At 43.0% G+C, this 122,323-nt stretch overlaps 3 protein-coding genes and 1 non-coding gene across 9 annotated transcripts; 2 read left to right on the top strand and 2 right to left on the bottom strand.

Annotated features, from left to right (window-relative positions):
* Positions 1-27,276: 27,276 nt before the first annotated feature.
* On the bottom strand, positions 27,277-66,848 carry TCEANC2 (transcription elongation factor A N-terminal and central domain containing 2). Of its 2 annotated transcripts, none has more exons than XM_090269513.1 (5): positions 66,564-66,848; positions 65,587-65,730; positions 50,944-51,085; positions 35,246-35,439; positions 27,277-28,317 (listed from the first exon to the last, which is right to left on the bottom strand). In XM_090269513.1, exons 2-5 carry the CDS (start codon positions 65,686-65,688, stop codon positions 28,129-28,131), a joined length of 627 nt encoding a protein of 208 aa, XP_090125639.1. In that variant the 5' UTR covers positions 65,689-65,730; positions 66,564-66,848; the 3' UTR covers positions 27,277-28,128. The 2 variants fall into 2 exon arrangements, with proteins under 2 accessions (XP_090125639.1, XP_090125638.1); XM_090269512.1 differs by lacking the exon at positions 66,564-66,848 and adding an exon at positions 66,321-66,518.
* Positions 66,664-89,312, top strand: TMEM59 (transmembrane protein 59). 4 transcript variants are annotated; one of them, XM_090269507.1, is made up of 9 exons: positions 66,664-67,072; positions 72,223-72,255; positions 73,238-73,343; positions 74,943-75,037; positions 76,539-76,691; positions 78,196-78,277; positions 79,315-79,399; positions 82,634-82,742; positions 88,696-89,312. In XM_090269507.1, the coding sequence occupies exons 1-9, from the start codon at positions 66,884-66,886 to the stop codon at positions 88,849-88,851; spliced, it is 1,008 nt and encodes a 335-aa protein (XP_090125633.1). In that variant the 5' UTR covers positions 66,664-66,883; the 3' UTR covers positions 88,852-89,312. The 4 variants fall into 4 exon arrangements, with proteins under 4 accessions (XP_090125633.1, XP_090125634.1, XP_090125637.1 ...); XM_090269508.1 differs by having other exon boundaries at positions 66,665-67,072; positions 79,318-79,399; XM_090269511.1 differs by lacking the exon at positions 72,223-72,255 and having other exon boundaries at positions 66,666-67,072; positions 79,318-79,399.
* Positions 89,313-97,352: 8,040 nt separating this feature from the next.
* On the top strand, positions 97,353-108,497 carry LDLRAD1 (low density lipoprotein receptor class A domain containing 1). 2 transcript variants are annotated; one of them, XM_090271633.1, is made up of 6 exons: positions 97,353-97,901; positions 98,308-98,362; positions 102,015-102,143; positions 104,134-104,271; positions 105,949-106,077; positions 107,270-108,497. In XM_090271633.1, the coding sequence occupies exons 1-6, from the start codon at positions 97,881-97,883 to the stop codon at positions 107,416-107,418; spliced, it is 621 nt and encodes a 206-aa protein (XP_090127759.1). In that variant the 5' UTR covers positions 97,353-97,880; the 3' UTR covers positions 107,419-108,497. The 2 variants fall into 2 exon arrangements, with proteins under 2 accessions (XP_090127759.1, XP_090127760.1); XM_090271634.1 differs by lacking the exon at positions 104,134-104,271.
* Positions 108,498-115,167: 6,670 nt separating this feature from the next.
* Positions 115,168-115,329, bottom strand: LOC150014935 (U1 spliceosomal RNA). The gene has a single exon (XR_016510340.1). It is a non-coding gene; the product is annotated as a U1 spliceosomal RNA (small nuclear RNA).
* Between the last annotated feature and the right edge of the window lie 6,994 nt (positions 115,330-122,323).

The raw sequence follows: 122,323 nt of genomic DNA, 5'->3' as shown, positions 1-122,323 counted from the left end.
CTGCTCCCCTCACTATGGTGCCAGACCCATGAAGGCAGTTTTCTGCTTGTCCACCTCACCAGAGCCTGGCACACGAGCCTTGCGTGAGTGTGCATGAATGAGTGAGCAAGCCTGTGAATGAACAGATGAACCTGATGCAATTCCATTCATTTAACCTCACGTGTGTGGCAGTGTTGGTACTTTGGTGCAATTGGAGTCAAGGACATTTTGCAGTGTCTTCTCTGAGCCACCCTCTTCATGGACATGCAGACAGGCTTAGACATGACCCCTCCCTCCAGGAGCTCACTGTCTGTGGGTGAAGAGCCAGCTCTGAGGTGTGCAGAGCTTCACCCCTGGTCACTGGGGTTGGCAGGAACCAGTAGAGAGCCCACTGAGATCAGGAATCTGAAATGGGTTTAATAAAGGGGCTATTTATTTATTTTTAATAATTTTTAAAATTATAGTTGACATACACTATTATATTGTTTAAGGTGTACAACACAGTTATTACACATTTACATAACTTAGGAAGTGATTACCCCAACAAGTCTAGCACCCATTTGACATCATACATAGTCATTGCAATCTTATTGACTATATTTCCTGTTCTGTACTTTACATCCCTGTGACCGTTTTCATAACTGGCAGTCTGTACTTCTTAATCCCTTCACCTTTTTTCCTCCAGCGCCCCTCTCCCATCTGGCCACTCTCAAAATGTTCTCTGTATCTGTGAGTCTGGGGTTTTTTGCTTCTTTTTTAATTTTGTTTTTATAGATTCCACATGTAAGTGAAATCATATTGTCTGGATCTTTCTCTGTCTCTGAATTATTTCCCTCAGCATAATTTCTTCTAGATCCATCTATATTATCGTGAATGGCAAGACTTCATTCTTTTCATGGCTGAGTAATATTCCATTGTGCATACATAATAAAGGGGTTATTTACAAAGGTGCAGGCTGGGTGTAGAGAAACCACAGGGGAAAGGGCAGAAGCTGGGAGTAGTGACAGTGGAGTCCTTACCAACCTTAGGCCTGAAGGGTGAAAAGAGGGACATAGCCAGCCAGGGGACCCCTCACTCTCCTCCCACCTTCCAGTCTCCCTGGGGTTCGGGGTCCTCCTTGGCTGAACCCAGAGGGTAGAGAGTGAAAGTGGATCTAGAGGCTCAAATGGAGATAGCACAGAAATAAACAAAGCACTTTCCTCTCTAAGGCTTTTGGGAACAAGACAGGATTAAATTCCTGACTTAACTTGTGTAGTGCTAGAGGAGCCCAAAGGAACAACTCAGGCTGGCCAGGAGGCTCTTCAGGGGAAGGAGGGGGAATGGCATCCAGGCACAAGGAACAGCATGTGCTAAGGCACAGAGGCATGAAAGAGCATGTCATGACTGGGAGGCAGGAAAATAGCTGTTGAAGGGTGGCTGGGAGGTACTCTGGGGCAAAGCTAGAAAGGCAGGCTGGGAAATGATTATCTGGATGGCACCAGCTGCTTCTCTTACAATGAGGGAAGCCCTTGTGTCCTTCGCTTCAGAATGAAGACACCCACTGGCTCGTGAAGGCCAAGAGACTACTCTTTTCCATCAGTGATGTCTCTGGGACCACCCCCATTGGGAAGGGCCCTTGATTGGCCAGCACCATGCACGTTGTTTGGAAGTAAACCAGCTTGACACAGTGAGCTGAACCCTGGGTTCTCTCTGTCCCCTCCTGGGGAAGTGACTTTGGTCTGTCAATCCACCAGTTCTCTGGAGCTCCTTCAAGAGGCACTTCCCTAGTGCCCACCATACTCCAGGACCCAGGCCACGGTGCTGGGGTCCAGAGAGGAGTGGGGCACAGCTGGTGTCAGGAGCTGGGCTGGGGAGAGGGGTTCCCGTCTTGACTCTGTCACTAGCTTCCCATAACCTCTCGAAGTCTCAGTTTCCTCATCTGTGAACTGGACCTAAAAGTTGGAACATTTATTAAAATTCACTCAATGCCAGGCATTTTTCTAGATATTTTTGGCATTTATTTTCTCTGAACAGTAGCTGTTATTATTCCTTCTAAGAAACAGCAGAGGTGGGATTCCGTAGTTTTGTCTGAAGACCCCAGACCTTACAGTAAAGCAGGTGAGAGCAGTTAATGAGACAAACAGACAGCAGCTGTGAGTCATCTGTAGCTGTAACGGAATACGCACGCACACGTTAGGTATGGGTACCGGGCTCCTGTGCCCGGTGGTGTTCTCAGAATCGAAGCACTTCCCATAAATTAATTCTTGTAGTAATGTTATGAGGAGGGTATGGTTATGAGTCTTATTTCACAGACGAGGAAACTGAGGCACTGAGCAGTTGAGTAACTTGCTGAGGTCACATCTAATGGCTCTCAGGAACTGCTGTAGACCCTTCATATGTATGAGCTTGTTTAGGCCTCACAGGAGAGCTGCTGAGGCGCAGAGGCTGAGTATCTTACCCACGGTCACACTGCTACTGATGGTCATAGGATTTCAGAGGCCCTGCTCCTACTCAGCAGCACCCACACTTCTCAGCACGGTGCCTTGTGCAGACCATGAACTCGGTAAGTATTGACCAGCCCCAGTGTGAGGTTGTAACATGGGTTCTAGGCTCCTGAGGTCAGGCCCCAGAGAGGCCCCACAAGTTGCTGCCGCATTGCAGGTGCCTTGCCAGGGTGTAAGGCTGCTCCCAGGGGAGACTTCTGGGAACCCGTCGTCTCCACAGCCTGTCTGTTCTGCCCATGCAGGCACTGGAACACACAGTGTGTGAGTCAGGTCCGGCTGCCCCGGGCCCTGAGCTCAGGGCCTCCCAGGGGCACTCACTCCATGCTGCCCTCCAAAGTCAGAAACATCCCCCTGGCGGACCTCCCTCCTGGAACTTCGTTAGGGCCTCGCTGCCCTCTGCTGGCTTCCTTCAAGCCCAGCTAGAGTCCAGGAGCAGCGGGAACCTTCGGGAAGGCTGCTGCGCTGGCTGTCTCAGCGCCCTGGCCCCACCTGGGCCTGGACCCCAGTGCTGTCCAGACTGCACTTTGGGGGGCTGCTTTGCAAAGAGCCCTCATGCCCTCCCCCTCGGAACCACTGGCAGGAACGGGGATACGGTAGCAGCAGCTCCTGCTCTCAAGCCCCCAGGCATGCAGGCGCTTCACCCACTCTCATCCTCACAACCATCCCACTTTGCAGATGGGAAAGCTGAGGCTCAGCCAGGCTGGGGGGCTTACCAAAGACCACCCAACTGCTAAGTGGTTGAGCTGTGACTTGAGCCCAGCTCCTTCTGGGAGCTCTCTTTTATAAAACCCAAACCACACAGATTCTCCCTGAGGGTCCCCTGCTCTTTGTACCAAGAGGACACTTTAGGGTATTTAGTCATGGCTTTGGGTGCCTGGCCCCGGCCAATGGGTGATGGGGAGACAGTGGCAATGTAGGCGGTGTGTGCAGTCCTGCCCATGAGCCAACAATGACACAAAGCAGGTAAGTACTATGGCCAGAAGAGGAGCCCAACACTGCCTGAAAGTAGGGAGGGTCCCCGGGGGGTGGTGATGCTGGGCAGGTCCTGGGGGATGAGGAGGCATTGAACAGGTCATTAAAGGGGAGCGAGGAAAGGGAGGAAGGGCATTTCAGGCAGGGCACAGCTGGAGATTAGAGATTTGGGAGTCTTGAAGGAACAGCAAGTTCACCACATGGGTTAGCACAGAGTAGGACAAGAGAGTGGATGTGATAAGGCCAGAAAGGCAGGTGGGGACAGGGCCTGGATATCCAGAGACTTCCCATATAGTGGCCATATTAGCTCTTGGTCCCTATTTGGTGCCCCTAGGGATCCTCTGGGGTAAAGGGGCTCCCCAAATTATAAGTCCTGTGCACTGGCTTTACAACTGACCATGATGGGGGGCAAGTCAGGGCCCTTCCTAGGGATTTCCCTGGCAACAAGGTCCCGCCCACATCATCTGGGCCAGGCAGTTTCCCTGTCTTTGAAATAAGACACAAACAAACCCCAGACAGAAACTGCCCCACGCCTGAGCTCCAGGTAAATGCAGCCCGGGCCTGAGGGGTGTACACACCTTTTGGCTCCTACCCAGGATAGGCCAGGAAGCTGTTTGAATAAAAAACTCCCCTGGACAGGCGTCCAGCCTTTTACAGTTTGCAAAGTGCTTTCCCCAAACATTCTTCCCTTTGATCCTCATACCCATCGTGAGAAGAGGGGGAAACTGAGGCCTTCTCAGTTGTACTCAAGGTTACACAGCAGTTGATGATGAATCTAAGATTAAAAACAAGCAGCCCCAGGAGGCTGCACCTGTTGACCACGCGTAAGTGGTGGGTAAAGGCAAGAGCCATTTTGTCTGAATGGGACAGAGGAGGTGCCATTGAGGCTGAGTCTTTCAAAGATGCAAAACAGTCATCAGGCACAATGAAGGGGGCCTGAGGAGAAGGGCTTTCAGGGTAGAGAGAACAGCGTGAGCAAAGGCCTGGAGGTAGGAAAGCAGGCAGACAGTTTGGGACTAGGGAGCGCTCCAGGGGGCAGGTGTACAGGGAGTGTGTGCACACGCGGAGGTGGCACCCTCCTTTCCCAGGGGCCCTCTTCCCCCTGGCTCGGTCTCCCAGCTGCCTCTCCTAACATCTCTGCTGTCACTTTGGCACTCAGTCTCTCCCATCATTCTGGAAGCTCCTGGAGGTCAATGACCCTGTTGAGGTCATTTCTGTGTCCCCAGCCTCCAGCACAGGGCTGGCCTGGCCCAGAGATGGAGTCAGTGAATGAATACAAATGAATGAATGAATGAATGAATGAGCACACAGTGCCAGCTGTATTAAATGTAAAATAGCTAACAGATTCTGCCATGGGGTGCTTGACTAACTGCTTTTCACATATGTCATCTCTTTATCCTGTGACACCTGTGCTATTATTTAGTTTTTATTATCATCCTAGTCTCCATTTTATAAATGAGGAAACTGAGGCACAGAGAGGTGAAGAACTTGGATAACATCACAAAACCTGTGTCTTTGGGATTTAAACTCAAACCACAGGCTCATGTGGGAGATTTTGCACACACTCTCAGCTACATGGAGATATACCTTCCTGAACATGTGTGGGCACACACACACAGGTACACACAGATGCACCCACATGTATGTCTGGGCTACAGTCCTGTGCTCCTGGATGCCCGCTCCTGCCTCGATTTGCTTACACCCAATGCAGCCAAGGGGCTCAAAGGGCTGGTGCCAGGCCAAGGGCAGGGCAGGGTAGGTGGGAGGAGTCAGGTGGGCTCTGAGACTGGCCTGCCCCTTTCTTCCCTGGGGACACAGCTCCCTGTCATTAGGCATCTCCCGCTCTGCCAGGGTGTAGAAACCCTTTCTTTCACACAGTCTGCCTGCTCTGTGCAATCTCCACCACAAAATTATAACTCCCCGACATGAAGGAAACAAAGATTCCTTATATCCCTGTGCTGGCCCCTTACAACCATGTCACCCCTGGAGAGGCTAGGCAGGGTGCCTAAGTCACCCAGAGCAGAGGTGAAACACGAGTTCCAATTTTCCAATTTAGCTATGTTGGAACCTCCAGCCCAGTGTGCCCCTCACTGCTCAAGTGTCTTACCAGAACCCCTGCCTCCCAAGACCCCTTTAGGTCTGATAGAGGATGGTCCAGACTTAGGGAGCAGGGGAGGGATCAGAGAGGGGAAGGCCTTGTCTGAGGTCCCACAGTCAGTGGAGAGGGAGCTGGAACCAGGGCTGGGGGTGGGTCACAAGAGCACATGTCCAGCCAAAGCTGACTCGAGGCTGGCTGGGGGCCAGTCTGGAGGTTTGGGGAAACCCTGCCTGGGCACTGGCCCTCTTTGCCTGCTCTTTCATAGCAGAAGGAGACCCTGCAAGGGAGGGGCCAACTGGGTGTTGGGTGTCCAGACCAGGCCTGCAGTTTTGAGCAGCAGGTGTGGTTTTGTGCTGCATGTCCCTGTGCTGGTGTTCACACACATGGCTGGTGCACAGGTGCGAGGGGCTTGTTCTGCTGCACGTGCAGGTGTGTTTGCATGTGTACATATGTGTGCAGCATTACCCCCACTGTACCTTCGTGTGTGCCCAACCTGCTTCAGTCTATGGAATCCCGACTTTCCCAGGGTCTCATTTGATCCCCACCACAGGGCTGTGAGGAGGCATGGCAGGGGCCATGGGGAAAGGGAGGCTGAGAGGGAGCTAGGACCTCTGTGCAGGGGGAGGGGAAGGGTCTGACTGCAGCAGGCAGTTATGGGCATGCGTTCTGTAAAGAGGAGTTCACGTGTGTGTGCGTGCACATTCTAGAGGGGAATGGAACTGATAATCCCTTAGGTCCCTCCTGGCTCCATAGAGCTTGTTTCTGCAGGGCTGTCAGGTTGGGGTATTTTGGGAACTGTGTGGGCAGGAAAGTGTGTCTGTCAGCGTCTATATACGCCTGGTGAGAGAGAAAGCTCGTGTGCCGTGAGTGGGTTGGAGTGTCTTCTTCCACCAGATGGTTTCTGAACCCCCAGGTCTTGAGAGAGGGTTGGCTGACAGCTCTCCAGGTCCCTCTGCCCACCTGGCAGAGGCCTGGGCTGGGGCTGGGCATAGCGCCACCTTATGGGGCCAGGAAGAGGGATCTGAGGCATGGAAGCCATGGGCCTCCCTGGAGAGAAGCGAGCTGGTGATGGGAAGAGTGGTCTGGTGGACCTAGAAGGCCATAGCGCGGGCGGAGCCTGACTAAGACACTGCATCTGGGCTGCGCCAGTTCCCTGCAAGAGAAGGAGCCAGAACGCTTCCCCGAGGACTTTCTCCAACATCCCAAACCAGTCCCTAAATCCTCCTGGCATCCTCTCCTTCCCCTGACTCTTAAATCCTATTGCAGTGGGCTAGGGAAGACAGACACCAACGAAACCCTTAGAACAGGGATGAGCAAAAGGTGACCAGTTGTCCTGGTTTGCCCAGGACTGAGGGGGTTCCCAGGACATAGGACTTTACATTTTAAAACCAGAGCCTTATAGGCAAACAGGACTAGTCACCCTAGTTGAGCGAGTATGGCAGAGGAGAAGCAACCCATGCAGTGGCGACATCTTTCTGGAAACCTAATTTAATCCAAAGGGTCAGAGGATGCTTCTGTGCCCTTCCCCCCAGCAGAGGGGCTTGCTGGCTACAGATCCCGACAATCTCTTTTGTCCCAGGGGTTTTGTTACCATGTTGTGGTATTGGGTGACTCTCAGCCTGGGTCTCCCCGAAGACCTCTCTCCTGGGTTCAGGCCCCTCATCCGCTGGTCTGGATGACAGTGCCCGCCTGTCCCACAGCCACAGGCACCTCACAGCCCCAAATGGAATCATGATGCTCCCTGAGCCTCTTTCTCCTCCCGTGCTCCTGTCTCAGGGAGCAGCTTTACCACCACTGGTCACCCAGACGGGCATCTGGGCTCCTCCGTGATCGTTCCCGCTCCCTCACCTCCCACACCCAGGCTTGTCAGCTCTGTGTACCACCATCTCTTCAGTCTGCCTCTCTCTCTTATCCCCACTGCCATTTCAGTGACACCATTAGTCTCTCCTGGCCTCTCTGCCTCCAGCCATTGCCCTGAGTTCATCTAGACCATGGCCAGACCGTGGAGTCTGGGTCCTGAGAATTCCTGTCATGCTAGTCTGGCGACACTCCCTCTTACCCGCCCTGCACTGGAAGGATGGAGATGGTTCCATTTGTGGCCTCGAGGGCTTCTGTCTGGGCAGGCTGACCCTGGCCAACTAAGGCCCAGCTACTCCATCCCCACACTGCAGCTGGGGGATCTTCATGCTCAAGCCCCTCCATGGCTCCCCACTGCTCTCAGGATGAAGCTGGAGCTCCTCAACCTTGCTCACTAGGCCCTACGTGACCAGCCCTATCACTCTTGAAGTGACACTTCTAACTATTGCTGTACCTGTATCTGCTGTGTTTCTAGTTTTCTGTGCTCTATAGAGAATGATGATGATCTGTGTGTGATGATGTGGGTGGGTGTGTGGGTATGTGGTGATTGAGATGGTGTGTGTGTGGTGGGTGAAATTGTGTGTGTGTGTGTGTGTGTGTGTGTGGTGGTTGGGATGGTGTATATATGTATGTGGTGGTTGGGAGGGTATGTGTGGTGGTTGGGATGGTATGTGAATGTGTTGATATGGACAGACCTCTCACATCTACTTCAACCACTTGTATGTTTAAGGAAGTCCTTAAACGACTTCCTTTGAAAGAAGACTTCTGCAACTCTAAAAGGTTTATGAAGAATCTCCGTTTTAAGATGACTAGTTGTTCCCTGCTCCTCCTCCATGTCAGTGGGTTCCCACCTCCGTGCTTTTACCCACGGTCTCCTGGTGACCTCCATCTCCGTCTGGAGAAATGTTGCCCTCTCCAATATCCCCACCTCCAGGAAGTCCCGGGGCTCACTGCAGGGACAGGATGGCTCCCTCATCTATACACCACTGCCCTTCATCTCTCCCACCTTTGTGTTCTGTTCTTACTCACCCACCCAGACTGAGAGCTCCCTGCCTTGAGAATCTCCACACGGATATTCTTCCTTTCTCTTCCACTGACTCTGCACAGACATGAACAAAACCTCGACAGGGTTCTTATGCAGCACGTGGCCTGGTGGGGCAGACAGAGAAGGATATCATGAGTTTGGTTTGGACCTTGCAAGTTTGAACTGCCTGTGGACCATCCAGATGGAAATGTCCTGCAGGCAGTTAGCGGTGTGGGTCTGGAGTTTGGGAGAAAGTTCTGAGCAGAAGGCTGGGCTCAACAGTCATCAGCATGTAGCTGAGATTATCAGGACAGTGTATGCTCTGGAAGGCAGGTCCTGACCATCTTGCTCACCACTGAGTCACCAGGCCCAGCACAATGACTGACATAAAAATAGCCATTTAAATCCTAGGTGGGTGAGTGAAGGAGTCCACAAATCCTGAGACCTAGGAGGAGAAACTAGAAGAGCAGGGATGCTAGGAAAACTCAGAGGAACGGGTTTCAAGGACAGAGTGGTCAGCAGTGCCGCTGTAGCAGCTGTCGGTCTGAGTAAGAGCCAACAATCCTGATTTGTATTTGGGAATGAGGAGGGAACTGGTGAATCAGGCAAGTGATGTGGTACAGGTGGGAGCCAAGGTCAGTGCCCAGTGAGCGTGGAGTCAGATTTGCAGAGTGGCGCAAAGTCAGGGAAATCCGGAGAGCTCTTGCAGGAGAGGTACATGGAGAAGAGAGTGAGTGGCAAGGCCTCGTCTGGTCAGCCTCGGCCCTGGTCAGGAAGCTGGGATCCAACTGAGTGACCTTGGCTAAGTCCCCTCCACTCTCAGGCATTTGAAAGGCAGCTCTTGGAGGACCTGCAGTGACTTTACTGCATCCTCACTGGCTATAGCTCCTGACCTGGTGCTGTGACCCAGCCCCTTGGTTCTGCTGGGGGAAGGGCTCCCCATTGTGAGAACATTGGTAGGTGCCCCTGTTTTTAAGTGGTCCTGGGAAGTAGGTAGGTAAGAAGGGATACTAGAAGCGTATAGTTTTCTTCCTTTTCTCTAAAGCTGAGATTTCTCATAAGCCCTGGCACATCAGATCTGAAGGAGGAAGGCATATGGGGGAAGCTGAGAGACCCCAGGAGCACCAAAAGTCAGAGGGAGGGTTGGCTTTGCATATGGATGGCTCAAAAGACCCCCACACCCACCTCACTGCTAGCTGGCCCTAGTCTAGTCTCCCAGAGCTGCCATAGTGGCACCTAGCGCAGAGGTGACCCCACTCACATTAGTGGTAGGAGCTCTGAGGGAAGAGTTGGTTCAGGCCAACTCTCTTCCTCACAGAGTGCCTGAGGGTCAGGGGATCCTCCTCTCCAGTCCTGTCTGTCCTGTGGATTCACTTCACTGCCTAGCGCCCTGACATTCTAGGGCTCCAAACTGTCCTCCTCAGACCAGTTGTAGACACAGCACAGCACAAGAGGTCCCTGGAGACAGAGACATCAGAAATGTGGCTCCCCTACTATTTATTGAGGGCCTACTAAGCACAAGGCACTCTGCAGACAGCAGACATACAGCCTGGGATTCAGGAGCTTAGTTAGATTCTATTCCAGCTCTGTCTTTAACTCACTGTATGACCTTGGTCTCTAACTCGTCCTTGCACAGGATCAGAATCACCAGATGACACTGATTGCTGGCCCCCCTCCTCCGAGTTTCTGATTTAGATTTGGGGTGAGGCCCAGGATTTGCATTTCTTTCAAGTCAGTGCTGACATTGCAGGTGGAGGGACCGCAGTTTGAGAGCCACTGACCTAGCTGCTTCCTTTCTCTGAGTCTGAATTTCCACAGCTCTCGACAGGGAGACTCATACTGGCCCTGCATACCTACTCCCAAGAAGTCCTATGAGGCTCAAATTTTAAAGCCAGGTGAATTATGGGACTTCTGAGAGGTGGTTGGGACTCAAGATTAATCTACTTCGAACTCCCCACTTGACAGGAGAGGAAACTGAGGACCAGAGACTGCTCAGACCAAGGTCACAGTCAATTTGAAGGTGACAGAGCTGGAACCAAAAGACAAGTAGCCTCCACCCTTTTCCTAGGCTCCCTCTGCCTGAAAGCGATGCTTTTAGCCTCTTGTCTTTTAGGTGAAGTGACATTACATGGCTTTTTGTAGCGGAGGTTCTGAGCGTCCTGCCTGTGTCCCTTGGTATTCACCATTCTCATGCATGCTGACCTGACAGCTTCCAAGTGCCAGCCCCTGCCACTCTGCCTGAGGACTTTCTCTGGCCTCAGAGCACAGTCAGCCTGGGGCATACAAGCAGGAAAGTTGCCAGAGACTTAACGTGATCTGCCCCACAGCAGATCCTAGCCAACGTCTGGTGCGTACATACCCAGCTCCCCTACTCTGGATTGGCACAACTTTGAGGCACATTTTATACTATCACCCAGAATTCCTTGGTGGAGTTGAGCCCCAGCTGGTTAAAGCAAAAACGTCCTTGATAATATACCCTTCCCTTCTTTCCCTTTCTTGTCTCACCTTCCAAGACCTTTATAGTGCTTCTTCTGGTCACCTTTCTAATAAGCCACTTGTCTCAAATCCTCATTTCAGGGTCTGCTCCTGGGGAACCCAGTCTCAGACAGTATAATAATGATAATAATGGCCATTTATTGAACGCCTATTGTGTGCCAGGTCCCTGGCTGGTTTGGCTCAGTGGATTGAGCGTCGGCCTGCGAGCTAAGTATCGCTGGTTCAATCTTCCAGTCAGGGCACATCAGAGAAGGAAAACTCTGACTCCAAAAAACCTCCGCTGCCTTGCAGCATACCTCTTCAGGGGAAAGGCTAAGGGAGTAAACCCCGACAGAAAATCCGGAGCCGGAGTCCCTAAGGTGGTTTGACGTTGTAGTCAACACCGGCAACTCCTGCGGCGCACCTGAAGCCAAGCTGTATTGACTTCGTCTTTCCCTTGGACCCTTCAGCTGTGAAGAGAGGGGGTGGTCTGCTGCATGGGCAACAGCAGACCCTCTATATCACCGTGCCCAGGCTCTGTAGCTTCAGCTTCACTGGAGAGGACACTCCAGCGTCATCACAAGATGTCGATTCAACACGGGAGGAGACAGATACCGTGTCACTCCCGAGTCGGACTGCACAGCCATTCTCGGCGGTGCAGATAGACTCTTAAGAAGCTACACCATCGTCTCTCGAGACGGACGGCTGCCACCGCCGCCGCCGCCGATTTTGTGCCAGGTATCATGTACCTATGTCCTCCTATGATCTTCATGACAACCCCTGCAAGTGGGCACCATCACCTCTGTGTCACAGTTGAGGTTGCTCAGATCCAGAGGGGAGGTGACCTGACCAAGAACTGATAAGCTTTCAATTCACAAGAGGGACCCAATCCCTGCACCTCGTGGGACTATGTGTCAAGGGACCTGGATTCCCTCCCTGGGGGCCCACTGGTTGCCACAGATAGAGAAGAGAGACTGTGGGGCACTTTTAAGCCTTAATACTGTCCCCACAGAGGCACCATTAATGGTGGCAGCAGTGGGATTCCTTCCAAGGGCCTCATGAGTTGAGAATACTGATGAAGATATTTATGAGGATATTGACGATCTGGAGAGGAAGAACAATGATCGTATGGTGCCTACTATTGACAGGCTGGTTTGTGGCTACTTTGGGAAGAATAACTGGGGGAGTCTTTGAGAAGGATCAGTTCCTGTTTATGTAGAAGGGAACTCAGGATCACTGTATTTTAGACAAAAATGGGACTCCACTGTGTAGTCACAGGCTGATGGAGCCGGGCAATATTTCATCTCATACATTCCTAATTGTTTGTATGAACAGAATATGGTCCTTGTATATGAAAGTGTAAAATTTTGTTTTAGGTTTAGGTTTCAAACATGTTTCCATAGCAAATAGTTTTACTATATAAAAGGAAAGCTATCTGGGTAACAATGAATCATACACTGATGTACAGTAAAATAAGCTCCCTTGATGGTACTCAGAGGCCCACGTTAGACTTCACCTACGCTGGGCGCATTTTCCCTGGAGGGAACTTTGAATGTATCTCCCCATCTCTGGCCTCAGTTTCATGGGTGACAAGGAAGCAGCTGAAGGGGTCCCATGCCTTCTGAGGTCCCAGGTTTGAGAGGGCCCGTGGCTCTCTCAGGGCTGCTTGGCAAATCTAGGCAGGTTCCTGCTCCCCGTCTAGCTTGGAAGCAGATCTGTAATTGAGCCTGCAGGGTCACTATGACAGGTACAGCCTGTAAATTTCAGCTGGGGAAGCAGCCCAGGGAGATAAATTGTGCTGCAGCTCAGGGAGCAGCCTGTCTCTGGGGTTAACATGGAGAGAAGGGGCAGCTGACAAACCCATTCCCCATCGAGGAGACACTCAGCGGGGTGGGAGGCAGGAGGAGCCAGGCCACCTCTGGGAGGCAGAAAGGAATGGTCGCAGAATGGGGTTTGCTCCTTGGAGCCCATCAACTTGGGTGCAGGATGATTTAAGCAAAACAGTGACTTGGTCAGACTGAATGCATTGTCATGGAGTGTTGAAATGCCCCTGGGTGCTGAGGCCAAACACCGAGTCAGAGTCAGCTCGGTGTGCCTGGCACAGGGACTGGGAGAGAGGGTAGGCATCCTTGAACACAAATGAGTGCTTATTGTTTTACATGTATTATTTACTCCTCACAACAGTCCCAGGAGGCAGGTACCTCATGATATAGTTGAGAACACATGTCCATGGCACAGAGAGGTTAAGTAACTTGCTTAGGATCACTCAGCTAGTAAGCGGCTGAGCCAGGATTTAAACCCAGGTCATTTGACTCCAGAGCCCAGGCCCTGATTCACTCTGCAAATTGATCAATACAGTAATGAGAACAAAAACAACTTATGTGTCAGAAACCTGCCATGGGGAATACAGGAGGAATTGATGAAGGATGGACAGAAGTCCCCCAGGTAACTTGGCAGAGGGAACATCAGGTGCAAAGACAAGAGGCTGAGAAAGGTCATTGCACATTCAAGGGATGATGATTCCCTCGAGAGGCTGAAGCACAAAGGAGCTGCGCACTGAGAAATGGGTTGGGAAGGGAGGCAAGGCCAGATTCTGATGAGCCTCACTTGCCAAGCTAAGGAGCACAGGCTCTGTCCTGTGCACAAGGGCAGGGCAGTGACAGGACCAGGTCTGAGGACCACAGCACCTCTCACTAGCTGTATGCTTGGACGAGTCACTTCCCCTCTTAGAACCTCAGTTTTCTCATCTGTAAAGTAGGGGTGACAGTTCCTGCCCAATCCTGCCTCTCAGGGCTTGGGCAAGGACTAGTAAAAGCATTAGACAAAAAGGATTTGGTGAACCATGAAAGATTTGACAAAGGCAGGTTGGTGGGTTGGACGGAAAGAAGTAAACAGTCAGTAGGTGTGAATTTAGTCAGCTGTTTTTCCATAGATGCTCTCAGATTCACTCCAGCTTTTCTTGTTATTGGAAATCAGGCCATTTGCATGGGGCTTTGCTACTTGCCATTTAGCCTCCATTACCTCACTTGAGGATCCTCAGACCTTTAAAGTTAGATGTAATGATTCCTATCTTACAAGTGAAGACACGGAGGCACAGAGAGGTGACAGGACCCACCCCAGCCATGCAGGCCAGAGGCGCAGAGTTGACATAACCTGGGTTTTACAGCTGCCCAGTTGTGTTCTTGCTATTCCGTCTCACATTACCCTATTGACACTGAGCAGCTCGTCAGAGCCAATGCCTCCGAAGGGCACACCAAGGGCATGAAGGTGCAAGAAGGCAGGAAACAGCAAGAACTGATGACTGCAGGGATTCTGGATTGGAATATTCAGGTCTTGACGGTTTGTCAATAGCCTCAAAGGTCTGTGACAGGTCATAATTTGTCATTCTACTGAGGCCCAAGTTTGAATTTTTTGCTGCAAGTCTGGTATGTGAAGCAAAACCCTGTCAGTGAGCAGCTTTAGCCCCGGGTCCACTTCTCAGCTCAGCTTCCCAGTTCTCCCCTCCTTGTGCGATGCAGGGTGGCCTGGGTGAGAACACACATGAGTTTTAGGGGTAGCCCAGCTGTGGCAAAATCCCAGCTGTGCCATTGAAAGCTGTGTGACCTTGAGTAAGAGGTTTCTCTCTCTGAACCTGTTTCATAATATGGAATACAAAGATAATAATACCTAACTCAAAGGGCTGTTGAGAAGATTAATGAGATAGTAGTAATTCATGGATTCTACAGGACATCCAAGGAACTGGTCACAGTGTGGTTTAGGGTGTGGGGGATGAGAGACAGTAGTGTAGAGGAGGGAGACTTACTTTCTACCATACATCTTTTTGTAATTAAATAAAAAATCATGTACAGGGTGTTCTGTATTCAAATAAACTAATAGAATATCAAAAACTAAAAAATGCATGTAAAATACTCAGCATAGTCTGGACATTTAATACTCTAAATGTTAGCTTTCATTATTATACATATTATTCTAAAGCAGCTTTTAAGAACTCGTGTCTTTGTGGAAAATGATTCCTCCAAAAGCTAAATGCTCATTGATGGAGCTGAAGAGGAAGAGGCTAAAGCAAGGGATGCTTCTTAGCCAGAAATTAGGCGTTTCACCAGGCGAACACCTGTCATTGACTTGGCTCCTTGCTGAGTTAGGCGAGGCCGATGCCCAGGCAGCTGGAGGAGCGTGGCAGCTTCGCTGCAGAGGGAGGCTGGCGCGGTTGGGAATAGCCTTGAATTTACGGCAGTCCACAGCCTGTCTTGAAGCCCGTCTCTGCAGCCTGCTGGCTGAGTAACCTTGGGTGAGTCATTGAACCTCTGAGCCATCAGATTTTCATTTGACAAATGAGGATAATGATATTTGTCTGCCTTGCAGGGCTGTTGTGCAAGTTGTAAGAGAGTTATGTGGTAGCTACCACCGTCACACCTTTATTTTCATTGTTATAAGGCATTTGGACTTTATCCTGGGACAATGGGGGCCGGTAAAAACGCTTTCTGCCTGGTGTGGTAAAATTGGATTTTATGGGTTAAAAAGGTCATTCTGGAAGTCATTCTGAGAGGAGACTGGAGGGAAAAAAACAGGGGAGAGCGGAAGAAGCAGGGGGACTGAGGATTCTGTGTGTGACCCTGCCCGCTCCCGTCCCACCTGACCTCTCTGAGCAGCACTCTTAGCCATGAATCAGACCCAGCAAAAGGTGATTCTGGATTGTGACAGGAAAACATAATCTTAATGTAACTAACAGAGCTTTACCTTATCCACTTGTCTGGGATTGTATTTATGCTAATCCTATATCAAGCAAAAGCAACTCAGACTGATAAAAGCCACGCCTCAGCTCCGGACTCCATACCATCTGTCAGTCCACAGACTTGGGATTAGCGTTCCTAGTAGCAAAGACCATGCCGCTTGGCTGTGTGGGTTCTTGTGGGCCAGTCTGAAGGTGTGGAGGGGGATCCATTCATTCATTCACATGCACACTCGTTCAGCACATATGTATGGGGCCCTCCCAGACTCTGGAGAACTTAGGGAGAAGACACAAAGTTGCAGCTCCCATGAAGGATGTGCTCTGTTGGCAGAAGCAGAGAAATAAACTAAATAAATGAATACGGTAAGTTCAAATGGTGCTAAGTCCCGTGAAGAAGAAAAGCACTGATGTGTCAGAGAGAGACTTGGGGAATGAGGGCCTAATTAGAGAGGACAGCCAGGGAAGACCTCTCTGAGGTGAAACCTGGATGGCGAGGAGTCAGTCAGCACACAGCCACAGTGCTCCAGGCAGAGGGAACGGTGGATGCAAATGTCCCAAGGAAGAGCCACAGTTGCAAGTTTGAGGGACACAAGGCCAGAGCGGGTCAAGCCAGGGGTAGGAGTCAGGACAGAGATAGTAGCAGAGGTCAAGACATGTGGCACTTTGTAGGCCGCTGTGAGGACTTCGTGTGATGCAGACCACTGGAGAGCTGTGAGCAGGGGGAGAGGGACATCACTTGCAGTATATTTTAGATGTTCACTCTGACTGCTAGGGCGAGAATCGATTACAGGAGGAACAAGAGCATCGCCAAGGAGATGAGGTCAGAGACTCTGGCATGCGGGATGGGAGAGAAGTAGGGCCGGGGTTACATTTTGGAGGTAACGATGAGAGTAAGATAAAAAGGGTAGAGTACCTAACAGTCCCCAGCGTGTAAGCGGGAGCTCACTACAGGGTGGTTGGATTTTGACTATACTGTATTGATTCTCTTCTGCCTAACAGCCTCTCCAAAATAATACCTTTTAAAAATCTTGATATTTGCCCAGTTCAAGTACTGGCCTGGGGGCCCCTGTGACAATGCAAGATGCATTTGGCCTTGTGGGCTGGCCTCAAATCAGGTCCCCCACGGCCACATGGGCTGCTTACCTCTCAAGGGAACCTCCCGCAGGCCATGCATTTTCTGGCTCTGAAGCAATCCATCCCTTAGTGCTTCCTCAGGGAGCCTTGCTGTCTGCATCAGGCAGGACAGGATGTGGCTCTTGCATGTACAGAGATCTCCTGACTCAGCCCCAACTTGAGAACCACAAGAAACCCAGGGCTTAGGAAGGGCTTTCCTGCATGGATACCCTAAACAGGACTCCAGCATGAGTCTCACTTGGTCTTCTAATTCACTCTTGGAGCCTGTGTAATGAGTTCCTGCTCTGCTTCTGTGCTGGGGACACAGGAGTGAATCAGACTCAGTACCCTCCCCCCCTGCCCCCGCAATTCACATGAAGGTGGAGGGGGAAACAAATAAACAGCGCCTGATGTATTATAAGTGCTCAGTATCTGCTGATGAACAGTTACCTATTGCTAAGCCCCTGATACTGTACCTATGATTTTACTTAGGCATTTCCTTATCACTACCTGGTAAACTCCTATACACCTGTCAAAGCCCAGCTCAAAAATAGCATCTTTGCAAAGATGTCAGATTGCTATGGATCGCTGATGTTATCTGGTTCATCTCAGTGGCCTGGGGTCTATTGCAGGGCCTTACATGGAGGAGGGAGATATCCCGGGAGCATTTTCATTCCTGGCAGTGATAAGGACATCAGTGTGGCTGTAGTATAGGTAGATGAGAGGGACAAGAACGAAGCCAAAGAGGTCAGCAGGTGCCTGGTAGGGCAGAGCCTTGAATGCCAGGGCTGAGCATGGATTTCAGCCACTAGAGAAAAATCTGAGGAAGAATAGGAAAAGGTTGCCAAGATCCCAGGAAACAAGTAAATATGGAGAACTGTCACAGAGCAGAGGAGACTGGAGAGGCATGGTGACTTAAGTGCAAGGTGGTATCCTGGACTGAATCCTGGAACAGAAAAAGGATAGGAAAACCAAATCCCACTTAGAGAGGCCAAAGAGCAGAGCAGAGAACTATTTGGGGTTGTGATAGGGGTTATCAATATTGATTATGTTTATGCGATGTTCTCAAAGGCTATTAGCTCTGGGTTCATTTTCCAACATAAATAAGGGAGGATAACCCTTGCCAACAAGAACTTAGGTCTATTAATAGGTAAAAGAAAGAACAACTGTACTCCTATAAACATACAAAGACCATCTGCTTCTTCACCTGTGAAACCATTTCATGAAACACTCTCTTATTCAGATGAGGAAATTGAGGCCTGAAGAGTTAAAATAGCTTGTCTCATGTTGCTAGTTGAATGGTAACAAGTCAATGCTTATCCTACTCAAAGGTAGTCATGAAGAGCTGTGGAGGAACAAACAGCTGTTTCTATGTTTTCTGCATTATAAATATTCAATACTGATGAAAGAAAGAAAGAAAGAAAGAAAGAAAGAAAGAAAGAAAGAAAGAAAGAAAGAAAGAAAGAAAGAAGGAAAGAAAGAAAGAAAGAAAGAAAGAAAGAAAGAAAGAAAGAAAGAAAGAAAGAAAGAAAGAAAGAAAGAAAGAAAGAAAGAAAGAAAGGAAGAAGACTCGGCAAATTTTCCCTAGGGAAGAATTCCAAATAATAAAAATACTCTACCCTCCCCCAGGAATTTAATTCCCCCACCTTTGAGTAGGGTCTGAACATAGTGACTTGCCTCCAGAGAATAGAGTAAGAAAAGGAAAAAATCATAACTTTATAGTGGAGAAACCTGGCAAAAACTACCTTACCCACACAATCAAGGTTAACATCACCAGTGATAAATTCTGTGGATATCATGTACCCCCGATGAGATGTGACGAGAAGGGCGCTTCACCTCTGTGGTCTTCTTTCCCAAAACCCATAACCCTAGTTTGGCATGATGAAATCATCAGTCAAAACTCAAATTGAGGAACATTCTACAAAATACCTGGCCAGCACTGCTCAAGGCTGTCAAGGTCAAGGGAAACAAGGAAAGACTGAGAAACCGTCACAGAGCAGAGGAGACTAGAGAGGCATGATGGCTAACTGCTATGTGGTGTCCTGGACTGAATCGTGGAACAGAAAGAGGACATTAGCGGAAAAACTGGTGAAGTCTGGTTGGAGTTAACAGTAATGTACTCATGGTGAGTTTTTAATTTCAATGTATGTACTGCATTAATATAAGATGTTAACAATAGGGAAAACTGGGTGAGGGCAACTTTTTTGTAAATCTAAAATTATTCTAAAAGAAGTTTATTTCAAATAATCAGGTAAGAAGAGAGTTCCTCCTGGCCACCACCACTCCATCAAAAGCTTCTCTTTAGACTGGGTATGTATCTGTACACATCTTTTTCTTTTCTCTCTTTTTTTCAATATGTTCTGATATTAATAGATTTTTCCCTTATATAAATGGTTCACGCTATATATATTGTTTTGCAACTTCTCTTTTTCACTTAACAATTTGTTTCAGTGATATTTCTATTAGTACTTACAGATCTCTGCTCTTTAATATGGTAGCCACTAGCCACATGTGGCTATTAAACACCTGAAAATGTAGTTTGCCCAAATTGAGATGTACACACTGGATTTCAAAGACAGTACACATGAAAGAATGTACAATATCTCAATGATTTTTACATTGATCACTGGTTGAAGTGGTAATATTTGGGGTGTATAGAACTCAAAATATATTCATTTCATCTGTTTCTTTTTACATTTTTTAGTGTGACTACAGGGAAATATAAAATGAAGTATGTGGCTCACATTGTATTTCTATCAGACAGTGCTATTATATAGATCTAAACTCATTCTTTCTACCTGTCGCATAGTGTTCCAAAAACCTGTTAAGCACCACAATTTATTTAACCATTCTTTTCTAATATACTTTCAGATTGTTTCTAAAATTTTGTTATTACAAACCACATTGTAATTAAAATCTTTGAACATGCCCCATTTTGTGAACATGTAAAAACTTTCTCTAGAGCAGGGGTTGGCAAAGTAAGATCCACAGACCAAATGCAGCCCAGTGCCAGCTTTTATAAATAAAGTGTTACCAGAACGCAGCCACGCTCGTTCATTTACACGTTGTCTAAGGCTGCTTTTGCACTACAACAGGGCTGAGTGGTTGTGACAGAGACCAGATGGACTGCAAAGCCTGAAATGTTTACTGTCTGTCCCTTAAAAAAAAAGTGAGCTGACCCCTGCTTTGAGTTGTTACCAACAACTAGGAGGGCTATGCTGCAGACCCAGTTCCCTGGAAAGTAGACTCTAAGATGGAGATTAGCATACAGGAAGTTTATTAGGCATTGCTCTTGGGTGGAGGGAGGGAAAGAAGCAAGATTAGGCAGAGACATACATTGGTCAATGCAGTATTAAGACCTCAGCCAGTCCCATGGGAGGTCCTTCGGCTGTTGTCCTGAGTTGGGGTACTGGGGCCCCACCTTTATAAGCCTGAATCAACCTGACCTGAGAAAGGAATATGACCTTGGGCGAGTGACCTATTTCACCTGAAGGAAGTTCCCAGTGAGGGCTGCTAGCTGAGAGGGAATAGGACCATCAGTCCTGGGGAGTGGGGAAGGGGCTAGGCAGTGCGGGACAGCATCAACTAGAGGCCATACCTTGTGCCACAGAGCTCCACTTCTTTGTTTAAGCTCTGGGAGCAGCTTCCAGGATTCTGGTGGGCCTCTTTTCCTGGGGGGAACTTACAGAGAGAAGTTAGTGGGACAAACTACAACCCCCGTCACCAATGACTGGTCTTGAGACCACAACTGATACTCATCATCTCCCTCTACTACCCATTCTCAATCCCCCTTATCCTCAGCTAGCACCTCTTCTGGCCTCAGTGACTTACATGGTGGCATAATCTGGACCCATCCTTAGGGGTCTGAGCCTGTCGTCACCATATCCTTCTCAGTCTATGGCCCCTGCACTTGTCGATTTACCATAAATATTGGGCAAGGGAGTACCAAGATGTCTCCAAATGGATCAACTGGGTCCCAAAGATATACCTCACTGCCCTCCACTGCTTAAAAGCAGCCTTACCTCCTCCTAATGATCACATTATCCCTGAAAGAAGGGTGACTCTGTTTCTTGCCTGCTGGTCCCTTGACACAAGGAGCTCAAAGTAGCTTGGTGGCAGTCATAGCTAAAAGTTCAACAGTAATCTTGTTTGGGACCTGGGATCTCTAACCTTGCAGAACCAGGCACTGTGGGAACAGGAAGCACAAATGCTTCCTGGAGTGATGGTCAGAGTGAGGCCATTCCTGATTCATCCCTGGTCCTGCACCCATTTATTCTACCTAGTGGAGACAAAGTTCGGCTTAATGGTCTTTGATTTAGAATATACGCTGCATCCTGAAGGACAGCACCCTATTCTCGCAGTTTCTGAGCAGGTGCCTTCAACAGATAGTTCCAAACTGGCAGCCCAAGGGTAGTGTAGGTGTGAAAGGACGAGCGGATTCCACAGCCTGCGTCCACTGCTCCACCTCCCTGGCTGTACCCATCAAACACCCTGTAAACCCTCTGAGTTGTGCTAGACAAAGCCTTACTAACAAAGCCATATCTGGAATATGTCCACTCCAGTGAAAATCATTGCAGCTCTTTCCAGGGTGGACAGGGTTTTCAATATAATCAACTTGTCAAGTGGCAGTTGTTCTCAAGGGATGGAGATGTATCTGAGACTCAGAGCTGGTCTCTATAACTGGCAGGCTGAACACTCAGCATCAACAATAGCTAGATCAATCTTGGTGAGTGTGAGCCCATACATACTCTCTAAGCCACCATGGTTACTATGTACCCAAAGTGACATTTCTGGGATGGCTTTAGAGGCTGGCTTATGCCAACTGCATATACATGGCTGTTTAGTGCTTATTCCATGGCATACAACCTGGTGGGTGTTAACATGGAATATAATGACCTTTGAACTTGGTGTCCATTCTTATAGGTGCAACCACAGATTTCCTGGTCCTCGATTTTCCAATCTTATTTCTTCCATACTCCTAGCTAAACAAATTATTCTTCGCTGTCCATGAGATGCATGTATATTCACAAAAAGTAGATGATTAGGTGCACTGCCCACAGCTCTGCCCATTGGAAAGATTTTCCCCTCTGCCGTCTTTCAAGGACACCCATGTGGGACTGCAGTGCAGCCACATTCTATTTTTGGCTTGCTCACTCATACTGAGCTGACTTACCTGGGAACAAGCTTGGCTCTTTTTACCTCCAGCTGGATAGAAGCTTCTCAGCAGCCATGGGTGAGCTGAGGGGAGGCACTGGTGCAGAGGTGGTGGGTGACAAGCTGTCGGAGCCAGCTACTTTCTGCCCTTTGGCCCTACTGTACCCAATGCCAGTTGTACTATGGCCACCTTATAATGAACTGCTGCTGGGCTTTCTGACCTTATGATTTGGTGGATCTGATAGAACCCAGTTTATGATGAGCACCTTTGGCTGCATGGTCAACTTGATGATTCAAGTTCAGATGATGTGTCTTTCCCAGAACCCTGTAGCAAATCAGGAGCTGTGTTTGGAGAAGTGTGTCATTCCTGGCTTCAGGTGTCCCTGCTCCAGAACCCTGAAGGTCTACATAGTGGTTCTCCTCTTAGGCCTTGGCATAAACTCCATAGGCATCTCTTCCCAACAGATATCTCAAATACCATGGATTCTGTCAGGTCATATGGTCCATACAGCATGGCTATTTGTACTATAGTCTGAACCTGCTGTTGAGCCCTTTCCTGACCTGGGCTCCTATCAGAACTGGCAGCCTTATATAAGGGATGGAGAAGTATTCCCACATTTGAAATATGCTACCTCCAAAACCCAAAGAAGCCTAGCTAGCATTGTGCTTCCTTCTTAATGCGGAAGCGGGAGATGCAATAATTTGTCTTTTACTTTGGAGACTGTCCCCAGCATATCCCAGACCATTGGCCCCTAAAGATTTCACTGGTATGTCAGGCCCCTGAATCTTTATAGTGTATGCTTGCACTCTCCGCAATGCTATGTGTCTCACTGAGGCTTCCAATATGCTCGTCATTTCTTGCTCATCTGGCCCAATTAGCTGATGTTTTCAATGTAGTGTATCACTGTGATGTTCTGCAAGATGCCTAGGCAGTACAGGTCTTTTCAGCCTAGGTTGTGAGATGGTGGGAGAGTTAAAAGCCCTGGGGAAAGACTGTTTAGTTTATTTTTGTCTGTTCCAAGCAAATACGAGCTCTGATTTTTCTTTCTGATAGAGAAGGAAAAGAAACATTCACCAGAACAATGGCTATATACCATGTACCTGAGAACATGTTAATGTGCTCTAGGGAAGATGCCACATCTGGCACAACACCTGCAATTAGAACTTCTGCTTGGTGGATTTTGCTGTAGTTTTCTGTCATCTTCCAGGATCCACTTGATTTTGGTAGGGACCAGTGAATTAAATAAATAGAGACATAATGGCGATCATTATCCCTGTATCCTTTAGGTCTTTAAGGATGGCATTTATCTTTGTCATCCATTACCTGGTTACTAATGAGTTTGAGCATCTTCTAACATGTTTATTGACTTATTTCCTTTTCTTTAAAGTCCCATAATTCATAACCATTTGCCTTTTTTTATGGTTTACCTAGTCCTTGGTACTCACCTTCACTAGACTGTGAACTTCTTGGGGCCACAGATGATGTCTTATTTATCCCTGTGACCCTTGGATCACTGAATGAGTGATTTTAACAAGATGAAAGAGCAGCATTTGATTGGACAGTCTGGTCTTCTTGAATCTTGAAACTAATTTCCTTAGCTATGGGTAAGCTATCATTTTGGTTGATTTAAAAGAAAATACAAGGTTGCCCTGAGTGGCGTAGCTCAGCTGGTTAAGCATTGTCCCGCAAAGTGAAATGTTGCTGGTTCGATTCCCAGTCAGGGCACATGCCTGAGTTGCAGGCCTGGTCCCAGGTTGGGTCACGAGTGAGAGACAATCAATTGATTGATGTTTCTCTCCCTCTCTTCCTCCCCACCTTCTCTAAAAATAAATAAAAAATAAAATCTTTTTTTTAAAAAAGAAAATACAATGTCATCCAATTAAACCATTGCTCTTTGGAAATCAAGGCAGTGTCACTAAATTAATTGAAGCTCCCAAAGCCTTGTTTTCTGGATGGTCTCCCTTCAATAGCAATAATGGGCAGTAACAAACTGAGCCTTCGTCCCATATGGCTGTGATAAACGCATCCAAAACACATTACAAATCTCAGAATGAGGCTCTGAGGCCTGAGGCTGCAGCAAAAGAAAACCAAGGTTGACAGGCACAAGTGTAAGAACCTGATATTCTTTAAATGAAAAAAGGCCCGCTGCCTGTTCCTTCACCACTGAACACAGTAAATGCATTATCTGAGCTTCCTGCCATTTTTCAAACCTGGGACTTTCTAATGACATATGTTTGGTCAACGCTAAACTTCATTTGTCAAAAAAAAAAAGAAAAGTCTCTAATTTACTGAATCTCGAGTGCTCCTTTCCTTTACCATAAAATGTTGGAGCTTTAAAAAAAATTTAAAATTTCTAAACTATCTGTTCACATAGGAACATTTTTATCTTTCTAAAACGTACATCTCATTAGGTCCCTCACCTCCTCCAAAACAACTCCGGCCTCCGGTTATCTGCAGGCCGAAGTCCAAACTTCTCCTCATGGCCCCTAAGGCCTTTATCTCCATTTATTTCCATCATTCCTAATAACCTTATGCCTCCACCACTCCCTATCATTTGCCTTTACTGACACAAGGCATACATGTTATACCTCTGGGCTTTTGTACACATACTGATCCCTCTGCCAAGCACTCCTATCTATCCTTCAAGACAGGATCAAACATTAACTCTCTGTGAAGACTTTTCCTTCCCTTAGGATGATATTCAATCCTTTCTCCACTGTCTCAACATTTTAAATAAATATCTACAATAAACACCTAGTATGCTATATTGTAATTTTTTACTTATGTGTCTGTCTGCCCACCAGACTAAGAGCCCTTCAAGGATAGAAATTATATTTTGTCTATAGACATTTCCCTGGTACCAGTCTAGTTCTTGGCACAGAGCAGATAGGCAACATTTGTTAGTTAAATGATAGAATGAAAATTAAGACTCAGTCCCTATCCAAAGGACTAGGACCTCCAATTTGACCACCAAAAGAAAAGAATCAATAAGTTGCTGAAACAGACTCTAACAGTATTTAATTTCCCAAACTTCCTCTAGCAACCAAACACATTTAGAAGGCATATTCATGCCTAGACCCACAGGTAACTCAGAGGTCCTAGGAACTTTTCTCACCCCATTTCGGGAGCTAACGCCTTCATTATTAACAGGTGCTTCTTAGTGGGTGGGTAAGCTGGGATGGATGTCTGCAAGCCTCCTTTCCTTCGACAAACACTCAGAATAACTTCATTAGTGTTCATGGAAATTCTGCGCATGCATCAAGGAGAAAACAGCCACAAATAACACAGCCTGCTTTCCAAATCTCCAAAGCACATCTCTGCAATCATTTTACTTTCCAACTATCACAACTGAAGCCTTTCAGCCACAGATCAATTTGTTCTCAACTTACTCTGGATTCTTAAGTTAGCATACTTTTTGGTTTCTTACAAATGAAGCTTCTGACTTCCAGTCTATCCCGATTCAGCTTCTCTTCCACAGCCTGTTAACACAAAACTAACCAGTTCCTGCTTAGAATCAGTCCATACAACTTCATCTATTGTTTGAGACTCTTCATATTTGGTCCTGGTCCTTGTCTTCCTCTCCTGCCTCATTTCCAGCTATTGCGCAATCTACTCTCCTCTACCCTAGCCATACCAATCACCTTCCAGATATCTCACAGTTCTTAGTCTTTCTGTACTCTGCTTTCTTTGTCAGGCATTCACCTCAATCACACAATTAACTACTTCTGCCCTTTAAGACTAGTTGCACACAGGTATCACCTCCTCCAGGAAGTATTACCTGATTGGATTAGATGCCTTTCCTGTGCACCCACAACTAGTCATTCAACTATTCAACAGTTATGGAGAGCTAGTTAGTACCAGGTTTTGTTCTAGGCACTGGAGATACAGCAGGGAACAAAACAAAGACTCTGCTTTTATGAAGCTTAAATTATTTTTGTAAATTTAATGAAATTGATTGGGGTAACACTGGCTACTAACATTATATAAGTTGCAGGTGTACAGTTCTATACTACATTATCTGTATATTGCTCTGTGTTTACCACCGAATGTCTAGTCTCCTTCTATCACCATGTGTTTGACCCCCTTTATCCCTTCTCTTCCCCTTGTCCTCCCTTTCCCTCTGGTAACCACCATAATGTTGTGTCTATGAGTTCTTATTGCAATCTAGTGGGGAGATAGAATCAAACGCACAAACCACAGAACATGTGGATGTGTACAGAACAATACACAGGGTATTATGATAAGGGCAAGAGAGGGAATTAGGTAGAGCAGCACTTCAGAGACAGAAAATAGCATGTGAAAATGCTTAAAGGGGGAGTGACATGGTAGGATTTACAGTTTCGGCATATTACTTTGTTTCTAGTATGGAGAGGTTGCATTTGAAGAGGTTAAGCCTGGATGTCCTGTAGCCAATCTGGGCAACAGAGGATAAAGTCCTACGGTGGTATTAGAGATGGAGAAGGGGCAAGAGATTCTAAATATATGTGAGAAGTAAAACCATTAGGACTTGGCTGGGTAAGGGTAGGAGAGGAAGCATCTAGGCTGACCCACAGCCAGAGTGCCTGGGTTGCTAATATTGCTAAGTGAGAGAAGACATGTTATATCTGAGATGCCATCTGGAACTCAGGGACCATGTATGGTCTGAAGATGCAAATTGGAGTGTCATCTGCATGTAGCCATGAGAAAGTAAATGAAATCAGCCAGGGAGACTGAATCCAGTCAAATAGACCTGGGTTTTTTAATCTTAGCTCTGCCATTCACTATCTGTGTGACCTTGAGTAAGTTACTAAACCATTCTGAGCCTCCCTTTTCTCATCTTTAATTGGATATTATTATTTAAATGTCTATCACAGTGCTGAGCACATGGGAGGTGCTTAATTATTATTCTAGCTCCAGTACTTCCTCGCAGTGGAAAACTGAACAAGATACTTCTGCTTGGTGAGCCTCAGGGTCCCGTCTGCAGTTCCTGCTAGGTATCCACAGTACCTCGTGGAATGGGTGTTCAATAAATGGTTGCTGAATAAATGAAGAAACCTAAAGAAACTGAAATAACCCACTAACACAACAGGAGAGGATTAAACAGGATTTAAAAAGCTATATAAAGATCAATGCAAATGATAATAAATTAGCTAGCACTTAGACTGTAGACCATGTTAGTCCCTTCCAGTCTGTCTTTGCTTTTAACCCATCCCCCCACCTTTTTTTGGTATTTTAAACATCTCCTTTTTTTATTAGCGCTGTTTTTTCAGATTACAAACATGTTCCAGTCTCCCCTAACCTAAAAATCCTTCCTTGGGTCTTGTTATCTCAAATTCTTGTCCAATGATTGTTCATTTTCACCAACTAGAATTTTCCTCGATCCAAAATCCTTTTCAATGAACAAGCCATATCTTTTGTTTTAGGGAGGAAAAAAAGTCCCCGTTTATTATCACTTTTAAAGAAGCAAATATCATTTACATAGTTGTTCAAGCAGAACTATATAGAAATATTTCTTTTTAAAATTATATGTATGTAATTTTTCTACTACAGTAATTCATTTCAAGAGGAATTTCATTATGCATCTTCTACAGAGCCCTAAACGAAGAGTCAACATATTCAAATAAATCCCAAGGTGTGGAGATGCTTCAAGCCAGTTCTTCATTAGGAGCCTCAGCATGGGGGCTCCAGAGACCAACACAGAAGTTCTTCCAGGGAGAGCTGAGACGTTCCGATAAGTGAGTTCTGGAAAGAAGGGGTAGCTGGCTGGCTCTGGCAGGCTCACCCCTGGGGTAGAGCAAAGAGAACAGACAGGGGAGTTCTGAGAGGCACCAGAGCTATCTAAACTCAGGGGGATGAAACCAAGTGAGCGGCAGCAGTAATTGAGTTTCAGTTACCTGCAGGGTGGCGAAATAAAGTAGTAACTTCATCTGCCTGACATGGGGGGAGTTTAGACGTGTCCTTGGCATACTCACAGTGAAATCCGTCACCTTTTGCTGTGTTGGGTGATGGCAACCACATAGCACTGGCTTCCCAGTGATAGCCAGTGCACGTCCTGTTAGGCAGCACCAGCGCACTACAGCTAATGAAGCATTTCCTGCAGGCCTGTCTCCCAGGGCCCTCGCATCCTCTGTCTGAAGGAATGGCACCATGGGAAAACTTAGCACGGCTAGCATCAGCCATCACCCAAACTCAAAAGAGTCTTTGAATGGCAGAGAGGGGCACGTTTTCTTTTCTGCCCAGCCCAGGGTTAGAACCATCCTCGGGTCATTTTTTGTGGGTCTGTACAAACGTGCCGACTGGCAGCGAGCCGTTCTTCACCTGAGCCCGGATTTCAGCTCGGTGCTTTAATGTGAAGACCAGAGCTCTCACGGTCCGCCGGTACGGCCCATTAATGAGGCGGGAGCAGAGATGAAACGTTTCCCGCTCAATATTTTCAACCAGTAGGTGATCCATCTAAAAAACAGCAAAATTATCAAATTAGGGCCTTGCATTGCATACGGATTAAAAACAAGAGAGGCTGGAACACTCTGCTCAGAGGCTTCCATTAATCAACTGAAACTCAAGGACATCTACTTCCTGTCACAAGAGAAACAGGAAGAGCAAATTAATTCCACCCTGGCAATTAAGGAACAAGGCCATGTGCTTTGTGACAGGGACCTCATTCACAACCCCTGCCGGGTGGTAATATTTGCCATTATAACAGGAAACTGGCCTGAACTAAGCAACGGGTACTGGGCCCTGTACTTTACCAACCAGGAAACGAAGACCAAGGATAATAAATCAGTATAACAGTTTATACTTTTTTTTTCTTTTTTCTTTTGGTTTGTTTTAAAAGTGCCTTTTAACCCCTTATTGCATTTCAGAAACACTGGATCTGGATGCTAATATGTGTGTAGAGCAGTTTATAAATCACTTTTCACATTTAATGCTCACAACTCCTATTATCTCATTTTACAGATGAGGAAATAGGTTCAAAGGTAAAGAAAGGTTCAAGGTCTTACAACTTCGAAGAGGCAGCGTTGGGGCTCTGACCTGGAGCCCCGACCCCAAAGCTCGTGTTTCTTCCCTTTCACCATCCTAACTGCTTCCTCAACATTCTGAGGCCAGTCGAGTTTGGAGAGACGCTTGCAGGGTCAGCTCAGCAAAGCAGGCCTAGGGGATGGGACCTGTAGCAATTCTGGGGTGGTCTGGCTCAGGCCCAAGTCTGCCTAAGGTCACAGACATAATTAAAGTAGGACAGGTCTGGAACTTTGTCCACAGGGTCTGGATCCAGGTCAGGGATCCCCTTGGTCCTATCTTTCTTCCCAGGCCCATTCCCCACTGTTACCCTCTTCAGGCCTGAGCACGGCACAGCATGAGCCCGTTCTGTCGCTTTCACGTGCATCTCTGCCTCTGCACAGGTGTGTGTTCTGGCAGAAAGGTACACTTTCCCTAGGATACACATTCCTATTTGTATGTCAAAACTTAGCTAAAAAGCAAAATGCAACCCCTCTTGCTCCACCACCCCTCCCACCCCTCCAAAAAAATAAAGAAAAAGAAAAGAAAAATAAATCCCAGCTCCGAGGACTGCCAAGTTCTGCTTTGGGCTGCCACAATGTCTTGAGCTCCCCTTAGTCATTATCATAATATATTACAATGATCCATTTTTTTGTTTGTCTCCCCTGAGAGTGAGTTCCTTGAATACAGGACACAAATGTCTCTCTCACTTCCTTTTTTCCCTTCATTCAAATATTTATTCAGCACTTAGTATGTGCCAGGCTCTGTGGTTGGGAGAGAAAAAAGCAATGAATAAGGCTGGCACAGTCTTTGACTCCATGGAGGGCACAGTTTAGTAAGAAACAGGTAGTGAACTGGGATTCTGAGAGTACTGAGTGCTAGGAAAGAGGACAGAAATGCATGCTGGGACAGAGCTACAGCAGAGGGACCCAACCCAAGAGGGCAGTGCCCAAAGCAGGAGGGCAGGATCTGGCTAGGTAAAGTGAGCATTTGCTTTTTGATAAATTCACTGACCAGTATATCTATCTTTTGCGTACTTCTGCTACGTACATACTACTGTTTAAAAAGAAAAGTTTAAGAAAAAGTGCACCAAAAATAAAAATGGATCACCTGACATTTAATAAAATATCCTAATATAAGGAATAGACAGACCAAAACAAATAGAAAAAAGAAATTGGGAGAAATAAGGACCAAGCAGGGAGTAGAATGGAACTGAGAGAGAGAGAGAGAGAGAGAGAGAGAGAGAGAGAGACAGGATGAACATCCAGGCCCAGACATCTGCCTAAGTATGGCAGACAAAAGACATTCCGGGAAGTTTGTGGTCCTGATGACTGATCATCTAGGCCGTGCTGGAGCAAGGGGACTTGGCGCCATGCCTCTCCAGAACCCAGACTCCTCAAGCTTTTCATGGCCTCCTGGGTGGGCCTGAACTAGCCCCTGGCCTGAGGCAACCCTGGTAGCAGATTACGTGAGGAGGCTGGAAGGGTGGCTGGCTGTCTGCCCAGCATCTGTCCAGCAACATATGCCAGAGAGGTTCCCTCGATCCAGTGTGAGGATGGTTAGTCACCAACTGTTCAGAGATTCACTTAGTTCAACAATCAAAAAAAAGTCTGTTTGTTTTTTAATTTTAATTTATTTATTTTTTTGAGAGGAGTGGTTGCTTGGGGGAATAGAGTATACATACATGCATTTGTAGAACAGGTCATGGTCATTCCATCAAATTGTAGTATATATACAAAATAAAAAAGAACTTGGAGAGTGCCTTGGAATTCACTGAACTGGATACTCACATGTATTTCATTTAGCAAATAGTTGCTACTCTAAGTCTGGCCTGATCTGGGGAGTGGAAGACAGAGTAGAAAAGACCTGACCCTGCCCTCCAGGAACTCACTGCCTAGAAAGGAGATGGCATGTACAGATAACAGTGGGGCAGTGGAATAGGTGTTCCACCAGCAATGTGACAGGAACAGGGAGCAAGCATCTAAAATTCTCATGCCTTCTTATTGATGAAGGCTAATCAGAATGAAGAAATGAAGAAAAACATCAGTGATATTAAAATGCAAATTATCAAGGGAAAATGATTCATCATGTACCATTTTGTACAAGTTCATTGCACAAACTGCAGAATGCCTATCTTATAACTGCCTTTGGATAATCCAAACCTACCCAAGTTATTGAGTCCTTTCCAGGGGGTCCTAACCTGGTGATTTAGATAAGCCCTTTGGGGACTTATCTAAAGGACCACAGTCTCACTGAGACCTTGAGAAAAAGGGGTTTTGCTGTGAGAGGCATCTCTAGGAATGAAAACAGGAATGCCGCAGGAAACGAAGAGATTTATTTAGGGACCATATCCCTTCCCTGTGCCTCTCATGATCTGCCTGCACTCCCCCTCACAGGTTTTTCTCCTCCCCATTTGCCTTACTACCAGTTCTAACTGCCTTATTCTCCCCCCATATTCTACACATCTCTACTCACGGCTTCTGCTTCCTTATCACTCTTCCAGCATCCTTTCTGTTTCAACACTCTCACTGTTGTTTTCTTAGTATTTCCTAGTTCACATTTCTCAGAGACAGAATTTGATTTGCCTTCCCTATTTATTTACCTGTGAGTTATTCAGTTGTCCAATCTTGGATGGATTGGCTATAGCTGGGAGAAGATATAAAACATGACCACCCAGAGCTGTCTTTCATCAAGGATTCTGGCCTCAGTGGGAATTGGTGCCATAATCAATTAGTGATGTCTGCCACATCTGTAAGCCTTTTAAAAGCAAGGGAACAAGGCCTTCTTCATGTGTGTACCTTAAGTGCAGAACTTCCCACACTGTACTGTAACTATCTGCCTGTTTCCCTCAGAAGACTGTGAGAGCCCCTCTAGGGATGCTACTGTGTGGGATCCATTTCTAACCCCCCCCATGCCTTGCATAGGTACTGGTGCATGCTAAGAGCTCAGTAAATACTTTTTAACCCTTTGAGTGCCATGCGTGATTCGAAAGTTGGATCAACATGAGAAAAAGTTATATCAACATATAACCTGAGGTACAAAAAAAGAGAACAAAACATAAAATATGAATTATTCCATTGTTATTTACATTTATAGCCATCGAAAAAAAGAGTTGTTGGGAGCGACGGTGGCACTTTTGGGAAAATTTGTCAGTGTTGCTCACAGCGATGTTGGCACTCAAAGGGTTAAATGCCCCCCCCCGCCCCATGTAACTCCCTCCTTTACTGCTTTCAAATACATCCTATACCCAGTAGATAAGATACGAAATATGTTTCTATTTTATATGTATTTTCTAGTTAGTAAAATCCTACCCCTATTGCAAAGGCCAGTTCAATTACCATGTCTTCCATAACACCTTCCCAGATTCCCCCTCAGATTTCACATTCTGTCCTTTGTGTGTCTACACCACTTGCTAGTACCACTATTTCAGATATATTTCATCTTTCCTTATATTAGTCATCTACAGGCTCTCAGCCAGGAGACAGTAAGCTTTCCTAAGATGGGGAATGCAACTCACTTACGTTTGCATTCTCCCCTGGCACTAGTAGTAGTAGTACTAATCATTTGTTGAATTGAATATCTGCTGGAAGCAAACTTTGTGTGAGTTTTAGCACACATCGGATGATTGAATCTGTACATACCTACCCACACTCCTTTTTGACCACTTAAATACATTTATGAAAGAGCTGGTCAAAGTCAGAGGTGCAGCCTGAAGCCATTAAACAAAGAAAAAACTAACAGTTCCATATGGGGACGTACCCCTGACCTGGATCTCATTAGCACCATCTGACGACCAACTGGGCCAACCAGCCAGTGTTTCATAACTCTTAATGATACAAGCTCACTTTGAGAATCAGGTTCATTTTTTTTCTAATGACATAATAGGAAAATGATCACAGGCCACGAGGTAGGAAGGAGAGAGGATAATGAGGAAGGGGAAGTAAGAAAATGACACCACAGGGGACGTTCATATGAGGAAAGATCTAAAAGATAGAGAAGAACAAAGAAGATCCAGAAGGGAGAAAGTAAAGGGGAATGGAGCCAGGGTCTCAACAATGGAGTTTTTATTCATCTATTCCATTATTCCAAGAACAAGGAAACAATCCATGAATCTGGAAAGCAAGATCTAAACAGTAATAAAGCGATATTTTGGCTGTGTGTGTATATTCCTCATCTGTGGTTTTCACTACGAAAGAATATGACCAAAACAAATATCATGAAAACATTTTTTCTACAAAAATGTAATGAGTAGTTCTACAAAAACACATGCTAGGATCAAATTGTAAAGGCTTCTTAGTCACTGGGCCAATAACTTACCCAGTGGCTTACTACTGCTTGATGAAGTACATTTGTGGAGATTGTATGTCTGATTTAAATGCACTCAACATTGGTTACTGTCAAAGACTACATACTGGATTAGATGGCTCATTGATTTACCCTAATATGGAAATGTTTCAGATAATAGGTGCTAAGAGTTAACTTTTATGCAAAAGTGTTTATATTTATAATTCTCTGACATATCAAACTGATAAAATTACTGTCTAATACTGTTTTATGCAAGGAAAACGGATTTTTTTTTTTTTTCCAAGGAAGAGAAAAAGAGGCATACTTTTAATTTTTAAAATTTACTCTTTGGGAACAAAACCACTCAACTGTGCTTAATCTGATATTTTTTCCAATTACGTTGGAAAGCACTAACGAATGTATCACTTTTTTAACTTTGCTTTGTAACACTTGAGTGCTTACCACTTGATGTGCCATTTAAAGGATAATTAATGGATAAACTAAAAGGATAATTATTATGGAGTTTAATATAGCAAGCAAACTACTCATTAATCCTTACAAGCATTGCTTCATTATTATCATTTACTTAAAAATATACCACAGGGAACTGGTATTTACCACCACATTAACTACATATTATATACCCACACTATGTTTCTGTAATAATTTTAGTTTATTTTAAAAAATAAACTCTATTTAAAATCTCAAATAACAACTCTTCTTGGCTAATCAATATTCTGGAAAATTCAACTTATAACCGTCACATTATTTTCTTCCTTCCAAGGACTTAATATTCATATTAAAGCTTCCTTTAGGAAAAGGTAAGCAAACTTAACAGCAGAGCAATTCATTGAACTATCAAATAACATTAAAAATTATTAAAAAAAAAACATATATAGAAAAGGATATACAAAGTGACACTAACTGATATTGATCAAGATTAAAAAGACCACACAAATGTAAATAATTGTCAATTTTCTGCAATGTTATTTAAATAATCAATAAAACTATCTCATGGTACATTTGGCATATAATTTGCCCTTAATACTGAGATAATCATAACTTTATAGCATTCATTTAAAAAGCTATAGTAACTTACCAAACAGAAAATGCACCAAAACATTAACAAGATTATGCCTGGGTGGTAGTAAGTTCAATGGTGATCTTAGTTTTCTTTTCTATATTTTTCTCTTTTTTCTATCAGAAGTTTGTATTAAAAACCCAAAACTTTATTTTAAAAAAAGCAAATAATATACTACAAGTTCATTCACCTTTCTTTTGTGGGTGCGTAATTAAGATAGAAAGTTTAAAATAGTTCTTCAGAGAATATAGTAACAGATCTAGCATTTAAATCAGACTTCTGAATTGCTCCTTTTGTTAATAATATTAAATTATTCTTAAGGAAACATTAATAGGGATATCCTAAAAAAGAACAACAGATGGTATGTCTGATTTTTCCAGAGTATAAATTGACCTATAAGATTTGTTTGATGATGGTGATTAATATTATTGTTAATAAACAAAAATCCTTCTAGCATGTATACCTCAAACCACTAATGTCATCTGAAATGTTGGCTATGAGGCTGATAGAAATTATGTCTAGCCAATTGATTTTATGCTTTAGAACCAAAGGTATGAATGTGGAAAAGAATTATTTTGGCATTGATATTCCATACAGAGCTCATCCTAGAATTTTTGCTTCAGTGGGAAGGGAAAGAATTTTAAATGGAAGGAGCCAATGTTCATTAAGTGACTTCTAATCACCAGACACTATTCTTTTGTATAAATGATTCATTTACTCTTTCCAATAACCTTAGGTGGTAGGAATAATAATCATTTTACAGATAAAAAAAACCAAGTCTCAGAAACATTAAGGGGTTTGCCTAAGGTGCCACAGCTAGGACATACTAGAGCCAGGGTTTTAATCCAGGTTTTCCTAGTTCCTTTCTATAACACTGTCTCCCAGAGTGATTACAAACCCAGAACACTAAAAGAAAAAAACAAAATATACCACAGCACTAAGACTATGAAAGTTCATTATGAAAATATGAGGCTCATTTAACCAAGATCTCCTAGTAGTCACAGTCCAAACAGACATTACCTCTAATTCCAATGCTTCTGAGAGTAATTTCTGGGCATTTTTCCTCAATGTCTCGGTTTTGGAATCACTTCGGACTTCAATAGAAGGTCTATCCGCATGTTTCTCAATGAAAGTTCTCCACTCAGTGTAGACTTCTCTGGCAAGACAAGCCACTTCTGGATCAGAGTGTTGACGCATCTTGTTCACAGTGTGACCTGGGACAAGAGAAGAGAAACCAAGGGAAAGGTTGTTCTGTCTTCTGACAAGTACAGGACTAGATGGACTGATGTGTGTATGGCATTTAGAAAATTTTAAGCCTCTTGGGCAAATGAAGACCATTTCTCAAAGACTGAGATTACAAGATAATCACTGGACTAGCCAATGTAATAAGTCATAAAATAGAAGTACGATCAATAGATACTTAAAACAATTAAGGTACCAACTCCTTAATCCAAAAATTGCAATAAAAGAAAATGGATTAATCATCTTTCTTATCTTGTTGGTACATGTTGTATTTCAGAATAACCAAATAGCTCTAGTTATTGATGGAATGTTCTTTATTCAGCTAATAAATGTGTAAAGATAGAATTAAAAAGCATTGAAGCCCATGATGAAATAATTCACTCAGGTGATAATCCTCAGTAGATGGAACTCCTTTGATGAAAGGTTGATGGGGAACTTTATAATGGAGTTGTCATGCCTGAGCCACTGATGAATCAGCATCCACAAGAGCGGGACTATCAGACAGAGGTAGCAATTCACAGTCCTACCTATGAAGTATTCTTGTACCCTCCTCCCGCCCAAAATGGGCCAGAATCCAATGAGTCATCCAAAGCTAACTTAGTTTACAGAAAATACGAGAGGCAGAGGAATAAGTTATAGTATGAGGAATCAGACAAATCCAGAATGCGGCACATTCCACAGGACAACAGATCTGGTTTCTACAATAGTAAATGGCACTTAGAAAAAGAGGATACAATCACAGACTTCTACAGATTATGAGTCTTTTGAGTCCAAACTACCAAATGTGATGTTTGGAACCCCTGAAGGCCATCGTCTACAGTAGCCAGAGTAGCCTTTATTTAACTTTATTATTTTCTCTTTTAGGGATATTTTCTCTAAACCATAAACCTGACCATTTCACAGTTCACTTAAATCTTTCAAGTCTACATCCAAATTCACAGCTTGTCACACAAGTCCCTTCAGTCATGTGCCACCCTCCCACTTACTTTCTAGCTTCAATTCCAGCTATCACACTGTCATCTTATACTCCAGCTACTTGCAGCTCTAAAACATTTCAATATTTTGAAAGTCTCTACTTCTGAACATATACTCTAACAAACATTCTGTCTGCCTGGAATACTCTTTCTTCCCACTTCATCTGGCTAACTTCCACTCTGTCTTTAAAACATAGTACAGGAGTCCCCTCCTTCTAGGACATCTTCCTTAGTGTCCCTAGTCTTGGTTGTTACACCTCCTCTGCGCTTCCTTAGCACCTTGGACTTCTGTTCATCACAATAATTATTGTAATTAGTTGCAATTAGATCAGTTATCCCTCTTGTCCACCGAAGTAAGCTCCTCAAGGGTAAGAGCTGTGACAGGTTCATCTCTGTATCTCCAGCAGACAGCACAGTGGCAGGGTGTGGGGATCAGGAGAGTGGGAGTTCAGTAAATGTTGTGAAATGAGAGGCCCGTGTGAAGAATAACGTATTTTTACTAAAATATATAATGCAAGGGGAAAGAACACCATATTATATGATGGAAAATTAGTAAAATAATGTCCATGTATTGAAATTAATTTAATGTAATCTCAATCAAAAATCTTAATAGGCTGTTTTTATTAGAATACAACCTATATTTCTAGCCTTATTATAGAAATATAAATGGGCAAAAGGATAAAATACTATTTTGAAAAAGAGAAATTATCAGGTATAAATAGCCTTATAAGATAGCAGAGAAGGAAAACTCTGACTCCAAAAAACCTCCGCTGCCTTGCGGCATACCTCTTCAGGGGAAAGGCTAAGGGAGTAAACCCCGACAGAAAATCCGGAGCCGGAGTCCCTAAGGCGGTTCGACGTTGTAATCAACACCGGCAACTCCTGCGGCGCACCTGAAGCCAAGCTGTATTGACTCCGTCTTTCCCTTGGACCCTTCAGCTGCAAAGAGAGGGGGGGTCTGCTGCATGGGCAACAGCAGACCCTCCATATCACCCTGCCCAGGCTCTGTAGCTTCAGCTTCACTGGAGAGGACACTCCAGCGTCATCGCAAGATGTCGATTCAACACGGGAGGAGACAGATACCGTGTCACTCCCGAGTCGGACTGCACAGCCATTCTCGGTGGTGCAGATAGACTCTTAAGAAGCTACACCATCGTCTCTCGAGACGGACAGCTGCCGACATCGACATAAGATAGCAGAACATATTATAAGCAACAATAATTAAAATTGTATGGACTAGCACACACAAAAAAAGACCTACTGAATAAAAAATAAAGCTCAGGAACAGACCTTATTATACACAAGAATTTAATATTTAATAAAAAGAGTCATCATTGAACAAAGGGAAGCAGAAAAAGGATTTAAATTTGGGGAGATGGTCAGAAACATTTAGAAAGTTCATTAGTTTCTGCCAACTGTATAGCCCAACCCTTAATGATTCATTTACTCTCCACACATTTGTTGAGCACCCACTCTTTGAGGAGGAGGTACTACGCTAGGCACTCGAGGAGCATCCTGCAGATGAAAAAGAAATGTAACTTTTAAGGGAAAACAAGAATCTTTAACTTCTCACTCTTACCAATTATCTACCTACAAATTTCATCTAGCCTTTCTACTGCCCAGAGAAAGAAATTATAACAACACTTATCATAAGAAGAGGGAAAAGGAATGTCTTAAGGTGCTTCCTATCTGGCAATGCTTAATGAGGTGCTTCTGAAATACACACATCACTTAAAAGCTGGACACTACTCAATATTCTCCTTTTCTGAGTAGAGTTCTCCATACCCTTGAGATCATTCATTAAGCAAGCAAATTTTTGTTGGTCACTGTTATAGATGCTAAAAATAAAAAGATAAATGAGTCACAGGAGGACATCAAGACCTAAATTCAGGCCATTTTAATACTTTAGTACCAAACACCTACTTTATGCCTTGCCCTGGGGGTACAGAGATGAGAAAGACACAGTTCCTAGAATTCAATGTACACTCTCTCTGCCAAGGTATGCAAAGAAAATATACGTTAAAAAAAATATTCACTCCAGTACTGCTTGTGGTGGTGAAAAGCTAAAAACAACCTACAAGTTCATCATTAAGGGTCCAATTTGTTAAGTAAATTGTAGTCCATTCAAACAATAAATACTGTGCAGCCTTAAAGACTAGAATAGCTCAACATGGAAAGATGATTATTCAGTTAAGTGAAAGAAAAAAAAAAAGATTCTCAGAAAAGCACACACAGTAGGAGACAATATTTATTACATAATTTATTACATAAATTACATTTATGTAACAAACACATGTGTGTGTTTATATGCAGAGGAAAAGGTCTAAATGAAAAATGAAATTATCAATGGGTCTCCTCTGAGAAGGGGACTGTGTGTGTGTGTGTCTCTGTAGTCCAGCTCACAACCTTGTGGGTTGGCTCAAACTGTAAGCAATCCTAACAGTGCAGGCTGTGCTGTAATAGAGGTGCATTCATTCAGGCTTCTTTGGAATAAAGACCCTTCTCTCTGTGCTCCCCACCTTATCCTTTTCTCTCTCCATAGAAGGTACTGTTGATCCAGCTTTATATATGAGAACTGAAGACACAGAAGTTTTCAAACAGAGAGTCCTCTACTTGTCAAACCAATGGACCTTCTCCATCCTGATGGTACTTGATTCTTCAATAGCATCTGACACTGTGGTCTTCTTCCTTCTGAAATGTTCTCTTCTACTGCTTTTTGAGACACTACCTGTTACTGTTTCTCCTCTTCCTTTTCTATCTCTTCTGTTGGATGCATATGCCTTGCTCAGCCTTTATCTGTGAACCCCAGCTGGGGTGTTGTCCTGGGCCTCTTCTCTTCTTTCTCTGCCTGCCTTCGCTGAGTAATCTTACCCATTCCTGTGGTCCGACTATCACCTGCAAGCTGATGACTACCAAACTTGTAACTCCAGCCCAAAGGCTCTCACGGAGCACAAGACCCAAATACCCAGTCCCCTACCAGTCATCTCTACATGCTTATTTTGCAAGCACCTCTAACTCGACATTTCTAAAACGGAAAATGATTTCATTATTATCCCCCTCAGTCCCTCCTCCTGTATTTCTCATCACATAATGGCACCACCATTCACCCATCAAGTTAGGCTCCGTAACATTCCTTGTATCTTTCCCTTTTCCTCCTCAGCCCCCTCTTCGTCCTCACTGCTGCCCTGACTCAGGTCCTCATCACCTCTCTACAGGTCTACTGCAGTGATTTACTAACCAATACCAGTCTGGCCTTCTCCAATTTGTCCTCTATCCTGAAGTCCAAATAACCTTTTTAAAACACAATTTGATCACATTACTCCCTTACCAAAATCCCTTCAGTGGCTCTCTCCGCTGCCCTCAAGTTAATTTCTAAGTATAGTATTCAAGCTCTGGATGGCCTGAACCTCCCTGGCCTTACCCCTCACCAGGTCGCCCTCTTTTCTCCCTCTGCTCACACCCAGCCCTCCCACCCCTTTATCTCTATGCACTAAGTTCTAGCCACAGAGAGCAGCTCACACAGCCTCGTTTTGGTTCATGCTGTCTGGCCTTCTTACATTTCTGTGCCTTAGCTGATTGTTCCCTTTGCCCAGAATGTTTAAATGCTCACTTTCCCTTTTAAATTATAAACATCTGGAGGGCAGAACCCATACCTTACTCAAATTATATTCCTAGCTCCCAGAATAGTGCCTAGCACAGAAAAATCAACAAATGTTTGCTGAACTGAATCAAAGTTAAATTTAAAAATTTACATTTGGCTTTCAAATTGGTTTTGTATTAACATTTGAATATGGACACAGTTGATTGGGAAAATCACCAGATGCAAACTAGGTAATGGAATGATACTGTGAAGAATTGAATCTAAGGTTGATGGGGAAATCAAAAGCTTATAATTCTTACCCATTGCTAATACTTTTTTCTGCTTACTACTCCAGATTTTATATGAATTATTTAATTTTTATAAGTAAACAATGAATTAAATACTATTCTTATTTCTCTTTTTACAAATGAGAAACTGAATATCAGCAAAGTAACATGCCCCAGGTCTCACAGTAAGTGTGGAAGCCAGGATTTGAATACAAGCAGCTTGACTTCAGGGCTTGCACACTTAACCCCTAACACCCTGTATTTCTCTGTTAGGAGGGAGTGTTCAATAGGCTGTACTGAGATAATGCTGTTCACCTTCTTGGTATTCCCAGATTGGAAGAGCACAGGCCTTGTGAGGTGGCCATAGGGCTTAAAGGCTTCATCTCACAGGCCAGGGCAGTGGAGTCAATGCTCCTGGCCTACAGGGGACAGTACACCCCACAGATAACTCTCACAGGAGCCCCACACAGACTGGTCAGGAGTCTCTGCCAATACCAAGGAAACCAGCCCAGGAAGGACAAGGCTGTAGAGGAGCCCAAGGAGATGTAAGCTTTGTTAGCAAAGGGAAGGAGTCTCCAAAAAAAGGAGTGACAGCAGGAAAGGCAGTCTGGGCAGGAAACTAGAAGAGCAGAGGTGGTCTAGGGAATGCTCTTCTTGAAAAAACAAGGCAAAAATCATAAATTTTAGATCACAAAAGGAATTTTGTGATAACAATGATGACAGTTAACCACTGTGCTAAATGATTTACATACCTTAACTCATTTAATTCTCAGGGCAACCCCATGAGGTAGGTGCTGCTGTGATTCCCCATTTTATAGGCACAGAACCTGAGGAATTAAGAGGTTAAGTAACTTGTGAAGGACGTGGCAAGTAAGAAGCAGAGCCAGGTTTCAAACGTAGGCAGTTTGGCTCCAGAGCTCATGCTTTAACCCTATACTATTGTATCTGGTCATAACACAGTTCTACCTCCTCCTGATTCAGATGAAAAAAATACAGATCCATGACCCTTCCCCAAGGTCACAAGCTGGTCAGTAGCTATATGAAGAAAGTTAATGATCTGCAAAAAGTCATTATTTGCTCCATGAAGTTTATGTTTTAAAGCAAGCAATGCCACTGGATGATCTTATGATCTAGGTCAAGTCCCCTGGGTTTAAGGGTAGGAGGTTACTGCATCCCAGCACATTAAGCTAAATTCCCTGTAGGAAGCAGTCTTTCACTCATTTAGTAAACATTACCACATGCTAGACATATATCAGGCCCTGTGCTAGACATTGGGATAGAATGTTGACCAAGACGCAGCCCTGGACTCAAGGAGCTCTAGGTGGTCTGGGCACAGGAGACCCCTAAAGAAACAAATGCATGAAACTGCTACAGGTCCTAAAACAATACTGAAGGGGCAACTACACAGAAGGCCAAAGGACAAAGGAGTTAACTAAGCTGGCAAAGGGGCCAGAAAATACCGGGAAAGATGCAAATTCTCTTCCTGGTTCTAGACAATGACTCAAGGAGAGAGGTATCCCACAAGTGGAGTGAACAAGATCATAGAACTTGAAATAGCATAGCATAATTTGAGGGCTTGTGGTAGGTAAAATAATGGTCCCCAAAGACAACCATGCCCTAACCCTCAGAACCTTTGAACATGTTACTTTACATGGAAAAGGGGACTTTGCAGATGTGGTTAAGGTTAAGGGCCCTGAGATAGGGTGGGTTAGCCTGGATTATCTTGGTGGGCCCAATCTAATCACACTCCTTAAAGGTAGAAGAGACAAAGGGTGGGTCAGGGAGATGAGGTATGAGAAGAATCTAACCCTCCAGCTCTGAAGATGGAGGAAGAGAACCACACGCTAGGGAATACTAGGTAACTTCTAGAAGCTGGAAAAGGCAAGGAGATAGATTCTCCCTTAAGAGTCTCCAGAAAGGAATGCAGCCCTGCCAACCTCCTTGATTTTCACCCACTGAGACCCACAAAACCGTAAGATAATAAATCTGTGTTTTAAACCACCAATTTTATGGCAATTTGTTACGGCATTATTCATAGAAAATGAATACAGAGCCTATAAGTAAATAGAAGTAGGAATCTACTATGGTACAACTTTAGACTAGAAGGCCATTTGAAAGGTCCTTGCCACTAACTTATCCCATGACCCTGGGCAAGTCAAATCACATACCTGTTCATTCACCCACCCACCCACCCACTCACTCACTCAATCTGTTCATTCAACAAACATTTTTAGCTTCACTCAGATTATGTTTCATCTGGATTTTGAAGGAAAAGTAAAAGCTTGCCATGGACAAAGGTGCATCTTTAGGTTTCAGGAGGTGGCATGACATGGTATAAGGACATCTTAGCTTTGTCACTTGTTATTTGGTTTTCTCACCTGGGTAAGTTACTTTAAACTCTCTAAGCCTCAGTTTTGTAACGTGGAGAAAATAACATCTACCTTCCAGAACTGTTATGTGGATGAAATGAGGTCATCGTTGGGAAAGCACTTAGTAAGTATAGGTTTTCTGTTGTTAATCAATCATACATGAAAACAAGACATCTCTGAAATCAGATCAATATGACTGACATAAGACTTTTCCCAGAATATTCAGATATACAGCACTGCAAAGTGGGGCATGCTTGCTCACCAGGTGGAGAGTGCAAGGCCTAACTCCACTGTCTCATCAACTGCCTACTCAATACCTTGTACCCACTGGTCTTCTTTAAAGGTATTCAGTCCTGACCAGCGTGGCTCAGTTGGTTGGGCATCACCCTGCAAAGCGAAATGTTGCTGATTCAGTTCCCAGTCAGGACACATGCCTGGGTTGTGGGTTTAGTCCCCAGTAGGGGTGCGTATGAGAGGCAACCAATGTTCCTCTCTTTCTCCTGTCCCCTCTCTCTAAAAATAAATAAATAAAAATCTCTTCAGAAAAAAACATTGAAAAACAATAAAAATAAATTAAAAACAAAAACAAAACTGTTAAGCCCTGGCTGGTGCAGCTCAGTGGATTGAGACCCAGCATACAAACCAAAGGGTCGCAGTTTGATTCCCAGTTAAGGCACATGCCTGGGTTGTGGGCCAGGTCCCCAGTTGGGGACGTGCGGAGGCAACAGACTGATGTTTCTCTTTCTCTCTTTCTCCCTCCCTTCCCCCTTCTCTAAAAATAAATAAATAAAGTCTTTTAAAAAATGTTAAAAAATAATAAAATAAAATAAAATAAAGGTATCCATTCACAGAGACCCCATTAAGTGCCAGGTCCAAAGGCTTTCACCCAGCTGGCCCTCAACTTCCCAGACCGCTTAAAACAGTGAGGCCACTCACTTCCCTTGCCTCTTAAAAACACTCTCCTCCTTGGCCTTCATGTTCCAAACAGAAGTCCTGGCTCTTTTCTTCTCTCTCTAATTATACTCCCTCTGCCTTTTTACTGGCTCCTCTTCCTCCTCCCACTTCCCCACCATGAATCTTCCAAGTTCTATCCTTTAGCCCTTTAATCTTTTCTTTTACCCAGAGAATTCATCCACTTAAGTGATTTTAAGCAAATGCTTCCAGGCAAATGACTTCCAAATATGTATTTTTAGTCTAAATCTCTCTTGTGAGCTTCAGTCCCACATCTCCAACTAACTGCTGGACATTTCTACCAGGAGGGTTCAAGTGAGAGCAAAATGCTAGTGGCACTGCTAAAATGGGAATACTAGGAGAAAACTTGCATTTGTGGTATGCAAGAAAAGGCACTACATTCTGTTTAAAAGAGGTTAGTTTGAGCAGATGGCGGAACCTATAGAGATGGTACAAAATATAAAGGCACATATGGCCGGGGTCCAGGGCACAATGGCCTGCTGCTAACCAAGAAAGAGCATTGCCCCAGGAGACCCTTGTTCCTGTTATAGCTCCAGTGCTAACTCACTATGTGGCCCTGGATAAGTCACTTCATCTCTCCGGGTCTGTTTCCTCCTTTATAAATTTAGGGAGCTAAATGGATTTAAGTGTTATGACACTGACATTCACAAAGTTCAGAAAGAGCAAAAATCATAATATCTCAATAGTAAGCAGACAAAGGATACAAACAATTCACACACAAAAAAGGACAGAGTGCCAATAAACAAAGAGAAAACTTAAATAAGATACTATTTTAACCTATTAATTAGTAACATTTTAAGAAAATGGTAGGAATATAAATTGGAACAGCATTTCTAAAAATCTAAGGTTCAAAGTTGGATCAGGATGGGAGCTACATATCAAAGAGCTGCCTGAATTAAGGCCTCAGTTAAGCCCAAGAGGGGACAGGCTCTCTGCTGAAGTACTCCAGAGCAGCAGCAAGACTGAGGTCGGAGTTTTATGGAAAAGCTCCCCATTAGGGAACAGGGACAAGGACTGAAGAAACAGAGAAAGACAAGAAATAGGAATATAAAAAGCTACAAAGAGTCAAGGAGAAAATCTTATTTGAACTTGTCATTTTCACTCATTCAATGAATATATCCTGAGCCGCAGGTATATGCCACACTAAAGCTTGAAATGCCTCACTAAAGTGTTGCATGGTCCTGCTGGCCTAGAGTTACTGTTTAGTAAATAAAAAATAAACAAGTCAATAACTAAGTACGTAATTACAAATCAGGTAAGGGCTATGAAAGAAATAAACATTTAAAAAATAAAGAATTGGCAACAAGTTCAGCATCATTTATGTTGACAGAAAAAAAGATTATTCAGTGGTCTCAAATTCATGGTTCTGGGAAGATGAGAAATAAAACAAGACTATTGTGCTTGGATAGAATAAAATTACTCGTATCCTGGGAGAGAATAATAGTAGTTGTGGGAGAAGCCAGCATAGAAAGGGTTCAATGAAGAAATGGGAGTTGTGATTATTAATCATTTTTAAAGGAATCTGGCTGTAAAGGGAAGAGGAGAAATAAAGTGTCTATAAGAGATGGCAAAAACAATTAAGGGGGAAGAGTTGAGTCTGAAGGCAGAAAGAATCACTAAAAAGGGTAAGAGCGGCGACAAAATAAAGAGGCACCTTGGCCTCCTCATTTCCACATTCAATCCTTACTAAGTCCAGTGCATTCTCCCTGATAAGGTCTCTGGACAAACCTGTCAATCAACAGATTAGAATCTCTCCTATTTTAAAAATGACAACTTTCTTCAACCCCACATTCCCTTCTGATATCGCCATCTCTTTTTTCTTTCAATTCTTGAAAGAATTGTTTATTTTTACAGCTTCATTCCCTTACCTCCTCCTTCTCATTCCTAAGCCTTCTGCGCCTAACCCTGCCTTTGACCTTACCAAAATCATTTATGGCCTTAACTTGCAAAATCTAATGTGTAATTTTCAGACGTAGCATACTTGACTCTTGGATAACGAACACTGCTGCTCTAGAAATACTCCTCCCATTTCATGACAGCATTCTCTCCTGTTTCCCTTGTCACATCTTCTCAGTCTCCTTCTGGAAGTCTCCTAAATATTTTAGTGAGAAAGGAAGGGAGAGAGAAAGAGAAAGAGAGAGAGAGAGAGAGACATTGATGTGAGAGAGAAACATCGATAGGTTGCTTCCTGTACATGCCCTGACTGGGGATAGAACCCACAACCTGGGTATGTGTCCTGACTGAAGATCGAACATGCAACCTTTTGGTGTATGGGACGATGCTCCAACCAACTGAGCCACCCAGCCACGGCTATGCTTTTCTTAAATACTCTTCCTGGGCAAGCTTATCTATTTCCATTGCCTCAATTTCTAACTATATGTTGATGATGACTCCCAAGTATATACTTACAATCTCTCCTTAGCTTCAGTCTTCTATAGCCAACATTCTGTTGGACATTTCCTCTTGGATGTCCCACAGTATGTCAAACACAGTAAGGCTAAAACTAAATTTATTGATCTCCCCACCTCCAAACTTGCTGTTCCTCATCTTAATGAGTGATACTGCTATACACCTACTTGGCCATAACAGAAATCTAAACTTGAGCCTTCACTCCTTTTATCTTCATTCCCAACATCCAATCACTCTCTAGGTTCTTTGGGATTTTATTCCATTTATGTCTCTTGATTCCAACTACACCTCTCCATCCCTGTGGCTACTACCCCATCCAGGCTACCTTCGTTTCTCAACCAGATGTTTTAGTAGCTTCCTCACTGGGCTTCTGCTTCTAAGTTTGCTTTTCTCCAGTACTTTCCCCACGTGGCAGCCAGATGATTTTTTTCTAAAATGCTAATGTGAATATGTCACTCTTCTATTCAAAATCCTCCAATAATAATCACTACCTTTAGGGTTTCAGGCTTTATTATGCACTAAAGCTATCCTTTCACTTCAGTAAAACTAGATTTTAGGTTAAAAAAACAAACAAATAAACAAAAAACCACCTCATTCCCTCCTCCAAAAATGTAAGCAGAGGCTAAATGGGTAGGCTCAGGGAAGACTGGGGTTAAACTAAGGGCTGATGTAAGTAGTCACACTGCTGAAATACTTACTTTTGGGTCAGTGGTAAAGTGGGAGAGCTAACCCTGGGACTCTCATACTGAGCGGGATCCTTGAAAAGTGTGTTAAAGTATCCCAAGTCAGAGGTGACCCTTCACTATTGGTAGAAAAAAAAGAAAAGAAAAGAAGCTAATCCCCTCTAGAGGGAAGCTTCTCCAATTTAGTCCCATTAAATTCCCATAGATTGAAAGAAAATAATATGTTCACAATTAAAAATCAACAAACACACAGGAAGGCAAGGCAAGCAGCATTAGAGTCAGCAGAAACCATAAGCAACAGATTTAAACTTCCAAGGACTCCAAATATTAGAACAGTCAGATGAAAATTACAGAACTATGCATTAAATGTTTAAAGAAATAAAAGGCACAATCATAAGAATGTACAAATAATATTTAAGAGACAGATTTAGAGGGAAAAGGAAACTTATAAAAATGAAAAATAATTTTTGAGATCAAGAACTCAATGAATGGGTTAAATAGTAGATTCGAGTTAGCTAAAAAGAGAATTAGTGACTTGAAAAAACTGTATCTAAAGAAACTGCCCATAACATTACAAAAGACAAAGAGATAAAAAAAAATATGACAAACGAGCTAAGGGATATGATAAATAAAAGGTTGAACATACTTCTAATTGTAGAATCCCAGAAAAAACAGAATGAAAGAGAGATATTTTTAAAGGGATAAAGGCTATAAAATTTCTACAAGTGAATACAAACCTGCATATCCAAGAAGTATAATAAATCTTGGTTAGATAAAAAGAAATACATATTGTGGTAGCCATTCTACAAGATAGCCCCCAATGACCCTCACGTCTTGATATTCATAACATATGTGTAGTTGCCTCCAAATTGTACCAGGCTTGGTCTGTGTGCCCAATAGAATATGACAGAAGTGATGGTATGTCACTTCTAAGATTAGGTTATAAAGGACATTATAGCTTCTGTTTTGGCTGTTCTCTCCTAGATCATTTGTTCTGGAGAAAGTCAGCTGCCATATCACGAGCAGCCCTAAGGAGTGGCCCATGTGTTGAAAAACTAAGGCCTCCCACTAGCAATCCTGGGAGTGAGCCATTTTGAGTAGACCCTTAAGCACTTGTCAAACTTTCAGATGACTACAGCCATAGCCAGTAGCTTAACTGAAACCTCTTAAGAAACTGTGAGCCAGAACCACCCAGATAAGCAGCTCTCAAATTCCTGACTTTCAGAAAAACTGTGTGAGATAACAATACCTAAGCTGCTAAATTTTATTTAAAGATTTTATTTATTTACTTTTAGAGAAAGGGGAAGGGAGAGAGAAAGAGAGGGAGAGAAACATGTGCCTGGACCAGGAATTGAACCAGTGACCTCTCAGTTAGCAGGCTGGCACTTAATCCACTGAGCCACACCAGCCAGGGCAAGCTGCTGAATTCTGGGGTAATTTTTACATAGGGATAGATAACTAACACACATGCTAAGACCAAAAAGTTTTGAATGGTTTACAAAGAACTTCTCTATCTGGTCCACACTGTCTCCCCAGCTTGTCTTCAAATATATCAAACTTCTTTTAGTTTCTGAAATGCACCCTGTTCTCTCCCACCTCCAGCCCCGTGTACAGCTCACATAATACATCCCCTGCATGACACATCCTTCACCATCTTCTCTTCTACTCCCAATGCATATACTCCTTAGGCTAACTTCTCCTGATCATCAGAGCACTCATCACATTGTCCGATAAAGTCTTGTTAAATTGCCTGTCCTTCCATTAGACTGCAGGCTTCAAAGAGGTGTGCATAATATCTGCCTCCATTATTATGCCAGCATAGTTCCTAGCACAAAGAAGGCACTCAGTAAATATTTGTCTCTTATAGCCCACAGGATAGGGATAGGCAGGAGGCTAGAGGTGGAAGAATGTAAACATGCTCAGGCAATGATCCAAATGAATCTTGAGCTTAGCAATTGTCGTAACTACAAAGAAATCAAGAAACCCTTATACTCCATAAAACCTCAGGTTTAGGGAAGCTTGGGGTAGGGTCAAGACTCAAAACTTAGATGGTTTCCAGCTCCTCCCAAGTCAAGCCACCTTGTTGTGGTTTCATTATGATCCTTGAATTGAAATCTCTGATTAGACACACCCATTTTTAAAAGCATACTCACAATTTACTCAAAGAACAAATAGAAACGATTTTTTTAAATTACCATATTCTGTATTTGTAGAACAATTCCAGCCTATCATGTTGATATTTAAGATCTGATTGTAAATAGTAAATGTGGTGTGTGCCTAAATATGTACACATACATATATGTAAATATATACATGTCATAAAATATTAATCACTAGTACCCTCTACTGGTGGAAATACCTTATCTGCTCATATGAATGGTCTTATTGCCCTCTAGTGACCACAACCTATAAAGAGAAAATCCTCCAGCAGATGGGAGCAGTTCCTTGGCTATAATGATAGGGTTTTATGTTCTTTAAGCATCTAATTTTCTCAGATTCTGGTTTATATTACAGGGGTGCAACTCTCTAGACTCTTGGGGGGCTCTCTGGGGATTTCATACAGCTCTTGCCAGCTGTTAGCACCAGTATGAAGCTGCTCTCTCTCTTGCTTCTCGTGAACAAGAGGTCAAGGGGAGGCAGAGAAGGCAACGGCTGCAGTAGTGTGAGGGCAAGAACAGCAGCTGTGAGTGACTACCCTGGACTCCTTGGGGAGTTAGGAGCAGCTTGAAGAACACATGTTGGCCCTCCCTTGCATATTATTCACAGTTGTGTACTGTACTAAAATGGCAATTCAACGTAGTCCCTGACTTACCTTTTAAATATCTCCAGTGCTATAACAAACGATGTAGCAGCAGCAAAGGATGCTACCATTTTGTTTTTATTTACCATGCTTTGCAAGTTATTTCTACTCAAGACAAAAAAGCCAAGTCTCTTTCAAGATTTAACTGAACTGTCACTTCTTCTATGAAGTCTTTTCTGAATTCCCCAAATGAAAGTGACTACTCTGTTCTTTATGCTGGCATATACCTTATATAGAACAGAATGGTATACAGGATATTATTTCTGTGTTTTTATTTATAACCTATAAATTTCTTAATGTACACATTGTCTATATGCTTATTTCTCCACCAAATCCTAGGTTACTTGAGATCACAAACCATGCCTTACTCATTTTTGCACACCCAGCATCAAACACACTCAAAATATTACCTATCCAAAGATCACTGTCAATTACCAGTCCATGAGGTACGCAAAGAAGCTGGAGTATTTAGAAACTTTTATAGAAATTTGACAGAGTAATTCTACATCTTTTGAATCTGGTAATTTTAAAATGGGGCTTCTATTTTGTATATTTTAGTTTTATTTTTTTGGTAATTAAAAAAATATGACATGGCCTGTCCGGAAAAGTCCAGCCATTGTTACTATAATGAGAACGTTTTGTAAGACATCAATGTAACCTGGCAGCCAAGGAGAGTGGACTGGAATGCACATGTGTGAACAATGACAACTTCAATGTACTAGTCACTGGGAGTGGTGGACACCGTTGAGTGAGCATGAGCACTGTGTGGCCGTCACATTCAAAATGACTGAGCAGAGCAACAGATCTACATCAGATTTTGTGTTAAGCTCGAACATTCCTCCGTGGAAACTATTTGGATGATTCAGAAGGCTGCCGCTATGGGCAACTGGTGATTGACAGCTTCATCATGACAACGTGCATCATGTCTGGTGCAGTTTTTTGGCAAAATATCAAATCACCCAGGTGACTCAACCCCCCTACAGCCAAGATTTCGTGTCCTGATAATTCTCGTTTTTCCCAAAACTAAAATCGCCTTCGAAAGGGAAGAGATTTCAGACCATTGATGCAATTCAGGGAAATACGACGGGACAGCTGATGGTGACTGACAGAACTGTGTGAGGTCCCAAGGTGCCTACTTTGAAGGGGACTGAGGTATTATTGTCCTATGTACAATGTTTCTCGTATCTTGTATCTTGTATTTTTCATAGTACATGGCTGGATACCTTCTGGACAGACCTCATATTATGAAAATACTGGTCTGCAACCAATGGAAACTTTTAAAAACAATGGTCTCTTACCATGGATAATTTAAAAAGCAGATAACTTAATGTTTGAGTGAGGGAGGAAAGGAAGAAAGAGACAAAATATAAGCACTTTTCCATAATATTCAGAAAGAACATACCTATCCTTGTTGATTTTAACACTTCTGTGGAGGGTATTTTCTTCTTTAATTCTCGTAAGGTTTCAACTAGATTCTCTTTGGTTTGACCAGGAAGCTCCAACATAGTTTTCCATCTTTTTATGTCTTCTACAACCACAACTCTCTGGGAAAAAGAACAGTCATTTGGAAAATGGAGCATTTTCATCAGAAAAACATCTGCCTTCACCTGAGCTAATGGGGCTCCTATTGACATCTGAATTATTGATTATGACCTGAACCACAGCAGTGTGTGTGATAGCCCCAAATGATGGGTAATTGCTTAAAAGCAGGTTCTGCTTACTGCAAATCAGGAAGAGAGTTGCATCTATTAGGAAAAGTGCAAGTTTTAATCTTACCATGTCAGACACCACTGGGCACTTAGCAGTGAGAAGCAATAAGGATGAGAAGAAAAGAAAAATGCTGCTGAGGTGAATCAACCCTATAGCTCACTTAAGTGTTTTAATTCATAGACCAGGACAGAGAGCAGAAAAGCCATAAAGGCATATTTATTTCAACAATAAAAGCACACTTCAACAGATCCCACTTCCTAGATGATACAACTCAAACTGTCTCGTTTGAAGAAGTTTTAAAAACTTCAAACAGAGTGGTAAAGTAATTCACTATTTATAATAAAAAGTTAACATTTTGCCATTTATCATAAATAAAACATTACAAAGTTTAAGTTTGCTTACACCCTTCACCAAACTCATTCCCTTCCTTCCATTCCTAGAAAAAACTACCATATTTCCATTAAGTGTAAGACTTTACAATTGAGAAATCTGGGTTAAGGGATAGGGAAGTTCTTTGTTCTGTGCTGCAACATTTCTATAGTTCCCATAGGAAACAGAGACAAAACAATAAAGTTGCTTTTATAATTAAAAAATTATTTTTTAAAAGTATATTTTACTGATTATGCTATTAGTTGTTCCAAATTTTCCCCCTTTGCCTGCCTCCACCTGGTACCACCCTTCCCTCCAGCAATCACCCCCTTTAGTTCATGTTCATAGTTGTGCATAGAAGGTCTTTGGCTTCTCCATTTCCTATATCATTCTTAACATCCCCCTGTCTATTTTATACCTACCAATTATGATTATTAATCCCTGTGCTTTTTTCCCCCATGCTCCCTCTTTCTCCTCCTAGCTGATAACCCTCCAAATGATCCCTATACATATGATTCTGTTCCTGTTCTAGTTGTTTGCTTAGTTTGTTTTTTTGATTCAGTTGTTGATAGTTTTGAGTTTGTTGTCACTTCAATGTTCATAGTTTTGATCTCCTTTTTCTTAAATAAGTCCCTTTAACATTTCATATAATAAGGGCTTGGTGATGATGAACTCATTTAGCTTGTCTGGGAAGCACTTTATCTGCCCTTCCATTCTAAATGATAGCTTTGCTGGACAGAGTAATCTAGGCTATAGTTCCTTGCTTTTCATCACTTTTAATACTTCTTGCCAGTCCCTTCTTGCCTGCAAAGTTTCTTTTGAGAAATTAGCTGATGGTCTTATGGGAACGCCTTTGTAGGTAACTCTGCTTTTCTTTTGCTGCTTTTAAGATTCTTCTATCTTTAACCTTTGGCGTTTTAATTATGATGCATCTTGGTGTGGTCCTCTTTGGGTCCAACTTGTTTGGGACTCTGTGCTTCCTGGAATTTGTACATCTATTTCCTTCACCAAATTAGGGAAGTTTTCTTTCATTATTTTTTCAATAAAGCTTGCAATTTCTTTCTCTCCCTCTTTTCCTTCTGGCATCCCTATGATTAGGATGTTGGCCCTTTTGGAGATGTCCCAGAGTCTTCTTATTCTCTCCTTGTTTTTTAAAATTGTTTCTTCATTCTGTTCTGTGAAATATTTATTTCTTCCTTATGTTCCAAATCATTGACTTGAACCCTGGCTTCCTTCTCTTCACTGTTGGTTCCCTGTGGGTTTTTCTTTATTTCACTTACTGTGGCCTTCATTGCTTTCCTTATGCTTCTGCCATACTCAGTGGGTCCTCTGAATATCCTTATTACCAGTGTTTTGAACTTTCCATATGATAGGTTGGCCATCTCCTTTTCATTTAGTTCTTTTTCTGGGGTTTTGTTCTGTTCTTTCATTTGGGCCATATTTGTCTCCTCAATTTGGCAGCCTTCCTGTGTTTGTTTCTGTGTATTAGGTAGAGCTGCTTTAACTCCCTATCTTAGCCCACCTGTTAAGTTGTATGGGGTGGAGCCTTAGGTATTCACCAGGGCCGGGCAATCTGCTTCACTGCTTTGTGGCTCTGTATGTGGGGAAGAGGTCGGAGTGGGGACAGTGCCACTGCCTGGCTGCTGGAGGCTTGCTCAGCACTTGCCACATTTCTAGTCACTGCACCCCCTTCCCATTTGCAACTGGTGCCCTTCTAGCTGTTGCCCTGGTGGTGGTTTCCAGAGTGGGTGGGTTTGCATACATTCTAGAGACTGGCAGTTTCTTCCACTGCCCCAAGCCCCACTGGTTTTTACAGCCAGAAGTTTTGAGGCTTTATTCTCCTGGCACTGGAACCCTGGGCTGCGCAGTCTGGCCTGGGGCTGGGATCACTCACTCTCAAGCTATCCCACCCAATTTTTATCCACCACATGTGAACAGGGGACTGTCCATTCCCTCGGCCACCACCATCACCTCTCTGCCCCCACACCACATCCTCTCTACCCTGGATCCCCATCTCCACCCTTCCTACCCATCTGGATGAATATGGCTTCTTTAAATCCTTGATTGTTGGACAGTTCGATTTTCTGGCAGTTGTGGGTATTTTTTGTTTTGCGGTTAGTTGTGATCCTTTTTATGGTTGCACAAGGAGGCAAAGTGTGTTTACCTATGCCTCCATCTTGACCAGAAGTCCCTATAATTTAAAAATTCTTATCTCAGTGGTTATTACCCTGGGAAGGGGGGCCAGTTAGGAAATGGGAGGGGATATTGGGGGCTCTGGGATTCTGGCAATTTTCTGCTTCTTTGATACTGGTGGCACAGGTGTGTTCACTTTGTGAAAACCTGTCAAGATGTACATTCATGATTTGTCCATTTTTCTATATTCATGTGATAGTTCAGTAAAAAGCAACAACAACAAAAAAGTCTCAACTCCTTCCGCTAGCTGGAGTCTGCTTCCAGCCTAGCCGGGAGTGCTGGGAGGAGATGTCTGACTCTTCCACTTCCCTATCTTTGCTCCTCCTCCTCCCCCATCTGTTACTTTGCTTTGATCTCTGACTCTTCCAGGTTCAAAGCTAGTAAAAGAAGGAGAGGTAAAGACAGGAAAAGCCTTACTTTCTGTTGTGATACTATGCTATCAGGCTTTAGTGCTCTGGGATATTTTCAATAGGAAGGAGGTATAAATATCATGCCATTTTTCAACTTGCTTTTTCACTCAATATATTTTTTTCATTTATTCACACTGATACATATAAAGCCAGAGAACCACTTTAATAGTATTTCATATACAAATGTCTTAGAACTTTAAAATCTGTTCCCCTAATGAATATTCAGGGTTGTAGACAGTTGAATTTAAACTATATATAAACTATATATACATAGGTAGATAAATGTAAATATGCACAGTAATAAGTGCGGGGTTCTACTTTATTATAGTGAACTCTTTTTTTTCATCCAAAACCCTGAGAAGACCACAATCTTTATGCTGTTTCTTTGGACTAATGGAATTTTTCTAGTTCATTTTTCTCAAACATGTTAGTCCTGTTTTGGGTCTCAGCTTCAAATGGGGGTTATTAGCCTGAAGACTTATGTACAATTCCACTACTGGCCTTTAAACCCTAGCCCCTAAGCATTACATCTGGTTTCAATAGAACTATTCAACTTCAGCTCCCACTTGCAGCTCTGGGTTTAGATTTCCTTTTTTCTCCTGGCACCTGAGGCTTTCTCGTTCTTGCTTTCAAGTTCAGCTCTGTATTGAGACTTTTTATCCAGCATTTCTACATGGTCAAAATGAGGCTCAAGGTTCCACTTAGCTCATTCCAGCATATGGAACTATAGAAGCCCAAACTCTTTAGCATGGCATAAAAGGCCCTATATGACTTGACTCCTGACATCCTTTTCAGCCTCATCATTTGCTCCAGATACACCAAAGTATTTAAAGCTGCCTAAATGAATCACAGTATTTCATTCTCTGTCTTCGATGTTCTTTCTTTGCCTACTTATTTTTTAAGACTCTCTTCAAGCATCACCTCCTCTATGAAGCCATTCTTGCCTTTCTCCAACCACATTTGACCATACTCCTTTTTGGGTCCCTTTGTATTCTGTACAGACTTCTATTACTGTATCTCTACTTTCTGCATATATTTATCTATAAGGCTGTCTTCCCCACTGGACTATGAGCAACTTGAGGGCTGGAACAATTCATTTGTCTCTCTATCCCCAGTGCATAGTACGTGTAATTGAACAAAACCATTTCTACCCTCAAGGACTAAGTATAGTTTTCAGATCTGAAATTTTAGGGTAGAAATAGAAAAATATAGCAGCCAGTTTCAAAGCAGGAGAATTCCATACATATCAAAGAATGTTTTCTTATTTCTGTCCAAATATGGGCCCAAAATAGATATTTCACATTTGTATCAAAATTATGGCGAGGAACAAGGGAAGTGAACATAAAATATCAATGGGATAGCTACAATGAGTAGTGGAATGGTTATTGCCAGAAAGAAGAGGTGCTCTTCAAAATACCACTTGGTCTTATGGTTATGGCTGGCTGAAATATCAAATATGATAAGGCCAATTAGGGACAATAATTCTCTCAAAAGCAATAACATGGGTACCATTCCACTTGTAGGGGCAGGGGTCATATATTGGCTAGTCAGTCCTACGAAGGAAGAAAAGGTTTATAGAGCATTCTTAAGTGTTGAACCTAGAAGAATTAGTGTATTCTAGAATCTTTTAATAAAATAAAATCTCTTATTGCGACCAAGGGAGTAAGAAGAGATTAACCAAATTAACCTTTACCATTCAAATGTACACTACATGAGCTCTACTGAGTATCACTTTCATTGAATATAATAAGGCTATGGCAAAATTACTTGTACTATACTGATAACAGAAGTACAATGGTCCTAATAGTCTAAGATTTTTATACTTCCTCTGCATGGCATTCAGAAACCTCCACTTTTTAAAAATAGTTCATCCTATAAGGGGCAGACTGTAGCATCAGATCATCTAGTTCAAACCCCAGCTCTGCCATTTATAGCTGCATGACTTTGAGCAAACTACTTAATCTCTCAGTGCCTTAGACTCTTCATCTGTAAAACATAAATGATAAAAGCATCTATTTCAAAGAGCTGTTATTAGAATTTCAAGTGTTAATATACGGGAAGCACTTAGCACAATGCCTGGCCCATATAAATGTTGGTAGTACTCATTACTACTATCATCACCACCATTCTCAGTTCTAGTTTTACTACACAAGCCTCTCCTTTTCTGTACATGAAAAAAAGGAAACTTCGTTTTTACTACATCCCAGGTGCAATGCTTAGCCCTTTCAGCATGCATTTATTTATTTAGCCCTCACAACAACACTGTAGGTTAGATAGTGTTACTTCCGATGTTTCTGATGAGGAAATCGAGGCTTCAACACTCAGCACATTCTTGGCATCAAAATGTGTGTGGGAATAAGTCATTTGGCAGAGAGCAGAGCTAGCTAACTCTCCAGAGCTCACATTTAACTCAACTTGGTTTTAATTTGTCATTGTGTCCACATGAAAGTAAGCGTGGGTGTGTGCATAAAGAAGACAGCAACTACCACTTTCTGAATGGGTATCTGTCAGTACTTCCCTCTATCTAGCCACATCTTTCCACCCCTTAAGGGTGCTCTGGTCACTAAAACAGACACTGAGCTCTCTTCTCTCTCTTTTAAAAAAAGATTTTATTTATCCATCTTTAGGGAGAGGGAAAGGAAGGGAGAGAGGGAGAGAAACATGGATGTGCCAGATACATCAGTTGCCTCTTGCACGCCCCCAACTGGAGACCGCCCAGCAATCCAGGCATGTGCCCTGACTGGGAATCGAATCAGTGACCTTTCAGTTAGCAGGCTGGCATTCAATCCACGGAGCCACACTGGCGTGGGCACTTCCCTTTTAACCCTTATTGTCCACAAAACAATTTTGTAATGGATCACATATGATTTTGTATCATTAGTTAATAATTTCTTATGCTATGATCCTCTAATAGGAAGTCTCATGAGGGCTCATACTTGGACCTTGATTTTATATTATGTTCCCTAGAATACCTACCATAGTGCTGGACATAAACTTATTTCACAATAATATTTATAGAGCCCTGACTGGTGTGGCTCAGCAGGATAGGCGTTGCTTCACAAAGTGAAAGGTCACCAGTTTTATTTCAGGTCAGAGCACATCCTGGGGTACACGTGCTTGGGCCTGGGCCTGGATCAATGTTTCTCTCTCTTTCTCCCTCCTCCCCCTTGTCTAAAAATAAGTAAATAAAATATTTAAAAAACAGTAATAATATTCATAGAATCATTTAATATCCAGACCCTGCAAGGGCATCTCCAAATAAAGGTGATTCTTATTTACTCAATAAATTTTTACCTACAATGTAGTAGGCACTGTGTTAGGTCTTGGAGCAGAATTAGAACAAGATAAGACACTGTGGTCCCAGTCTTACCTGTAGACTAGGGAACTACAGATAATCAAATAAATATAATATAGTGAGGTAAGTGCTCTAACATATATTTGAGCCAAGTGCTAAGAGAGTATTGAAGACAGAAGGATTAACTTCCCCAAAGGACTTAAGAGAGCATTTCAACATTCACTTTTTTAACAAATATTTACTGACTACTTAAATACATGTCAATTGCTGTGCTAGGTCCACGAATACGGAGGTAAATAAAATAACTAATGTCCCTGTACTCATGAAATTTATAATCCAGAATTCACAGGGAAAGTTGCATTTGAGTGGGTTGACAAATGAGTAGGAATTCACTCTGTAAAAAGAAAGAGAAAGCCTTTCCAGGAAAAGGGACCAGAATTATTCAAAGCCCTAGAGGCGTGAAAGAGAATAGCTTATACAGAGAACAGCAAGAAATGGGGTGTGGCTAGAAAGTGTCCTTGTTAATAAGAAGCTACAAGGGATGAGATGACCCGCTCACTGGGTCAGAACAGAAAGGGTAACATATGCCATGCCAAAGATTCTGGAGTTTTAGTTCATTTGGTCATTCAGAAAAATGTATTGCAGACTTCTATATTCCAAGCCCTGTGGTAGGCTCAGGGGACACAAAATAAATAAGGCATACTCTTTTAAGAAGCTTAGTGTGTAGCAGGGCACAGGCAATGTAAAGGAACCTATAATTAAGTACAAACAAGTGCAATGACAGGGGCATGTTAAGATACTGGAATAACTTAGAGAATGTAAAACCAAATAAAGGAAACTTAATTTAAAATGGAGTTGAGAGGTCAGAGGAGGAGCTGTCATAAAGTACCAATATATGTCAATTGCAGACCTCAATAGGAAGACCATATCTTGCATTCCTGACAAAAAGTGTCTCTACTTTACTACAAAAGTGGACGGAAGATTTTCTACTTGCCCAGAAACAAGTCTAGCCAATAGGAATCCTCAGAACTCAGACAATCAGAAATTATCACCACTCTGAACTCTTTCCTCCAATAGACTTACCTTCAAAGCACCACCCCCAACTTCCTCTTTTTTCTCTCTCTAGAGCTTGCTCTTCTTTGTTTGCTGGACTTGCCTATAGCTTTTGCTCTACTAGGTCTGTCTAGAAAAAAATCCAGCCATTGTTACTATAACAAGAACAGTTTGTGTGACATTGATGTAACCTGGCAGTCAAGGAGAGAGGACTGGAATGTGCATGCGTGAACAATGACTATTTCACTGTTACTAGTCAGTGGGGGTGGTAGATGCCATTGAGTGAGCACATGTACTGTGTGGCCGTCGCATTCAAAAGCACTGAGCGAGTAGACCAACAAATCTGCATCAAATTTTGTGTTAAGCTTGAACATTCTTCCAAGAAAACTATTCGGATGATTTAGAAGGCCACAGCCATGGGCAACTGGTGACTGGCAGCTTCATCACAACAACTCATCTACTCGTGCATCATGTCTCATGCAGTTTTTTGGTGAAAAATCAAATCACCCAGATGACTCAGCGCCCCCTACAGCCCAGGTTTGGCGCCCTGCAACTTCTGGCTTTTCCCCAAACTAAAATCATCTTTGAAAGGGAAGAGATTTCAGATTGTCGATGAGTTTCAGGAAAATACGGCAGGGCAGCTGATGGTGATTGGAAAAACTGTGTGAGGTCCCAAGGTGCTTACTTTGAAGGGGACAGAGGTGTCATTGTCCTAAGTATGTATACTGTCTCTGTATCTTCTTCAATAAATGTCTCTATTTTTCATAGTATATGGCTGGATACCATCTGGAGAGACCTCATAGAATGCTTGTGTTGAATTTCAGTTCTCTGCCATTCCTGAATAAACCCATTTTTACTGGTAAAAATAATTGGCTGGCTCCGGCTGGTGTGGCTCAGTGGGTTTGGTTTACAGTTCATGTAAACCAAAAGGTTACCAGTTTGATTCTCAGTCAGGGCACATGCCTGGGTTTTGGGCCAGGTCCCCAGTTGGGGGCATGGGAGAGGCGACCGACTGATGTTTCTCTCCCTCTCTTTCTCCCTCTCTTCCCCTCTCTCTGAAAATAAATAAATAAAATTTTAAAAAATAACTGGCTGTTTTATTTTTAAAGTCAACAAGAACAGAGTGATGAGATTGGCTCTGTATCTGGGGGACAGAAAGGTGATCAGAAAAAGCCTCTTAGTAGAGGAGAATCTTGCATTAGGTCATTGGGAACAAAGTAGATGATAATTACAAACACTTGCATAGTACTTAGAATGTGCCAGACTCTGTTCCAAGCCCTTTATATACAGGATAGGACAAAAGTAGGTTTCAGTTGTTCATGTGGAAAATAATATAAAAGTAATACAAGAATAAACTCCTATGTTTTGTGAACTCACAACTGTAAACTTACATTTGCCCCCTCTGTATATTGAGTTGCTCAAACTTCAGAACTACCTTATAAAATAGATATTATTATAATCCCATTTTATAGGTGACAAAAGACAAAGAGAGGCTAAATAATTTGTCCAACATTACTCTGGTAGTAATGACAGAAATGGGTTTTTAACACACAATTTGGCTCCAGAGTCTGTGTTTTTAATAACTATACCATATCATCTCCAAGACAAGGGAGTAAAGCCATTCTAGGCAAACAGGAAAGCACATGCAAAGGTACAGAGGTATGAAAGAGCACATATTTGGTAAATTGCAAGTGGTTGACACTGGATGAAATGTATATAAGAAGAGCCAGCAGAGGATGAGGCAGGCAGGTGCCAGGTAATGGAGGGCCTTGGGTGTCACGTAAAGAAATGTCTTTATTGATAGATCATGAGAAACCCCTGAAGGATTAGGCAGGGAGGTGACTTGAGTAGATTTTTATTTTTTAAGACTTACTTCTCTGGCTTATGTGTAGAGGGGAGAATGACAGGGGAGGCTGGGTTAACAGACCATGGCACTGCTCTAGATAAGAACTAATAACAGTTTTGAGTTTATAGTGGGAGATGTAAGGACAGGAAAGATTTTTAGGAGGTAGAATTGAAAACTTCGACACAAGAGAGAAAAGAGTCAAGGATGGTTTCTCTTTCTAGTCCTAGTTACTTGGTATATGGATATAAAAGTAAACACAGGAGAATAAAGAACAAGCTTGAAAGAAAAGCTATTGTATTTAATAGAAATATTATTCCATATGCCTACTGTTTATTCTTATTCCATAATCTTCTTATGATTTATTCTCATCATCATAAAGTGATTCTCAAATGGGACACAAAAGTAAGAGATATAGAGGGGAGAAGGGACAGGTAGAAGTAAGTTAGAATCTGGGTGTTTGTACGTGAGTGTACATGTAGTTTATTACCCTGCTCTTTTTCTTTCAGACAGTCTGGTACCACAATCCCACCCACCACCATTTCTCACTGATAATCACTGCTGTATACAATTATCTGTGAGTACTCTGAAAAAATAGACAGTTGAAAAACTTCAATGTGTTCCATGAAGTCACAGAACTGTAAGACAAGGAGAGATTTTAAAGATGATCTAGAGAGTTTCAACCAATCAACCAAGGGCTGCTTGGAAATATGAGGGTATTTTTGGTTAGCACAATGGGAGGTGTCTGAGGGCCAAGGATGTCAAACTTCTTACAAATCAGGACAGTTCCAAACAATTAAGAATTATCTGACCCCAAATGACAACAATGCTCCTTTAAAGAAACAGTGATGTTGTTCAACCCTCCATTTTATGAATGAGAACAAACTGAGATCCCAAGGAAAGAAATGACTTGCTAAAGATCATTCGGCTGCACAGTAAGGACCAAAACCCAGGACTGTTGCTCACACTCCCCTTCACTGTTTTTTTATCTGGATCTGGTAAGCCTGTGGCATATCTAGAAGAGTCCATCTGAATATATAAGTCAAGTACACAGAATGCCACCTTCGTCGTCGGCAGCCGTCCGTCTCGAGAGACGATGGCGTAGCTTCCTGAGAGTCTATCTGCACCGCCGAGAATGGCTGTGCAGTCCGACTCGGGAGTGACAATCCCTGCCGCACTTGTTACAGGTGAAGGCAGATGGCTGTTGTTGCTGCTGTTGACGCTGCTTCCGCCTCGATCTTTTCTGGGCCACCTCCTCGTTGCGCGCAGCCTCCGCGCGTGACGTACCTTGCCTGACCGCGAGCCTCCAGGCTAGGCGGTCGTCTGCTTGAACTTCCCATGTGTTGAGATTGATGGAGCATTGTGTCATGTCTTTTTTGCAGATGTCTTTGAACCGCAGTTTTGGGCGCCCTGTCATCCTCTTGCCTTCTGCTAGCTCGCCGTAGAGGAGGTCTTTGGGGATACGGCCTGCATCCATTCTTTTGACATGGCCGAGCCACCTGAGGCGTCTCTCACTAAGAACTGCATGCAAACTGCTCATATTGGCTCGCTTCAGCACCTCGGTGTTGGGAACCTTATCCTGCCAGGTGACATGCAGGACGCGTCTCAGGCACCTCATGTGGAAGCTGTTGAGTTTCCTTTCGTGCCTTGCGTAGGTGGTCCACGTCTCGCTGCCATAGAGGAGAGTGCTGAGTACGCAGGCTTGGTAGATGCGCAGTCTGGTTTTCTCAGTGAGGCTGGAATTGTTCCACGCTCGCCAGTTCAGTCTGGCCATAACTGTGGCTGCCCTGGCGATTCTCCGATTGACCTCCAAGTCGACTGACAGAGAGCTCGAGATGGTGGACCCGAGGTAAGTGAAGTCGTTGACAACCTCCAGGGTGTATCCGTCGATGGTGATGCATGGGGGAGTCCCCGTGCCTTGAGCCATAACATTCGTCTTCGTCAGGCTGATGACTAGTCCGAACTCCTTGCATGCGTGGGAAAGGCAAGTGACTAGCTGCTGGAGTCCCTCTTCGGAGTGTGATGTCAAAGCTGCGTCGTCGGCGAAGAGCATCTCACAGATGAGCACCTCTTTGACTTTGGTCTTGGCTCGTAGACGGGCCAAGTTGTAGAGCTTGCCATCGGATCTGGTGTGAATGAAGACACCCTCGCTGCAGTCCTTAAAGGCGTATTGGAGGAGCATGGAGAAGAAGATTCCGAACAGCGTAGGCGCGAGGACGCAGCCCTGCTTTACTCCGCTGCTGACTGGGAAGGCCTCAGAGGTTGCGCCGTTGTAGGACACCGTGCTGTGCATGTTGTCGTGAAAGGACATGACCACAGCAAGCAGATGTGGTGGACAGCCAATCTTCCGTAGCAAGCTGAAGAGTCCGCTTCGACTGACCAGATCAAACGCCTTCGTGAGGTCGATAAAGGCGAGGTAGAGTGGTTTATGCTGCTCGTGACACTTCTCCTGCAGCTGGCGTAGGGAGAAGATCATGTCCACTGTTGATCGGCCAGCTCTGAAGCCACACTGGGACTCTGGGTAGACGCGGGAAGCAAGGGTCTGCAGGCGGGCAAGAGCGACCCGGGCGAATACTTTGCCGACGACGCTGAGGAGAGAGATGCCCCGGTAGTTGTTGCAGTCGCTGCGGTCTCCTTTGTTCTTGTACATGGTGATAATGTTGGCGTCTCTCATATCCTGGGGGATGTAACCCTCCTTCCAGCAGAGACAGAGTAGATGGTGGAGCGGCTGTAGCAGGACTGGTTTCCCGCTCTTTAGGATTTCTGGAGGGATTCCGTCGCTTCCTGGTGCTTTCCCACAAGCGAGGCGGTCGATGGCTTTGCCGAGCTCTGCCGCAGTAGGTGGGGTGTCTAGCTCCTCCATGACTGGTAGGTCTGGGATGGCGTTAAGAGCAGTGTCTGTTACGGTGTTCTTCGTTGCGTACAGCTCGAGGTAGTGCTCAGTCCACCGCCGCATTTGCTGTTCCTGGTCAGTGATGACCTCACCTGTCTTGGACTTAAGGGGGGCGATCTTGGAGGGGATTGGGCCTGTTGCCTTCTTGATACCCTCATACATTCCTCGTGCGTTGCCTATATCGGCGGCTTCCTGGATGCTTCTGCACAGGTTTAGCCAATAGGTATTGGCACAGTGGCGGGCGGTCTTCTGGACTTTGTTCCTGGCAGCCCGTAGAGCTTGAAGTGTACTGGGAGTGGGCGTGACCTTGTAAGCCAGTAGGGCCTTCCTCTTAGCCTCGATCACGGGTGTGGAGGCGGGGCGGGGCTCACCGCAGGGAGCACTGTAACCTGCAGCGACTTTCTTGGCTTGTCCCGTCCTTCCTTCCGAGTTTCTTGTTCCCCAGGAAGTTGGGCTTTCCTCATTTGTGAAATGGGGCCTAGTACCGCCTGCCCTGTAGTTGTGGGCAGAGCCGTGAGGGGACCCCGTGGGTGTTCCGCAGGGTAGTGACGGTGGAGTCTCTGTAGGGTCCTCCATAGGGAGAGCGGGGAGTGAGGGTCTCACCGTGAGCCTCAGGTCGGCTGGGAGCCTCGCGGGGAGCAGCCGGGCATCCGTTACGGGGCCTTGTCCTGGGGAGGGGTCTCAGAGGGGTCTGTGACCGAACAAGGTTGCAAGCCCCCTGCACAGAGAGGAGGCAGGAGGCCCGGCCGAGCCAGAGGAGACTGGCACTCACGTTAAATCGGGTGCTGTTTGGGGACAGGGACAAGGCACCGCAGGTGAGGAGCGAGGAGCCTGGGGAGCGAGAGGGGCCTCGTGTTGTGGGACACAGGGCTGGGCCAGAGTGAGCACGTCAAACACCAAATCGCATGACAGCCACACAGAAGGGGCAGGAAATGACATTTTAGGGACCCACAGAGGCCAAAACGTACTGGGCGGAACCCATGCCACGGCTCTTCTTCCTAAATTAAATGCCACCTTACTATCACAATTATTTGCACATTTTCTCTAGCTCCAAATTCTATTCTCAACCTCAGAAATCTAGGCTGGAAGTCCAAGTAAGTAGTCATCAACATGGGAAGTCTTATGATGAATACAGTCACCCTGGCCAAATACTAAAACATGTGGCAAAGCTCTTGGGAGCACAAACATTAGAAATCTAGTGGAGGACGAGAAACCAATAAAGGAAATGAAAAAGAAAAAGCTATGTAGGAGGAGAAGTTCAAGAAGACAAAGGGAAGTAATCATAAGCAGGTTTTTTAAAAGTCAAATAATAATTACTTTACCATTAATTGGGTTTCTATGTTAATTGGCTCATTCTTGGTTGTCTATCAAGAGAAGGAAAACTCTGATTCCAAAAAACCTCCGCTGCCTTGCGGCATACCTCTTCAGGGGAAAGGCTAAGGGAGTAAACCCCGACAGAAAATCCGGAGCCGGAGTCCCTAAGGCGGTTTGACGTTGTAGTCAACACCGACAACTCCTGCGGCGCACCTGAACCCAAGCTGTATCGACTCCGTCTTTCCCTTGGACCCTTCAGCTGCGAAGAGAGGGGGGGTCTGCTGCATGGGCAACAGCAGACCCTCCATATTACCCTGCCCAGGCTCTGTAGCTTCAGCGTCATCGCAAGATGTTGATTCAACACGGGAGGAGACAGATACCATGTCACTCCCGAGTCGGACTGCACAGCCATTCTCGGCGGTGCAGATAGACTCTTAAGAAGCTACACCATCGTCTCTCGAGACGGACGGCTGCCGACGACGACGACGGTTGTCTATCCTGTCTATTCCTTGACTCTTTCTTGCTAAAACACTCAGGCTGCAGAGTCCATTAAAACAGTCTCTTTCCTACCCTCAGCTGTAGCTATGGAGGTCACGTGATACAGTTCTGGCCATTAAGATAGGAGAGTATACAATCATCACCCAGCCTTACTGAGTTTGTACAGGGTATATAGAACCATACTTGGTACTTTAACATTCCTAGTAGACAAAATTTTGTAAAAGAACAATAAAATAAGGAGCAGAACATACTACAAAGCCAAAGTAATGAGAAGAGTGTAAGAAAATTATGGGAACTGATAAATAAAAGTCAGTACAGAGTATGGGGGAAACGAATTAGGAGTGGTCAGGAATACTTTGGGGAGGGGCCATAGGAAAAATAATACACAGTCTGCCATAGAACTCCTCCATACTGCCTTGCTATCACAGTCCATTGCACGTTTTCTCAAGTCCCAGATCCCCTCTCACCTTTAGAGATTCAATCGTGGCCTGCTTGTAAATCTTTCTTCCAGAAGCTTTCGTCTGAGGACTACTCTGGAGTCTAGGCGTTCGAACGACGAATTTATCCATTTCTAGGGGATTCCAACTACCTTCACGCGCTTGCAGTGCGTTCTGCTCAAGAAAAGAGGGCAGATTCTAAAACTTCATCAGAACTGCTGAGATTGTGTGCTCACTAAAGTGACACAAATGGGTTCTATACACTCTGGAAGCATTCCTGAATGAGGACTATTGGTTGGATTTACAGGAAGGTATTCTCCTTGAAAAAGAAACGCCTTCCCAAGAGCTGAAACTTGTACACTGATCGGTCAGAGTTAGGAAGTGCCCAGCTTTCAGAAGTGCACTTTGTGGCGGGGATTCCAATAGTGGCCCAGGCCAATGTTGACCCTAATGACAAGCCTCTTCCAACTTAGGTTGGGTTGTGGCAGGGTTCAAGTTCCACTGGGTTCAATAAAGCTCTCTTAACTACCCCAGCATAGCCTCAATCCCAAGGGTTCCCCTAGTAACGAGCAATCAACAACCACTTCCAGATCTCAGCAGAGCCCTCACAACAAGCAGCCACCTCCATGAACTGCTTGATGGTCGGAGGACCCTATAGCGACTAGTCTTCCGGATCCCAAAGCAAAAATAAACACCATCTTCCTCTGTCCTCAGCCTCAGGAGTCCAGAAAGGGGAACTAGCAACGGCCTGACGTGAAACCTACCAGGAAAAGAAGCCCTGGCAACAGCTATGCCCTTCCAGAGAACACCTTCTGAGGACCCTAGCTTGATGAAACTAAACGCATACTTCTTTCCACGGTGCTAGTTCCTCAGAAGAGGACCAGTCTGCTCGCACAACCCCTGTGGGGCACAGCAAACCACATTCCCCAGAATGCACTGCGAAAGGAGCGGATGAGGTTGTGCCCAGGGCGCCTGTAGTTCTTCCAGACCAACTTTCCCCAACGCACCGTGCGCCTCCCGCCTGTGGAGAACTACGTGTCCCAGAGTGCCCCTCCAAGGGAAGAACGGAGTCGGGGCGCGGAACGAGGGGTGCCGATTTGCTCTAGTACTGGCGTTGGTTGGCTCCACCTCTTCTCTCCAGTCTAGAAGTTCGTAGACCCGGAGCTGGGGCGGAGGCGGCAGTTTCGCCCTGGCTTGGGCGGAACTGAGAGGGACAGCGGAGGCGGAAGCGGCAGCCCGTGGGTTGGAGAAGGGCCTGGCCCCGGAAGGAGGAGGAAACCCTGAAAAGAAAACAACAAGCAGAGCTGCTGGCAGAGAAGGGAACAAAATGGCGGCGCCGAAAGGGAGCCTCTGGGTCAGGGCCCAAGTGGGGCTCCCGCCGCTGCTGCTGCTGACCATGGCCCTAGCCGTAGGCTCGGGGACCGCTTCTGCCGAAGCGTTTGACTCAGTCTTGGGTGATACGGCGTCGTGCCACCGGGTCTGTCAGTTGACCTACCCCTTGCACACCTACCCCAAGGTAGGGCCCGTCTGAACCGGGCTACAACCCTTCCCTAGCCGTCCATCTCTCCGCTCTTGCTCACCTCTGTCGGCTGTGGGAACCTGGCGATTGAATGCACCATTAACCGCTTCCCACCTATGTAGCTCCCGTTTTCCTTCCTAATCCTACCCGCACTGCACTCCTGCTGAAATTACCGGAAGTTTGTGCCGCACCCGCCCTGTAATGGGCTGCGGGATACAAAGATGAAAAAGATACGGCCCGTTTCCTGTGGGAGCTTGCGGGGCATCGGGAGACTTATCGATCGCAGCAGGAGGACTGATCATTAGCGCAGGTCCTCACCTTCAAGGAGCGTAAGGAACGGCGGGGGTGGGAGGTAGGAGCAGATATGCAAGCTCACCGAAGGTTACTTTTAAACCAGGTTTACTCAGCACCTCTCTGGGCCGGAGCTCACAGTTGGCCTGTTCTGGGAGTCAGACAGTAGACAATTCCACTAGGGTATGAAATGTATTAAGTCAGCCCGAGGAATTTGAGACGCACCGGACGGGCTCTCCATCTGTGTTGAATTGCTGTGTGCATGGCACTGCCACCAGAGACTGGGATGGCTTAAGAGAAGAAGCAGATAGATCTGCATTGAAAGAATTTACCATTCAGTGCAGAAGACAGGGCATTCGTGGAGCGAGTGAAGAAATGAGACTGCCCCTCAGGTGAAAGTGGGGGTGGGGGTGGTTGCAGGTTAGGGAGAAGAGGGACCCTACTTTCACTCCCTGTCCCCCTCGCAGGTGCTGCCTTTTCTTTAATTCCGTTCTACTTCTCAAGTTGTTTTTTCAATTTGAAAACTCTGTTGACTCAGCATTCTAGATTCCGTGGTGACTCCCCCACCCTGTCCCATATAGAGGGGCGGGCAAAAGGAAGTTTACAGTTGTGACTGCAGGAAAGTGTTGCCCTGGCTGGTGTGGCTCAATGGATTGAGTACTGGCCTGTAAGCCAAAGGGTCGCCGGTTGCTGGCCAGGTCCCCAGTTGGGGGCGCAAGAGGCAACCACATATTGATGTTTCTTTCCCTCTCTTCCCCTCTCTAAAAATAAATAAGTAGAATCTTAAAAAAGAAAAGAAAGGAAACACAGTGTTTATTCCACCCTTGTATAATTTGGGTATATGCTTTCCTCACCCCACTACCTTTATTTATAAAAGCTTTTGCTGATGCTGCTTGTCTTTTTCTCCTTGTTTTTCCTTTATCTCAGTGCTGCTTGCTTAACCGTGTCACTAGCTTTTTTTGCTCTTTCAAACTGCAAAGTAACTGAGGACAGGTCCAGTGAAGTTAGGATGTTCCTTACTGGCAAGTGTTTTCAGGTCTTTGAAATGAAAAATTCTAAATGCTATCACTTTCTATATGTCTGTTTACATTTTACATTGCACGAGAATTACCACTTTTCAAGACAAAGTATGGGAGAGAGTATTGTATTACCCTAAAATTTTCAGTCAGAGACTAATATAGCTAGAGAGAGAAATGAGAAATTCTGACTTCCAGACTTAAATCAATGTATAATGTCCCTAAATATATTCTCTCATCTAAGAGGAGTGTATGAGGAAACTCATTAATATTGTTTTGGCCTGGTTTGGGGTGGAGACTTATTTTGTATCATTTGACTATTTGGTTTTGGGTTTTTTGTTTTTTGAGATTCTCCTAGCAAATTTGTAGTATGAACCAGAATCCTGGAAGAATAATTAATTCAAAAGGATAAACATTCTGGAACTTTACGTACTTTTTAGGATATCCACTGCTTCCTAAAAATCTGTGTGAAAGTTCTAAGCCATTTTTACTTATTCTTTGAAGTTGTTCTCACCAAAAACGAAATCATTTGGCTCCCTGTAAGTCCTGGACTTAAAATTTACTGTCTACCCTCTGTTAGTTAACATGGTGAGAGATTATATTCATTATCCCTAATTCTCACAAACACCCTGCAAAGTAGGATTTTACAATTGAGGAAATTGAGGCTCTGAAAGGTTAAGTGACTTGCCCACGGTCACCTAGCCAAGAACTAGTGAAGTAGTTGGAATTCAGTCCTCAAACTGGCTACACTATATTGCCTTCTATTAATAAAGTTGTATTAAAATAATTAATTTACTTATCTCCTTGATTTCTGTTGGCCCTCCTCCCAATTATTGTCTTTTGCAGTTCAGGAAAAAGCAGTGTGTTACATAATAAATGAATTTAGATAAATTTACAAGCTCTGCATAGCCTCTCTTGGTCTGGTATTTGTAGCTGGCAGAGAGAGATCTCATTTTAAGGACTTATTTTCAGAATTATTTGTTGTATGAAAAGTACAATACTTTAACTGTTTGTAAGCAATTATTTTAAAATTATTATATTTTACCCTTTAACTTTCCTTAAAAATGTAATTGCATGATTTACCTGAGTCCAAACATGAGAGACATAAGTTTATGTTAATAACAAAGCTAATTAGATCCAGCCTGATCATTTTTTATATAGCTCTGAAACCAAATAAACCCAGATTCTATCCGCAGCCCCAGTTTTACTATCTTTGTGTCCTTGCTGATCACTTCACTTCTCCTGACTTTGTTTTATCAGCTGTAGGAAAAAACCCCTCACACTCTGCAGAGCTAGTGTGAGGATTAAAAATAATATACTGTATTTTTCTTACTGTAAGACGCACCTGACCATAAGATGCACCTAGGTTTAGAGGAGGAAAACAAGAAAAAAAAAACTGTACCAAATGGTGTACTGAAACATTTAATAAAATGTAACAATAATAGTTCAACCATGTAAATTGAACAGCAGTCAGCAGCAGTATTAAGAACCATCATCACTGTCATTAACAAATGAGGAAAGACTTTAAGATTCAAGTACTCTTCTAGTTTTCTGGGAACCCCAAGAACTCATCATTGCTAATGTCAGAATTTACGGGGGTCCTTTAATAACAGGCATTGAGGGAGTTAAGAGGTATCACTAGTTGTAACAGTCACTGAAGAGTATCACTATCCTAGTACAGGTTCTGGCGGACTACCCCCAGGGCCTGTTACAGCTAGTGATACCCCTTAATCCCCTCAGTGCCTGTGTTACTACTAGAATAGTGACCCCACTGTAACTCCCTTTATATACTACAAACTTCAGCATTTATGGCTGTTCACCCAGATACTGCTGGCCTCCTCACACAGAAATCTGGTGTGCACTGGAACCAGCATGGCGGTAGACAAGACAGCTGTAGCATCTAACGGAGCCACTAGCCAGCCAAGAATAAGTTACTTCAGCTCCACCCATCTGTCACTTGTGATTGGCAGAGCTTAATACACAGTGATTGATGATTGGATGCAGTTCTACTAACAAAGACCCCACCCAGTGTCAAAGACAATTGGCACTGTGCCTTATACCTGTTATTAACCTCAGGCGATTTGACAGGTCATAGGTTGTAGCTGGGAGCGTCAGGTGGCTATCTGCACTCTCCCAGGTCCCAGGTGATGGGCAGAGGCAGATGGCAACTGACCAGATGCCCTAAGATTCAGCAGTAAAGCGGGACATTTAATTGTCCCCAGGGGTTTCGCGAGGGCCCACCACTTCCTCTTCTAACAGCTGTCGCCACCGCTGAAAAGTCAGGTAATACACATCATGGTCTGTGACACAATATTTGCCCCATAAGACACACAGACATTTCCCCTCACTTTTGGGGGGAAGAAAGTGCCTTTTATGGAGCAAAAAATACAGTATGTGGCATTCTCAGCACAGTGCCTGACACATATCAATAGTTGTTTCTTCTGTTATGAGTATTTCATTAAACCAGTTTGGTACATGTGCATTAGCAGTGCTGAATAATGAGAGAATAGTTAGCTTGACTTAGTTCAGGGTATGAAAATGTGTATTCTTATTTAGCTGGTATTCTGTTTGGTGGGAAGGACCATTTTCTTGTGCTCTGAATCAGAGGAGATATATTTTATAAAAGCTTGACAGTCATTTAGGATATATGGGCCATGAATTATTACTTGGAGTAATAATATTTAGAACATGAAACTTGTACTTGGAACAAGGATACGATTCTTTTTTTTTTAAGTATATTGATTATGCTATTACAGTTGTCCCAATTTCTTTTCCCTTTGCTCCCCTCCACCCAGTACCCTACTTCCCTCCAGCAGTCCCACCCCCCCTTACTTCAGGTCCATGGGTTGTGCATATAAGTTCTTTGGCTTCACCCTTTCTATATGATTCTTAACTTCCCCCTGTCTATTTTGAACCAACCAATTATGTTTCTTAATCCTGTGCTTTTTCCCCCATTGTCCCTCTTCTCCTTCCCAGCTGATAACCCTCCAAATGATCCCCCTACCTATGGTTCTGTTCCTGTTCTGGTGCTTTGCTTAGTTTTTTGTTTGTTTTTGTTTCTGTTTTTTAGGTTCTGTTGTTGATAGTTGTGAGTTTGTTGTAATTGATTTTTCATAACTACCCACTCTGTGCTGAGTGTTATATCAGATGTTAAGTGTTAGTACAGTGCCTGGTACATTGTGGGTGCTCATTAAATATATTATTAATATTATGTCTTTTTGATAGTATAGCATAATATTAGTGATATTGTGAATATAAAATATATAATCCCCATATTCAAGATTTATGTAAGAGCATTGTCTCTTACGACTAAGGAAACTGAGGCTGAGAGAAATTTAAGTTACTGTCCAAGGTTGTACAAAATAAGTGGTGAGGCTGAGCTACCATGCCATACATATTCTCTTCTGAAAATGATACTTGGGGCTTATTGGTTGATTTAACAAAAGAAAACATCTGAAAATGAAATGGCATTCAGTAAAGCTCATACTAATGAGCTCATGCTTCCTTTGCACAATGTGAGGAAACACGTGGTACTCCAAAGACATAAGAATTCTTTTGTTGTACGAAGTCTGCAAAGGTTACTCAGGTATGCTTATTTTAATTGCTAAAATTCTTTCAATTTTACCTTAACAATAAATGCAACTAGAACTGACGTCCAAAAATGTGCTACCTTCAAAGCTGTATAATAAAGCTTGCTAATATTAGACTGCAGCCATCTCTTCCTAATAGATGGCTGCTGCTACATCAATTTTACTAATCCTCTGCTGGAAAGAAATGCATACCTTTGCATTCCATTGGTTGCTAACTGGTATATGCACACGCTGTTTCCTTCCTTATTAGGTACCTGCCAGTTTGTACACAGTGGATCACACAGTAAGTTAAGGGGGCTCCCCCACATGTACTGGTTTGTTTCAAATACTGTATGTATTTCATTGAAGGAAAACCTGTTGAAGACATGTCATTAGTCTTATTAAGCAGGAAACATTTTCCAGTAATGAAGAATAATATATCCTATCTTGAGCTCACACACATATACAATGACGCCTATAATTATTGTTTTCTGTCTTAAAATTCTATTATTATTAACACTACGACCATTTATTGATCATCTTCTATGTCCCAGGCACTGTGCTAGGAATAGCTATCCCAGCATTATTGAGGATGTTGGAGATAATAATTTATAGCTATTATCTCCTTTTATGATGAGAAAAACTGAGATTTAGACAGGTAAAGTAACTTATGCTGGGTCACTCACCTAAAAGGTTTTAACCCAGGTCTGGCTAATTCCATTGGCTTTACCATATGGCACACTATTGCTCTTGTTTGTGTTTTTAGTTAATAAGCCAACTTTAAAAAATCTTTCATGTAAGCATTTTTATAGGTGTACTCCTTACTTTGTGGGGCCCTTTATAGCACTATTTGCCATGTGAAGTTAATCATAATACTTTTCCTGTTAAGCTCGATGACTTGTATAAATATTCATGTGGCAGAAGTATGCTATTGCAATGTCCTAAGGCCCTTGCTTATCATTTGTATCTCTATTAAGGTTCTGATTATGTCACTGTTATTTTTATTTGCAATTTTTTTCCCATGAAATATGGGAAAAGAGTGATTTTACCCAGTAGGCTTCCTTCTTGGATATCACTTTAAGAAAAAGAAACTAAAACCTCTTTATATAGTAAATGTCTTGGCTCCTATTACCTGGCTCCTGTCATTTTTCTTCCAGTTATAAAATTTTTTACTGGACAGTTTATGATAAACCCTTCTGACTTTGCTTTCTTTTGACCTATTTTCCCCTGAGGGAAATACAGTTATTTTTTTTTTTGGTAATCCTCCCTGTTCTTGAATTCCCTAGGAAGAGGAGCTGTATGCCTGTCAGAGAGGTTGCAGGCTGTTTTCAATTTGTCAGTTTGTGGATGATGGAACTGACTTAAATCGGACCAAACTGGAATGTGAATCTGGTAAGATGCTATGCTAATGACATCAGCAGTATAACATTGGTGTTACATACTTTTTATATAAATTGAGTTGTGTTATACATTTAATGTATTTTCCTCAGAAAATGACAAGCATAATGTTTAAACTAGTCATCTAGCATATTTTAATTATTATGAAGTTATAGAGTTTTAGTAGCTGCTACTAGAAATTTCATGGGCTCTAGAAATTTCATGGGCTTTAAATTTCATCTCTTTGTTGAGATAGTATTATTTTGTACTGTGGATAGAACACCTTTGTTTAAGCAAGTATTTGGTTTAGACAAATGCAATAGTAATTACCCTTCTCATAATTCATCACTACCTTTTCAATGAATAGTATAATTTTCCTAAGCCTTTAAATCATAGGCTTGTTGAACTAGCCACTAGTTTTTTTAACTGACTCAGGCCTTTGACTCAGTATTTAATAGTGTATTCTTTTGTGGGTCATGCCAAGAAAAGAAGTAACCAGAGTGTTTGTCATGTCTTAAACCACTGTTCTTACCTTTTCCTGAAAGAGATCTGTTTAATAAAAGAAACCTGTAATTAGGACAAAATTGACATTTAGCTTTTTAAAGAACTATAATGGAATTTTCTCCATTCATAACATTATACTGTTTATTCAGTGTAGCAGGAGGTATGTTACTCCGTATCACTATGCCATGACTTAACATCCAGCTTTTGTGATATCATAACCTTACTTTTTATGGCTTAGTCTCCTAACTGTCCATCTCTATATGTGCATAATGCAATTCAGTTTAGTATGCAGCATCTTTGAGAAGTATATTACAAATACATGACTGGGTTGGAAAGAAAAACAAGATTGTTAGAGTGGTGAAGTGCTCTATCACAAGAAAAAGATGATTCTGGTGAACTAAATGAAGAGAGTATAACTGGTAGAGACCCATTTCAACTTTAGAGTATTGTTGTAGAACATGTTCTAAATTCCATTTTCTTAGAACTTAGGGTGTTAGACTAATTGCTTTTTCCCTTGCCACATGAATACCCTTGCTTCTCAACTAAGTGATCCAGTTCTGAACAGTAATATCATATATTTGTATAAATCATTAAAATATATTATGTTATTCAACCCCATAAAATAGGTGGTTATATTTCCATCTTAGACATATGGAAGTCAATAGTCAGAGAGGTTAAACAGTTAGCCTAGGTCACATACACAGCCAACAAATGATGGAGCCAAAACTTCGTGTTACCTGTTCAATGTTGTTTCCATTATGCAAACCTTAGCTATGAGGCTCCCCCTTTTATGAATGTCATCATATAGCTAGAATATGAGTATGTAATTAATAGATTTATACCTGAAACATTTGACTTGCGGGAGATAAAAGATAGGAGTTTTATTAAAATAATACATTTGCTATTACTACCAAATTTGGAAATACAAATTGATGAAATGCTTTTTAAATATAAGACATTTCTTCGCAAAATACCAAATCCCTTTTATGTCTTCCCTCTTTCTCTCTCTCTCTCTCTCTCTCTTTCTCTCTCTCTCTCTCTCTCTCTCTCTCTCTCTCTCTCTCTCTCTCTCTCTCTCTCTCTCGTAATTTGACTGTTTTTCTCTTACAGCATGTACAGAAGCATATTCCCAATCTGATGAGCAATATGCTTGCCATCTTGGTTGCCAGAATCAGCTGCCATTTGCTGAATTGAGACAAGAACAAGTACGAAACAAAACTGCCTTTTAAAATTGCCTGCTTAGATTGTACTCACTTGTACTGAAATAGTTATCATCCAGTTGATCCTATTTTAGTGTTATAATTTATAATCAGTTTTCAGCAAACAATTTATATGTTTGCAAATAGAAAAATCAATTCAATTTTTGTATAACGCTTTACCGTTAAAAGGTACATTCACATACGTAATCTCATTTTGGTTTTTTCTCGTGGTCTGTTGAAGATATTTTCCCCCTTTTACGTATGAAAAAACTGAGGTTCAGGGAAACTGATAGTTCAGAGTCCGTTTTTTTCATTCCAAGTTTAATTACCTTAACTCAGATCATCATCTATATTACTAAATTAACTTCCAAACTGTTTTCCCACTTTAACCCCCTCTAGTTTATCTTTTAGTCTGTGTTCAGATATTTATTTTCTAAATGGAAATCTCATCATGTCATACTTCTATCTTACATACTTCAGTTGTTCCCCATTACATACAAGTTGATCACAACTTTGCTTCTAATTACGTCTCCTATGTCATCTGCTATAATTCCCCATCTCTCATACTCTGTACTCTCTAAACATATTGGGAAAAATTCCTTAATTTTATTAAATTTTTCATAGAAAATACAACCACATGATACAAAACTCAAAAGGTGTCTCCCACTGTTGTATCTCTTGTCCTCCATTGAAGTAGCCTGTCACTAATATAGGTACATTTTATGCATATACAAGAATACATGCATTCTTTTTTTTTTTAAATTAAAGTATACATAATGAATGTCTACTCTCTTTTCACTACATAATATTTCATTGTATGGCAGTATCATTTATGCATTCCATTATTTGGGACATGTAGGTTATTTCTACTGTTTTTCATTTAAAAATGATATTGTATGTTTTGCCCATTTATGAGTCAGAATTGGAGGCGAGATGATGTCAATAAGTGTTATATCATTATAGTAGCTTACTCTCTCTATATATATATTTGACCCATAAATACTTCTCTTACCCTGACCTCTTAACAGATGTCTCACATTTTATGCATGTATTATTTTGATTGATTTTCCATTGATGTTCATAATGGCATGATTTATTTTACTTAAAAGTATTAAAGATAAGAATGGTGTGATTTATCCCTTTCCCTTCTACCTCTTGAGGACTTGCTAGTCCTTATTTAAACAAATCTTAAGATTCTCCTTATTTGTGGACCTAATTCAAAAGCCTTTTATTCTGATACAGGTGACAGGTAGCTTATAAATATTTTTGGTGGCAAATTAAAGAGATTTTCAGCTTTATCATAGTCAGCTTTCAGAAATAACTAAGCGTTTACCTAATGGTAATGATTATTGTATTCATTTAATTCTTTATACCCTATCCCAATGAGGATTTGGAGAATCTTGGTTATATTGTTCTCTTGAATATGCTTATATAAATAATAATAATAATAATAATAATAATAATAATAATAATAATAAATGTAATGATTTAATTTTGTTTTTTAAAGCTCATGTCCCTGATGCCAAAAATGCATCTGCTCTTCCCTCTAACTCTGGTAAGGTCATTCTGGAGTGACATGATGGATTCTGCACAGAGCTTCATAACCTCTTCCTGGACTTTTTATCTTCAAGCAGATGATGGAAAAATAGTTATATTCCAGGTGACAACTGTGCTTTATATATTCACATAAATACCAACAACAGTAAATGAATGTCTTGGCATACAGCCATGTATTCAGTCACTTACAAATATTTATTATCAAATAATATTTATTTGGCCTAATGAAAACATTGGGCATCACGACACAATGTGACTTACTCTTCCCTCTGCCCATTGGAAGCCTATCTAAAGCCCATCAGTCCTTATCTAATAAGAACGCTCTTCAAAATTTTATAATAGTTAAATTGAAAAAATGAAGCCTTTAGATATGAGAGATAAGCATAATTAATATACTTTGAATATACATAGTGGCATATATTTAATAGGTGGATGTTAAAGAAAAGAAATATGACATAATTTTTAGTTGTTTTTAGAGCTTTTCCTCATAACTCTTGTAAGAGAGCTTGTTGAAGAAGCATGTTGCCTCCTGGAGGGGTAGCTTTTCTCCTACCTCATTATTTACAATGTGATAATATTAGTAGCTATTTTTTGAAGGTTCTTATGTACTAGGGACTTATGTACTTCATCTGAAATCTTCAAACAACTTCATGAGGTTGTATTATCTGTATTTTGTTGATGAGGAAACTGAGAGTCTAGCTTGTTCAAGGTCACCCTGCCAGTGAGTAACAAAAATAGGCTTCAAACTCAGGTCCTTTAGCTCCAAGGCTCATATACCACTTTATCATACTGTCTTCCTTTTAATTCCATAGTTAAATTCCTTAAACGTACCAGTCCCTAAATTATGTTGTGGTACTTTCAGGTAATAATTAAATGAGTCTTTGATTATTATTACTAAGTGAGTGGCTTACTGTAAGGCTAGTATATGATTTTTAGCACTATCCTGAGCCTTGGGTCCCTAATAAAGTAAAACACAGAAGGAATTTTCTCTCTTTAAATTCATGAATAAGCTTTATATCCTAAAGCTACTTAGTTAAAGCATAAGTTGACTCGAGTGGAGTCCTTCGTTTCTGATTAAATGTGAGATTAGCTGTTTCCCTCTTTGTGTCAACTTGAGTGTAACTAGGGTGGAGAAGCCCCCACTTCAGAGGGTCAGTGCTCACTGTAATTTATAACTCATACTTAAGGAAGAATGGAATGTTTCAGCTGAGGAAAAAAATAGGGATAATAAGTGTTTAGCCAAAAATGTTGGCAGTCTGCTAATTTACTCCTGATTAACTAGAATTAGAACTCATTTTTACAGGGTATGATATTTAATGCAGTATGTTATAATTTATTCTTTTTTCTGTTTTTTAAAAATGTTGTCAGGAAGTTAAACTAAATACTCGATCATGCCAGCAAGATATCTGTTTCTTTGCAAGGCACTGGATCTGATAGTTAGGAAGTGCAATTAAAATATATTGTGGTTAATGTGTTTTATTTTTTATACCATACTTCTGTTACTTTTTCTCAATTTGAGTGTTTATAGAGATGATGTGTTACAGAACTTGCTACTGAGAAAAGCTTAAGAAATACAAATGGCTTAATTGCTTTCATTATCATTTTAGTCTAAGCCAGAAATCCAGTATACACCACAGTTGGAGCAGGAGCCTACAAATTTGAAGGAATCATCACTAAACAAAATGTCCTGTAAGTTTTATTTTAAGCAGCTTAGGATAAAAACATTAGCAGTGAATCCTGGCTGGTGTGGCTCAGTGGACTGAGCATTGGCCTGTGAACTGAAAGGTCGCCAGTTTGATTCCTGGTCGGGGCACATGTTTCTCTCCCTCTCTTTCAACCTCCCTTCCCTCCTCTATCAAAATAAAGACATAAATTTTTTTATTTAAAAATTAGCAGTCAAATCTGGTTGTGATAGAATTAGTTGTGTGATTGTTTTTACACTAATGGAAGATTAACAAATAATTTCTAAAACAGTGATTCTCAAACTTTAAAGCACATTAGGATCTAGAGAGCTTGTTAAAAACAGATTTCTGAGCCCCACATCCAGAATTTCCAATTTACTAGCCCTGGGGATGGGGCTTGAGAATTTGCATTTCTAACAAGTTCACAGATTTTGTTGATGCTATTGGTCTGGGGACCGCACTTTGAGAACCACTATTCTATAGCCATTTAGTTTGCTTTGAAGAATGTTACAAGTATAAACTAATGAAATGTTCTGCTACATCCCAATAAAGTAACCATAGTGAAACTACGCTGAAAGAGTGAGTTCCTAATTCTATTTTTATTTCCTTACAAGAAGTGAATTTTAACTCTTGGAAATATAGAACATCAAGCTAAAGCTGAGCTTTTAAAATATACTAGGTCATACCTTATTGCAGACACTGATTTACTTAACTTTCTAATTATTTTGCTGGGTGGATAATGACAGCACGTAAGGCCATCTTTAACTTTGCATTAGAATAAACCAAATTCTATTATTCAAGTCTACTTGTAATTAAACTGAAAGCTTTAATATCAATGAAAATTTGGAAATAGGAAATCCTTAATGTAGTAGAATATCCGATTTGTTTTTGATGTGTCACAGGAACTTGCATTCATTAGTAAATGTATCAGATTATACTTACAGAAACAACTGGGTATCTGTAAAGTGTATTGATCTAGAAGTAGTCATTTGAGACTATCTTTTGGAGTATAGGATATCATAAACATGTACATTGTTACTTCAGCAGATCTACAAATGAGAAGTTCACAAGTACACAGGAACTATCTTGAAGATGGAGAAAGTGATGGCTTTTTAAGATGCCTCTCTCTGTATGTATTCCTCTTTATTAATGGGTATAGGAGATAAAATCTGACTTAGATACATTCCTTTTTTATTACTTAAAAATTTTATTAGCTGCTCAAAAGTAAAAATCTTTACCTTTTCCCTGCCAAATATGTGCTTTGAATATTTTAGTTTGTTTAAAAGGTAATATGCATACTATTTTAATAAAACCCAAGTGGGTAGTTTTTTTCACAGTACAAAAGCTTTCTTGTTAGGATTCCTTGATTTATGTTAAGAAATGGGCGTCTCCAGCTATTTAATTTAAATGTATGTTAATGATTCGGGGATCAGATTTTTGTTTTTAGCTGCATAGCCACACATGAGGCTAGGGGAGGTAGGTTAAGGGTGACAGATTAAGGAGGGCTTTATGTTCTGTACTACGGAGTGTCAGCTCTATGCCAAGGATTCTTAGGATGGCAGGAGAAAGTGGGCAGGCAAGGATAATGGGTACATTATGCCTTTGTAGGAAGGAATATCAAGCCTTCTGAGGGTGAAGAGGGTTTTGTCAAAGTATGTGTGCTCATTGTCCAAGGAGTTATGATGTGAGTTTTCCCCCCACAACATCCCCTACCCACCAAAAAAAAAAAAAAAAGAAAGGAAGTGGGTCTTAACACTTACTGGTAACTATTTACTCTGTCAGATACCAGGCCAAGCACTTGAGCAGGACCTATACAAGTGTTTGCCCTCACAGTCTCACACTGCAGTGGTCCAAAGTGCACACTTCCTGTAATTTCTTGTGATAGAAATAGTTTCTTGACAGGTTTTATCAGATATTAGTAGAGCCATATTGGAATCTAGAAATTAATGCCTTTTACCAAACACAGTGTTTAAAGACTGGGTGAGAAAATGAGGATTTAACTTTAAATTTTCCCTTCCTTCCCTTTCTAAACCTGCTTTTTGATCTTGTGCAAAAAAATGGGCAATTTTTCCCTCTCCAGTATTTAGGATTTTTGTTGTAATTTGATAGTTTTGTGAAAGCTAAGTAATCACCTAATTTTAAGTTACAGTTTATTCTCGATACTTCACTACCTGGCATCTTATTTGTGTTATTGTTCTTTAACATTTTGTCATTATATTTTATATTGTTTTTTCAAATCTAACATTTTGAAAGTAATTTTGTAAATGTTTAACTTAGGAAGCAGCTAACTTCATAACTAGAGATTTAATTCTGTGAAGCTTCTGTGCACAAGCGTGAATTATTATAATATCCCACATTTTAATAAAAAGAATTTTTTAAAATGCTTTTCCCCTCTATGATCTCATTTGACTCTTAGAACAGTGTATCTTGTGATAAATAGGTAGATCAGAGAGGTGAATCAACTATCCCCAAGGTTATATATCTACTATGTTAAAATTCAAACCTAGGTTTTCTAATTCTCTGTCTTCTAATCATCCTGTTCTGCCGTAGCTGTCATGATTTTCCATGATGGCATACAACATCGCCTAGCCAGTTAGTGGAAACTGGTGTTCTGATTCTTACTACAGTACTTCTTTTTATTGTATCACATAGTTATTATGAAGTTACCCTTGACCTCCAGAATGGAAATGGAGTTCACACTCATTTTTTCACTTGCCATTTTTTGGGGGGGAGAGAATATCACGTGCCATGCACTGTGTTAGGAACTTGAAACCTAAGAAAAGATGTTCAGTCTCTGCCTCTATGGAATTCTCAGGTCTAGTATGTTAGACACAGACATGTAAACAGTGAACAACACAATAGTTTTATCGCCACCTATTATACATACACACATGTCATATATAGAGTACAAGGAATATTAAGTCTATCAAGTTTCAGTTGGAGGATTTACAGAGGAGATAGAAATGTCTTAAATGTTGAGTAGAGATTTTTGCTAGTTGTAGCACATTTGTTTAAGAGATTTGACCAAACCAAGTTGACAAGAGCTAGATAGGAGCAAGAAAGGAATCATTTTTAATATCAAGAAGAGGCCTTTGTGAAAAATAGAGGATCACTTTGGAGAACTTTCTTAAGTTGGGAAAGAATTTTAGAGGTCTGAACTAGGGCAGTAGATGAGGAGAATAGGAAATGATGGAGAGAGTTGAGAATCTTGTAGAATTGCTTTATTGTAGAGGTTGAAGAAGTAGATTGACTATAAAATGAGCACTACTTTTCTGGTTTAACTAGTTGTGACTGGAATCCAGATATCAAACATATCCTCCTCATTTCATGGAAAGGAATTCCTTAGTACCCAGGTTAGGGCTAGGCTATGTAAATTAGGTATTTTTTCATTAAAAATACTTTTTATTCTATTCTCTTTCTAAATCGGAATACGTAAAGCATCATATAAAAGTTCCTGCTTTTGGTTAACAATGTATTTTCTAAAGTCTGCCTCTTTTGCTGAGAGACAAATAGTGACTGCAGCTTTTTTCCTTAGTATGTTCAAGGGTTGGCAGACCATCAAGTGAATGGGTTATGGTGGTAACTTCAGATGTTTTATTAGGCAGTGTTGGATGCGCACAGACTTATTCCTGTTCTTGGAATCTTAATCTATAGTTTGGCAAACATAGGTCAGTTATAGAAAAAGCTTTAGTTGCTGATTCTTGTAACTCGCTTTCTACATTAAGATATTTTAATCATAAGAAACATATAACTATCTGTTTATGAAGATATGCTGTAGTGGATACAGAATGCCTCACAATGGATGTACTCTTGTAAATTGAACAAGTAAGTAAATTGTGACAGATTAAATGTTTGAAATGTTCTAGAGACGCTAACTTCTGGGAGCATGTTGTGAATCCCTTTAAAACAAATGATAATTTTATAATTTACTTATTTTATACCTTAATTCTGGGATATTGGGTTTTCTTAAAGCAAGTATGATAATACTTTGCAAAATAATATATGACATTTTTATAGCAGTATATAATTTATAGGACACTTTCATTTGCCTTATCTCATTTAGTAATTTAAAAATACCTTTCACAGTTATTTGCTTTAATTTTATACATTTAATGAGAAGCCAGTATGTCTGATTTTTAAATTATATAAGTGACATAGCTATGTTACGGAAACTTGAGGGATCGAGGGAAGGACTTATACCACCCTAATATAATACCTATTATAATATTTTTCTTCTATAAGTATGTTTTTAAGATTAGTTTTAAAGGTAGTAACCATAAAGTTTTAATTATATTATTAAACTAAGAATCTCCTATTTCTTATATTATGAAATTTTAACATGACTAATTTTATTTTTTTCCAGTAACTCTGGGTGGATTTTAACCACAACTCTTGTCCTGTCGGTGATGGTATTGCTCTGGATTTGCTGTGCGACTGTTGCCACAGCTGTGGAGCAGTATGTTCCCTCTGAGGTGAATTTAATTCTAATACGTTGTTTGAAGACTGAACCATGTGATCAATCATTTTAAATGCCTGTTTGTTTAACTAGAGAAACAAGGCCTCTTTACTAACAGAGTGAGAGAAGATTTGGTGGTTTTAATCACACACCTGGGTGTTGGCAGGAATGAAAAATTACAGGTTTGCAACGCAAGGATCATTGTTCTAGTTTTCTGTAGAGCTACTGCCATAGTTACGCTGGTTTGAGTGAAGTATTTCTCCTAGTTCTTTGAAACTGAGAAGAACCTGCTGTCATCAGTTTCTGAGGTGATATTTAAGAAATAAGACTTGTAAAACCACTTAAAATTTTTAATTGTCACAAATTTTAGAAGCAGCAAGGCTAAAGTGTGTGATTTTGAGTTCATTTGTTTTGGTATCTAACCTTGAGAGGGATGGAAAACTATTGTGACTTCCTTGGTAATTAAAATTCAACTCACCCAAGAAACCTACTTGTAAGGTAAAGGAGTTTTGTTTTGGGAAAAGTCTGTAATTTGCTGATTCAATTTAGCTTTCAAGGCAGGAAATTTATTTATATAACTAAATATGGGATAATAGTTTCTGTTGACCTCAACTCCTATTGAAATAGACTTTAATTCTCTTGTGGTTCGAAAGTGCAATATAAAAAGAGTGAAAAGAAGAAAGGAGGGAAATTAAATAGAATCTAGTAATAAGTAGTTGGCGTGTGCCTAACATGGTGCTTAAACAGTCTTATCTAAATAGACTATAAAGATCGGTTTTAATATAAGATTTACACATGAATAGTTAAGGTAACAGTTTCTTTTTTAAGATGATATATGATACAGGCAGCTAGAAACTGGAACAGGACAATGTTGATAACTAACATTTACATAGTTCTTTAAACTTACATGTCCGGCAGTACTCTACAGTAGGTTTTATTACCCATTTAATAGATGATTAAGCAGGATTACAAGGTCTAGTTAACCTTCATGGGATTGCACAGCCATGAAAGTATTGAGGCTGGAATTAGTTCGTCTTTAGACTCACAACTCCTATGTTTTTTTCCTGCATACTATTTTTCCTATGGCTGATAAGGGGCACAAATAATAAATGTATAAAGTGTTAAGGAAAGCAGACACCATGTGCTGAGATTTTCAGATAATGCTTTTAGATAATGTAGATTTTGATTTGAACTTGGAAAAATTGGTAGGTGTGGATTAGCAGATAGAGGAGGGTAAAGAATTTTCCCAGGTATAGGCAAGAATAGATAATTATCAGGGAAATACTGTGAGTTGACTTGATTGAAAGAACTTAAATTAGGAAACTAAACCAAATAGATAACGGATCTGGAATTGAAATATTAGAAATTGTGTACATTTCTGTAAAACCCATCTACTTGGTATATAAATGTACTGATGACATCCTTTTGCTATATTTATTACATGTGTCATTTTTAGTTCTGATATCCATATTTTAGTCATTTTATTGTTTCTGATAAAATGAAATTACCCATCTTACATAGGATTGCTTTTGCCTAGTACTTCCTTTTAAGGTACCCCATTCACTCTAAATCCTGTGGCAACAAAGCTACAAACCTATAGTAATAAATCTTTGTTGACCTTTCACCATGTGGTACTTTGTTCCTTCTCCTTACCCCTAGGATGCCCTTGTTTAAAAAAGAAAAAAGACACATGAAGCAATTGGTCTGATTATTGCCAGGAAACTCTGGCTGGTTGGCCTCAGGTGAAATTTACCTTGATAAATTTACCGCAACCTGGATTCTGGTCCCCAGGCCTACTGACTAATAAGAGCACTTTCTACTGGGTGCTGTTTTAAATGAATTAGCTCATTTAAACCTTTCACTAATTCTGTGAGTTGGCTGATATTTTTACCCCCATTTTCCACATATGAAAACTGTATGAGAGAGTTTATAATTGCCCCAGTATCACATACCAGTAGGTGGTAGAACCAGAATTTGGCCCCAGGTAGCCTGACTCCAAAGCCAATACCCTCAAGTTTTTTTAGTTATCTGGGCATCATAAATAGGGGAGTGGATTATGTGATGCATATCAGGCCCTGACCTCCTGTGTGCCTTCTAACACTAGGAAGATGAATACCACTGGGACCACATGATTCATGTGTTTGAGCCAGGATGCTCAACTCTCTCTTATCCACATAGTTCTTAGATGGACATTTCATAGGCTTTCCTCTCTTATTTCCTTACTTGACTTATGGAAATGACTTCCTCTTCTGGTGTTGTTTAGGCATATTAATGCCTCTTATTATGGTTTTGATTACATCTTATAGATTTGGGGAATCTTTCCTTCCCTTTCAGATGACTCTTGATCTTTCTTTTCCTTTAGATGTCTCTCCTGTGATAAATTTTGTTTTGGTTGTATAGTTTTCATTCTGTGAAAAATTTTCTCCCCCTATTTTCAAATTCTTTGGGGAACACCTCGCTTTTCCTATATATGCCCCCTAGACTCCTGTGATTATAAATCCCAAGGCATCAACACCCATGTGGAGTCCTGTTGATGCCTGTTACATATCCACAAATATCTGCCATAATGGATACTACTTTCTTTCCCTTCTCCAGAATTCTTCTTCATATCCTTAACAATTAAAATTATGGCTATAATCTCAAAGAGCCTAGACTTTTCTAAAAGATATATTTTCTAGAAAAATGTGTAGAAAACAGCCATTTGGAATCACTGCTTTTAGACTTTTACTTCGTATGTAAAACCACACTTTGGCTAGGTATTAATGTTGTTTTGACCATATTTTTATTATATATATTATTTTATTATATAGTACTGTATACTTAGTGTAGAAATTTGTGAAGTACATATAAAGAAGCAAAAAATAATTACTCCCATCACCCAGAACTATTTTTGTGTTGCCATCTGAGTGGATTTCTTTTATAAACAATTAGGTTTTTGTTTCTTGTTTTAAAATATTGCAGTGTAAGTACTCCATTCCTGTTGTTTCTTGTTTGTTTGTTTGTTTACTGTAAAAGTACCCAAGAACATAGCATTAGAAAGTTACTCAGATTTTCTTGGCCAAAAGCCACCTATTTTAAAAAACTTGCTTTTCATAATGTCTTTTCATTGATTTTATTATTGTGACAAACTATTTCTAACTCCTCCATAGTATAATATGAGATTCCATTTTAATTATATAAGTATGTGTAATTCGTCTGTGAGCAGTGTTATTTATATTGTATTACTTACATATATGATCCTGTGTGTTTGTAGGAAGTGAGAATGTGTGTCTCGTAAGTGCAGACCTGGTATCTTGGAGCTTAAACATGAAATGTAAAAAGCTTCCTTTTTTAGTTACTACAAACAAAGCTTAAAGTGGTGGTAGTAATGTCTGGAATGTGGTCTTAGAAACTTATGAACAGCTTTATTTTTCCTATTTAGGAAAACTCTGAAAGCCTGCTTTGCACATAGTTAGATACTCATTATATATCATTTGATTGTAATGGCCAGAACAAGCTGGCAAAGAATTTCATTTTCTTGGTTGATCTTAAAAGTAGGGTCTTTTTGAATGACTTGATGTATAAAGATTTTGATCCTGTTTTTCACTTTCTTCCCCTCTGTTTCTTCACATTTATGATGTCATTTTTGAAACTTAATGGGATGACACTGTATCTTGTTGAGTTATCTATTTAAGATAATAAAGAGTTGTCATTCACAGTGGTCCTTGTCAGGCAGGTCAAACCTGACATATAAAAACAGTGTTTAGTGATATTGGATGTTCCTTCCTAAAAAATCAGGCAGCTTCAGAAATTTGCTATAGTGACAGATGTTGATATACATACTGCCTCCTTGTTATCTCTTTATATGTATGCTTCCTTTTTCCTTATTTGTCAAGACCATGATGATCTGATTTCATGTATTCAGTTAAGAAGGCCTTTAGAAAACTCCTAGTAACATTAATGTTAGTAAATCACATACAGTTATGGGTAACTTGTTAATGTGACAGGCCCTGTTCAAGAGATTAAAGATAAAATGAAGAAAAGATCAAGATGGAACAAAGTTTAAGGCTTCCAAGACTCAGGAAGTAGAGTGAAATATCTTTAAAATATAATAAACGTTTTCTTTGTCTAAAAAAAAAAAGTCCAAGAATCTTGCCATTTAGAAACTTTTAAATCTCATAAAAGAGTCAATCAGAAAACAATGTAAGTGCCACAGCTTTTTAATTCAAATTCTGTTAAGGAATTGTTTTAGAAAAGATTTAAGTAACTTAGTCAAGATTACATAACTGGTTAGTAGTAGAGCCAGGCCTAAATTCCAAATATTATTTACTAATTAAATTTATTTTTTAACTTTTAGAAGTTATATGTGTAACATAAATTAAATCTTCCTCTTCCTCACTTCCAGATAAACCACAGCCAATAGTTTAAAAATTTTTTCCAAGTAATTACCATTTTAAAATTTTATCTTCGATTTTTTTGTTTTATGAGCTTTAGATATTATCTAATGTCTTCCTACAGAAGGATAATGAATTAATTAGTTCCCTTACACTATCTCCCACCTCACCTCCATCTCTTCACTTTCTTCCATGTTGATGTTTGAAATCATTCTAACAGTTCCTGGTTCCTGTTTCAAGGTCTTTAAATGTTGCAAAGTAGAGTTGTGAAAGTGCTTCTTTCACAATGCCGCAGAGAAAATTACCACATGCTCACCCTGGGTTTTAAGGAGGCCATGCCTTGTCAGATCCATGTCCAGTGTGCATCAACCACTGAATATGTCTGGAAGATATTCTTACTGGAAAAGTATAAGGTACTGAGCTGTCTCCTTGTTGCAGGATAGTTGTTGCCTTGAAACAGTAGGCAGCAAACCATATCTGAAATACGAAACAAATAGGCAACCATCACTACAGTCACTTTTAAAACATCTTTATCACCCCAAAAAGAAGATTCAGACTCATTAGTAGTCACTCCCCATATCCTCCCAAGCACCACCACTTCCCCACCCCCTACCTCCATCATGGCCTCTTAAACTTAGCATATTTTCAAGGTTGGCTCATGTTGTGGCATGTATCGATATTGATAGATACTTAAAATCTTGAAAGTGCACTTATTCAACATCTTTTAAATGCACTTTCCAGCATAAGTACTTCTATATAGTTCTGGCTCTATGTTTGGTCACTTGCCTTCTCAATAAGGTCAGCACTTCCGTTTTTAACTCATGATTCAGAGATGTATTGCTGTAGGAGTCAACAAAATCTATTCCATTTCTTAGCAAGTACTTTTCATTTTGCTTTTCTGCCTTTAGGAGATCATCATACATCTAAATAGACCTACTTCCAAAAGATATTAGACATTAACATTATACTTCAGTGAGTTTTATGACATGTACAGTGACTCCATTTTATGCTTTCATTCTTTTGTTTTACTTTCTTCTTGGATATGATAGTAATAATTTAAGGAGCTTTTATGTGTTTATGAAGACCTTTCTATCAGTGTTAAAATATTTCATGTAAATTTTTTTGTTCTCAAAACCTTTTAAAATAGCACATATTTTTCAAATGCATTAAGTTAAAACATTTAGTAGCAGAGAAACTTACTCCAAATCATTTGATTACTTGGTCGGAGGGATAAGATCTTAAAAGGAATTAATCACTTAAAGAATCAAACATACCAAATCAGTGCACTTGGTATGACCACACTAACTCCATTTAAACTTGAGAAATTTTTCCTGTTGCCCACTTGTTATGATTCTAAATATTTTAAGTTGGAACATGTTGGAAAAGCTTTCTTTGGCCAGAACAGGCAACTGAATCACCTATCTGTAACACTTTGATTAAAGGTATTCTTCATTCTTGAGGACAGCTATAGTTTATTTTTTGTTTGTTTGTTTTGTTTTTTTACAAAATACCCATAGATTAAATTTTTATTTGGAGACTTATTTATTGGTGTTCCTAATTATCCGAATTCTAACATGCATTGATTTTCTTTTGCAGAAGCTGAGCATCTATGGTGACTTGGAATTTGTGAATGAACAGAAACTAAACAGATATCCAGCTTCTTCTCTTGTGGTTATTAGATCTCAAGCTGAAGACCATGAAGAAGCAGGGCCCCTACCAACAAAAGTGAATCTTGCTCATTCAGAAATTTAAGCTTTTTTTCTTTTTTCAAGAAAAGTGTAATAGATTAAATTCCATTTCTCTAGGGCTTTTAAAATTGGTTTCATTGGATATAGGGCTTAAAAATCACTATAAAATGATAATGAAGTTACCCAAATCTGTGAAGACTATTTGCTGTAAGATTACCTGTAATTTTTTTCTAGTAATTTAAGAGATGGATATTTGGGATTGAATTTTTATTTTAGTATCTGTAGCTACTTCATTATTTGTATTGTTTTTGTTTTTAGCCAAATTCTATGAGCTAATCATTGTTTTCCCCACCTCTCACTGTGATACCATCAGTCACTTTAGTTAATAAGCTGAATACTCAATAGGATATGATGCTTCTGCTCAGAAATGGCCCACAACCTGTAATTTGAAATCTAGCAGGAAATGCCCTTACACTACGTTTTCAGTTGTATTGAACTGAAATCATTAAAATTTCATTGGAATAATTATGTGCTGAAATTTGAGTTAATATACTCTTTGAGTTTCCAGATCTTTCCTCTCACCCCTAGCCAACCTTGACAAAAATTATGAAATGTTCTATTTCTACCTTTTGCTATTTAATATGATAAGGAAACAAATTGAAGCAAAAATGATGCTCTCAGAAGTACATTTTATGTTATTTTCACAGGCTATATATAGATTTATGTTGAATGGGTCTTTCCAAAGAACTTTTTCTGTTCAAAAGCATATCAAGTATAAGTTTAAAGATATTTTCAGAGAAAACTTTTCATTTTGACAGTAAGAATTAGACTCTTATGGTGCAGAATTAAGTATAGATTTCACTTCGTAGAAGCTATTGTTTTTATTATTCCTTTATAATGACATAGATTTAATAATAAGTTATATCAGATAATAGTATACCAGACTCTTAACATGATTCGGTGCTTTTTTACCATGGAATGTTAAAAAACTTTGCAAACCAATACTTTCCATACACATGGGGCCTTGTTGGCAACTGAAGTAGTGCTTTTTGACAGAAGACTGAATCCCCCATCTTCTAGCCTAGTCATCAGTTTTCTCTGAATCTAAAGAAGGCATACAATTAAAAAATAATCAAGTAAGACCTTGGTCACAAAATACAGGTTTTGGTTTTAAAGTAGTTTGTCTAGATTTGGAAGGTAGAGGATTAGGAGATAATATGAACACATCCAGATGTGGAAGAGAGGAGCAGTTACTAAGGAGTCGTCAAGCAGCCATGGTCTCTTACTTTCTGTGAGAAAACACTTATGAAACATAGGGATTGGATTGGAGCACACGTTTTTAAAAACCTGGTGGTCTTATTTCCCACCCATGGTACATACTTAGTTTCAGGTACAGGTTAAGTGAAATATATCCAGTGAAGCAAACTGAGGGGGAAATACAGAAAATGCTGCAGGTATATAGGAGTTGGTTCATTGTCAGGAAAGCCCTCCCTTATAAACAAAACAATAAAAGTAACATCTCGGTAAGGAGCAACTGTATGATTGTACTATAATCTTGAAATACGCCCTTGGTTTTGTTTTTCTTTGCTTTCTGAATAAGGTTACCCTGAGATACCCTCATTTGTCTTGAAAATATTGATCGAGTGTACACAGACTTTCCCTTTTTGTTTATGAAATAACTTCTGTATGTGAAAAGAACCCAGTTGTTCCTGGTGTTTAGTGGGCACTCAAAATATTTGTGTCCTATCTTCCTTTTATTGTAGCATGATTAAACCAGACCGACATTTTCAGAAAAAAATTTTACTTTAAAAAAGAAAAGTTTTCCTCCTCCTCAAAAAGAAGAATATACATTGTAAAAAATGTTTGGCTTGAAAATTCGAACAAAGGCAGCAAAACTGAGAGGCCCCTTTTTCTGATGTAACTGTTCAGCCCTTCGTGAATGGGCCCAACCTCACTTGTTTCCATGAGATGGGTATCATCTTTCCTATTAAATTAAAAGCGTTTGTCTGTGTCCTAGGCAATATCTCCAGACCCTTGAGTGTCTGTTTCCAACCTCCGATACTCTTAAGGTCCTTGATTCAGGCCCCTACTGTAAGACGTACTGATTCAGGCAGTTAACATAGACTGTAGGCACCATAATGAATGATTCAGGCCCAAGATTCCCAGTCTTCACAAAACTCCATGGATACCTTTTATTTATGATATATTTTTTGGTAAATCAAAAATTGCCAGATCATGTAGTCTTGTCACTCTTGTTGCAGAAGTTCCTATGATGCATCATAAGCCAATCAGCTGCCTATCAGCATGTGAAACCAGTATTTTTACTCTGAGCTGATATTCCAGCCAAAAACAAACAACTTTCTTCCTTATTAGTCTGTCTGGCTTGTCTTAGGTAAATGTGCCATTTCCATCATAATTTTTGAAATATATGAAATAACTTGATTATAATTTTTGTGGGCTCTTAAGGACCACATACTAGAAACCACTGATCTAGAGGTTTCTAGACCTTTTCTGTTAAAAGCTCCCCTCACCTGTGGAGCAATTTATTATAAAAACATTTTTGGCTGTATCTCCACCACACATGGCAGTAATTTTGCCCAGATATCCTATAATAGATCCACAATTGAACCATTCAACAACCACTTACGAGTGTGAGTGCCAGCCTGATGCTGGGTGATAGGATTGCAACAACAAACAAGACCCAGGGCCTAACTCCCATTATTCATTCTAAAGGTGACAAGCTATTATTAATGTGATAATTGCTATGACTAGATAAGCATCAAGTACTATGAGGATACATAAGAGGGCCCTAACTTCTGGAATGAAGTGTCATCAAGTGTACCTGGAGGAAAAGGGAAAGTGAAACCAGATTCCAGGTAATGGGAACAGTATGCTTGAACACATAGAGGCAAGAGGGTGGATGTGAATTGTTTAGCAGGCTGAGATAGAACATACAAAAGCATAGCAATCAATGGGTCTGGGTGGACCAAATAATAAAGGACCTTATTGAACTTTATCCTGGGCACAGTGGGAAGCCATAAACGGTTGTTCTTAAACAAGACAGTTACAGTGTTATAGAATGATTCTCAACAAGAGTGTGGAGGAATAGACCAGAGGGGCAAGTTGAGAGGCCATCAATATTTTATCTCTATAGTAGTAACCTCTAGCATCTATTAAATTATGTATTCACCCAGCCACACTGAAATAGAAAACTCCATTCCCTTCCCAGTGTTCTTATTTTTTTAAGTAGGGTTTAAATAATCCTATTTCCTTTCATTTTACTTCATGTATTGGATTGCCCAAAATGTTCATTTGGTTTTTCCCGTAAGATGGCTCTATAGCACTTAATTGTCTTTAACTTCATTTGAAACAATTTTGTTAGATTGTATTGTGACAGCTGTTGTATCAGCATGCATTTTTTTAAAAACATCAAAATTGTTGAATTTTTGTGTAGCCATTTTAATACTGAAGCTGGAAGAAAATACACAACATTTTTGGCATATTATGCTCTATTTCAGGAAAGATAACGCAACTGAAACACAAAAAAAGATTTGTGCAGTGTATGGAGAAGGCGTCACAAGTGGTTTGGGAAGTTTCATGCTGGAGATTTCTCACTGGATGATGCTCCACAGTGGGGTAGACCAGTTGAAGTTGATAACAATCAAATCGAGACATTAATTGAGAACAATCAATGTTCTACCACACAGGAGATAGCCAACATACTCAAAATAATCCAAATCAGTAAAGTTATTGGTGAAAATGAAAAATGTGTCTTTTACTTTATGAAAAAAACTGAACATACTTTTTGGCCAACCCAATATATTTTTTGATCTCTTACCTATAAGGCGCTCTGTTCACATTCTGTTTGGCTGGTAAGCCTAGGACTGGTTTCTGGAACCTATCTGGTCACAGTCTGAGTTTTGTCAAGCAGACTGGGAAGGCTGTTCATGTGTCAAGTCAACTTGTCACTGTCCTCAAATTCTGGGTTTGCCAACCAAGCATCTCCTAACCCAGTGTGCTGTTGAGCCATTCCCATCAGGTTTCCTGTTGCTAAATATGTCATGCTTGCATTGGAGTATCATCAGGATACATTACCTTACTTACCTTTCTAGCCTGGAGTCTGGGGGAAGTAATGTACAGTGATAGAGATAAAAGACTGAGATAGTGGGCAGTGCAGTCTTCTGTGGGAAGCTAGATGTAAAGTCAGTGTGGATTTTCCAACTCCTTGCATTAATTGAATTCTGAAGCACAGTTTATGTACCTTTCCTGAAATTTACAATGGTTGAAGTTGGCTTCATGCATTTCACTATTAAGTAATCTCTTCCTGTGATGTTAATGACTTACTTCTTTAGATCAGATAGTGTTAATGTTTTTTATGCCATGATCTTTTTGGTGAAGCTCATGGACCCCCTTCTCAGAATACTGTTCTCAAATGCACAAACTAAATGTGAAGGATTACAAAGGAAACTATACTAAAATACAGTTATTAAGATACTTTCAAAATTTTATGATAGTTATATATAGGCTTCTTTATTAATACATAAAACAAGGCCTAATGCTGATGCTAAAAACTAATTTCAAATTATTATTTTGAAACATTTACAACAACCATAATTTGACATCTAAATGTGATTTCTATTAGTGATAAAGTCACAGGTACTGCTAATAGTACTCTCAATTGTTGCCCGTGTTCATAATTCAAAGAAATGCTATATTTCAGTTAGAACTTAGTGGAAAAAAAAAGAGATTTAATTTTTTCCCATCCGAGTTCACTGAACCCCTGGCTTAGCAGTTGCCTGAATTTACATTGTCATTTTAAGAGTAAAATATTTTTGTTTGTTAAATTCTAAGTTATTTGGGCTTCTATTACTATCTCTTGTGTGCTTTGTACACTTGAATTGTTTTTGTAACGTTGGAGCAGCGATAATTGAAGGCTTGGGTGGAGAGAAATCAGCAACTAATTAGAAATGAGAGGTTTCAATAAAAGCTCTTTATAATGTTACTTCAAGATAGACCACCATGCAGTCAGTCGTTGGAGACCCAACTCTGTTAATTTCATAATGCTTAAGTGTGTAAAGTTCAATAAAATTTGGATCACCTGCATTAAACAATATTACAGTACTATCTTGTAGAAGTGTCTACTTAGCTATTTCACGAGGGCATTTGTCTGTTGATTCATGTAACTTTGGCAAAGTCCTTTATAGTGCTCTCATTTTCACCTTAAGTGACATCCCCCTAGGAAAGCAGGATGGGGTTTAACATCCTCGTTTGGGAGTTGAGGAAACAGTCTCTGAGCGCAGAGGCGACCAACCATGGCTCCCAGAGTTGTGGAAAGCATAGGGTAGGAGTGATAAATGCTGAAGCCAGGACTGTGCCTCACCTCCAACCAGGTCTGGAAGCAGATCTCCAGGTCCCTGGGTCAATCTAATTTGGTGTCCACTTAGCCTTCTCCAGCTCAGAGGTGGGCCCTGGAGTTAGAAGCAGTCCCAGCCTTCAAGCGGCATCCAGAAACAATATTGTATCCTTGTTAGAAAAAACGTTCACACGTGAGCACTCACTTCATCCTCTCGGCTACTCTGAGGTGAGTATTCTTATCCCATGCGGAAACTGAAGCTTAGAGTGGCTGTGATTGGCTACCTTAAATTAGATATTGATTGGGCAGAGTTGGGATGAAAACCCAAATCTGTCTTACTCAAGCTGGGGTTCGCTGATCTCATGCCCAGAGGGTCTCTCCTAACCACAGCCAGGCTGAGATAGAGTCCCAGACCATAAGAAATCTAGGGAAAGGTAAACCCAGGGAGCAGGGAGAGTTGAAGAAGGCTCTATGAAGTGAGACTTTTACCTGGTTCAGGACAAGAATGATGGACTTAGAAAGATGGAGCCAGCAGAAGTTGCTCTAAGCAAGTGACAAGCTACAGACTGGCAGAAAGATGTATAACCCATGTAACAAATGATTCGAATTCAGCATAGAGAAATCCCTAAATCACTAAGAAAAAGATAAATCACCCATAAAAAGTGGGAAAGATGTGAAAAAAGCAATGCTCCACGTAGAAAATCCATATGACCAGTATATTTTAGAAAAGGGGCAGCGTAACAGCATGGTGTAGGGCAGGGCTTTTCAAATTGTGTATTCAGATCTGAGGATCTTGGTAAGATGCAGGGTCTTGTTTGGTAGATTTGGGGTGAGACCCACCTCTAACCAGCTCCCAGATGATGCAGATGCTACTTATCTGAAGACCACACTTTTGAGTGGTGAGAGGTAAGGGTGTAAACCTTTCAGCCAGCCAGGCCTGTCTCCTGGCTCTGCCACTTTTCAACTGTGAACCTTGGGTGAGTAATTTAATGTCTCTGTGCCTCAGATTCCTCATCTGTAAAATGGAGATGACAATAGTCTCTATCTTTTTAATTTTATTTTTAGAGAGAAGGGAAAAGAGGGGGAGAGAGAGAGAGAAATGTTAATGTGAGAAACATCGATTGGTTGCCTCTCTGACAAGCCCTGCTTGGGAACCAAACCCACAACCTAGACATGTGCCCTAACTGGGAATCGAACCTGTGACCTTTCAACCAAGTGAGTCATGTGGATCAGGGCAATAGTTCCCATGCTTTGTGGCTGGGAGGACTAAATGAGTTAAGATAATGTAAAGCATGTAGCAGAGCATGTAGCTAGGGTAAGTGCTCCATAAATGTTAGTGATTGCTGGTAGCAGTAAGAATTGCTGGAGAAATGCAAACTAGCCACAGCTGAGATGCCATTTCACACCTACCAGACTGGTAGGTGTGAGAGAGTCTGACAATTTCAAGATTTGGGAGACAGAAACACACACTGCTGGTGGGAGTGCAAATGGGTACGGTCACCAGGAAGAGCAGTTTGGTGATACCTGCTAAAGTTGAGGCACCTCTGTGGTGTGATTCCAGTTGTGTGTGTGTGTGTCTAGAGAGCAGCAGATTATTTGTTTCATTATTCTTTCTACTTTTCTATATTTTCCTTAAGTTTTTGAAACTTTTTTTCTAGGGGAGTGGAAGGGAGTGGAAAGGAAGGGAGAGGTTGGAGCAAGTGGGAAGAGTGGGCTGGGTGCAATGTTAAATGTTGAGTGTCCGGTGGGGCACCTCCTGTCTTCAGGAATGTGTGGAAAAGGAGATGTTAAGTGACCTATCAGAGGGCACACAGCTGGCGGTAGAGCCATGTGGACTACCAGCTCCCAAGTTTCTACTCTTGCTAGAAGTTTATCCAGGTATGAGTCAAGCTGACCCTAGCCAAGGCCAAGGGAGCCCAGCAGGGCCGACACGGAGGTTGCACAATGCAGCCCGAGTGCTGAGTGTTTTCTTCTCCAAGGTATAACGTGGCTGTCCCTCCAGGAAGTTCTGGGGCCGAGGCAGCAAGGCCTGTCCTCCATCATGGCAGGCCCCCTGCTGCCTTTCACACAGGGTTTTCTCAGTGACACCCTGAGCACAAGCAGAGAGGCGATGCTTCCAGCACAGTCAGAGGCGGCTATACCTGGGCTGGACCAAGATCCCAAAGGAAGGGGCATTTCCACATCCCTACAGAATCTTTTCATAAAGAAACACTTAAGAATCACAGTCAAGGAAGTCCAGAGATTGAACGGCATGTGTTGGTCCAGAAATGGCAAATCGTCATTATGTATAATACCACTGTTCACTCTTCCACCCATGGCAAGACATCACTAGCCAATTGTAAAACTCTGAGTCCTGACCCCAGAATCCTTCTGAACCCCTTGTTCCAGATACCCTCCACACTCGGCCGCAGTTTGCATGCAAGACGAGGTCTAGTTAGCATCTGTAGTAGATGCCATGGGTGCCCTGTCCATCCCCTCAGCCCTTTTCATTCCAGGGCCTATCAGCCTGGCTTGCAACTGCCAACACTGGCATCTCCTTGCCTAACGCAGGCCAGTGGTGCCAGGAGTGAACAGCCCCTGGCAGTTCTCAGCCAATGACTGCATGAGCTGGCAAATAAATACCCCAGTTCCCTTAGTCTCGGGACCTGATTATAGGGATCCCCAAACGAACATGCCCCCCTCATCTAGTCTAATTCTTCCATTTTTTGGATAAGGGAACTGCAGCTCAGAGAAGCCAGAGCCAGTGGTGGGGCCCTCGTGAGGACCCCGTTCTCCTGACCTAGGGGTTTGGCCCTTCCCAGTGCTGTTGCCCCTATGTCTGTCCATCTGACCCCACCCCCGGGGACTGTGCAGTCTACATCCCAGTGAAAAAGAAAAGACCGGTCACAGGCTAGACAACCCATGGGCATCAGAAGCAGGCTGCAGACAGACCGTCCCTGGAGCCCCCAAGCTCATTTACTGGGGCGGACACCTCTCCTCTCTTGCTCTGGGGCCACCAACCAGTCACTTAAGCTCCCAGGGCCTTGGTCTCCTCCACAGAGGAATCAGGCTGCAGGGGGACTCACACCTCATGCGTTGGGCAGGAGGTCTTAGTCCAGTAAACAACCTGTCCCCACTCCTTCCCCATTACAGGCACCATCTCTGGAAAAATTTAAATGCACATGGCCACTTTTTAAGAGAAAATAATTTAAAGTTATATTTGCTTTATAATTTTAAAGAATGCATATTCTTTCAACCTACATTACCTATTTTACTGAACAGAACATCGATGAGAAAATGACCCCTGCTTTTTAGTCACTGGAGTGTTAATTCTGGGTATTTCTGCTTGGACCTTCATGCAGCTGGAGGGCCCACGATCCCCCAGGCTCATCACTGATGTGGGCGAAAAAGCACATTCTGAAAAGCTCCCCATACCGTGTGACATGAGGACCACTTCTCTCTGTATGTCTGTCTCCTTGTCTATCAAATGGGGATGAGGATTTCAACAACCTGGGAGCATCGCCATCAGAGCACAGAGGGAGGAAAGGCTGAGTGGGAGCACCGCCCTCCTGCCCTTTCCTCCTCCTGGGAGGCATCCTGGGAAGGGACTGCCCACAGGAAGGGTGCAGCCAGGCAGGGCCTCCTGTCCACCCCCCTCCAGGCTGTCCCTAGTAACAAGTCAGGGAACCTGAGCTGAGTTCTACACACCCACCCAGTGCCCAGAGACTGGAGCGGGGAGCGGGGAGCTGGGAGCTGGAGACATGAACAAGATCTTCCCCCAGGTAAGACCTGCCCTGAGATGGCTCCTGACCCAGGGGAGCCAACCTGCGGTAGGAGTGGGCACTGAAGAGGGCAGATGTTGAGGTGGTTCAGCTCCCCCTGCTCTGCAGCGGGTGGGGAGGGATCCATCCACATGACCGGAGGGGCATCAGGGAAAGCCTCTCGGAGGAGGAGCCGCCTGAGCTGGTTTGGCCAAGCGGACCATGGAGGCAAAGGCATTGCAGGCAGAAGGCGCAGCACAGGCAAAGGTGCGGAAATGTGAAGCAGGCATGATGGGTTTGATTTGTGAGGGTCCAGTCATCCCACCTCAGGCCCTCTGTGACTTTTGTGAAAAACTCTTGGGTGTGGCTCCCTGAGACTGGACCTCACCTCACTGAAGCCCACCCCTCACTTTGTTCTATTGGGCAGGTGGAGGTCAATGGCAATGCTGCTGCTGGAGCCAAAGTCCTCCCTGGAGAAGAAGGTAAAGGGTGGAGAGGCCTGGGGCCAGTGCTCTGCGGGCCCCCACCCCAGGTGGGGTTCCTGGAGGTTGAGCTGTTGCTGCAGAGACACAAAGAGGGCACCCTAAGTTCCCCACTGTCCCTCAGACCTCCGACCCCTAGGGGGATGTCGTTCACTCCCATCTTCCTGGCCAGCCATGCTGACAGCCAGCTGCTTAATGGGGTTGTTCATTCTCTCCATGCACAAGCACGCGCTGCGCACCTACTTTATACCGCCTGCCTCACAGGCGCTGCGCCACATACAGAGTCCCCTGTAACCTATAAAGAAAAGAGCTCTGGAGTCAAATGCTTGACCTAGTGGGTGATGTGGGCAATTCTCTTAACCGCTGAAGGATAAAGTGGGTTGGATCACACACTTACTTAGCACTTGCTGTGAGCCACTGACTTGTATGACTAGAACAGTTCAAAGGAAGGAACACACATTGACTAAGCATCTACTATGTGCTCTGTCTTGACTACAGTCGTCCCTCTCTATATCGTGGTTCATTTATCACGGCCTCACTGTATTGCGGGATTTTAAAAAATATTGTATTTAATTATTTATCGTGGAGTTTTCATTATAAGGTTAATAAGGGACTGTGAACAGTTTATAAGTGTGTGGGAAGGGTTTATAAAGCCTTAAAATATATATAGGCAGCCGTCCGTCTCGAGAGACGATGGTGTAGCTTCTTAAGAGTCTATCTGCACCGCCAAGAATGACTGTGCAGTCCAACTCAGTAGTGACACGGTATCTGTCTCCTCCCGTGTTGAATCGACATCTTGTGATGACGCTGGAGTGTCCTCTCCAGTGAAGCTGAAGCTACAGAGCCTGGGCAGGGTGATATGGAGGGTCTGCTGTTGCCCATGCAGCAGACCCCCCCTCTCTTTGCAGCTGAAGGGTCCAAGGGAAAGACGGAGTCAATACAGCTTGGCTTCAGGTGCGCCGCAGGAGTTGCCGGTGTTGACTACAACGTCAAACCGCCTTAGGGACTCCGGCTCCGGATTTTCTGTCGGGGTTTACTCCCTTAGCCTTTCCCCTGAAGAGGTATGCCGCAAGGCAGCGGAGGTTTTTTGGAGTCAGAGTTTTCCTTCTCTGATGTGCCCTGACTGGAAGATCGAACCAGCGACACTTAGCTCGCAGGCCGACGCTCAATCCACTGAGCCAAACCAGCCAGGGACACAGGATAGGTAACAATCAACAATTAACATGATAACAATAAGAACATGGGAATTTATGGTCTCCCTCCAGTGCAGTGCCTGTGCTTTGAGGGGTTCGGGAAAAGGAAATTTGACATTCTCAAGGTATGTCATTGTAGATACAAAAAGACAATAGGCTCAATAAGGTTAAGATTGACTTTTCTCAGGGAAGGTTCTATCCTAAGGCATGACTGACTCCCATGACCTACTTTTAGGTAGAAAATTTTTAATTTCAGACCGTCCTGTGAGGTTACTCTAGGTCTCTGAGTTTGTAAGACCATCATCAGGCCTCCCCTGAGCTTGTCAGGTTTAGTGTGTAAATGTAAGGTTCCTACTTCTTGGGTGTGTGTGTGTGTGTGTCTAGAACGTAATACCCACGATAAGTGAGGGAATACTGGACATTTGACCAATGAGGAAGCAGACCCAGAGGGTTCGATACTAATCATAGCTAGAAAGGATCAAGGCCCTCTTATGTGCCTCGCATAATGTGGCCTCTTTTAATCCTTAGGACAGCTCTGAGAGGCGGTCCTGTTATGAGACAATAAGAGATGAGGCAGCTGAGGCTAAGAGAGGTTGGGTCCCTTGGCCGAGCTGTGATCTCACACAGCTGGGAGGTGGGGGAGATACAGGGTTCAAATTCAAATTGGGGTCATTCTGGTTGCAAAGCCCCGATGCCTTTGTTGCTCCACACTAATGTCACTTATTTCCAAGTCCTGGTTCATAGTGGGCATGGTTGTGGAACAAACAGCTTCTTTACCGCGTCTGTCCAGAGTGGGGTTTGGCGCCTCAGGGCTTCCCAACTTTGGAGAGCAGTGTCTTCCTCTGGGCGTGGGCCTCGTTCTGCCTGAGTCTCTCCTGTGACCCATCTTGCCCATGGCCTGTGCTGCGCAAATATTTGAGGATTGTCTGCTTGGCTGATCAGGGCATTCTTCTTGCCCAGATTCACATTGTCTTGTCTCTGTGGTTACCTGTGTTGGCTGACAACAAGGAAACCGCCCATCAGGGCCTACAGGGACTGTTGGTTTTAGATTTATGCTGCAACTCCTACTATGGTCACACCCATCCCAGGCTCCTGCCACACAAGGCCACTTGCTGTCCCCCACATACCACCTACCAGGCCCTAATTCCTCCTAAGCTCTTTACCTGGAATGCTCTCTTCTTGTATGCTTCCCTCTTCTGCTGGTGGAATCCCAGGACCCTGCTCACACTTCCTTAGCCACACTGCCTGCCCGGTTCAGAGAGCTGCAGAGGGACAGACCTGAGTAGAAGGTGAGGAGAATAGGCAGCTCCATAAATATGAGTGGATTGCATGGCAATGACCTGAACTGACTGAACTGGGGCCCTTTCCTTGTCTCCTGGAGCTCTGGGTCAGAATATTCACAAGGCACCTACTACTGTGTGCCTGCCTCTGGGCTGGATCCTTGATGCTTCAGACCTGTCCTGCTTCTTTCTCTGAAATAACCCAGGCCCAGAGGACAGCAGTTGTACCCACACTCTCCTTTTAACCTGCTGTTGCTTTGCCTTCTAAGTGCAACTGCAAACTTTCAGAGGGCAATGACCTGAGCTATGACTGCTTTTGTGTCCTTTACAGAGCAGAACACCTAGTAGATCCTCAATAAAGCTTTCTCTCTTTATTTCATAAGCAATCAAAAATTAAAGGAGCAAAGTAAGTTAAAGGAGCAGAATGTCTCCTATTACTGTTATTTCCACAGTGCTTAGGATACAGCTTGGCACATAGAAGGTGCTCGATAAACACTAATAATAGCTAAAGCCTTTATAGCACTTACTAAGTGCCAGCACTGTTTTATTCACATAAAGAAGCAGGCACAGAGAAGTAAAATGATGTCTCAGTGGGGCCCTACTGGGTGGTGGGGGAGCTGGGACTCCAGCCAGCATCCTGGCAGGCTGCAGGATGAACAATCAGTTGGCATCGTGGAAAGGGCTCTGGTTTGGGCAGCAAATAGGTGTGAACGCACATCTCAGCTCCGCACGAGGTGACTTGAACCTTGTCTTCTCTAAGCCTCAGTGTCCTCATCTATAAAACATTGTTTTAAAAAATAAAAATCATGGCTATAGAAGGGCCTACCACAGTTTCTGACCCATGATAGGGGCTCAAAAAACAGGTGTCCATTTCTGACCGCCTTCTCAGGAGACAGCCTTGTGGAAGGACAGGAGTGGAAGGACAGTAGAGCAGAGAGACCTGGGACCCTCCTCACTCCAACTGCCACCCACTAGCTACAGGACTGGGACCAGGGACTGGTGCTTGGTGGGACTGGGCCCACAGGCAGAACTGAGAACTTCATGCCCCCTCCTCCAGGGAACCTCTTTCTGCCCCTGGATACCCAGGTGGGAGACAGGCCGCTTACAGGAAGGGCCATGGGAGGGTGGTCCCTGGACCCCAGTGCTGGCTGCTCTATCACTGGTCTCCTGCTCCCACAGCAGTCCGCACCTCCCTCTGCTGTTCTCGCCGAGGTGCCTGCCTCTGGGCCTTTGTGCTGTTCCTGCTGGCAACTCTTGCAGCGCTGATAGCTTTGGTCGCCATCCTTGGACCCCCACCTCGTACACCAGGTCAGGGTGGTCAAGAGAGGGTGGGCCCAACTTGCCGGGAGGGGATGTGGGGCACAAAGAAATGGGAGAATCCTGATCCTGCCCAATTTCTCTACAAAGTGACTTTTGGACAATTCCTTAGGTTATGTGCACAACTCGGGCACACACACTGACATTGCCACATCATTTACATTCTCCATTTACATACCTGTAATATGAGCTATTGAGAGGACCCAGCTCTGATGACCCACCCCCTCCAGGAAGCCTGCCCTGACTTCCAGGCTGGGTTAGAAGCCTCTCTCATTGGCCTGATGTCCTGGGTAGTGCCACCCATGTCTGTGTCTGCCTCTATCATATAGGATAGGAGTGTGTCTGACACTTCCCTGTCACCCTAGCTTCGGTAGTGAGCCCCAACATGGTCCCTGCCCTCACAGAGCTAATAGTTTGGAGAGCGATGTAAATGGTAATTAAATAAGCACATTGAGGCAGAATTAATGGGACCCTGAGAGTCTGGAATAGGGCCTCTGACCCAGTCCAGGAGTCAGAGTGGACATTTTGGGAAATGAATGGGAGCTGAGGCATGAAGGGAAAGTGGGAATTGGTTAGTGGAGGTGGTATCAGGAAAAGCATCCCAGGCACAGGGAACACTATGTACAGAGTCCCTGGGGTGGGAGGAAACATGAGGAGAAGGAGAGACTGCAAGAAGGCCAGTGGACTCGGAGGGCTGGAGCAGCGGGCAGGGCCAGGTGCCTAGGGCCTCAAAGGCTGCACTGGGCAGGGAGTCACCAGCCAGAGAGCGACGGGAAGGGGGTTGAGCGGAGTGTAGGATGTCACCACAGCTACCTTTCTGACAAATGGCTCTGTAGCCGGCCTAGGCAAGGCGAGGGAGGGAGTAAATCCACAGTTCTTTACATGCCTGTGCAGAAACACGGGCACTTAGGGCCAACGTGAACACTTGAGGAGTTGCATTCATGTGCCTGTGTGTACACTTGTGTGTCCTTGGGTCTGTGCGTCTTTTATGCATGTCTTTGTATGTATGTACATGTCTGTGTGCTTGTGTGTGCACGTGTCTATGTGCATGTGCATTAGTGTGTGTGTGTGTGTTACAATGTGAGAGCTTCTGAGAGTAAGTCCTCCTCACATGAGCTAAGACCTGGTTCACATATGCCCAAACACACAAGCACACACCTGCTCTCACGTGCACAGCCTGTGGAGTCTAAGTGACCTCCCAGCTCGTCTGACAGTTTCTCTCCTTTAATTCTTTGTAGCAGCTCTTGGGGCAGGAGGGAAGACTGTCAGAAGGACAGACATGTTCAGATGGCTGCCCACCATTCCTGGACACTGGGGAGGTAGCCATAGCCTCGGGAAAGCGCTGAGTCAGCAGGCCTGGGTTAGGAGCTGTGTGACCGGCTCATCACACCTCTCTGAGTGTTCCTTTTCTCATCTCTAAAATGGGGCTAATGATACTTCAAAGGGGGTTAGGGAAACAATAGAATAGAAATATGCAAGTGTTTTGTGGACTAGGAAGTTGTGGCCAGATTTACAGATGTACTCTTGTGGAATAATGACATGAGGGTCCCAGGCCAGGCCCAGTACATTGTTTCTGATATCCTAACCTGGTGCCAGGAGCTCCACCATTAAAACCACTTCATGGCCAGAGCCCTGTCCTCAGAAGCCTCCTGTGAGCCTGTCCATAAACTTTCAGTCAAGGAGGGAACCGTGACTTACTCAGCACATTCTCTGTTCTGGGGTTAGTAAATCTCCCCAATAGTCCTATGATCCCCATTTTGCAGACAAGAAATCTGATACTCAGAGAGGTCGAGTCATTTGCCCAAGGTCACTCAGCAGGCAAGTGGTAGAGCTGGGACTTAGGCCTTCAGTGCCAAGCCCAGGATCCTCTCATTGCCCCAGCCCCTCAGGCCAGCTCAGAGTGGGTCTTGAGTGTGGGAACCTTGTGATGCCCTTGTGAGCACCATCTCTGATCCTCCGGGGTCACCCTCCTCCCACTCAGTGACCCAGGCCTGTGTGACACTGACGAATAGGACAGGCTTCCTGTGCCATGACCGGAGGAGCTGCATCTTGGCCAGCGGGGTCTGTGATGGCATCCGCACCTGTCCCTATGGCGAGGACGAGGATGAGGCCTTGTGCCGTGAGTACCTGCTCAGTCCTGCCCCTGCCCTGAATGGGCCTTCCAGGGCCCCTCCAACTCCCACTATCCCTGCAGCCAAAATAAAGTTCAGTCATCCCTGAAATTACCAGGTACTTTTGTGTCCTCAGGCCTTTGCTTAGATGGTGCCCTCAGCCAGGAACACCTGTCCCCTACCCCACACACATACATACATGCCCACATTAGGGAATGTCTTCACTCTGTGCATCTCCATGCCAGAGAATCTGTATTCAAACTTCATGGCAGAGGTCAAGTGTCACTACTTTAAAGTTCCTCCTTTGGGCTCCCACAGCCCATGTGCTTCCTTGTGTCCCAGCCCTAGTCACCTTGGTTGTCACTCTCAATTGGTATATTTGCCATAGCCATCAGACAGGTCAGGCCTGGTCTGCCTGACATTGGGGTCCCAGTGCCTGGCACAGGGGGGTATTCGGAATGATTTGCTGAATGAATGATGGAATGAGTGAGTGAATGAATGAATGAATGAATGAGAAGATCTTGTCCAAGAATTCAACGACCTGACAGTTCTCAGGAGAGAGAAACCAGGCACTTCCCATGTAGGAGGGAGAGACCTTCGTAAGTTGGAGTGGGTAGAGTAGGGGAGCTAATGTGGGGAGAGTCATTACATTATGAACCCTCAAGACGAGAAGAGAACCTCAAAGTCATCTAGCTATGTCCCACCTCATGCTCAAATCCCCTCTACAACAAACCCAGCAAAGGCTACCCAGCCTTTGCTTGCATATTCCTGGGATGAGGAGCTCATTACAACTTGAGGCAGCTGCTCCAATGATTGTATGGTTTTTCCAGGGGGATGTCTCCCTCTAGCATCCTTGACTGGTTCCAACTCTGTCCTCTCATCAACCCCTGCCCCCGATGAACCACATCTTAATCTATCTCCATGAATTTGGAGACTGCTCTTTTACCCCACATAAGGGTCCCCTTCCTGGGCCACACCTTGTGATGGGTCTTCCCCATTCCACCAGCATTCCACAGAACACATCCCAACTGCCATGCCCATTTTCCTGGACAGGCTCCAGAAGCATTCATGACACTTCTAACTGGCTCTGGTTAGTCCAAGGAACAAAGGCTTTTCCCTTCCCAAGTCTGGGTTATACCTCTAATGAATTTGTGTTAATTTTTGGTAGCCTTGTCACACTGCTGCTTGCCACAGAGCCCACTTTGAAGAAAGGTGTTCTGACTCCCTCTCATAAAGTACATGAACTCACATCCTCTGAGTTCTGGGACCCAAGTGCAAGGCTTCACATTTATTCTTGTTATGTCCCAGTTAGAGGCTTCCTGGAGATGAAGGAACTTGAACCTGGACTTGAGTGGAATGGTTTTGAAAGGTGTCAAGGAGCACATTTCTGGAGGGAGGAAAGTGTAGGCAGTGGTGTGAGGTGGGGATGTACAAGAGCTGAGCAGGGAATGAGGAAGGGAGAGGCGGCTCTCTGGGCATCTTGTTGGAGGTACAGGGAAAGAACATTTCTCTCCTTTTGACTCAACCTCCGCCCCAGAAAACCTCCTTGTGCCCTTCCTGGGATGGATCCATAGTGACCCTGAGTTTGGCAACTGCCAAGGTGACCAGGACAATCCACCTCCAGATAGACCTGAGACAGCCGTGGCCAGATATGGACTTCCTCCTGCCTCATCTGTCCTCTGCAGGAGATGTGCCCCACAGTCTCCCCAGATTCCTTGTGGCGCAATGTGGAGACCCAGCATCCTGGATCTACTCAGACCAAAGGTGTGATGGAACCAACAACTGTGGAGACTGCTCGGATGAACTGATTCCAGGTAGGGGTCTGGGCACAGGCTGGACTGAGCAGGTGGCCAGGTAACAACAGGAGAACAGAGATTGACCAGAGACTCTCTGAGGTTCCCCCTGCATCCTCTTCTTGAATCCTAGAAAGAAGTTTTCCACTCCTGCTTAGATGCCTCCAGTGGTGGGGTGCTCACTCCCACACCAAATAGCTCCTTCTGGAGATTTATTATTTTGTGGTAGGGAACTTAACAGATGAGGAAACTGGGGCTCAGAGGGTAATCATGCAAGAGGTACATATGTGGCCCAACTGGGGTTTGAAGCTGGGCGTCCCTAATCTCCTCTGCACCTCCCAACAACCCTGTGAGGAAAGCAGGGCGGGAATCACCAGCCCCAATTTCTATGTATATAAAATGAGACTGGAGAGGAGAAGGGACATAATACAATGGATGATAGGGAACTTGGTACACCCTCCCTAACTCCAGGTCTCCTGACTCCAAGCTCGGCATCTTTTCACTGTCCCAGTTTCCTTTCATTCTCATCCCCCCCTGTTTAATCAACAAACATGGTCTGAGCACTGTTTGGGGCTGGGCCTGTGCCAGGTTCTGCGGGAGGACAGTCAGGAGTCAAACATGTGTCCTATCCACAGGACTCATATCATGCTGATGCCAAAAGGAAGTGGCAAGGACCTGGGGAGGGTATCTTGGGAAGGGAGGGTATTAGAATCGAGGGAGACTTCTCAGAGAGGCAGTATTCAGGCAGGTCTTAGCGAATGGACAGGGTTTTAACAGGTGGAGGGTGGGTGTGCAGGGAAGAATGCTGGAGGTCCAGGGTACAGGGCAAAGATGGGAGTCGATGAGGCACCCTCAAGGAGTTATAAGTGAGCTGGTGTGGCTGAGTCAGGATGAGGGAGGGAGGAGGGGTTGGGGTAGACTATAGGCACCCGTTAATATTTGAACACTGACCATGTGCCTGGCACTATTCCTCAATAACATCCTTGAGCAGATGAAGAAACTGGGGCTCGGACAGGGTAAGAGACTTGCTTGAGGTCACACAGCCTGTGGATTGGGATCTACCTTCTCTCTCCTGTGGGGAAATAAGGAATGCAGTCAACCCATGTCAGATGGGATGGGGCTCTGGGAAGCTACAGCAGGTGTCAGAGGGAGAGAGTGCCCTGGACACCCCAGGACACTGCAGATACTCTCCTGTCATCTCTTGTTCCTCCAGTGACTGCATGCCCGCCCTGTGGCCCTGGATGGTGGCGCTGCCCCTCAACTGTCTTCAAGTACTGTGGCTGTATCCCAAGGAGCCTCTGCCGGGACCATGTGCAGCACTGCTCTGACTGGTCTGATGAGTACTCCTGTCCTGGACCCTAAGTGGGCACCCCGGCCAGAGCAGAAGGCTGGTGGAAGGGCACTGGCGATCCTTCACATGGGCATTGAATCAAAGAACATGAGGGCAGGAAAGAGCCCTCAATTCATCTAGTTAGATCTACACACTGTTGTCTCTGAATAAGACTTGCCTCTCCTGCTTTCAAGATGTTCAGCCTCTCCTTGAATGCCTCCAGTGACAGGGAGCTCACTAGGAAAGACAGGGGAAACTGCTTCTACAATCTTAGGCCTACTTCAGGGGCCACACAGAGGAAATTTGCTCCTCTTCTCCAAGACAGACTTGCAGCTTTTGACCTTATTACACCTTGGAGAAAAGACAAGTCTGAGGCTCAAACATTAAGCTGAGGAATTTAGCCATTATGTGGAGTGTACACCACTTCCTGTCTCTTTGGGACCTCAGGCAGACACTACTGGGCTTGGCTATAGCTTCAGAACTTCTCTCATCTCAGTAGTCCTAGCAGGCCCTATTGACTGGTCGCATGGAATTTCCACTGAGCTGGGGCTTTGTCATCTTGCCAGTGGGAAGCCATCCAGAGGCTCTGAGCTGTCGAGGGGAAGAGCAGCCCTTATGTCCATTGCATTCTCCATCCTGCCACTCCCCGGTCTCCACCTTGTGACCAGTGCCCGGACAGCCCAGGTTTCTTGTCGTAGGGATTGTATTTTGCTCCTAGAGCCTGAGTGAATGAGTTGTTTCTCTCCATACCTTTCCAGCTTTACTACCCCCGGAGAGACAAGGATAGTTGCTCCCATTAAAGAGATGAGGAAACAGGCCCAGAGGGAGAAATCATACACCAGGATCATACAGCAAAGTCAGTGCTGAAGCTAGGACTCAAACATATTCTATAGTGTCCCAGCCCTAAACCCTTTGCTGCTACCAATATGATTATGTCTTGGCTTGTGGGAGAAACGAGGCATGCAGAGTCCCTGTGGGGTATTTTAAAAATTAGTTTGAGGGTCAGAAAGTATCTTACCCTTATTCTGAAAGAGAGATTTCGAATCTGGCCAAGAAGAGGGTTCTTGTTGAGGGAGACAGAGATATTCCCATTGGAAATTAATAAAATCAGTTTTATATACCAGTCTTGTATGAATTTTGAATTCATCACTTGCTAAAGATTCTCTGTGCAGCTCCCTTGGCTGGTGTGGCTCAGTGGATGGAGTGCCAGCCTGTGAACAAAAAGGTCGCTGGTTCAATTCCCAGTCAGGGCACAGGCCTGGGTTTTGGGCCGGGTCACCAGTTGAGGGTGTGTGAGAGGCAACCTATCGATGTATCTCTTGCACATTGATCTTGCTCTCCCTCTTTTTCTACCTCCCTTCCTCTCTCTAAAAGTAAATAAATAAAATCTTTAAAAAAATCTCTATGCACCGGCAATCAGAACTGAAGAGACCTGAATCCCAGGACACAAGAAGGGCAGGGTCTCGTGGATGAGGCACCTCATACCATGGAAGGAGTGGGGAACAGCAGGAAATGCTAGGCTGAGGTACTGAAGAGGGGCCTCTGGGAGCCAGGACACAATCCCATACCTCACCCTGATGAACTGAGGACCAGCTCCTAGCCCAGAACACCTCAGGGATTCTGCCTGAGGGACGGTCAGCCCTGGGCTCTGGCAGCTTCAGCTGAGTTTCTCTCCAACTGCAGCACAAGCGAGGAGCTGTGGGTACACTCAGGGCATCCTGAGTCCTGACTCTGATCCAGAGGAGCTTCTTTCCCAGATGAGGGGCATCTGGGCTGGCTCTGGAGGGCAGGAGAACTCTCAGTGGTACAGGTGGAAGCAAAGGGCATTTCCTGCCGAGGGGCTCTATGAGTGAAGCTGTGGGTGTGTGGCAGGGTATGGCTCAGCTAGGAAATGCCAGCACGTCAGGGTGGCCAAAACATTGGTGGGGTTGGGGAGACAGTAGGAGGGGAGGAGGGGAGCAGGGACAGGATCCTGGAGGGCACAGCATGTCACACTTCATCCTAAGGACAATGGTGATAAGGCACGATAAGCAACAACACTGTCTGGAGCTACAATGATCTTTAATTACAAGAGTCCAAGAAAGAGATGCCAGGACTTGGACCAAGTGGGCAGAGAAGAGGGGTTGGTCAAGAGCTACTTACTGGTGGAACACATAGGCCATAGAGACCTACTTGGTGGGACTCAGGCGATGATGAGGAAGACAGAGGAGTCCAGAGGCCTGAGAAGGAGCGCCTGGCCTCCTGCCCTGGGCCATGCCTTCTCCAACAGGACACTAGTCTCCAGGGGAAGAGAGGGCTGAGCTGGTCCCTGAGGAGCAAGAAGCTCGTCTGGCACTCAAATGCCAACATGTTCCTGACGCCCTAAGCATAGGTTGTTGAAAACCAGGTCACTGGGGAGAAACCACGGGAACATAAGCCTATGTTTGCTCATACCAGTCAGCCTTGGTAGTTCACGTGGCAGGAGAGCACCCATTTCCCAGCAGAGGCTGGCAGTGCTGTGGTGGTAGCCCTGTGGGAGAGAGGCAGGTGGGCCCTGGTGGTCATCCTGTCCTAGGCTTCTACAATGGCCTGCGGCTCCTCTCTGAAAAACTCTCAGAGGCACCAGCACCACTGCTGCACATCATTTTACCTTCTTCTCCCAACCAGGCCCATCCATGGGCCCCTGGGGGTGCAGAGCTTCATTCTCCAGGATAGAGAAACCAAGGCTCAGACCAACTTGTCCAAGTCCACGCAGCATATCAGGAGCAGGGTGAGGACTAAAAGCCAGGTTTCTTTCCTGTTTTAAAATTTAATTAAGTGTATTGAGGTGACATTGGTTAGTAACATTATATAAGTTTCAGGTGTATAATTCCATCACACAATATCTATATATTGCATTGTGTGCCACAGTCTAGTCTTCTTCATCACCAAATATTTGACCCCCTTTACCCTCTTCATCCTCCCCTGTCCCTCTCCCTCTGATAACCACCGTACTGTTGTCCATGTGTATGAGTTTGTTTCTTTCTGTTTGTTTGTTGTTTTATATCCTACAAGTGAAATCCTATGGTTTTTGTCCTTCTCCATCTCATTTAGTTTGCTTAGCACGATACACTCAAGATCCAAGTTGTCACAAATATAAAAGCCAGGTTTCTAGGTGCACACATGAGCACCTGCCGAGCACTTACTGCGAACAAGGCACCATGCTAAGAGCTTTACCTCTCGTTCCCCCGACAACGCTCTGGGGGAGATACTGTTTTCACATGAAGCTTAGGCAGGCAGCTCGTTGAAGGGCATATGATTGGTGGGGCACAGGGCCAGGTGTCTGGGCACTTAGCCAGGGTAGTTCGCTGTTTTATGCTGTCTCATGATGTCTGGAAGCTTCTAGTGTTGATGATGCCTGAGCAGGGCCATGATGGAGGCAGGTGGGAAGCAAGACAGGGCAGTCCTGGCTGAGGAGCGTGAAGCAGTCTCCCATGGCTGGAGTGTGAGAGAGAGCCTCAGATTCTGGGCTTCAGGGAGTGAACTTGACCCAAGGCTGCAGGAAGCTGGCAGAGGAGTTCAGCAGAAAGAACACACTGCATTCCTCCTTCCGCGGAGGGGCTGCAAAGGGGGCTCCCTCCTCTGTATGTTAGGAATAAGGAGGTCACAGCCAGACTATCTTGCAGACTGACGGAGAGAAAAAAGTGAGACCTGGAATGTGAACGCCACTTGGAAACAATAAAGCTTGAAGCAGAGGAAAGGGGGGTGCCTAGTGCTGTATTGGGGATTAATGAATATTAACAGTCATTGTAAACTTTTGTATGCCTTCTCTTTGGTATCTCATTTTTTCTAATACTTACAGTCATTCCAGGAACCTGGTTTGGTTATGCGCACTTTACAGAGGCATGAAACTGCTTGCTTAAGATCACACAGCTTTTAAAGGACTTAACCAGGATCAAACCTTGATAGGCCCAAATCCAGAGCCCACCCTACCCCTCCTTAATGTCTCACCCTTTCTCAGCCAGGACTCCCTAGAAGAGAAAGCTGGGGCCCAGGCCAGAGGGTTGCAGCCTGAAAAAACAGGAGGTGGCTGGCGGCTAGCAGACCAGTGTTTGTTCTTTTCATATTTATTGGTTCTTCCTTTCAGAAAGAAGCAGATGCCCTAGCAACCTTCCAAACAGCACTCCATAAGTTGGGTCCAGAAAGACAGAGTGCCCAGTGGGGCCAGCCAGGGCCCTCGCACGGCTCTCCTCAGCAGAGCAGGGGATTTAATGCCACAGCCTTCGGGGAGAACCCAGGCAGCCAGCATCAATATTTGCCCTCTCGCAGCATCCCTGGCCCAAGCTCCAAGATCAGTACTTTAAATACAGCACTCTTTGCTATACAAACACACAGGGATAGATGGATGGAATTTAAAGCAGCTCAGCCTTCCCTCCAGGGTTTGGACTGGAAATCTGGTCTGATTTAACCCTCTGCCATCACTGTTTGCCTAGGATTCTCTGTTCATCCTTAGACTCATGAACTATAGGCATCGAATAGCTTCCCAGAGAGAGAAGGGACCAGCTCAGAGTAGCACTGCTTGGTGGTTGCCTCTAGGATGATGAGGGCCACCAAAGTCAAGACAGAAGAGATTTCTCTGAGTTCTTTTTAAAAATGTTCAATTGAGATAAAATTTCCATACAGTTTAATGAGTTTTTAACAACAGCTTTATTGAATTATAGTTGACATACAATAAGCTACATGTATTTAAAATGTATACTTTCTTAAGTTTTACACATGTATATACCCATGAAACTATCACAGTTAAGATAATGAATATATCCATCACTCTCAGGTGTCCTTGTAGCCTTCATAAGCCTTTGTTCTCACTCATCCCCACGCTCAGTACCAGACACAGGCAACCACAGAGTTATTTTCTGTCAGTATAGATTTGTTTGTACTTTCATAGAATGTTATATAAATGGAAGCATACAGATACATTCTTTTTGTCTATCTGGGTTCTTCTACTCAGGATGACTATTAGGAGATTTATCTATGTTGTAGCATGTCCAATGGTTATTCTTTTTATTCTTGAGTAGTATTCTGTTATATGGATATACCATCGTTTGTGCAGTCTAGGTTGAAGAAATGCATTCTTCACTTATCTATTCATTAATGGATTTTGGGTTATTCCCAATCTTGGCTATTACAATAAGGCTGCTATAGTACAACTCTTTATATGAAGGTATGCTTTTTAAAAATTGATTTTAGTGAGAGAGGGGAAGGAAGGGAAATGGGGGGGCAGAGGAAGAGGGAGGGGGCAGAGAGAGAGAGAGAGAATTTTATGTTCCACTTATTTATGCATTTATTGGTTGATTCTTGTATGTGCCCTGACTGGGGTATGAACCCAGAAACTTAGCATTTAGGGACGATGCTCTAAACGACTGAGCTACCTGGTCAGGGCTTGGATTAATATTTTTTAAAGTATATTTTATTGATTGTCTTTACAGTAGTCCCATTTTTTTCCCTTTGCTCCCCTCCACCCAGTATCCCCTTTACTCCAGCAATCACATCCCCCTTAGATCTTTGGCTTCATCCTTTCCTATATTATTCTTAACTTCCCCCTGTCTATTTTGTACCAACCAATTATGTTTCTTAATCCCTGCACCATTTCCCCATTTCTTCCTCTTCCTCCTCCCAGCTGATAACCCTCCAAATGATTCCCATACCTATGATTCTGTTCCTGTTCTGGTTTGCTTAATTGGATTTTGTTTTTATTTTTTAGATTCAGTCATTGATAGTTGTGAGTTTGTTGTCATTTTAAGGTTCATAGTCTTGATTATTTTTCAAAAGTCCCTTTAACATTTCATATAAGAATGGTTTGGTGATGATGAACTCCTTTAGCTTTACCTTGTCTGGGAAGCACCTCATTTACCCTTCCATTCTAAATGATAGCTTTGCTGGATAGAGTAATCTTGGTTGTAGGTTGCTTTTCATCACATTGAATACTTCTTGCCAGTCCCTTCTTGCCTGCAAGGTTTCTTTTGAGAAATCAACTGAGAGTCTTATAAGCACCCCTTTGTAGGTAACTCTCAGCTTTTCTCTTGCTGCTTTTAAGATTCTCTCTTTATCTTGAACTTTTGGCATTTTAATTATGATGTGTCTTGGTGTGGTCTTCTTTGGGTCTAGCTTGTTTGGGACTCTCTGTGCTTCCTGAACTTGTATGTCTATTTCCTTCATCAAATTTGGGAAGTTTTCCTTCATTATTTCTTCACATAAGCTTTCAATTTCTTGCTCTTCCTCTTCTCCTTCTGTCACCCCTATGATTCAGATTTTGGCACGTTTAAAGTTGTCCCAGAGGTTCGTAAGCCTCTCCTCATTTTTTTCTAATTCTTTTTTCCTCATTCTGTACTGGTTGACTATTTTCCTTATGTTCCAAATCATTGATTTGAACCCCAGTTTCCTTCCCTTCACTATTGTTTTTGTGTGGATTTTCCTTCGTTTCATTTAGCAAAGCCTTCACTTCTTCCTTTATGTATCTGCTGTACTCAAGCATATCTGTCAAGCCTGTGAGCATCTTTATCTCCAGTGTTTTGAACTCTGCATCTGTTAGCTTGGCTATCTCCTCATTGCTTAGTTCTCCCACTGGAACCTTGATCAGTTCCCTCTTTTGGGCCATAATTTTCTGTCTTCTCATCTTGACAGGCTCTTATATTTGTTTGCCTCTGTGTCTTAGGTAGAGCTGTTGCACCTGTTACATTGTAAGGGGCGGAACCTTAGCTATTCGTCAATACAGTGCGACCCGTTTCACCACGTTGTGGTGCTGTATGTGGGGGAGGAGGCTGAGAGAGAACAATGCCACTTGCTTAGCACTCACCCCTTTTCCAGGCACTTCTCCCACTTCCATATGGGACCGGCACCTCTCTAGCTGCTGCCCTGACCATCGTTCCCAGAGTGGGTGAGTCTGCAGACATTCTAGGACCATGGGGTCCTTTAAACAAGAGGACTCTGAGAGACAGGCAGTTTCTTCCTCCGCCCTAACTGCCACTGGTTTGCACAGTCAGAAGCAGTGAGGCTTCATTTTCCCCAGTGTGGGTACTGTGGGCTGCGTGGTCTGGTCTGGTGCTGGGAGCACTCCCCAGGTGTCCCTCCCTACTTTTTAAAATGTGTGTCTGCGCTTTCCACCAGCCTTTCCACTGCTGCCACTGCTGCCACCACCCCACCATGTCCTCTCCGTCCGGGCTCCGCCCCTCCAACTGTCTGGTGTGTATTTCTTATCTTTGTTGGACTTCCATGCAGCTCAATTTTCTGGAACTTCTGGTTGTCTCTAGTTTTGAGGTAGTTGTATTCCTTTTTAGTTGTGGAGGGAGATGCAGCATGTCTATCTAGGCCTCTATCTTGGCCGGAAGAGCAAATTAATGTTTATTTATCACGGGTAAGTGGAATGGCTGGATGTGGTAGGTGTATAGTTTAGCTTTTTATGAAACTGCCTGTTTTCCAAAGTTGTGTCATTTTACATTCCTGTCATTAGAATACAGTATTCCCTGACTTATCGTGGGTATTTTGTTCTAGACCCCCCTGCAAAGTAGGAACCTTACACTTATTTTGCACTCTTAACTTTAACAACATACGTATACAGTACCGCAAAATCCCGCGATATAGCAAAAAAATCCACAATAAATAATTAAGTATAATATTTTTTAAAACCCGCGATACAGCGAGGCCACGATAAGAGAACCGCGATATAGAAAGGGACTATTGTTTAAGAGTTCCAGCTGTTCTATATGCTTACCAATGCTTGGTCTGGTCTGCCTTTTTAATTTTAGCTTTTTTTTTTTTCTTCAAGGGAGAGTGCAAATGCAGTCCCCCACTACCACAAATTATGCAGTCGAGTTTCCCACATTTGGGGAAATCACAGAGGTCAGCAAATCTGGAGTGTAATGGATAAGACTCGCCCTGGCAAAACCACCTTTTTGATCATGGTATCTCCCCTGACAGGTAAGTATTAATTTTAACTATTCTAACGGGTGTGTGCTAGCATCTCATTGTGATTTAACTTTGCATTTTCCTAATGACTAATGATGCTGAGCATCTTTTCATGTGCTTTTTTACCATCCATTTATCTTTCTTGCCCCTGGCTGGTTTGGCTCAGTGGATTGAGCGTCGGCCTGCGAGCTAAGTGTCGCTGGTTCGATCTTCCAGTCAGGGCACATCAGAGAAGGAAAACTCTGACTCCAAAAAACCTCCGCTGCCTTGCGGCATACCTCTTCAGGGGAAAGGCTAAGGGAGTAAACCCCGACAGAAAATCCGGAGCCGGAGTCCCTAAGGCGGTTTGACGTTGTAGTCAACACCGGCAACTCCTGCGGCGCACCTGAAGCCAAGCTGTATTGACTCCGTCTTTCCCTTGGACCCTTCAGCTGCGAAGAGAGGGGGGGTCTGCTGCATGGGCAACAGCAGACCCTCCATATCACCCTGCCCAGGCTCTGTAGCTTCAGCTTCACTGGAGAGGACACTCCAGCGTCATCACAAGATGTCGATTCAACACGGGAGGAGACAGATACCGTGTCACTCCCGAGTCGGACTGCACAGCCATTCTCGGCGGTGCAGATAGACTCCTAAGAAGCTACACCATCGTCTCTCGAGACGGACGGTTGCTGACGATTTATCTTTCTTGGTAAAAGCGTTTGTTCAAATCTTTTGCCCATTTTATTAGATTGTTTGCTTTTTTGTTATTGGGTTTTGAGAGTTCTTTATATATAAATACACATCCTTTATAAGATACATGATTTGAAAATATTTCTCCCAGTCTGTGGCTTGTCTGTCATTCTTTTAACAGTGTTTTTCAGAAGTTTTTCCTGTTGATGAAGTCCAACTTATCAAAATTTTTCTTTTATGAATCATGTTTTTGTATTAAAAAAAATCATTGCTAACCCAAGGTCACAAAGATTTTATCCTATGTGTTCTTCAGGAAGGTTTATAGTTTTAGGATTTATAATTAGGTCTATGTTTATTTTGAATAAATTTTTGTAGATAGTGCAAAGAATGGGTCAAAATTCTGTTTGTTGTTTTTGCACATGGAATCCATTTGCTCCTTTATCTATTGAACTGCTTTTGCAACTTTGTAAAACATCAATTATCCACTTATTTGTGATCTATTTGTTCCACTGATCTATTTGTCTACCTTGATGTCAATACCACAGTCTTGATTTCTGCTCCTTTATGTCTTGAAATTGTGCAGTGTTAGTCCTCCTGCTTTGTTCCTTTCAAAGGTGTTTTGACTAGTCTAGATTCTTTGCATTTCCATATGAATTTTAGAATCCATTTGCTAAATTCTGTAGAGAAGTTCTGCAGGAATTTTGACTGACATTGCATTCAAACTACAGATCAAATTTGGGGAGAACTGCTAGTGTAACATTGTTGAGTCGCCTCACCCATGACTACATCATATCTCTTCTTTTATTTTGTTTCTAATTTTTCTCAGTAATATTTTATAGTTTTCAGTGTATAGGTTTATATCTCTTTTGTCTGATTTATCTCTAAATATTTCATATTTTTTATGGTTATATTTTGAAGTTTTAACTTCTAGCATGTAAAAATAGTTCATTTTTGTATACTGATCATGTATCATGCAAACTTGCTAAACTCACTTATTAATTCTAGTAGTTTTTTTGGTAGATTCCATTAGATTTTCTATATAGATAACCATAGAGCCTATGAAGAAAGACAGTGTTATTTCTTTGTTTCCAATCTGGATGTCTTTTATTTCTCCTCTTATTTCAACATTGAATAGAAGTGGTGAGAATAGACACTTGCCTTACTGGCCTCATACATTCCTGATCTAAAGAAGAAAACATCCAGTCTTTCACCATTGACTATGATAGTTCTAGGTTTTTGGCAGATGAGCTTTATCAGGATGAGGACATTTTCTTCTGTTCCTAGTTTGCTAAAAATTTATATCCAGAATGGCCATTAAGTTTTGTCAAATGTTTCTTCTGTATCTATTGAAATGATCTGGTTTTTTTTGTTTGTTTGTTTGTTAATGTGGAGAATTACATGAATTGCTTTTCAAATGTTAAGCTAATCTTGCTACCCTGAGATAAATCTCACTTGGTCATAATGTATTACCCTTTATATAAAGAATTTTTTCATCTGCGTTCATGAGGGACATTTGCCTATATTCTTCTTTTCTTGAGAAAGTAATGTCTTTAGCAAGTTTTGGTATCAGAGTAATGTGGGCCACATAGATGGGTTGGGAAGTGTTCCCTCCTTTTCAGCTTTCTGTAATAGTTTGTATAAAATTGGTATTATTACATCCTTAAACATATGTAACATTCACTAGTGGAGCCATGTGTTCTTGGAATTTTCTTTGTACAAAGGTTTTAGACTAAAAATTCAACTTCTACTTCTTTTTGAGTAAATTTGGGTAATATCTTTTAAGAAATTTATTTCTTAAAAGTTGTTGAATTTATTGACATTAAAGTTATCTGTAGTATTCTTATTATCTTTTTAATATCTGTGGAATCTGTAGTAATGCCACCTCTCTTATTCTTAATATTCATAACTTGAGTCTCCACTCTTTCTTTCCTAAGAAGTTTAGCTAGAGGTTTATCAATTTCACTTCTCATTTTTTCTTTGTTGGTCTTTCTAGAAATATACTATCCTGTCTGTACTTGAAAAGAAAGTGCATTCTGCTGCTGTGGGATTCTATAAATCAGCCTTAGTTGGTTGATAGTATACTATGTCCTGCTGATTTTCTGTTTACTTGTTCTATGAATTGAGAGGGGAGTATTACAATCTCCAATTAGAATTGTGGATTTGTCTATTTTTCCTTGCAGATTTATCAGTTTTTGACTCATACATTTTGAAGCTCTGTTACTAGCTGCATACATGTTCAGAATTACTACATATTCTTGATGAACTCACCCATTTATCATTAGGAATTAATCTTCTTTCTATGGTAATAGTCTTTGCTCTGAAATCTATTCATCTCATGTTAATTTTGCCACACTATTTTTTCCCAGCCCTGTGTGGCCAAGCACTATTTCCTCTAATCCTGTTGGGTGGTTCTTTCCCTGGATTGGGGCAGTTTCCTCACATGCCTGTGCTGAATACTTGAGGGGCGCTCTCTGCATATCTCTGGAGCTTTCTGTGTCTGCAGCTTTCTACTCTCCACCACTCTGCTATGACCACTAGCTGCCTTGCTTTCCCTGAACTGGACACTCCATCTCAATAATTCATGGATGGATTTTGTTAGGCTCTATCCGCTCGAATTCCTTTCTCTGTGCTGCAGCTTGGAAACTCTCCAGGCAGTAAGCTGGAGCAATTGTAGAGCTCACCTTATTTGTTTTCTGTTTCTTAGGGTTCACTTTCCTTTATTGCTTGAATGTCCAGTGTTTTAAAACTATTGCTTCTGATAATCTTCATATGCTTTTCGGTCGTTTCAGGAAGGAAGGTGAAGCTAATCTCACTACTCCATCTTGGTTGCTTTTTTGATCCTTTGAGTAAAGCAGAGGGAGATGCATTCCCCAATGTCTCCCAGCCCCAGCCAGGTTTGGTGGAGGAGGGTGGGGACGGGGCACGGGACAGGCGGTCTACACTTGGTGATTTGTTCTACCTCATTCATTGAGAAGACAGGGCCAAACCATCATGAGTTCATTTTATAAACTGAGATCTGAGACAGTGACATGAGTCTCCTCTTTCCCCCAGTTAGGAGTGGTGCAATGAATGAGATGAAGGCCTGTAAAATTCTCTATTTAGCCTGCTCAGGGCCACAGGGAAATACTAGACCTGAGAGCCAATCTGAGATTTACACCCCGACTTTCCCAGCAAGTCCTTCACACAGCTAAGCGGTTTCTCATCTGCAAAGCACACTGAGATTTACAGATACTTTACTTGGAGAATCCTTTCATCTTCATTCCATCATCTTCATCCACTTTCTCAAAGAGGAGTCCTGGGATCTACCACATCAGATTCTTGGGGGTGGGAGTTGGGTGGCATGGAGGGGTGTTGCTTGATGAAAATGCAGGTTCCTGGGGCCAACCAGCTCTTCAGAATCCAAACAAAAGGGTGAGGGTTATTTGCACTTTTACTACAGGCTCCCTGAGAGACTCTTGAAACTTCTGGAAATCATTGATCCAAATGCTAAGCCAGAGATTTCCTTCTAAGAGATACAACACTTCCTAGGTTGTGCTATCTTGTTAAGCTATACTACTCCATTCTCCTCCCAACCTCATGAGCATTAAATGGCACAATTATTTTTTAAAAGATTTTATTTATTTTTAGAGGGGAAGGGAGGGAGGAGGAGAGAGAGAGAAACATCAATGTGTGGCTGCCTCTTGTTCTCCCCTAACCAGGGTCCAGGCCAGCAACCCAGGCATGTGCCCTGACTGGGAATTGAACCAGCGACCTCTCGGTTTGAAGGGGTCCACTGAGCCACACCAGCCAGGGCTGTGGCACAATTATTTTTAATAAAATGCATCGAAATAAGTCTTTTTGACTTCACAAAACGCTTTGAGATTACCAGGGAAGCCTGATATGTTAGAGACTCCAAAGCCTGGAAGGGCTTTTAAAGGGCATCTAATCCAACCCCCGCCTGAAGTTTGGGTTGCCTATATGCCAACTTCATCAAATAGTCACTCAGCTTCTGAGTACACACTTCTGAAGATGAGGAGTTTGCTACCTCTCCTAGCAGCTGTGAGTTAAGAAATTTACTTTTGCTACCAAGTCAAATCTGTTTTTAATTAGTTCTGGATCAAGAAAACATATCTGTTCCCCCTGTCCCAGGAAAGCCCTTCCTCTGAAAACAGGTAACCCTCTCCCTGATGCCCCTCAGGCTGCAGAAAGCCCAGGTCACTGGCTGTTCCTGCTGGGATCAAGTTGTTGTGTCTTCTGAACCAACCTACAGACAGAGCTGCATGCGGCTGCCTTCACTCACCTGTCACTAGGCTCCTTCCTGCTCCGTGCGAGCCACGGTTACACTGGCATGGCCACTGCTTTCCTGAAGCGTAAGGACTGATGCAGCCTGCAGCCCTGGTGGCCAGAGACTACTCCCTTCTGTACTGGCCTGTTCCTTGTAGCATATAAACACGTGTTGTGTCTCAACTTGCCAATGTTAAAACAGCCTTCTTCTATCAGGTCCTCCTGTCTACCTCCTCAACTCCAAATGTGTATCTATCTCTATCTGTCTCCCCTGCCCTCCTTGCACCAGGAGGTATGGCTGAGCATCTCCACCGTCCTGGAATGCTCCGCTCTCTTGGCTTCATAATGGCACACTGGCTTCTTCCTTCTGCAACCATTTCTCTGAGTTCCATCTTCCTCTGCTTCCCTTTAGATATTGCCATTCCCTAGGGCTCCATCTTCAGCCATCTGCTCACCCATTCTGTCTCAGCCGCTCATAATTGGGGTAGGGGTGGAGTGTATTTTCTCCCCTTTGAGAATGTGATAAGGGCTGAGGATCCACTCCACAGGGTCGGGGGGTAAACCCACATTTATCTAAACACACATTTTGCATACAATTCCAGCTTCTTACCCCAAAGCCTTCTCTTCCTGCCTGCCTTCATTCCCACCTCTGGCTTCTTCCCAGTATTTTCCCCAGGCCCATAGCTTTCTTGCCCCTCAGAATAACAGATGAGTAGGCTCCTGGAAAGTTTCAACTGGTTTGTCCTTCAGGCACTTCAGACTCTACAAACTCCAAACTGAACTCAACTGCCCCCAAATCTTGTTCCTTCTCCAATGCTCCTATCTCAGTGGTTAGTACTTACTTCAAGCTAGAAACCTGGAAGTTATTTTGAACATTCCCTGTCCCATAGGTTAAATACCAGCTCATTTCAGTCTACCATCAAGCTCCAGAGCAGCAGTGTCTGTATTGTCTGTGTTGTTCACAATGGATCCTGTCACCAAGCAGAGTGCAGATGCTCAACAAATACGTATTGAGTGAATGACATCTCACTGTGCCCGCTGCTGCATCCCCATGCTCACCTCAGGCCTTCTTTGGCTCCCTCACCAGACTCTGCCTCCTGGCCAGCTTCCCACCCAGTAGCCAGAGGCATCTTTCTAAAACACAGCGCTCTGTTACCCTGGCTTTAATCCCTGGCATGGTTCTCTGTGACTTTCAGGATAAGGGCCTTCCCCTAAGGTGGACCCTGCTGACTGCTGTAGCTTCATCACTCGACTCTCTCTAGCTCGGATCTGCTCCAGCCACCCAGAGCTCCCGAGAGCATTGCATGTGGAAATGCTGCCCCTTTTCCACACTCCATGGAGCCTGAAATGCTGGCCCCTCTTTGATGTGCTAACTCACATTCATCCTTCAAAACCCACACTTGAAACTAATATAAAATAACACTGATTATAAACTGTAATTGAAAAAAAACACAAAAACTCACTCAAGCATCGTTACCTTTTTATAAAGCATCTCCTGCCTCACAGCTCTTGGTTACCCATTTAGCATTCCTTCACTGTGGTCCCATAGCCCCTCAAACACACCCAAATCACAGTACTGATCACACTATGCTGTACTTGGGAAGTCATTCGTCTGTTCCCTACTTCAGGGCAGGGACCCTTGTCTTATATACTCCAACAGAGCCCACAGTAGGTGCCCAATAATTGTTTGCCACATGAGTGAAGGATAAATGTAATAAGGGTTCTCCAGAGGATGAGGACCAATAAGTCACACACACACACACACACAGAGAGAGCAAGAGTGAGTGTGCACTATTAGTTTTTATTCTAGGAATCTGTCTTTTCTCTTATACCTACCCCTAATTGTATGAGGCTCACCCACATTAGGGAGAAAAATCTGTTTTTACTCAAAACCTACTGGTTTAAATGTTAATCACATTCATAAAATACTTTCACAGCAACACCTACACCGCTGTTTAACCAAACTGAGCATCATGGCCTAGCAAACTGGACAATATAAAATTAACCATCATAATGAATAAATTTCCTCCCTCTGAGCCTCAGTTTCCCCATCTGTAAGATGAAGACTCTGATAATGTCCTA

The sequence above is a fragment of the Furipterus horrens genome, unplaced genomic scaffold (genome assembly GCF_987537825.1).
Source record: "Furipterus horrens unplaced genomic scaffold, mFurHor1.1.pri manual_scaffold_3, whole genome shotgun sequence".
Lineage (NCBI taxonomy): Eukaryota > Metazoa > Chordata > Mammalia > Chiroptera > Furipteridae > Furipterus > Furipterus horrens.
This window is presented reverse-complemented; position numbering and strand designations above follow the sequence as displayed.

What these genes read in the sequence shown, in the direction of transcription:
- TCEANC2 (XM_090269513.1), bottom strand. Translation starts at nt 65,688, where the DNA reads ATGGATAAATTCGTCGTTCGAACGCCTAGACTCCAGAGTAGTCCTCAG. An exon ending in GTTAAAATCAACAAGGATAG is followed by an intron (nt 35,440 to 50,943) that starts GTATGTTCTTTC and finishes CTCTTGTCCCAG; the next exon opens with GTCACACTGTGAACAAGATG. An exon ending in CAGAAGCATTGGAATTAGAG is followed by an intron (nt 28,318 to 35,245) that starts GTAATGTCTGTT and finishes GCTGTTTTTTAG; the next exon opens with ATGGATCACCTACTGGTTGA.
- TMEM59 (XM_090269507.1), top strand. Translation starts at nt 66,884, where the DNA reads ATGGCGGCGCCGAAAGGGAGCCTCTGGGTCAGGGCCCAAGTGGGGCTC. An exon ending in TGTACACAGTGGATCACACA is followed by an intron (nt 72,256 to 73,237) that starts GTAAGTTAAGGG and finishes TGAATTCCCTAG; the next exon opens with GAAGAGGAGCTGTATGCCTG. An exon ending in GAAAAATAGTTATATTCCAG is followed by an intron (nt 76,692 to 78,195) that starts GTGACAACTGTG and finishes TTATCATTTTAG; the next exon opens with TCTAAGCCAGAAATCCAGTA.
- LDLRAD1 (XM_090271633.1), top strand. Translation starts at nt 97,881, where the DNA reads ATGAACAAGATCTTCCCCCAG. An exon ending in AGTCCTCCCTGGAGAAGAAG is followed by an intron (nt 98,363 to 102,014) that starts GTAAAGGGTGGA and finishes CTGCTCCCACAG; the next exon opens with CAGTCCGCACCTCCCTCTGC. An exon ending in CTCGGATGAACTGATTCCAG is followed by an intron (nt 106,078 to 107,269) that starts GTAGGGGTCTGG and finishes TTGTTCCTCCAG; the next exon opens with TGACTGCATGCCCGCCCTGT.